The 144,179-nt window shown below is 37.6% G+C and overlaps 6 protein-coding genes and 3 long non-coding RNA genes across 44 annotated transcripts; 4 read left to right on the top strand and 5 right to left on the bottom strand.

Annotated features, from left to right (window-relative positions):
- Nucleotides 1–61,825: 61,825 nt before the first annotated feature.
- LOC103454835 (subtilisin-like protease SBT3.4) lies at nt 61,826–65,683 on the bottom strand. Of its 4 annotated transcripts, none has more exons than XM_029098483.2 (10): nt 65,516–65,683; nt 65,312–65,403; nt 65,081–65,178; nt 64,746–64,901; nt 63,884–64,545; nt 63,724–63,803; nt 63,386–63,628; nt 63,184–63,298; nt 62,757–62,949; nt 61,826–62,678 (listed from the first exon to the last, which is right to left on the bottom strand). In XM_029098483.2, exons 1-10 carry the CDS (start codon nt 65,603–65,605, stop codon nt 62,098–62,100), a joined length of 2,310 nt encoding a protein of 769 aa, XP_028954316.1. In that variant the 5' UTR covers nt 65,606–65,683; the 3' UTR covers nt 61,826–62,097. The 4 variants fall into 4 exon arrangements, with proteins under 4 accessions (XP_028954316.1, XP_028954318.1, XP_028954317.1 ...); XM_029098485.2 differs by having other exon boundaries at nt 63,884–64,305; XM_029098484.2 differs by having other exon boundaries at nt 65,081–65,175.
- A 6,663-nt stretch (nt 65,684–72,346) lies between these two features.
- On the bottom strand, nt 72,347–84,889 carry LOC103454915 (subtilisin-like protease SBT3.3). The gene is made up of 8 exons (XM_070811800.1): nt 84,576–84,889; nt 84,271–84,444; nt 83,706–83,966; nt 83,351–83,513; nt 82,884–83,076; nt 82,531–82,805; nt 79,564–79,585; nt 72,347–72,624 (listed from the first exon to the last, which is right to left on the bottom strand). Exons 1-8 carry the CDS (start codon nt 84,887–84,889, stop codon nt 72,347–72,349), a joined length of 1,680 nt encoding a protein of 559 aa, XP_070667901.1.
- A 467-nt stretch (nt 84,890–85,356) lies between these two features.
- LOC103440660 (uncharacterized) lies at nt 85,357–98,980 on the top strand. Of its 30 annotated transcripts, none has more exons than XR_011575355.1 (11): nt 85,359–85,492; nt 85,608–85,749; nt 85,964–86,075; nt 87,208–87,359; nt 88,091–88,161; nt 95,392–95,540; nt 95,621–95,689; nt 96,104–96,182; nt 97,035–97,106; nt 97,250–97,310; nt 97,395–97,716. XR_011575355.1 is itself a non-coding variant. In XM_070812031.1 (11 exons), the coding sequence occupies exons 6-11, from the start codon at nt 95,465–95,467 to the stop codon at nt 98,294–98,296; spliced, it is 411 nt and encodes a 136-aa protein (XP_070668132.1). In that variant the 5' UTR covers nt 85,369–85,492; nt 85,608–85,749; nt 85,964–86,075; nt 87,208–87,359; nt 88,091–88,161; nt 95,392–95,464; the 3' UTR covers nt 98,297–98,980. The 30 variants fall into 30 exon arrangements, 20 of the variants coding, with proteins under 20 accessions (XP_070668150.1, XP_070668145.1, XP_070668147.1 ...); XR_011575354.1 differs by lacking the exon at nt 97,395–97,716 and adding an exon at nt 98,233–98,980 and having other exon boundaries at nt 85,368–85,492; XR_011575356.1 differs by lacking the exon at nt 97,395–97,716 and adding an exon at nt 98,233–98,980 and having other exon boundaries at nt 85,369–85,492; nt 85,964–86,078.
- Nucleotides 98,981–103,054: 4,074 nt separating this feature from the next.
- Nucleotides 103,055–104,113, bottom strand: LOC139191227 (uncharacterized). The gene has a single exon (XM_070811799.1). It carries the CDS (start codon nt 104,111–104,113, stop codon nt 103,055–103,057), a length of 1,059 nt encoding a protein of 352 aa, XP_070667900.1.
- Nucleotides 104,114–105,194: 1,081 nt separating this feature from the next.
- Nucleotides 105,195–106,503, top strand: LOC139191333 (uncharacterized). Its single transcript, XR_011575352.1, has 2 exons — nt 105,195–105,939; nt 106,035–106,503. It is a non-coding gene; the product is annotated as an uncharacterized lncRNA (long non-coding RNA).
- Nucleotides 106,504–109,528: 3,025 nt separating this feature from the next.
- On the bottom strand, nt 109,529–113,665 carry LOC139191435 (uncharacterized). Of its 2 annotated transcripts, XR_011575492.1 has the most exons (4): nt 113,387–113,665; nt 111,115–111,188; nt 110,338–110,407; nt 109,529–110,198 (listed from the first exon to the last, which is right to left on the bottom strand). It is a non-coding gene; the product is annotated as an uncharacterized lncRNA (long non-coding RNA). The 2 variants fall into 2 exon arrangements; XR_011575491.1 differs by having other exon boundaries at nt 109,529–110,407; nt 113,387–113,662.
- On the bottom strand, nt 111,511–112,858 carry LOC139191436 (uncharacterized). Of its 2 annotated transcripts, XR_011575494.1 has the most exons (5): nt 112,645–112,858; nt 112,423–112,476; nt 112,173–112,223; nt 111,956–112,051; nt 111,511–111,829 (listed from the first exon to the last, which is right to left on the bottom strand). It is a non-coding gene; the product is annotated as an uncharacterized lncRNA (long non-coding RNA). The 2 variants fall into 2 exon arrangements; XR_011575493.1 differs by lacking the exon at nt 112,173–112,223.
- An 11,368-nt stretch (nt 113,666–125,033) lies between the features above and the next one.
- LOC103454833 (beta-1,6-galactosyltransferase GALT31A-like) lies at nt 125,034–128,989 on the top strand. Of its 2 annotated transcripts, XM_070812293.1 has the most exons (12): nt 125,076–125,209; nt 125,246–125,369; nt 126,473–126,578; nt 126,655–126,716; nt 126,846–127,057; nt 127,183–127,246; nt 127,340–127,412; nt 127,649–127,769; nt 127,875–127,962; nt 128,035–128,160; nt 128,276–128,385; nt 128,660–128,989. In XM_070812293.1, exons 2-12 carry the CDS (start codon nt 125,266–125,268, stop codon nt 128,806–128,808), a joined length of 1,215 nt encoding a protein of 404 aa, XP_070668394.1. In that variant the 5' UTR covers nt 125,076–125,209; nt 125,246–125,265; the 3' UTR covers nt 128,809–128,989. The 2 variants fall into 2 exon arrangements, with proteins under 2 accessions (XP_070668393.1, XP_070668394.1); XM_070812292.1 differs by having other exon boundaries at nt 125,034–125,369.
- A 10,108-nt stretch (nt 128,990–139,097) lies between these two features.
- On the top strand, nt 139,098–142,765 carry LOC103454832 (uncharacterized). Its single transcript, XM_008394429.4, has 6 exons — nt 139,098–140,174; nt 140,374–140,536; nt 140,681–140,857; nt 140,950–141,033; nt 141,654–141,735; nt 141,978–142,765. Exons 1-6 carry the CDS (start codon nt 139,810–139,812, stop codon nt 142,427–142,429), a joined length of 1,323 nt encoding a protein of 440 aa, XP_008392651.1. The 5' UTR covers nt 139,098–139,809; the 3' UTR covers nt 142,430–142,765.
- The last annotated feature ends 1,414 nt before the right edge of the window (nt 142,766–144,179 follow it).

Here is a 144,179-nt window from a genome sequence, read left to right as displayed (position 1 = left end):
TTTAGAAGGGATCCACTCATTGTACTTGGCCGCCGAAGAGCCACGCAACTAGTGAAGACAGAAACGCCACTATAATTACCCCTAAGCACATAAAAGGTCCAATTAATAAAACTATATAATAGCAATTGAATTTGAGAAAACGGACGTAAAAAACGAATTCAGGACGTCGAAATTAACCTAGGAGAGGTTCCGGGTTAAGGGTTTTGGACTTAGACTTTTAGGTGGGTTGGCTTTAGGGCTTTAGGGAATTGGGTTTAGGATTGATTGTCGTGATGAAATTTCAATGTTTCTTAAAACATAGTGTTCGTCAATTTCTTTGGAATAAATTAGAATTATCAAATATTTCTTATTTGCCTAATATTTTGTAAGAATGATTTATTAAAAGCAACTTAAAAAGAATAAATGCAAATATCAGAAGAAACTTAAGAGAGCAGTAGCTAGCATGTAGTGTTCTAAAATTGTGCTAAAATAATTCAAAGTAAGTATACGAAAAGAAAAAAAAGTCAAAGTACAAAAGGACAAAAGAGGAGTACTGATAACTTGGAGAGGGGAGGATGCCAATCTAGGATGCCCATGGACCTAATTGACCTCCGCTACAAAGTAAATGTTCCGAGCATAACATCATCATCATGTGAGATAGGTAGCTATTATTTGAACATGATAACTTGAAAAAAATAATGCTAGAAAGGCCAAAATTTTAAACTAAATTGTAAATTAAATGATGTGTCACCAAAAGAAATTAGTATGTTAATCAATACTTAAGTAAAAATTCAATCATTAACAATCACTTCATTTGATTTTTAGTTTAAATTTTGATCTCTCTAGCATTACCTATTGGAAAAACAAGTGTTCGATATTTAATATCATAATATAATATTGTTGATGCACAAAATCAGCGAGGACTTTGGTACAACAGAAAGTGTCAGGTTTGTGACCTTCGCTTGGTTGCTTCGATCACTAGTGAAGATAAGTACGTAAATGAATAGGGACAGGGAAGCAAACACAAGATGTACGTGGTTCACTTAGATCGGCTACGTCCACGGAGTAGAGGAGTTCTCATTAATTGTGAAGGGTTTACACAAATACATAGGTTCAAGCTCTCATTTTGTGAGTTCTAGTGAATAGTTTAGTACAAAATGACATTAGAGATTATTGTAGGAGAATGATCCCTATTTATAGAAGAGAGTTTCTAGTTTTGTTCTAACATTGACACGTGTCGTATTGTGATTGGCTTCTGATGTTGACACGTGTCGCGCTGTGATTAGCTTCTGATGTCGACACGTGTCGTATTGTGATTGGCCTCCTGGTTGAAGGGAAGCTCTTCTGGGTCTTTGACGGTATAACGTTGACCGGTGCTCAGTAGTTTCGGGATTGATCAAGTATGGTACAAACAGTGCTCCCCTAAGTTCCCGAGTGAGGGAAGCTCCTCGGTTGGGGACTTGCAAGATCCAAGCCATTGAGTAATCACGAAACTTCTAAGTACCGAAGTGTGGTATCATTTTCACTTACCTTATTTGTCTCATATGTAGAAGTGGCATCTTCTTTGGAAGTACTTTTCCTCCATCCAGGGGTGATATCTTTAACCGATGAAGATGCACAAGGTAATGTATCAATTTCACTTGAAGCTTACTTGTAGTTTCGGGCTTGGTCAAGTGCGATACAAACCCTATAGTAGGAGTCCCCCAAGTCGCCGAGCTAGGAGATCTGCCGAAAAAGGTGACAGACAAGGTAAGCAGTCAAACTTCCAAGCAAGCAACCCAGGATCGGAGGTTCGACTTCAGCTTCCGGTTGATTGTTCTCTTTCTCCTTGTCTCTCATTCAGCTGCCAGGATAAGGAGAAGCAAATGGAGAAGAGATGATATGAGATACTTTTGCTTTTGAAGAAGTAACTTTCCACAGGCTTATTCTTGAACTGTGCTGGAGGGTTTTCTGGTTCCCTTCAGAGTATAAGGCCGACTCAAGAATTTGAGGGTCAAAACAAGTCCATCAAATCTATAGTACGTTCGACCTTGATGATATGGGATACTTTTGCTGTTGACGGAATAGTGAATGTGGTATGGAAAGGTGTCGTGCTGTAGTGATCTGTTTCAGCTCACCGTTGAACCTTCTGCTTCAATCTTTTGCATGGCAGAAGTGGTGTGCAACATTTTCATTTAAATGGTCCTTCAGAACATTCCTTCATAGTGACGCATCCACGATTGACAGCTTCAGTGTAAAGAGCCAATATCTGATCAACTGTCATGAGGTATTTACCGGTGGAATTCATAACCTTGACAGCAGTTGAGGATGAGTTCTCGAGAGCAATGTTAAGTAAGCAACCAGGCAAAGGTCTCAGGCAGTCAGTTCCAGATTGGAGGTTTGATTTCAGGTTCCGACTGACTGCTCTCTTTCTCTTTGTCCTGCAGGTGTGGACAAGGACGAAGACAAGGACAGGGAGAAAGCATGATACGAGATACTCTTGCTTTCGACCCTGATGATATGAGATACTCTTGTTCTTGGTGTGGCTTATTTGCTGAGGTATTATCGGGGGGAAATAAAGCTGAGTATTTCGAGAGGTTATGTTGAGGGTGCATTCTCGAATGCGATAAAGGGTTGAGCATTTTTGCAGGTTTGCCTATCCGTTGAGGAATGAGGTCGACGTATATAGGGATTTCCCAATAACAAGTAGTAAAGCTATTCCTTTACCCTTTTTGGTCACAGCAATGTAGTGGGAGCTGCCAGCTTCACGCGTTTTAACTTTGTCAGAGCACTTTGAAAAAGTGGTATGTGGTATCTGGAAAGCTAATGTTGCGTGTGAAGATTACAGACAAGCTTTATCTAAGGAAATCTGGCTCTCGAAGTTCTGAGAGCTGTGCCTCTTCGGTTTTCAAACAAGCAATCCTGTCGGGGATCTGGCTCTCGAGATTGGGAAAGCGGTGCCGTTTCGGTTTTTGAGAAAGTAATTATGTTGGGAGTCTTTTCTCGAATGTGAGTAAAGGTTGGATGTTCTTGCCAGCCTGTCTTGCCACAGAACACGGAGGTCGACACACATAGGGACTTTCCAGTTGTCAAGCAGTGGTGCTGTTCCTTTACCCTTGTGGGTAATAGTAGGGTAGCTGGAACTTCGAAATTCTCGTGCCTAAACTTTATCAGAGATCTTTGGCAAAGTTATATGTGGTACCCGAGGAGTTGATGTTTGAGAAAGCAAACGCCTCTTCGATTTCTGAAGCTCCGTCGAGTGCAGATTTTTATAGAGGTTGTCATTAAGTTCCACAGCACACTTGAATCTCCACCAGTAGAAACTCCCTTCTTGCACTTCTAAGATCTTGATTTGTCTGACCTCTTACTTCTTCAACACCTTTGAAAATGTCTGGCCCCTCCGACCGTCGTTTTGACTTGAACCTTGGAGAAGAGACAGCCACGCCTTCTCCTGACAACATATGGCGCCCATCCTTCATATCCTCTACTGGTCCTCTTACCGTTGGGGATTCTGTGATGAAGAATGATATGACTGCTGCGGTGGTGGCCAGGAACCTTCTCACTCCCAAAGATAACAGACTACTTTCCAAACGGTCTGATGAGTTGGCTGTTAAGGATTCTCTGGCTCTTAGTGTTCAGTGTGCAGGTTCTGTGTCTAATATGGCCCAACGCCTATTTGCTAGAACCCGCCAAGTTGAATCATTGGCTGCTGAAGTGATGAGTCTCAAACAGGAGATTAGAGGGCTTAAGCATGAGAATAAACAGTTGCACCGGCTCGCACATGACTATGCTACAAACATGAAGAGGAAGCTTGACTAGATGAAGGAATCTGATGGTCATGTTTTACTTGATCATCAGCGGTTTGTGGGTTTGTTCCAAAGGCATTTATTGCCGTCGTCTTCTAGGGCTGTACCGCGTAATGAAGCTCCAAATGATCAACCTCCGATGCCTCCTCCTTCTGGGGTTCTGTCCAGTACTGAGGCTTCGGATAACCACCCTCCGGTGCTTTCTCTTTCTGGGGCTCTACCGACTGCTGAGATTTCCCCTGAGCAACCTTTGTGAAGGCTCCCTCTTATTTGTTTATTTTGATTCATGTATATGTACATATTTGTAACTTATCGGAAATATCAATAAACAAGATTTGCTTCATTTCAACGTATTGTGTTAAATACACCAAGGCCTTCTTCATTAAGTTCTTTGAATTTTTTCTTTTGTTGAAGCTTGTATGTTGAAACTTTGTGAGTGAAGCATGTAGGTTGAGGTAGTGCTCCCTTAATTTCCCGAGTGAGGAAAACTTCTCGTTTGGAGACTTGAAAAATCCAAGTCACTGAGTGGTCGTGAGACTTCCAAGTATCAAGGTGCAGTAGCATATGGTAGGAATCCCCCAAGTCTCTGGTCGAGGGAGTTGACAAATGAGGTATTTCCTTTCTAAGTGGTAGCCCAAAACTCCTTCTTCATATATATTTGTTATGAAAGTTGTTAGGCCCACAGAAGAGGAGGCCTAGGCAAATTTTTTTTTTTTTTCGATTTTTTTTTTTTGAATTTTCAAATTTCCGGATTTTTGAATTTTCGAATTTCCGAAAAAATAAAAATTAAAAATAATATATATATATATATATATATATATATATATATATATATATTTTAAAGCGTTGTAGGTGAAGCTTTGGTGTTGAAGCTTTGTAGGTGAAGCTTTGAGGTTGAAGCTTTGTTGGGCACCATGAATTGATTTTGCTTCACACTATCTTGATGAAGAGTGTGTGAAGCTTTTATATGTTTTGGTGTTGAAATTTTGTATTGTAGGTGAATCTTTGGGGTTAAAGCTTGATAGGTGAAGCTTTGGTGTTAAAGCTTGATAGGTGAAGCTTTGGTGTTGAAGCTTTATAGGTGAAGCTTTGGTGTTGAAGCTTTATAGGTGAAGCTTTTGTTGGCACCATAAATTAATTTTGCTTCACACTATCTTGATGAAGATAGTGCGAAGCTTTTGAGATTGATATTTGTCCTCCATTGATGAAGCTTTTGTTGGCACCATAAATTGATTTTGCTTCACACTATCTTGATGAAGATAGTGCGAAGCTTTTGAGATTGATATTTGTCCTCCATTGATGAAGCTTTGTTGAATTTCCCAATTTCCAATTTCCTCTTTTTTTTTTTTTTTTTTTTTTTGGGAAAACTAGAAATTTGAAAATGTGGGAGAGACAACGTATACAAATTTTGCTTCCACACTGTTGAGCGAGAGATTGTGATGCAAGCCACATCTTGTAGTAGTCGAAGGTTTGGATGAACCATATAAATTGAATTTGCTTCGAACAGTCTTGATCAAGAGCGTGTGAAGCTTTCTATGAGTTGTAGTGTTTGCATTGTTACAGAGGAAAAATGTCTGAAGCAGATGCAAGAGGGCTGAAGAGCTTGATCTTCGTATACCATGCACTAAAGCCATTGTTGGCTTGCAATAAGACTTTGTTGGTGACTATAGCTCTTGTTAGGCATAAGTGCTCCCCTAGTTGAGTTGTAAAGCTTGAGGGTTTTTTATTATTTGTGAATGCTAGGAGTTCACATGTACAAGTTGTACCACTCGTCTTCTGGTTAGTGGAATGAATGGTGGGTTGCTTTCATCACTTGGTTGGTGGTACGAATGTGAATTCCTTAATCACCCTTCATCACATTTCATCACCTGGTTGGTGACATGAAGGAGAGTACGCGTTGTACATTTCATCACCTGGTTGGTGGCATGAAGATGAGTTCCTTCTTCACCTGATTGGTGATAAGGGTGGCAAGTTTCCAAATAATATTAGAGTACGGGTTGTACATTTCATCACCTAATTGGTGGCACGAAAGTGAGTTCCTTCATCACCTAGTTGGTGAGAATAAGGGCAAGGTGTCGAGGCACATTGTGGCAAATGTCGAATGACACAAAATGTGTTGAACCCTTTCGAAGCACAGTTGGCTTATGTATGGATGTGTTGGAATGTATGATGTTTATGTATGAATGTGTTGGAATGTATGATGTTTATATATGAATGTATTGGAATGTATGATGTTTATATATGAATGTGTTGGAATGTATGATGTTTATGTATGAATGTGTTGGAATGTATGATGTAGATCCTTTGTATAGTCTTGTTGACACATACTTAGATTTTGTTTTGTATTGGAAACATTTGCGTTGAAGCTTCAACATTTGAGTGTTTCATTACTCAGAATGTAAAAGAGTTTAGGGCCGAGTTGGCTAAATCACCTCTTTATTGAATTCATACCAAATGGTATTTGTTACATAGGATGCCGAATAGCTGTAGCTTAACACTTGTACAATGTGAGTCTATTTGTAATAGTACTTCAAGTGGTCAGCATTCCATGGATGGCCAAGGGTCTTGCCGTCGGAGCTTCTGAGCTTGTAGGAGCCAGGGCGGCTGATGCCGACGACCTCGAACGGTCCATCCCAGTTAGGATTGAGTGTTCCTTCACTCGGGACTCTATCACAGAGTAATCTTTTCTTCAGTACCCAGTATCCCATTTTGAAGGAGCGAGGTTTGACCCTTGAGTCGTAGTAGTTGGAGATGCGCTGCTTGTAGGCGACATTCCTCAGGTGAGCCTGATTTTTGTGTTCCTCGACTAGATCCAGGTTGAGGGTGAGTTGTTTGTCGTTTTCACTCTGCATGTAGTTCTGGATTCGGTATGTTACTTGCTCAAGCTCAACTGGGACAACTGCTTCTGTACCAAAAGCAAGTGAGAATGGAGTTTCTCCTGTGGAAGTCCGATATGAAGTGCGGTGTGACCAAAGAACTTGGGGTACGAATTCTGGCCAACAACCTTTAGCTTTGTCCAAGCTAGTTTTCAGAGTGCGCTTGATTATTTTGTTAACGGCCTCGACTTGTCCATTAGACTGGGATGGGCTGGAGAGGCAAAACATAAGTTGATGTTGAACTTAGAGCAGAACATCCTGAAGTTCTTGTTGTCGAACTGCCGCCCATTGTCCGTGACTATCGCATTGGGAATGCCGAATCTGCAGATGATGTTCTTCCATACTAAGTCTTCTATTTTTGCCTCAGTAATGGTTGCCAAGGGTTCTACTTCAGCCCATTTTGTGAAGTAGTCAACTGCAACGATTGCATAGCTGACCTTGCCCTTCCCTGCAGGCATTGGGCCGATCAAATCAAGTCCCCATTGGGCGAAGGGCCAAGGGCTGATCATAGGAGTGAGCGGCTCGGGAGGGGAGTGAGGGATAGTTGCGTAGCGTTGACATTTATCACATGAGCGAGATATTCTTATGGCATCTTGGTGGAGTGTTGGCCAATAGTATCCTTGGTAAAAAGTCTTGTGTGCTAGGGATCGAGACCCAGCATGATCTCCGCAGACTCCTTCATGTATTTCCCGAAGGACAATTTCCGCCTTCGCAGGTGTAAGGCATCTTAAGTAGGGCAGGGTAAAACCGCGCTTGTAGAGTTGGTCATTAATGATCAGGTAGCGAGCAGACTTGTATTGAATCTGCTTAACTTGGACTTTGTCATTTGGGAGGGTGCCATGGGCAAGGAATTTATAAATTGGGGTGATCCAACTATCTCCTTGTTGTAAATTGCACACTTCCGCGACCATGGTGTTTGGTGCTGCAAAAAATTCGACATGAATTTTTCTCCCAATCTTGTCTTCCACTGCCGAGGCGAGGCGGGCCAAAGCGTCTGCATGACTGTTTGCCGCTCGAGGAACTTGGGTGATCTGGTAGTGGAAGTGCTTGAGCAAAAGTCATGTTTATGCAAGATATACTGCCATGGAGCTATCCTTAGCATCAAAGTTGTTCGTGACTTGGTTGACCACTAATTGGGAGTCACTAAAGATATCAATTTGTTTAACTCCAAGATGTTTGGCCAAACGTAAGCCTGCTAGAAGGGCTTCGTATTCGGCCTCGTTGTTCGATGCCTTGAATTTGAAACGAATAGCGTATTCCATCGCCACTTTGTCGGGGGTAGTGAGGACTAATCCTGCTCCGCAGCCCTGTTGGTTGGATGAGCCATCAACATACAGACTCCATGCTGAGGTTGTTGATTCTATCTTCTGAGCTTCCGATGGTAATGAAGCTACTGCTTCAGGTGTAGAAGCAATGTCAACAGGATATGTGAAGTCGGCTATGAAAACTGCTACAGCTTGACCTTTTTCGGCTGGTTTTGGTTGGTAGGAGATGTCAAACTCACCCAATGCTATCGCTCATTTGATCATTCACCCAGACGTGTCAGGACTCTGGAGTATCTGTCGAAGAAGGTGATTGGTAAGCACGATGATGGCATGTGCTTGGAAATAAGGGCGAAGTTTTTGAGCAGACATGACCAATGCTAGAGCTAATTTCTCAATGTTGGAGTATTGTGTCTCCGCATCTTGTAAGGCCTTGCTAGCGTAGTAGACGGGCCTTTCGACCTCACTGTCCATTCGAATAAGAACAGAACTGACTGCTGAAGACGAAACCGATAGATAGATGATGAGAGTGTCACCAACTTCTGGTTTGGAGAGCAGAGGGGCTTTACTCATGTACTCTTTGAGGTTCCTGAATGCCTTGGCACATTCCTCCGTCCATGTAATGTACTTTTTATTTCCCTTGAGTGCTTTGAAGAAAGGAGCACATTTGTCTGTGGCCTTAGAGAAGAATCTGGTTAAGGCTGCCACCTTGCCAGTAAGGCTTTGGATGTCTTTTGAAGTTACTGGCTCTTTCATTTCGAGGATTGCTTTGATCTTTTCGGGTTAGCTTCAATGCCTCGTTGGCTAATCATGAAGCCTAAGAATTTACCAGATCCCACACCGAAGACACATTTGTTGGGGTTCAACCTCATTCGATACCTCTTTAGAATGGTGAAAGTTTCAGATAGGTTGGTGATGTGTTGGTCAGCATGTTTGCTCTTGACTAGCATATCATCAACGTAAACTTCCATGCTCTTCCCAATCTGTTCGGCGAACATTGAATTAACCAGTCTCTGATAAGTTACTCCTGCATTCTTTAGGCCGAAAGGCATGACTTTATAGCAATATAGTCCCCTGTCAGTAGTGAAGGTCGTGTGTTCTTGGTCTGAGGGGTTCATGAGGATTTGGTTGTATCCTGAATAAGCGTCCATGAAGCTCAAGAGCTCACACCCTGCCGTAGAGTCTATAAGTCTATCAATGAGAGGAAGAGGGAAACTATCCTTCGGGCATCCTTTGTTTAGGTCGGTGTAGTCGACACACATTCTCCACAAGACCTTTTGAAGTAGGAGACTTTCCTTGGTCGGATTTTTCTTAACAAGGATAACATTTGCTACCCATGTTGGGTAATTGACTTCACGGACGAAGCCTATGTCCTTGAGTTTTTCAACTTCTGCTTTCATCACCTCGTATCGTTCAACATCATAAGATCTTCGCTTCTGTTTTACTGGTTTGGTCTTGGGATCAATACTCAAGTGGTGACAGATGATATCGGGAGAGATGCCCGGCATATCTTTATATGACCAAGCGAAGACCTCGGCATTCTCTTGTAAAAATGAGATCAGCGACAACCGAAGGGGTGGTGACAAAGTGGTGCCAATCTTCACCATGCTATCTGGATGGTCTTTGGAGATAGAGACATTCTCTAACTCTTCAGCGGGTTGTGCTTGCTGGGTGAATGAGTCATCTCGAGGGTCGTCGGGTTGACTATTGCTATCATGAAAATCCGAGTTGGCTTCATCTTGACTGGTCTTTATTACCTGGTTATGTATAGAGAGGGTCTCATTGGGGACATGCAGGTGTTGTTGCTTAACTGAAGTGTTGTAACATGATCGAGCACTAAGTTGATCTCCTCTGATGTATCCATTGCCGAAAGGGGTTGGAAACTTCATCAACAACATATGTGTGGATACCATGGCCTTGAGATCATTGATGCATGTGCGCCCAAAGATGACATTGTATGCCGTCGGGCAATTGACCACTAGGAAGTTAGTGGTAATAGTAGTTGTGTAGGGGCCTGTACCAATGGTGAGGGGTAAGTGTATACTCCCTAAAGGTTGTACGATGTCGCCAGAGAAGCTTATTAGAGGAGAAATCGAGCGATCAAGCAAGTGTTCAGCTACATTGAGTACCTTGAAAGCTTCAGCAAACATGATATTGACTGAAGCACCTGTGTCTATCAGGATTCGTTTCACATCAAAATTTGCTATGTGAGCCTCCACGATCAGCGGGTCGTTGTGAGGGTAGATGATACCTCTTTCTTCCTCAGGGTAGAAACATATTGGATCCCAATTAGGCTTTTGATACTTGTCTCCCCTGATGTCTTCCACGTGAAACACTTGATGACCAGGTCTCAAAGTTCGTTCACTGTTTTTCATGGCCCTATTGGAAGATTCAGACATGGGTATGCCGCCGCTTATGGAATATATCACATTCACCTGGCGTTGGTTACGGTAATCCCTTGGAGGGTGAAGGAGGAACTGATCAATTTTTCCGTCACGTGCCAAAGCTTCAATATGATCACGGAGGATGATGCACTTCTCGCCATCATCGCCATTATACTCATGGTAGCAACAAAACATGTCCGTGTTCTTCGTGGACTTGTAATCTGGTTGTCTTGGCTTTGGCTTTGGTATCAGGTGAGCTATACTGGGGTAGATAGACGCGCATGTAGCGTTCAAATGTGTGTATGTCTCATACCTTGGGGTAGGACCTGTCTTGGCACGTGATTGGTCCACTGCATTGACTGCCTGGGGACAGGCGTTATTGTGACGATATCCTGAGTTATCGCGATAGTGCCCCTTATTCTTTTTATTAAAATGAGATTGGTGAGGATGGAAATCTTTCCTTTTGCCCTGGGATTGATATGTCTGCTGACTTGGTGAAGCATTAAATGAGGCAGGGGGTGTGCTGCTACCGTTTGGAAGGTTGAGGTATTCTCATTTGGTTGGATCTGGCTTCCACTCCCTACTTGCTGATAAGGGGTGACTGTAGGGGGTTTCCCTTGATATGTCCTTGCCTCGGCGGAGGCATGGTTGTAAGCTTGTGCCATCACCTCAGAGTAAGTCTTCCAAGTGTTGGCGTTGATCATGTACTTGAAGAAACAGTCACGTAAGCCTGTCGTGAAGGCCTTGAGGGCAGTCTTGTCATCTGCCTCAGCGCAGCGAGAATACTCATGGCTGAAGCGACCAGCATACTTTCGTAATAACTCGTCCGGCTTCTGGCGAATAGTGTACAAGTCATCTGCAGAATGCAAGCGATCGGTCTAGAAGATGTGTTGAGAGACAAACAGCTTCCTCAACTCTTCAAATGAGTCTACTGTCTCAGGTGGAAGACGACAATACCAGTTTAAAGCTCCGCCAGAGAGGGTGGAGGGGAAGAGAAGGCACCGTTCTTCTTCGGTGTGTCTCCGGTATACCATGGTGGACTAAAAAAGGTTAAGGTGTTCAATCGGGTCTTCCCTTCCAGTATAGAGTTGTAAGTCAAGCTTGTGCTTTGTCTTTGCTTGGAGGGGGGTGTTGATGATCCTTCTTGTGATGGGGCCAGGCCTGGGTTGGTTCCAGTCAGGTATCTCGGCTTGACGTTCAGCCTTCAACTTGTTTACTTCCTCCAAGAGCTGTAGGACAAGGGGGTCCTGAGTGGAGTCGTGCACCACTGAAGTTTTCTTCCGTAAGTCCCCATCGCCTCTTGTAAGTAGGAAAGTTTGATCAAGATAGTGTGATTTTTCCTTGGACTCATCACACTGACTCCTAGAGTAAGTATGTCGGAATATTTCCTAGTCCCCTGTACCTTCATGTTCTTCTGGGACTTGTTGCCCATTCCCTAGATTGGCTGCTGGCCTGGGTCGTGGAAGAGGACCGAGTCTTTCAGAAACTCTTGGGTCATTGATCTTCGAGCTTATGTGGATGAGATTCTCTCGACGTTGCTTTAGGAAATCTCGACAATCGCGATAGACGGCTTTTGATCCTTCCACTCCCTCTGTGAAGAGGTGCTTTCCTCTACTTCTTCTGCTTCGGGTTGAAGCCGCTGGGTTGAGAGAAGTCTCATGTTGATTATCACATTGATGTGTAGCTCGATCCCTATCAGGGATGTCCATGTTGGATATCGGTGACCCTCCGTGTTGGGGGGCATTCAGATAATTGTTGACCTCAGCAGGGGCGACGAGCTTGTGTGCTTGAGCATGCCTAGCCTCGTGAAGCATCTCGAAAAGTTTTTCATACTGCTCCTGGATGACCTCGTTCCTCATCACTATCTTGTTGTTCTGAGCTTCTAACTCATCGACTTTAGCTTGAAGAGTAACTCTATTTCCTTCCTGCTTTCGTTGCTTCATACTAGGTCCAATGGGGGTGTCATTCTGTATGCTATGGCTTCTTTCGCTCCCCATGTTGGAGAGAGATGTTTGGCCAAAAGAAAGTGTACGAGCGGTGGAAACCAGCTTAACAAAGCTGAAGAGAGTGGGAGTAAGTGTCTTTCCCACAGACGGCGCCAAATGTTGATGCACAAAATCAGCGAGAACTTTGGTACAACAGAAAGTGTCAGGTTTGTGACCTTCGCTTGGTTGCTTCGATCACTAGTGAAGATAAGTACGTAAATGAATAGGGACAAGGAAGCAAACACAAGATGTACGTGGTTCACCCAGATCGGCTACGTCCACGGAGTAGAGGAGTTCTCATTAATTGTGAAGGGTTTACACAAATACATAGGTTCAAGCTCTCATTTTGTGAGTTCTAGTGAATAGTTTAGTACAAAATGACATTAGAGATTATTGTGGGAGAATGATCCCTATTTATAGAAGAGAGTTTCTAGTTTTGTTCTAACATTGACACGTGTCGTATTGTGATTGGCTTCTGATGTTGACACGTGTCGCGCTGTGATTAGCTTCTGATGTCGACACGTGTCGTATTGTGATTAGCCTCCTGGTTGAAGGGAAGCTCTTCTGGGTCTTTGACGGTATAACGTTGACCGGTGCTCAGTAGTTTCGGGATTGGTCAAGTATGGTACAAACAAATATTATAACAAATAATATAGAAAATTTTATTTCAATCATTCAAGAAAATTACTTTCAGAATAAAACCATGTATATGATTAAAAACTAACTTTAGTCCTTGACATTAATTGTAATGATCAAATATTAATTAGGTTCTAATAATTAATGAGCTTTTGTATGTAGGCTATATATTGATCCTCATACAAAATAAAAATATTGTTTGACAATTATTATTCACAATAAAATAAGTCATATATATATATATATATCATATATTATTCATTGTGCATAGATTTCTTTATATATGTATATACATATTATGTACCTATGTATGCAATATAGTTATGTGCCGTGACATTTTGTAACAAAACTTATGTACCGATACATTCGTACCGAAACTTATGTACCGATGATATTGTACCGAAATTTATGTATCGATACATTCGTATTGAAACTTATGTATCAATGCATTCGTACCGAAACTTATGTACCGATGCAATCGTACCGAAACTTATGTACCGTTACAATTATACCAAAACTTATGTACCAAAACATATGTACTGATATATTCGTACCAAAACTTATGTACCGATGCATTCGTACCGAAACCTATGTACTGTTGCAATCGTACTGAAACTTATGTACTGATACAAGCGTTCCGAAACTTATGTACCCATACATTCATACTGAAACTTATGTATCAATGCAATCGTACCGATAAGATTTACCAGAGTCCAAAATTTGTATTGTTTTGATTTCAGATTATAGATTGTTGAATCTTAAAGGACGGACGCTTATCAAATAGTAAACACGAGAGCAGGGTCAAGATTGTGTTTATAATTAGGACATTGCATTTGGTTAAGCCTCAATGTTCAAGTTTTTGAATTTTTCTTATTTCCTCTCTAGTTGTTTATATTAACCTTGTATACAATTAGTGTTAGTTGTTTATATTAACCTTGTATACAATTAGTGTTGTGATTGTTTATATTTAGTATTGTTAAATTTCTCTATTATTTATATTCATATTTCTTAAAATTGTTCTAACATTTTAAAGACAGAAATATTTATGGGAGAATTAGAAAAAGTGGATTGCAAAAATTCTCATAAAGTATAAAAACTGACATCATAAGATGTTGAATAAGCAATCACTTGGAAGAAAGGGCATTTCTCATATGGTTCGATAATGGGAGAGATTTTGAGAGAAGTGGTTTGCTAGGTGGGTTTTATTCATTGCTCACTAAAATATATTGCTTTCCTGCCAACTTTACTTTCTAAAAAGAATAATTGCAAATATCATAAGAAACTTAGAAGACAAAGATAGCTGTAGCTAGCATATGGCGTTCTGAAATTGTGCTAAAACGATTCAAAGGACAAAGAGGAGTAGTGGTAACTTGAAGAAGGGGAGTTCCCAGTCTGGGATGCCCATGGAACCAATTGGCCTCAGCTACAAAGTAAATGCTCTGAGCCTAACATCTAATGTGGAGAAAATTTTCAGAGTACCCGGGTACATGAGACAGCTGGAGTACCCACCCAATAAATATCTGACATGTGGCAAATATGTTTTCTATTAAATTTCATGCTTTTATTTTTGTTTTGTTCGAGATAAGTCTATTAATAAAATATTTTTATATGCGGGAAAAAGAAAAAAAAAGTTGAACTCCATTAATTTCTCAATCTGTTCATCTTCTTTCTTTGCCGGGTTCAAGCCCTTGTTGGTGTTGCGCATGGTGTACCTGTTAGTTGAAAGTGATAAGTTAGGGTACCAAAATCGAATCCAGAATTTTCTAAAGAAAGAAGAAGAAAATGTGTTTGAGATATGTTGGTACACATACATTGCTACTTTCTGTCATGCCCTGGCTATTAAGATAACAAAGAAGCCAGAGGACTAGAACAACCGTGGGACTTGGGTTGCTCATATCTTCTCTGCCTCCACAACCACAAGAAAGAGAAAGGGAGGAGGGTTGAGGAAGGCTGAATACAGTCAGCCACAGCTGCCGTGCGGGAGGAGCAAATCCGGCAACAAGGCTTTCAAGACTTTGAGTAAAAGAATTAACCAAAAGAATTTCACTCTGTTTTCCTTCTATTTTCTTCCTCTCTCTATCTCTCATGTATAATTCTCTCTTTCCCTCACGTGCAGCGTCTACTTTTTTATAATAAAACATGCAGTATCTCTTTTTTGATACGAAAATATGCAATATCTATTTATGGTTTAGAAAAAGACTCCCTTCTCCACTTTTGGTGCACCGGGATCTCTCTCTGCTCCTAGATTTGAAATTAGGTTTAAAAGTTCCTAACTTTCTAAAACTTTCATTGAATGTAAGAATATTGAGGTTTTCTTAAGTAATTAAATATAGCCCTTTTCAAAATGTATAGTAAAAAGGGCAATATAGAAAATAAAGGCATAATGTCCTTTCCTTTTGAGATTGTAAAATTGTGTAAATCATTATAATTGTGGAAAATAAAGGCATAAGGTCTTTTCTAGGACATGTATGATTGTGTAAATAATTAGTAGATTGTATTTAGATACTACAAGATCATTTTCCTTTGGGATTGTTTTACTTGTAGAATAAAGAAATCATCATTAGTTTACCATAAATAAAGACAAAAGGTCTACAGAATAATATACATAATTCTTCAAACCCTTCTTTATATTGTCTATAATGCACACTCTCTTTCTCTTAGATAAAATAGGTCATAAAACGTTATCAGCATGCTCATACGCAACACCAACAAGGGCTTGAACCCAGCAAAGAAAGAAGATGAACATATTGAGAAATTAATGGAGTTAAACTTTTTTTTCTTTTTCCCACATATGAAATATTTTATTAATAGACTTATCTCGAACAAAACAAAAATAAAGGCATGAAATTTAATAGAAAACATATTTGCCACATGTCAGGTATTTATTGGGTGGGTACTCCAGTTGTCTCATGTACCCGGGTACTCTGAAAAATTTATCCACATTAGATGTTAGGCTCAGAGCATTTTCTTTGTAGCTGAGGCCAATTGGTTCCATGGGCATCCCAGACTGGGAACTCCCCTTCTTCAAGTTACCACTACTCCTCTTTGTCCTTTGAATTGTTTTAGCACAATTTCATAACGCCATATACTAGCTACAGCTATCTTTGTCTTCTAAGTTTCTTATGATATTTGCAATTATTCTTTTTAGAAAGTAAAGTTGGCAGGAAAGCAATATATTTTAGTGAGCAATGAATAAAACCCACCTAGCAAACCACTTCTCTCAAAATCTCTCCCATTATCGAACCATATGAGAAATGCCCTTTCTTCCAAGTGATTGCTTATTCAACATCTTATGATGTCAGTTTTTATACTTTATGAGAATTTTTGCAATCCACTTTTTCTAATTCTCCCATAAATATTTCTGTCTTTAAAATGTTAGAACAATTTTAAGAAATATGAATATAAATAATAGAGAAATTTAACAATACTAAATATAAACAATCACAACACTAATTGTATACAAGGTTAATATAAACAACTAGAGAAGAAATAAGAAAAAATCAAAAACTTGAACATTGAGGCTTAACCAAATGCAATGTCCTAATTATAAACACAATCTTGACCCTGCTCTCGTGTTTACTATTTGATAAGCGTCCGTTCTTTAAGATTCAATAATCTATAATCTGAAGTCAAAACAATGCAGATTTTGGACTCTGGTGAATCTTATCGGTACGATTGCATTGATACATAAGTTTCAGTATGAATGTATTGGTACATAAGTTTCAGAACGCTTGTATCAGTACATAAGTTTCAATACGATTGCAACAGTACATAGGTTTCGGTACGAATGCATCGGTACATAAGTTTTGGTACGAATATATCAGTACATATGTTTTGGTACATAAGTTTTGGTATAATTGTAACGGTACATAAGTTTCGGTACGATTGCATCGGTACATAAGTTTTGGTACGAATGCATTGATACATAAGTTTCAATACGAATGTATCGATACATAAATTTCAGTACAATATCATTGGTACATAAATTTCAGTACAATATCATTGGTACATAAGTTTCGGTACGAATGTATCAGTACATAAGTTTTGGTACAAAATGTATGATACAAAGTTTAGGCATAAAACATAAATATACCATATGTAATTTTTCTATCATTGATTAAATGTCACATGACGGTATACACATGGGTACAAACACAAATAAAACTTTAAAAAATATGGGCACAAAAAGAAACTAATATATGGGTACAAATTAAAAATGAAAAGAAAATTGGTACAAATTAAAAATAGGTACAAACTAAAAATAAAAATATATGATAAAAAATTTAGTCATAAATATAAATATACTAATTGTAACATTTTTAACATTAAAGGAATATATTTAAAAATAAAAATATTTTATTATTCAAATAATTAATGATGTTATTAATACCCAAGGACCTTAATCAAAAATTGAAAATGAATAGGATTTTAATCAATGGAGTAACAAAAAAAAAAGATGTGAACCTAATTTTCCCTTTATTTTTTTATGATTTGGTTCTCTTTTTCTTTTCAAGAAACGGTGATCTTCATTTTTTGGGGCTATTGTGTGTAGGCTTCCAAGCTGTTTGTGCTTGAGGTATATAATTTCAGCTTTTCTCTTTGGGTTTTTTTTATTGAAGAATTTAAATTTTTATGTGCTCTAAAACTCAAATACGTAGGGATTCATCTGATCTTATATTTTTGTGTATTTTAAGAATACCTTTTGCTGCTTTTTTACGGTTTTGTATCATCCTCTGTGTGTGTGTGTGTGTGTATTTGGCTCAAATCAGAAAGTTACTTGGTCCTAATGTGTTGTTCATTTAGCTGCAGCCAAAGTTCCGGTTATATCTATATGGGGAAAAATTCGAAAAGCTTTTACAAGTAAGCTTACATATATGATTTTGTACATTTATAACTATTCAAATCAAGTTTTCTCCAAGTGTGATTTTTTTTGTTTCTATCTTTCTGACCATTCAGTTGCTTTCTCCTTCTTGGGATCATACTCTGCATTTGAATTTTGAATTTCCTCTCAATTCAAATATATTGTGGAATTTCATCACTGATTTATTCGTTTTTTCTGATTTGTAATGAATTTCTGGTTTGAAATCCCAGCATACATACGTGGGTTTTCGGATTTAAAGGTATCTTTCCCCAATTTACATTCACCTACCTCATGATCAATCGGTTGCAGGTTTTAATATGTAGCTATACTTTCTCTAATACTCTTACACAATCAATTGGTTGGAAATCTGTCTGTTTTCTGTTTTCACCTTTATGAAGGTATGCTTATTAGGTTGACACATGCTTTCTTGGTGATTTTCATGCTATAGTATATTTTGAATGTAAAAGTTTTTCTAACCCTTTGAGTTTTCAACGTTTTAATCTTCTCTTACACACTCGCATTGCTTTGCTTTTGTTCCAATTTGTCCAGTTACATAAAAACGAAATATTACTATGCTATATCCTAAATACCTTTTGTTTGTATAAATTTTGATCAGTTGACTTCAACGATTAAAATTTATTTCTTAATCACATTAATCACTTTATTAAAAGAAAAAAAAAACAACTCTTTTATCAGTCATATTTAACATCCATCTTACTATACATACAGTTCCCCGTTTTCTATCTTCCTTTATACTTTTTTATTATCTACCTGTACTTATTGTTCACTTTGCTGAGGTAGTTCTGTTTACATTAATCAATGTTATAGTACACTTTGAAACCTAAGTTCTAAATCTATTACTGACAATTTAAACATTTCCACAAAGTTAGGGATACATTTAGTGGTTCAAATTTAAACTCTGTTGTAAGACTAGACATTTACTCATTACACTAGATTCAACTTCGGTAGTTTTTTCGAAAATAATTATCTATATAATTTCTAATCTCGCAGCAACGCGCGGGTATAATTTCTAGTACATTGCTATTTTCTATCATGCCCTGGATATTAAGACGACATAGAGGCCGGAGGACTAGAACAAGTAGGGGACTTGGGTTGCTCATATCTTCTTAGCCTCAACGACCACAAAAAAGAGAAAGGGATGAGGGTTGAGGGAGGCTAATCAATATCTTAGTGTTATAACGGATCAGAGATTTCTAACAAAGCCGTCTGGCCTCTTCACTGGATTAGGAATGCCAAGTCCTCATCCGCGCCTTTCTTCCAGTCAAAGTTGTAAATACAGTCAACCACAGCTGCCTTGCAGAAGGAGCAAATCTGGCAACAATGCTTTTAAGACTTTGAGTAAATTTGGATTAAGTTATAGCTTCTAATAAGCGTTTGGGGTTTTTGAACATTAGTCCTTCCAAAATATTAGAATTTAAATAAAAAATAAATAAAAAATAAAAAATAAAAACCTGATGCATATTCAATTCAATAAAGTGTACTTTTATTAAAATTTATATTCTTTTTTTTTTGTTGTAGTCTATTTTATCTGACAAGGGAAGGAGGCCGGCGGCAAAGAGAGAAGAGAGAGATGTGTTTGTAGAATTGTTTTGAGGAATGTGTGTATTATTCCCCCTTACGTATTGCCTTTATTTATAGTAATAAAAAGGGGAAGAAATCCTTCATCCCAAGGAATACAAGTCCATATAGGAAAGAATAACTAGAATCAAATCTAATATAGGATTTACACAGTCATACTTAAACTAGAAAGTTTACAACACTCCCCCTTGAGTGTGTAAATACTCAAGGTAGATTCGGCATCATGTTGAAGTTGAGGAAGACGACTCGTCAACACTGATTTTAGGAACACGCTATTCTTAATAAGGTAGGAATATGCATAAGGAAGTAAGTCTCACAAAAAACGTACGGCTATGGCAAAAACCCGAGTAGGTACAAAATCCATAGTCTAAGGAAAAATGCGTGAGTAATGCAAAGTCAAATGAAACGTCTATGGACATCATCAGGGATATGATCAACCCAAGGTAGGTGCCTCTTAAAACATAGTCAGGTAGCAAAAACCCAGTGGAAAAAATGCTCATAATCGTAGGGAAAAATAGTACATTAAGATCAAGCAAGTATACTTTAGGATACTCCTCCTAAGTTTGATACAGTTCCAAAGAGAACTAGCAATTTTACAACTTAGAAAGTTTACGCATACCGATTCCTTGAACAAGCTTCTGAAATGTCTTCTTCGGTAGTGATTTGGTGAAAAAGTCGACCAGATTGTCTTGTGAACGGATTTGCGTGACTTCAATCTTCTAATGCTCTTATTGTTGATGTGGGAAGAAGAACTTCGACGCAATGTGCTTGGTGATGTCTCCTTTAATGTAACCCTTCTTAAGTTGTTCGATGCATGCTGCGTTGTCTTCATTGACAATCATCGGGACATCAACGATAGGGTAAACATCGCAAGAGCTTCAAATATGGCCCATAACTGTTTTCAACCAAAAACATTCCCAAGTTGCTTCGTATAATGAGAGAATTTCAACATGGTTAGACGAAATGGCAACTAAGGTCTGTTTAGTTGAACTCTAAAAGATTATGGTGCCTCCAACAATAAAGACATAACCCGTTCGAGAACACGCCTTGTGCGGATTAGATAAGTATCATACGTCGGCATAACCAACAAGGCGAGAATCGACTCAAGACAAGGGGGTGCAACATCACTCGAGGATCCGTACAGATAAAACAAGCCCAAATTCGTAGCACCCTTAAGGTAGCAGAAAATGTCTTTAACACCAGTCTAATGTCTGCATGTTGGTGCACTACTGTATCTTGCCAAAAGATTAACAATGAAGAAAATGTCGGGTCTAGGGCATTGAGCTAAGTACAATAAAGCGCCTATCGCACTTAGATAAGGATCTTCAGGCTCTAAAATCTCTTCGGACGGAAGGGATCTCATTTTGCATCTAACGATCGAACGACCATAGGAGTACTCGAAGACTTCGCTTTATCCCCGTTAAAGCGGCACAACACCTTTTGGGTGTAGTTCAATTGATGTACTAAGATTCCATCTGAACAGTGCTCTATCTCCAAACCAAGACAGTATTGAGTCTTTTCTAGATCTTTCATCTCAAATTCTGATTTTATGTGCGTGGCAGTTCTCGTGAACTCGTCAGAAGTTCCGATGAGGTTCATGTCATCGACATATATTGCAACTATCACAAAACGGGAATGTGACTTTTTAATGAACACACATGTGCATAGTTTATTGTTCACATATCCCAAACTAGTCAAATATTCACTCAGACGGTTATACCACATTCTTATGGATTGTTTCAAACCGCAGAGTGAACACCTCAGCCGAATTAAAAGCATGTTCTGGAGTTTGGAAATATTTGATCCAATCAATCTAAGTCCTTCTGGGAACTTTCATGCAAATTTCGATATCAAGATCCCCATATAGATATGCTGTTACTACGTTCATCAGCTGTATACTCAGTTTTTCAGAAACTACCAAACTGATAAGGTAACGAAAAGAAATCACATCCATAACGGGTGAATAAGTTTCGTCATAGTCAATCCCAGGGCATTATGAGAAGCCTTGCTCAACAAGACGAGCTTTGTAACACATAATTTCGTTCTTCTCATTACACTTTCAAATGAAAACCCACTTGTAGCCAATAGGCTTCACATGTGGATGAGTATGAGCTACAGGTCCAAGCACCTTACGTTTCGCAAACGAATTGAGTTCGACTTGGATTGCTTGTTTCTAGTTTGACTAATCGATTCTATGTCGACATTTATCAACGGAACGGAGTTCAATGTCATCGCTCAACATGATCTCAGTAGCTACTGCATATGTTAATACATTGTCGTCGATCATCTCATTTATACACCAAACATCATCTAAGCTAGCATAATAGATCGAAATATCATGATTCTAGAAAGGTGGATTTGTCTCTTCAAGGACACTTCCTTAATCTAGAATTTTCTCATAAGTTGGATAAAATGAGTATGCAACAGTCGGATTCACGGTTGGCTCTTCAGGTGCCTCTGCCGTGGGTTTCCTCTTCTGAAGGTGTGAATCATTTGAACCAAGAGGTCTACCACACTTATGTGTAGGGGCAAATGATTGGCTAGCCGCTAATGTACGTGGATCCCCAAAGTTGGCGTCTCGAGCCTCTAGGAGGGAAGTTCGTCGTACATTTGGTGCATCCATCTTTGCAGGCACATTCGCAGCTGGAATATGTGATTTTGTCACTCTCGCTAGATCGGTGAAAGTATTTAGCATGCTCAGAACTATGCTTTGAAGATCTAATATGTGATGCACTTCAGTTTCAGATTAAGCGATGTGGGGATCTAAATGAGACAAAGTGGGAGTTGTTCACGATAATTCGCGTTGTTTTTCAAGAACATTGATGTTCTTATCTCCCCCTGACGACGGGAAGATTGTCTCATAGAAGTGACAATCTGCGAAACGAGTGGTAAACATATCGCCTAACAAAGGTTCTAAGCAACAAATGATCGGAGGATAATCATATCTGACATAGATTCCCATCATTCGTTGATGCCCTATTTTTGTGCGTAAGAGCAGTGAAATTGGCACATAAGCACAACCAAAAGTGCGCAGATGCAATATGTCGGGTTCATATCCGGTAACCAACTGAATGACGCTATATGGTTGGGTCGCAATAAGCCTTAGGCGGACCAACATGGCTGCGTGCAAACCTAAGCCAACAATTTGGAGAATGCGACGTTCCTTGTGGACAACAAACACACGTGGACCAAAGTGTGGAAGCGTAAACCAAAACCATAAAATATATAAATGGTCCGCATGGAGGGTGAATCGGTCCACAAACATCCCCCTGAATTCTTTGTAGAAAAATAGGAGGATCCGAACGAATCTTGTCATAAGAAGACTTAATAATAAACTTTCCTATTGAACATGTTTGACATACGATTCCTTGAATTGAACCTAAGCTTTAGGTTAATGGGATGCATGTGTGATGATTTGAGGATACGGCGCATCACTATTCATCCAAGGTGTCCCAAACGATCATGCCAAAGTGTAATTTCGTGCACAGTCCCAAAGGTAGGGCCGACCACATAGTGGCTCTCTATTGGGCGTATTGGTTAAAATTGACATGAAAAAACTACGGGTTTTCATGGGTGATGTTTTTAAGGAAAACATCATGTTTTCAAATAAGGCATGTTTCTAGAAACTTATGGTTTTGAAATAATTATGAACTTCAGGTTCATATGTTCCTGCAAACAAACGCAAATATATATATATATATATATATATATATATATATATATATATATATATGCAACAAGAAAATATGCAATTAGATCTTCAGGTCTATAATTATTATTGAATTAATTATTTGGACTTCGGGCCAATTAGAACCTGGGGGATGCAATCCAGTGCGTCGTAGGACATGGGGACACCATAGCCACAAGCTGGTGTCGAATTTGGGTCAAGCGTCCAATTCAGCCTAATGGGCTGTTTGGAGTTGGATCGTGGCAGTAAAAACAAGCAGCAAGCCTAAAAAGGTGTTGTGCGATGCAGGCCCGAGGGTCCGAGGCCCATTAGGGCTTAGGTTGAGAAACCCAGGATAACTCAGCGGCGTTGGTTGTCGGATTCGAACTGAAAAAACTTCGACGTCACTTCAAGCGACTTACCTCGAGTGGTCACGGCATGGAGATGCACGGGGGTTCAATTAGGAACCCTAGGTTTGGAGGGAAAAAAATCATCGTCGTCAACGATGGTTTGGTCCTAAGCATGACTGCAAAGTTGCGATTTCCTAAGGAAAAAGGCGATTAGGCCGTGGCTGACTACAGGTGGAGCTAGGTCGTGGGTTTGATGCCAAAACAACATCGTATGGGTTCGGCTCCAGTGCATCGCGACCCAGAAAGGCTCGATTGAGCTTAGGTGTGCGTCACAGGTCATGGGTTCGAAAAACCCTAACTGTTTCGTTTTTTTTTTTTTTAAGATTATAAAATTCAATTGCATGCATATTCAATTCAAATAATTTAATGCATGGACATATATTTGATGCAATTCATGACAATATCAAATTCACATAATTCAACAATTATGAATATAATGCATACATAATTTATGTAGAATCTAAAATTCGAAAAACGTAAAGTTGGGTGATGCATTATGGTGAATATTCAAGCTATCAGGGCTGCAAAAATATCGAGATAAAAATCGTTGTTTTGGAAGAACTTGATTGCATGATGATATGGATGAACTGGTTTGATGCAGAAAGCTTCCACGTCAAATTTCTAAGCGTGGCGGTAGGAGCGTGCTGATAACTTGTTGCACCCTATTTCATCTGACAAGGGAAGGGGGCTAGCGGCAGAGAGAGATGTGTTTGTAGAATTGTGTAGAGGAATGTGTGTGTTATTCCCCCTACGTAGTGCCTTTATTTATAGTAATAAGAGGGAGAAGAAATCATTCATCCCCAAGGAATACATGTCCATATAGGAAAGAATAAATAGAATCAAATCTAATCTAGGATTTACACAATCTCACTTAAACAAGAAAGTTTACAACATTTTTGTTATTTAATGTGTTTTTATTTAATTTCTCCACATTAAAATTTTGATTTTATTAATATGCACATATTAGTTTTTTCAATTATAAATGAACATAAATGAGAAAATACTAAACAAATTAGTGACACATAAATATATAAACACAGAAGTGTACATAAATGATTGTTTCGAAATGTTTGTACTGGCATATATTAATATGAACCTAATATGTACCGAAATGTATTATGTCAATACTGAAATGTATTATATTGAATTAATGTACGCAAATGTATTAAATTGAATTATTGTTCCGAAATATACATACAAAAATGTATTATATTGAATTAATTAGCTATATATTTGTATCAATGGATATACCGGAACATATCAAATGAATTATTGTACCTAAATGAAGATTATACATGTGGAGCCAAAAATAATCACAAGGCGACACGTGAATTTTTGGACAGAAGATGACAAAAATACCCTTGAGGTACAACGGCATTCCTACACTCGAGCAGCAAACAATCATCCTTCAACCAAATCAAAAGCGCCCGAAAAAGGTAACAATTCAAAATTCATCTCATCAAATCCTTCTACAAGGTAATTCCTAAAACCTATTTCATTCCATATATTTTACCTAATTTTTTCCCCTTTTAGCTAATCAATTAGCTATCACAACCTCCAAAATATTCATTCCAAAAATATGTTAATTGGCTAATTAATGGATTAATTACATAATTAATCCATTAAATACCAATTAAGTCACCCAGTTAACCACAAAGTATATCCAAATATGTACTAAAGGGCCGGCCACCTATTGCTAAAAAAGGAACCGGCCATGCCTTGTTTATCTCCTTATATTTACCCATTTCATCACCTTAATTAGCTAGTTAATTTGGCGATAATTCTATTTTGATAAATTAATTAGTCAATTATTCCCATTCTCCTATAAAAAGCCTCACATCTTCTCCAAAAGAGAATTCCAACACACTTGCAAAATTCTCAATACTCTCCAAACACTTTTCTCTCTAAATTCTAACTTTGGCATCAGAGGTTCTTCGGCCAAAGCCCCCCCATTCATCGTGGGAGCGTGAGGCTCTTGGCCTTGACCCTAAGGTGTTAATTGTTTTGTAGGTGCAATTTTGTCCAAGATCAAGGACGAAGAAATTTGTATCCAAAAATGGGTGCTTTCATTGAGAGGTGAGATCCATACTCGTAGAAGACTCTCGCATAAAAAGGTTTTTCTCTATTTTCTAATCCATTTGAATATTTTTCATACGTTCTTATTATTAGAATTTTTTATTTGCAAAGGTTCTTTGATAAAACGTATAAGAAAAATATAATGGCTAGAAATTTAGAAAATTCCCCAAGTGAAAATTCTAATACTCAAGAAATGGGACCGCGACAATCCACGAGGCTAAATGTGGTCATCGGCGGAGTGGTACCACCACTACGAGGTTCCACCATGGCCCAAGCTGTGCCATCCAAGCTTGCACGGGCCCGAGCCCAAGCCTCGCATTTGCATGCATCATACACTGAGCAGCCTGTTCCTGCCGAGCAGCCTACTCTCGTGGCCCAGCCTACTCCCACCAACAACCTGCTCTCGCGGCCCAGCCTGCTCCAGACCAACAGCCCACTTTCGTGGCCCAGCCTGCTCCCCCGACCCAGTCTACTCCCGTGGCTTTCCAAGCAGCCCAAGTCGGCCCATGACTATCTCAACTATCCGGACCTACCATCAAGCCGGGGCCATTTTCACCACATTTCTTCTCGGATTTGATATTTCCCAACTCAAATCTCGCGCCTAGAGCCTACCACACTTCCACTGCTCAAAGAGGCACATTCCTTCCAAGCTTTTCCAATCTAAATGGCGAACAACACTAGTCATAGAGTTAATGAGCATCCTTGCACAACAGACAACCTTGGTGAATCAACTCTTGCAACGCATCGAGATCGAACGTGCCTCGGACAAGGTGTCCCAAAGTAGGACAAGGGCAAATGAACCTCTCCACCAGCGTCCTGGCAAACAGCCCATCAACCAGCCACGATCCGAGTGTTCTGGCAGTTTAAGTTCTCGATTGGGCTCCCGAGATAGCGTATACTCCAGTCTTAGAGCGCGGAGGAGCGTGCACTCTTAACTAAGCCCATAAACGAGCATACATTCACGGTTGGGGTCACACTCCGATAGTCAACATAAACAACCTTCTAGGTGAAGTGTTCATTCACGGCTAAGCCCGTAATGAGCATCATCCACCTCACATTGAAGTAAGCAGCACGACAGACGGAGAGAAGCAGTCACTCAATACGGCTCAAGTTCAACCGGCAGCCTGTGAAGAACTCGCTTGCTTGAGAGAAACGTGCTACACGCACCGCATCCGCAGCATAGATGAGTCAAACACATGGAAGAACAGTCTATACCAGCAAGTCACAGTTGGAGGCAGCCGAGAGCTCCACTACCTCAACAAAAGCAAATTCAAGAAGAAGTAGAGAGACTCTTGACTAAGCGATTGCGCACTTTCCAACACAACGAGGTTATCAACGTGGCACTACGATGGAACATGACCAACATAAGTAGGTCACCCTTCACGGACAAGATCGAGCAGGCAGAGCCTCCACGCGAGTTCAGCATGCCACATTTCATATATTTCAAAGGGGATGAAGACCCGGAGAGACACTTAAAGCACTACCGAAGTGCAATGATCCTCTATCGAAACAACAATGATCTCATGTGCAAGATATTCGCCACCACCCTACAAGGCGAGGCGCAAGATTGGTTCTACACCCTGCCGCCACAATCCATCCAGAACTTCAACGAACTTTCTTTGGTTTTCACCAAAGAATATTCATCCTATCGCTTGATAAAAAAGAAATCCGACCATTTGTTCGACGTCAAAAAAAACCCAAGGAGTCGTTTCGCGACTATGTGAAAAGGTTTAAAGCAGAGAAGGCAAGGATAGTCGAATGCAACGACTCGATAGCTAGAGCATCCTTCCAAAAATGACTTCCAGTAGACCACCCACTGTTCAAAAAACTGATAATGAAAGAAGATCTAACTCTGGCAGACTCTTTCACTCTGGCAGAAAAGCGTGCACTTTGGGACGAAGTTCACCGATGCCTATTTAAGGCAAATCCGAGCGATCTTGAATATGAAGTTCCCAACTACTCTGAAGGAGATTCAAAGTCTGACCGGATGAGTAGTCACATCTGAAGCAGCAATAAGCTCTACCATCATACCAGAAGAGCTGAGAGGCTGACTACCTATATTCTACAGTTCAAAAGCTCTCCTCGATGCTATTAAAAATTTAAAAGCTAACTTTGACGATAGTTGTTGTAACCCAGAAGCTCAAGTTTTACCTTCAAACGCATGTAGTTATCCTCATGACGCACTATTTTGCCCAATCCAGACACATGACGATAAAAGCATAAGATCCTGGTGAATGCAAAGTTTTCTGACGAATACAACAACTCGGCCCAAAAGACACGCCAAGGGCAGACGAACACTAGAAGGACACACTCGGAAGCAAGTTTCATCCTCATCGCCCCAAAAGATTCTACATAGGAGCAACATGTACTAGCAATCGAACACCACTTCCTACTACGTGTCACACGGTCCTAGCCGACCCTTGCTTCATAATTCAACTTTAAAGTGGTCCAATACCAGCAGTTGAGCATCTTCTGCTGCGTGTAACATGGCCCTAGCTCCACGGCTCCCTACCACGCATTTATGACGTAACAGAGCGGCCCAACAACACCCCAGAAGTAACCGAGCACACTCTAGCCATACCTACTCCACCCGATGGAAACTTCTGGCATTTGCATGTCGACGGCACATCCAACTATAGAGGTTCAGGAGCAGATGTGGTCCTTATCACCCAGGCAGTTCGATACCCGAACAGGCGATCATTTTAGGTTTCAAAGCATCTAACAACGAAGCAAAGTACGAAGCCCCACTAGCAGGCCTTCGAATGACAAAAGACTTGGCAGTGAAAAAGCTTTTAATCCATTTCGATTCCCAGCTAATCACCAGCCACACTACTAGGGGCAAAGGCATAATGATCGTGGCAACCGACTACTTTACCAAATAGGTAGAAACAGAGCCCATGACGACCACAATTCAGACGGACATAGAGCGTTTCATATAGAGGAAAATCATTTGCCGATTTGGCATCCCTTAATCCATCGTCACTGACAACGGCCCTCAATTCGTAGGCAAAGATTTGGCGAAGTTCTTCCAAAAATATGGCATCAAGCAGCACATGTCTACGCCAAGATATTCTCAAGGCAATAGGCGGGCCAAAGTATCACCAAGATGATCCTCGACTGCCATAAGAAATCCTCCACTAGTAAGAAAAGAAAATCGCCAGACGAACTCCTTAGATGTCTATAGGCATATCGCACCACCAAAAGACAAGCAACAGAAAGGAGATGGCCACAAGCTTAAATCTGGCAGAGGAAAAGTGCGAGCAGACTATCACTCGCATCGCAGCTTACCAGCAGCAGTTCCTTTCCAGCTACAACAAAAGAGCTAAGATCCGGTAGTTCCAGCCCAGAGATCTAGTCCTAAGAAAAGCCTTCATCATTGCCCACAGAGAAGGCTCCAAAAAGATGGATCTCATCTGGTAAGGTCCGTACAAGATCAGCTGAGTAGGCGACAAGAGTAATTACACCCTCGTCACCATGAAATGATAAAAAGATCGAAAAGTAGTGGAACGCCTACAATCTGACGACCTCCCACTACATCAAAGCCCAAAGACTCAAGAAGCTCGACGGGCACCACCTCACAAGCCGAGGACTATCCAGTTGTTATGCAGTTTCTACCTTACAACTAAGTTCTCGTTCGTTTCACTCGTTTTTCAATGAGAAATTAAGAAGTAATCACAACTTGGCTCGGCTGCATGCTTACAACAATTGATCATTCCGGCACTTCAAAAGCCTTATTAGGGACTCATCGCAAGAATTGCGCCCCCCCCCAAGAACCAACCATGCTCTCTAGTGCGAGAGGGTAAACTAATTGCTCTCTAGTGCGAGAAGGTAAACCAATTCCCCGACACCCATATGGGTCAGCTCTTCAAGACGAGAGGATAAACTTTACACTCCGAATATCCAGACGTAGATGAGCCTAGCTGCTCTAGTATAACTAGATACACGATGGTTTACACCGGGATTCCTAGAAGTAGCCATAATGGTCTTTTTCAAGGCTTAGCTAACTGAAGGATTTTGGGTCTCTTGGCCTAATCCGAGGGAAACCGGGCCCTAGAGACAGATGGGGCACATTATGCAGTACGCTGTACAGACGGCTGCCCTGGAACCCTAAAGTTGCTACCGAATGCACTAAGGTAGCCTACGGATTCCGGAAGACTGCCTACGGCTTGCTCTTCAAGCAGTAAAGCCACGCTAAACTTATACAACCACACATTCTTGTGAAAGGTTAAACAAGCTAGCACGCATATACGAAGTTTTATCCATTGCCGACATGCTACATAGTCTATAAGCTTCACATCTGCCAAGCGCGGAACAACCTACACCAAGTCCTAAAGTGTTGTGATACTTGCTACGCAACCTACGGAATTGGAGAAAGTCAAGGTTAACAACTTAGTGGTTACGCGAACTTGTCTGCTTCTGTAAGTAAGGCATCCGGCTACCAACCCTATGACTAACAACTTTGCAAAGTTCTACACCAACACCTACGGCTGCATAGGCTACACGAGCTTGTTTGCTTATAAAAAAGTAGCATGCCTGCCACTGGTCTATCAAGTCTAAAGGTTAGGGCATGAACAAAAGAAGCGAAGATGAAGAAAAGAGAAGGAAAACATGTTTATAAACAACTAGCAAAGGCCGAATGAGTTCAAGCAAAACAAGAGCTACAAAGAAAAACAAAGAAAATCCTAAAGGCTACCTAGAATACTACACTACAGCAGTTTGGACATCCCACGACTACTCGATCACCATACCTTCAGTAGGTGTAATGCTCTTAGCAGCGAAATCATACGGTGCTTCACCCCCGGCTGCCCCAGCCTGGGCACTAACTTTTCCAACTACTTCACCAATGGAAGCCTCAAAAGTAAAAGCAAGCAAGTCTTTCGAAGAAATAGAGAAAGTCTCGAAACCTCAAGCCTATCATTCTCACCCTTCAACTGTTATTCTTCTCAAGCAGACTAACACGACCACGCTGCAGCTCATCCACTCCCTTCTTAGCATAAGCAGCAATCAACTCTTCATCATTTGCATAAGCAGCGAAACGAAGCTTAGAAACTGCAAACTCAAGATCTTGAATCTAAGGTATGTAACATTTAATCTTCTTCTCTGCATTTTCATACTTAACTTGGATCACATCAAGCCTAGTCTTCAAGTCAACGATCTTGTGGCGAGCGGTCTCAAGCTGCAGAGAAGTGGGGGCAAAAATATTAGACCCCTTCAAAGCAACAAGCTCAGAATCCAACCTCTTGATCTCCTCGGCTGAGGAATAAGCTTCAACTACCATAATCTTTGCCACCTCCTTGACAGCCTTGCTATATATGCATCATAGCAAGCAGAGCAATCATTCTATATTGGGTCATATGCTTCGCTTAGGAACTTGGGCAAACAACCTTTATACCGCTATCAACAAACTTGGCACAAGCGTCCATGACTTCAAGAAGATCTAATTTTAAAAGCACACAGATCTTAGCAGCCTCCCCAGAAGCAGGCTTAGTGGATTTCTCACAGCTGCCCACGCGAGCAGTATCTTCCTTCCTAGCAGGCGAATCAGTCTCAGCAGCAAAGGGTGTGGGCCTTGGCACCACTTTAGTAGCAGAGTCCACCTTACCACTCTTCATAATAGCAAATCTCTCTAGGTGAACTAGACTTGGCTCCCAACGAACGTCCTGGTACAGACTTCAGCATTGTGGGCATGATAAAACCTTTACGCTGAGCAATCTTATCAACAATTGTACTAGCCATTCTCAACATGGAAGGCGCCACATGCTCAGATTTAGCAGCCTCATTTTTCTTCCCATTGGAAGAAGTCATGCTAATCACAGGCCTTTCGACAGCAGACATATCATCATGAGCAGTGGAGGAAGTCTTTAATTTTTTCTCAACCGACATCTCTTGAGTAGGCGAGGAAGATTTCTTCTTTCCACGTTTATTCATATTAAGCTCCACGACAATGATCAAATGAGCCAATGCATCTTCCTTGATCCTCTTTACGTCATCTTTCGGGAACATCCCACATTTCTCTCAGCAAAAAGAACTAAACAGTCAACACCATTCATAGTACTCGACAGATGAGCTCAAACCAGCATTCTAGTAGGCAAAAGGCCTGCATGCCTATCATTCCAGCAACCCATGAGGCCCACGACCTTCTCATATCTTTCAGTCGCCAGCCTGGCTCGAGTAAGGTCTAAGAGCCCAAAGGATATGAGCCATGTGGCTCACCTAACACTGCGCCGCAGCGCCATAATATGTGGCCCCGGCCGCACAAGCTGCCCTTGGCTCTAGCCAAGCCAAACAGCCTAAGTAGTGGCCCCTGCCACAACGCCTCATTGGCCCATGCCGAGCCGACTCCTAGCCCCTGCCAGGCGACGTGCCGCACCACCCCGACGGCTGCCCGCAATAGTACTATCCAAGAATAAGACAAGAAAAAATTAAATTTTTCTTACATCGATGCGGCACGAAGAAGACGAAGAAATCAACAAAAGACGAACCTTTGCACGGGCAAGATGTAGAAGATTGCTAGAGGAGGAGGAACAAATATCCTCTAAGCTCTATCTGTCTCTTGTAGCGTAGAATAAATCGCTCTCCAAAGTTGATTTAATAACCCACTTAAGGTGGACTTAAATAGGCTTTGAGAGAAATTTATTTCCCTTTCCTAGAATGACCTAATTTCCTATTAAAGAGAGAATCTACATCAAAATGGGAAGCAGTCATACGTTTCCTAAAGTAAGATGATCTCTACACCTGATGCCCTTTCCTACGAGCAGCCCAACAGGTGTGAGGGCATTTGTGGAGCCAAAAATAATCACAAGGCGACACGTGGATTTTTGGACAAAAGAGGACAAAAGTACCCTTGAGGTACAACAGGATTCCTACGCGCAAGCAGCGGGCAATCATTCTTCAACCAAATCAAAAGTGCCCGAAAAAGGTAACAATTCAAAAATTCATCTCATCAAATCCTTCTACAAAGTAATTCCTAAAACCTATTTCATTCCATATATTTTACCTAATTTTTTCCTCTTTTAGCTAATCAATTAGCTATCATAACCTCCAAAATATTCATTCCAAAAATATGTTAATTGGCTAATTAATGGATTAATTACCTAATTAATCCATTAAATACCAATTAAGTCACCCAATTAACCACAAAATATATCCAAATATGTACTAAAGGGCCGGCCACCTATTGCTAAAAAAAGGAACCGGCCATGCCTTGTTTATCTCCTCATATTTACCCATTTCATCACCTTAATTAGCTAGTTAATTTGGCAATAATTCTATTTTGCTAAATTAAGTCAGTTATTCCCATTCTCCTATAAAAAGCCTCACATCTTCTCCAAAAGAGAATTCCAACACACTTGCAAAATTCTCAATACTCTCCAAACAATTTTCTCTCTGAATTCTAATTTTAGCATCAGAGGTTCTTCGGCCAAACCCTCGCCCATTCATCATGGGCGCGTGAAGCTCTTGGCCTTGACCCTATGGTGTTAATTGTTTTGTAGGTGCAATTTTGTCCAAAATCAAGGAGGAAGAAATTTGCATCCACAATACAAATTGTATATTCCTATATTTTATAAAAACAATTAGTTTACCTAAATGTAGACGTCAAAATATATTATGATGAATAAAATAAGAGAATTGTTATTAGCACTCCAAAAATCTCATTTGGCACTCCAAACTTTCTATAATTAGAAAGAAAAACACACTTATGAGGAGTGTAGAATGAAATTTCATGGAGCCAAGTCCCAGAAACCTTCTTACTTTTCTATGGGTGGATCAAACTATCAATCTTCGTTTTTGAGAAGGATAATCAAGTCTGCAAATATTTACAGTGTTAATAACAGTTCTCTAAAATAAAAATGAAAATTAAATGTAATTAATACATTTAAAATAGGAAGAAAGAAGAAATAAAGCATCAAAATATAATTAATAAATGAGATGATTAAATGTATCAGGGGCTAAAATTTGATTTTAATCTTATACAAGGTTATAGTCTAAAACTCATCTTCTTGGAGAATCAAAAATAAGTTTTTTTTTTTTTTTTAGCAGACTGTGAGAAGCGGAAAAGGATCCTCGCCAGATCCTTTTCCTGGGAATTCTAGAGATCCCATGATCAGGATCATCCATCGTACATCATGCGGTCATAAAGCATTTTAAAATTTAAAATTAAATATAAATAGTACATAACGAAAACTGACCGTACGATGTATGATGAATGATCATGATCATGAAATCCATAAAATCCCCAAGAACCGTGGTTGGCTAATGGCTACCACCTTATGGCGAATGGGATTTTTAATAAAATCTCTCTCTCTCTCTCTCTCTCTAATTTTGTCCTCTTAAATAATTAAGCAAAATATTTTCACTCTGTTTTCATTCTTATTTTCTTTCTCTCTCTATCTCTCATGTATAATTCTCTCTTTCCCTCACATCACATGTGCAGTATCCACTTTTTTATTCTAAAACATGCAGTATCTATTTTTAGTCTGAGAACATGCAGTATCTATTTATGGTTTTGAAGAAGACTCCCTCCCACTTTCAGCGCACCGATCCTCTTCGGATCTCTATATGGAGAATTTGTTTTTGAATCTTTTAATCATGGCGGTTCTTGGAAATTATGCGGTTAGAAATTCATTTTAATTTTTTTTAATTGTTTTCAACCCAATTCTCTCCTTTCACTTGCATACCAGAAAGAGAAATATCTTATATCATCGTTGGGTTTTATCAGCTGAATTTGTTGGATTATGCCCAAAAAAAAGGTAAATTCTGCCATTTTTTTAATTACAAATGTTTGTTAAAATATAGAGCTAAGTGAATTTTCTGGAATGCATTCTTCTCACTATGAATGAAGGGCACATACTTTATAGTAGACAAGTACTTAGTAAAAGGAAACTCAATCCTAATGTGAGTGCACTCTTATTTTTTAGTACAATGATATATTATACTAAGGGGAGGAGAGGGGTGAATTCGGTCAAGCCACACAATGGGCAACCTAATTTGGTATCGAATTTGCCATCCATGAAATTCGAACCTAAGACCTCTCACTTACAAGTAAAGATGAATACCACCAGACCGTAGTACTGAATGGCCACACTCTTATTTTATTTATAGTAGAATAATAATGTGATAATTGCAATTCTACATTGAATGGGACTCATGCCTACACTCTCCTTAATCAAGTTATGGAACTTTTTTTTATCTACAACCTTAATCAAGTATCTGCCAATTGATCTTTAGACTTCACATATGGACATTGAATAATATGTGCCTCAAACTTCTCCTTGAATGCCTATTCACTTTGACATGCTTTGTACGATCACGTTGAACTGAAGTATGAGATATATCAATCGTAGATGTAGTATCACAATACAAATTCATGGATGATCCAGGTAGAAAACCAATTTTGTTGAGTAATTTTCTTAACCATATATTTTCGCCATTCCTCTGAACTCAACCTCAACACTAGACAAAACCACACCTTTTTACTTTTTACCACACCAAGTAACCAAGTTTCCTCTCATATAAGTAAATATCCAGATGTGGATCTAATATTAGTGATGTTTCCTGCTCAATCAAGGTATGTATATCCTTCTATTCTCGAATGACTGATAAGATCATAGAATGTAACAGTGCAGAAAGTAAATGGAATAGGGAAAGAAATAACTAAAACATCTTGATTTCATTCATACCTTCCCTAAATGGTAAAAGGGAGCTTATATACAACCCTAGAAGTGGGAATGCTCACGATTGGAACACATCACCACTTGTTCTACCATTGGATGAAACCAACCTTTTCCAGGAAAAAACAAAATAACACAAAAGAGGGATTAACAGTTGTCCACTCAGCCAGGATCCTAACAATGCCGGCCCCTTAAGAAGAAGCTTGTCCTCAAGCGTTGAAGGCGGGGAAGCGCTCGAGGATGGTGCCCGCGTCTTCCCACGTAGCATCGTGTTTTGGTAAGCCCGCCCATTTGATAAGCCATCGTGTGATAGCATGGTTACCACGTTTGAACATGCCACGCTGCAGAATTTTTTCTAGCATCCAAGCCACTATACTTGTATCTGAGATAGGGGGAAGCATGGAGGAGGCAACCACAGTAGACCCGACCTTGGGTTTAAGGAGAGAGACATGGAAGTGGGGTGGATGCGGGAGTCCGAAGGTAAGTCCAAGGTGTATGCGACTTTGCCGACACAAGCAATGATTTTGTATGGGCCATAGAATCGGGGAGCCAACTTGGGGTAGTTGTTGTGGTTGACGGAGGACTGGCGACAAGGTTGGAGTTAGAGGAAAACCTAATCACCTACTTGAAACTCTAGCTCTAAGCGTTTTTGGTTGGCATAGTGGCGCATGCAATCTTGAGCAAGCTGTAAGTTGTCTCGGAGGAGGCGGAGTAATGTGTCTCGGTCTCTCAGTTGGGTATCGACAAGGTGGACAGGGAAGGAGCCTAGCAAGTATGTGGAGACCCGTGGTGGAGAGTAGTCGTAAATTGCTTCGAAGGGAGTGAGTTGGGTAGCTGAGTAATAGGTGGTGTTGTACCACCATTCCGCCCAAGGTACCATTCAACCTAGGAGCTGGGTTTGTCACCCACAAAGCTACGCAAGTAGTGTTCTAAGGTATGGTTTAAAACCTCCGTTTGGCCATCAGATTGGGGGTGGTAGGCCGAGCTGCGGCATAGCTGAGAGCCGTTGAGTTTAAAGAAAGACTCTTAGAAATGACTGATGAACACGGGATCTCTGTCGCTGATGATAGTAGCAGGCATGCCATGTAAGAGAAACACTTCACAGATAAATATGTCAGCCACCTTAACGGCAGAATAAGGGTGTTTGATGGGAATAAAGTGGGCATACTTGGAGAGACGGTCAACGACGATGAATATTACATTGCGTCCGTGAGTTTGAGGAAGACCTTCAATGAAATCCATCGCGATGTCTGTCCATATTTGTGAAGGAATGGGCAGTGGTTGGAGTAGACCCGGTGGTTTGATGGCTTCATAATTGTTGCGCTGGCAAGTATCGCAGGTGGACACAAAGGACTTGATCGCCTTTTTAAGACCAAGCCAATTAAAATTTCCACGCACCCGTTTGTACGTTCGTAGGAAGCCGGAGTAGCATGCCATGGGTAAGGAGTGAAATTCCTGTAAAATGCGAGTGCACTAGGGAGAAGTAGCTACCACAAAGATACCATCCCTGTAGTAAAGTAGGTTACCCTGAAGAGAAAAGTGAAGGCGCGTAGGTTGGGTGTTGTGGAGTTGTTGGAGAATAGCGGAGGCCTCCGGGTCAGCATCTTATTCGGCTTGTATCTCTGAGAAACTTTCGAAGATAGGTTGGGAAAGGCCCATAAGAGCCAAGCACTCGTGTTGTCGAGACAGAGCATCTGCAACCATGTTTGAAAAACCCGGTCGGTAGTTAAGTGTATAGTTGTAACCGAGTAACTTGAGAAGCCATTTTTGTTGAGTAGGTGTGGTGATCTGCTGATTGAGGAAGTACTTCAAAGTTTGGTGGTCTGTGAGAATTTTGAATGGGTGACCGAGCAAGTAGGGGCGCCACTTTTTTACTGCAAAGACAATAGCCATCATCTTTTTATCATATACTGATAAAGCTTTATGTTTGGCTGCCAACGACTTGCTCAAGAAGGCAATTGGGTGGCCATTTTGGGAGAGAACAGCCCCGATGCCTGTCTCGGAAGCATCACATTTGATAGTGAATGGCTGGTTGAAGTCCGGGAGAGCCAAGACCGGTGTGGAAGCAAGAGCGATCTTGAGGGCTAAAAACGCCGAGTCTGCCGCCGGAAACCAATGAAAGTTATCTTTTTTCAAAAGATCCGTCAGGGGGCGTGCCAGTAAGCCAAAGTTGCGAACAAATTTGCGGTAGTAGCCCACTAGTCCCAAAAATCCTCGTAAGCCTTTGATGGTTCGAGGCGGAGGCCAAGCCAAAATGCATTGCACCTTTTGAGAGTTCACTGCCACTCCAGCGGCTGAGATAATGTGCCCAAGGTAGGCCACTGTTGGTTGGCCGAAAGAACACTTAGATGCTTTGACTTTCAAGGCATGAGCACGAAGAACCTCGAAGACAAAAACCAAAATGGGAGAAATATGTTTGCATGTTGGGACTGAAGACGAGAATATCGTCGAAGAAAACCAAGATAAATTTTCGTATGAAAGGCTTGAAGATGGAGTTCATGAGGACCTGAAATGACGAATGGGCATTGCACAACCCAAAGGGCATCACCAGAAATTCGAAGTGTCCGTCATGCGTGTGGAAAGCAGTTTTTGGAATATTCGGCTCATGCATCCTGATTTGGTGGAAACCAGATCTAAGGTCCAGTTTAGAGAATATTGTAGCACCCCATAGTTCATCAAGTAGTTCATCAATGTCGGGGACGGGGAAGGGGAACTTGACAGTGACCAAATTAAGGGCTTGGTAATTCACACAAAAGAGCCAAGTGACGTCGGTCTTGTAAACTAAGAGAGCTGGAAAAGAGAAAGGACTCGAACTGGGGTAGATAACACCTGCAGCAAGCATCTTTGTCACTTGACATTCCATTTCTGCTTTTTGAGCATGGGCATAGCGATAGGGACGAACATTCACCGGTTGAGTGTTTGACAACAATGTAATCTGATGGTCAATGGGCCGCTGAGGAGGGAGACCCGTTGGAAGCTCGAAGAGATCTGACTAGGTGCTCATGATCGGCTTCAGCAGGGGTGGTGTTGGAGAAGGGCCATCAAGGTGTGAATGAGCTTTCATCAGGGAGGCAACCATGACGCGAAAGTCGACCTGTGAGGAGACAGGAGAGGGCAGGGGGTTCGAGGAACGGAGCCCATGTAAGCGGTAATTACTACCAAGAACTTGAAATTCCATAATTTTGTTCTTGAAGTGCCAGCCAATATAGCCTAAGGTCTCTAACCATTCAGCTCCAAGCACCAGGTCAGACCCTACTACTGGTAGAAGACGGAGGTTCGAGGAAAAGGAGTAATCATGTAACTGGACCGATAAGTTGAAAGTAAGACTTGTGGTATAACAGAGGCGGCCGTTCACAACCATGATAAGCTCAATAAGGGAATGATCAATGCAGAGGCCCAGACGAGTGGCGACGGAAGGGTTGAGGAAGTTGAGGTCAGCCCCGGAGTCAACGAAAACTCGAATGGGTAGATCCCTAATGTGGCCCAGGAGGCGCATAGCACGCCCACGGGTGCATTTAGGGGACTCCAAGGCGTTGAAAGTGATGGGGGTGGTGTCCTCCAAGAGGGGGTCATCAGAAGCCGGCAAGAGGTCATCGGCCGGTGTTGCAAAAGCAGCTTCGAAGACTACAGCGGCATCAAGGAGAAGTAAATGTGGCATTACACATGTATAGCTAGGGAAGTACTTCTCTGTGCAATAGAGGCATTGGCCACGGGAGCGAAGTTCCTAAACTTTCCCTAGGGAGAGGCGTAAAGGTGGCCACGCTGAAGAGGGTGGTCCATGTTTGGGCGGGGGAAGGGAGGAAGAGGAACTCGGGTTGGTAAAGGATGAGCGAGCAAAAAAGGGCGAAAATAGCCACGGCGTCTATTGTGTTTGTTATCATAGATGCAGGCAAGTTCAATAGCCCGAGACAAAGAACAAGGCCCCTGGGCTAAGATATCATCCTACAGTTCCACTTTGAGCCCACCAATGAAAACGCTTAAGAGTTGGGAATCAGACAGCCTTGAGCCCGACATGATAAATGGATGAAGTCGTTGATGTAATCCTCTAGCGAGCCCTTTTGTAAAACATGGGAAAAGGACATGTTAAAGTCCAATTGGTCTCCGAGCCCAAACCATTGGAGAAGAGACTCTGTAAAAGTGGTCCAAAGCCCAAACCCAATATGAAGTTTGTACCATTTTAACCAAAGGGCAGCATCACCCATGAAATGGAGCCCGGCAATGGTGACCCGATGCGTCGCTTCGACACCGTGATAGTCCATGTACTCTCCGACAAGGGCCAGCCAACTATACGGATCGTCCCTAGAAAATCGGGTGAGCTTAATCTTCATGTGTTTAGGGCCGGTCATGGCAGGCAGTGAGCCTAAGGTGTAGGGAGGGTGGAGGGGCATGGGAAATAAAGTGGGGGGAAGGTGGGGACGAATGGTGGTGGTGATGGTGAAAAGGAATGGTGAGGAGGGTGTGTAAGCGGCTGAGGGGGGTAGGGAATATGGGAGAGGGGGAACGGGCAAAATGGGTGCCCCAAGTTGGAGGCGGGGCTGAGGAAGGGGGTTGGGTGGAGTGGGGTAACGGGGTGGGTTGGGAGGGTTGGGGAAGCGGGGTAGAAGAAGAACCCAGGTGAATATGCAAAGACCCAATCGAGATCTGTGGAATGGGGGGTAGAGGGCGGTGGTGGCCTAGAGGCTCGAATCTCCTCCATCAGATGGTGCTGGACAAGGCTAATATTAGCCAATGAAGCTTGGATATCCGTCAGCTTCAACTGGAATGACTCTTGACGAGTAGCTAGCAGAGACACCGAGTCATGGAACCCCTGGAGCTGCTCCAAGATCTGGTGTTGTTGGTACTCCAACTCTAGGTCGACGTCCGTGACGTCGGCTACTACCACGGAGGCCTTGCTTTTGCCCATGGATGGTAGCAACCTGTCGCTGATACTAGATGATAGGATCACAGAATGTAACAGTGCATAAAGTAAAGGGAAGAGGGAAAGAAATAACTAAAACATCTTGATTTCATTCATACCTTCCCCAAATAGTGAAAAGAGCTTATATACAACCCTAGAAATGGGAATGCTCACGATTGGAACACATCACCACTTGTTCTACCGTTGGATGAAACCAACCTTTTCCAGGAAAGGACAAAATAACACAAAAGAAGGATTAACAGTTGTCCACTCAGCCAGGATCCTAACAATGACATTCCCATAAAACATTACCTTAGTCTAAGACCATCTCCAACGGTAAGGAGGGGAAGGTGGCACTGTGCAATTTTGGGTACATTTCAGTTTATTTATGAGCTTACCACGGGGCTGATTTCAGCCCAAATTTTGCTTCATTTACAAAATTGCCTCCTCCTCTTCATTCTTCGTTCAGTGAGGGTTTCGGGATGGGAGGCCATGCCGTTCTGGGATCGAGATTCGAGATAGAGAGACAGGGAAAGGGAGATGAAGCGACAGAGAAAAAAGGAGAAATGGGAGTGGGGATCCTCAATTTCATGAGTGGAAGAGGGGGTACAGTCAAAGAAAAGCATGGGGACCGTCGAGATTTTGAGGGGGAGGCATAGGGATCGTGGCCGGGGGTTGTGCGGTTATGCTTGATGATCGACAGTTCAAAAACCACCAACGATTCTTTTTTTGTTGATCGTGGAAGCCAGCGATTCTGCTTCTACGACTTAGCCTCAACTCTGCTTCCATCTCCGTTTTCTCTCCTCACCTTCTCTCTCAGAAATCACCAAGGAGCTCAAAAACCACCAAGCCGTTAGAAATCTCTTCGATTCTCTCCCACAGAAGCTACGAAGCACAACGACCTCTAGCTGAAAAACCATGAATTTGGTCACAATTTGAAGGAAATTTTAAGCCCAGAAAAGCCTTGCTTTCCTGATGAGTTCTCATTTGTGATTTAGAGTTCATTTTGGGGAATGATTGATGGGTTTGCAGTTCATTTTACCATTTCTAGAATATTTGCAGTTTATTTTGGAGGTTTACACTAAATTTGAGGAAGCACATATGAACACAAAGGCTCGAGGATGTACGACAACTTGGATATGTTAGGGCACAAGCTATATGACATTTCTGCAAATTTATTTATTCATTTATTTATTTTTTCATCTTAGGGTTTTTTTTTTTTACCGTTTGGTTTTTGGGTATTGTCTAATTTTTGTGGTCTGCTTTATGGATTGTTCTCTTTGGAAGCTTCTTTCCAACCTTGAGCTTCTTCTTGCCTGGTGCCTTCTCAATGAGTATTGGAGCATTAAAACACAAGTGTGTATGTTTTGTCGACGTAAGAGGAGAACGACATAAGAACATCCGTCGTTGTGTGTGTGTGTATATATATATATATATATATATATATATATATATATTATTTTTTTGTCCTTTTTCTAACCCATCAATTTCTTTTGAGTCAACTAAATGGTCCCAGCTTGCAACTTATGTTGTGAAGTATTATTGTCTGAAAAATTAAGTATGCATGTATATTTTATGTGTGTGCGCATGCACACCTCCGCATGGTATTAACCTCTGTGGGTCATCTATATATCTATATATATATATATATATATATATATGTAGACATATCTGTGTGTGTGTGTGTGTGTGAAATGGAACATATCAGATTTAGGTTAAACTGTGCATAGTTTTATTGTCTGTTGTTATTATCTGCTCTATACCATTTCTATGCAGGCTCTGAAAGTTATTTGTGAGCTTTATAAGCACTTTCCATAATTTAAGCAGTCTGTTTTGGGTTCTTTTTCATTAGGTCATTAGCTACTGATTAATGGAGAAACGAGGACCATGCCACTGATTTTGGATTCTTTTTCTAATTTTCTGATTTTTGGGTTTTGCAGGGAGTGCTGATGTACCAATTTTCTTGGATTTTTTTTGTCCTTGCAGGATTTTTGGTCTTTGAAATGGGTATGTATTGTTTTTAACGTTTCGGTTTTCGCGTGTTCCGTTCTTCGTTGCTTTGTGATTCTCATTTTTCAGCGTTGGGTGATGGAAATTTGTAAAAATAGTTGTAGTATTTTTTTTTTTTTTTTTTTTGAGAAAGTTGGCATTTTTAGTTATATTTTCTGTTTAATCCCAAATGTAAGACTGTAAAATAATTGAAATAATGGTTTTCTAAAAACTCCTCTTAATTTTTTTTTTTCTAGGATTTTAAAGCATCTTTTCCCAATTGGTTACAAGGGTTATGTTCTCTTCAATTGGTTCACCTAATTTTGATTAGTTATAAGTTGTGTCCTTTAAGTTTTGTCTTTTAAGTTGTGTCATTTAAGTTTTGTCTTATGTGCTGTAATGAGAGGTTTCTGTTGGCCTTGCAGATTTCGGCATGGGAAATTTCACTTATTTGTCTAATTAGATTGCGTATGCGTTCGATTCTTTATTTAATTGTTCTGTTTGCATTCGAGTTTGATGGTCTAAATTTTATATGTTTGGAATTATCCACTTAACACCAATTTGTTACATTCAGGTCTCCACCCCACATTTCACAAGTTCAAATTCCATAGAAGTTGATTCTGCAGATTGTGTCTGCAATTAGATCAAAGATCAACTGCTCTTTTGTTATTCTGCGGAAGATTGCTTTTGGGAAGGATCTAAAGCAGTTCCTCTCTGTATGTTTATTGCCTTGTAGCTCTATCTTTTTTAATTGATGGTGTTCATGTTACACTCTAATTCATGATGATGATGATGATTTAATTGTTTGTGAATAATGTGGCTTATATGAATTGCAATCTATGATTGTATGAAAGGAATGGCATATCATGTTGCTGACTTAATTGTTTATGTTTTTCATATTTGCGAATGGTGTTATGATCGATTAGGTGATTGTCCACCTGTGACTTTGTTTGGATTTCAAATTTTGTGAGCATTACATTGGATTGTATTGCTCTTGGTTTGATGTTGTTTTGGTCGACAATGCAGGGATAGGAGAAACAAAGAGGATGACACTTATAACTGCCCCTCCCCATCGGCCTTCTTCAAATTTGGATCCCAAGAAGGGAGCAACTTAGGTGAGAAACAAATTTCTTTGTCTACATTGCGAGAATTTGCAATTTGCAACCTTCATTGGTTATTATATTTGATCGAGTTAAACTTGGATTTCTGGATTTTGACTTTTTCCTTTGTTTCTCTGTTGCAGAGTTGGCTTCATTTCATTCCAATGCTCTCTAAATAGGTTCAAGAACTCACTAAATAGGTAATTGTCTTATATCTTCTTCTCTCTTTGTGTTTATATTTATTTTTCCTGAGTTGTGTTTGAATATGACAAACACGAACTGCAAAGGCAGCTAAGAATATCCAGCGATCCATTAGCGGTTGAACAATTAATTGGCCATATATCTTGGATTTGCAGCGTTATCATTTCAAAAACATGGGAGACTTTATGCATCATGTATATCTGTAATGTATATCCCTTATATATTTATTGTACAAAATATTATTTCACTTACACTTTAATTCTATTCATGGTTGAGGTGTTTTTTCAGGGTAAATGGTTTATATTGAAGTCTATTGATACTGCAATTTAATTCTATTCAGTAACACTTTTGTCTCTTTCTTTGTTAATTTGGGGACTAGCTGTTTAATTTTGAACTAATTTTGTGTGAGGTTGACTGGGTAGGAGTTCGTATGCTGAAATCTTGCGTTGGAGCTTTTGGGTTTCTAAGAAAGCTAAGGAAGAGATCTCCAACATCACTCAGGATCTCTATGTATGGAATTCTACCACCCTGCTAATTTCCACACACCCTCTCTCTGTAACTTTGTTGCATGCATTGTTCTTGATCTTGATCACATTGTTTCTTTTGTTGGAATTAATCCTGCTGCTTAATAGGGAAGACCCATCCCATTTGATCACTTCCCCAATTTAATAATTTTTCTTAAAAGTAGAAAGCTAACATGTTATATATGTACATAGTACTTAATTAGGTTTCGTTTTAGGATTGATTTTGTGGGTTTAGGATCTTGATTGGTAAATGTCCTGCTTGGTCACTGAGAATTTGAATTTCTCAATTTTTTCAAAGCTTTGAATTGGAAAGGAAAATTCTTCTGATATTTAATTGAAATGGGTGTTTCAAAGATTGCATATTTTTTGGAATTTTCAGGCTTGGAAGCTCAAGAGGCTATACCACTGGTATTTCAAATGGTAATTTTGAATTTTCTTCAAGTGATGGAGTAATTTCTTATGGATTTATTCGGTTTGGGTACAAATTGACATACTTTTTTGTCTGTCATCAGTCAATGGATCCCTTCAATTTGAAAAGGTATACTCTTGCTACTTTTTTCAATCGGATCTTGAACTTCTTTTGCTCAATTTTGCAGCTTTATTATTTTCATTTGATTTTTTATAATTTTTTTTGTATTTTATTTGAGTTTAATTTGTTGAGATATGTTGAATCCGGTTGCTTGAGTAATTAGGGATTTGGTTTCTTGAGTGTCCTTAAGAGTAGCAAATCGAATCGATTTCTGGAGCTCTATATATGTCCCGAACACTGTCACTGTGCTTATTTGTGTGTCGGTGACCTCAGTTTTGGTGGTGTTTGATACCCAACAGAAAAAGATGAAATTGGAATCTATGTTTGTCTAATTTTTGAAGCTGTGCTGAAATCCAGAGGTTTATTTGAATGTCTATATATTTGATTCGAGTACGGGTTCTGCCATGGTTTTGCATTCAGTGTGTATCCCATCTGGAAAAAAAAGGAGAGATGTGAGATTTTTGAAACTGTTTTCATTTGGGTAAACTTAGTTTTCATTTTTTGTGGTGTCTATAAGGAGATTGGTTTTCTGCCTGAGATTGGTTTACTGTCAATTTTTTATTGAGATGTTTATAGAAAGAGAAAACTTCCTCTGTAAGATTTACAATTGTATTGAATGAATAATTCAGTTACACAGATGTGAATATATATAGCCTTAGCTACCTTAGGCTAGTTACAATAATACCCTCAACTACCTTAACTAATTACAAGTACTAATAAAACTAACTACACTTAGCTTTAACAAACTATTTTTCACTAACTATATTTGATGATTTGTCATTCTCCCTAATACACCCCCTCAAGCTTAAGGAGGAATCAGAGAGGATTCCAATTGGAAGCTTGGAACACAGAGAAGAAAACTGACTTTTAGACAAAGACTTGGTGTGAAGATCAGCCAATTGGTCTTCACTTCAAACATAGTGAACTTTGATGAGATTTGCTAGGACTAGCTCCCGGATGTAGTGATAATCAAGCTCAACATGCTTGGTTCGAGCATGAAAAATAGGATTAGAAGCTAAAGAGATAGCCGAGAGATTATCACACCAAAGTGTAGGCAATTGAGGTAGAGGAAAATGAAGATCCTTAAGGATTTTGCACACCCAAGTAATTTCTGCAGCAGTATGGGCTAAAGACCGATATTCAGCTTCGGTAGAGGAATGAGCAACAGTGCTTTGTTTCTTAGCACTCCAACTAATGAGATTAGGGCCAAGAAAGACACAATATCCACTAGTAGATCGCCTATCAAATGGACAGACTGCCCAATCAGCATCAGAGTATGCTGAAAGTGTGATAGGACCCTTAGTAAACCATAAACCATGAGAAATAGAACCTTTGAGAAATCTGAGGACACGTTTTGCTGCTTCAAGATATTGTTCTCGTGGAGCATGCATAAATTGAAAATTTTGATTGACAGCAAAAGCAAGATCCGGTCGAGTCCAAGTAAGATATTGTAACGCACCACTATAGAACGATATTCAGTAGGATTGGATAAGAGAGGCCCATTGTGATCCAATTTCTGAGAACCAAGAGGAGTGCAACAAGGTTTTGCACCCTCCATGTTTGTTTTCTTAAAAAGATCAAGGAGGTACTTGGTCTGATGCAAGAAGAGACCTTTGTTAGATCGGTGTACTTCCAATCCCAAGAAATAGTGTAAAGGACCAAGATCTTTAACTGGAAACTAAGTGCTAAGTTGCTGGATAAACTGTTGACAGAGCTGAGAGTTAGGCCCAGTGACTAAAATGTCATCGACATAGACAATGACAATAACCAATTGAGGACCATTGAGAACAAATAAGGAAGCATCCGATTGTGATTGATGAAAGCCAAATGTACGAAGAGCTTGGAACAATTTATCAAACCAAGCTCGAGGAGCTTGTTTAAGACCATATAAGGATTTCTGTAGCTTGCAAACAAAACTGGGAGAGTTAGGATTAACAAAACCAGAAGGTTGTTGCATATAAACATCCTATTTTAGATCGCCATAAAGAAAGGCATTGCTGATGTCTAATTGGTTCAAAAACCAATTATGTTGAACAGCAAGTGTAAGAAGAATCCTAATGGTAACCGGTTTTGTAACAGGACTAAAGGTTTCCTGAAAATCCACTTCTTGTTAATGAAAGCCCTTGGCTACTAGACGGGCTTTGTGTCTATTAATGGTGCCATCAGGATTTTTGTTGATCTGAAAAACCCATTTACAACCAACAACATTCTGAGAAGGATGAGATGGAACAAGAGACCACGTGCCAGTGGTTATTAAAGCATTATACTCAGCTTGCATTGTAGCTCTCCAATGAGCATGTTTTGATGCTTGCAAATACATACTGGGAACAAAGTCAAGATCAACAGGAAGTGAATGTTTGGTGGCTGCATAAGCTCGAGTCTTGAAGATTCCAGCTTTAGATCTTGTAATCATAGGATGTCTACTCGTAGAAATATGTAGATGACTTGGCTGAAGAGGCAAGAGAGAGAAGTCTGATATAGAGACAGAACTGGAAGAACTTGGAGAAGTATCCATTGTCAGATGACTTGAAGAATGCTGAGTTGTAATAGAAGTAGGAGCAAAGGAACATGGTGGTGCTGAAGAAGTACTTGCAGGATGAGAACTTGAGAAGTGTTTGTGGAAATGAAGATCCAAAAATGATGAAGAGGTGGAAGATGAACTGCCTGAAAATGAACTTGAAATCTGCAGTGATTGAAATGGATAAGAGTGTTCATCAAAAACAACATGTCTTGATATGTAGATTCGATTTGTAATGGGATCAAGGCACCTATAGCCTTTATGTTGAAGACTACATCCCAAAAACACACAACTTTTACTCTTAGCATCCAATTTACTAGGAATGTACAGTTTAAGCCACGGATAACATTGACATTCAAAGACTTTCAGTTTTGAGTAATCTGGATGATGGTTGAAGAGAAGTTCCCATGGTGACTTTGTTAATCTAGAAATAGGAAGTCTATTAATGAGATATAGAGCAGTGGAGAATGCTTTAACCCAAAAAATATGAGGAACATGAGAAGCAAAAAGTAATGTTCTAGCTGTCTCAACAAGATGTCTATGTTTCCTCTCTGCACAGCCATTTTGTTCAGGAGTATGAGGTCAACTAAATTGATGTAATATACCATGTTCATGAAGAAATGAAGCAAGAGAGTTATTAGTGAATTCACCCCCTGAATTGGAACGCAGAATCTTGATTTTATTGCCATTGAAGTTTTCTACATAGTTTTTTAAAGTAACAAAGGTAGAAAATACATCAAACTTGGACTTCAATGGGAAAAACCAACTATATTTGCTAAAGTCATCAACAAGTAGTAAGTAATATTTGAAACCACTATTAGATGTGACAGAGGCAGGTCCCTATAGATCACAATGTAGAAGTTGAAGACTTTGAGTTGTTGATGAAGAAGCTACTCCAAAAGGAAGCTTGTGGTTCTTAGCAAGTGCACAATTTGAGCAGAAAAAGTCAACATTTGCTTGCCTTGCAAAGCAAGATTATTGGTAAATAAGATCCTTCAAAAAATTGAGGAAGAATGATGTCCTAAGCGCTTGTGCCATACTGTGACAGGTGCTTTGATGTTGAGAAAAGCTGAAGGTAGAGAAGGAGAAGAGTTGATAGAACCTTGTAAAGGATAGAAACCATCTTTAACAGGTCCTTGCAAAAGCGTCTTCCCCGAAATGCAATCCTTGACAATGGATCCATAGGGGTCAAGAGTCAACGAACAGTTGTTATCCTTAAGAAATTGATAAGCAAATAAGAGATTATGTTTCATGAAGGGAACATGTAAAACATTGCTCAGCTTAAAAGAGGTATGAGAAGTTTGCAGAGATGATGAACCAGTATTATGAATAGATAAGCCTTTACCATCTCCAATATACACTTTGTCCTCTCCAGTGTAGGGAGTAGGAGACGAGATATTGGCTACATCATTAGTGATGTGAGAGGTTGCGCCAAAATCAATTAACCATGGCTGAGAGGATTTGGCGGAATGATGCACACACATAGCAGCAAGTTTAGCCAAAGGAATGCGACCACAAATGTCCGGATTCCTACGATCAAAGCAGTCAATGGCCTCATGACTGGTGGAACCACAGATTTGACAAGGAACTTTGAAAGTAGAAGAACTTTGATAATTGCGAGAGCCTTGATAAGTCTGATTTCCACGATTGTTGAAGAAATTACCACGATTATTATAGAAGCTGCGATTACTGCGATTGGAGGAGAAATTACCTCGAGATGGCTTACTCCGACTTGAGTTAAACCAAGAAGCAGATTGAAGAGGTTGGTTCTGAGCAGCAAAAGCAGATGGAGTAGGCAGCAGAGGAGGCTGAGATTGCACGGAGAAAGCTTGAAATGGCTCAGTTGCAGAGGATGAAGAAACAGTCTTGCGACGAGCCATAGACAACTCTTTGGTGAGTAAGAGGCCATGTAGTTCATCAAGAGAGGTAGAAGATAATCGGAGCATGATGGAATCAATAAAGGATTCGAATTCATCAGGCAATCTATGTAGGGTGGCAGCAATTAGGTCACAATCGGAGACTGAAGCACCATCAGCTTGCAAGGAATCAGCAATTTCCTTGATTTGTTGAAGATATTCAGAGATGGACTGAGAACCTTTCTGAATTGATTGAAGCCTCGATTGCAATTGGTGAACATGAGCCTCCGAAATTCCACCAAAATGTTGTTTCTAATTTCAACCAGAGCTCACAAGAAGAGGAAACCCCAACTGTGAAAGGAATGATCTCTTCGGATAAAGTAGAATTAATCCAGATCAAGAGATTTTGATCTTTTTCATACCAATCCTTTAAGGCAGGGTTCAGCGTTCGATCGGGCAAGTATGGCGAAGGACAGATCTCAGTGCCATCAATAATCCCAAGGAGTTTCTATCGTCGGAAAATGGGAGCAAACAGAGCGCACCATGGCAGATAATTGGACCTTTTCAGCTTGATCGGCACCATACTACCGATTTTGTGAATCGTAAGAGAGGTATACAAATTCAGAGGACTGGGATTAGAAGAGGAATTAGGGTTTTGGACCGAATGAGAGATGATCAGAGAAGACGACCCAGTCGGTGGCGATGCAGATTGAGCAGCCATTTCTTGCAGCGATCAAGATTCAAGAAAGATCGAAGACAAAGATCAAAGAATCAGAGAGAAGAAGGCAAGAAATCGATCAAAAATCAATCGAGTTGACGATACAACTGCACTAGGGTTTATTAAACTCAATTTTTTCCTTTTATGCTCCTGCTTTGTTACGGTACAACTCATGACAGTTTGTTTCTTTGATTGTAAATTTCAGAAGAGCAACTTTTTATGGGGTCGGCTGCTGTGACTGTTTCTAAGATACTGTGAAGATTTGGTTTCTGGAATATGATTAATTTTCTTCTTCTTCCACGCTTGCTTTCTATGATGGACAATGTGCCCTTTTTTTCTTAGATAAACATCCTTTTCAATATCTTGCATGCTTTGGTAACAAAGATTAATAAAACTGCACGTCTATTATAGAGAGAGAGAGAGAGAGAGAAAGATAGATGAAGGGAGAAGTTGGAATTAGAGAGGGGGGGTGAGGGAGGGATGCAGTTGCTTTCCAAAGATTTGTTTGGAATTGTTTCTCCAGTTCTTTGTATTTATTTGGGATTGTTTCTCTTTTACTGAATTATTTTGGTCCCTGCCGCTAAAATCTGATTTATGCTATTAACTGCTGCTGAAATGTGACTTTTGTTATTAATTTTTTACCTTTCATGTTTATACTGCTTTTGGATTTCATTCGAATCAAATAATGTAGTTAATCTTGATATGAATTCTCTCTCTGCAACAATATTAGGGACTTTAGTTTAAATTATCACTAATTTGTTCTTGATTTGGCATTGAATCTTGGTTTAATTTGGACTGCAGGTGGTTCTGATATGAAGGAGAAGCTACAAGAGCTTATGATCTTGCTGCACTTAAGTATGACCATTCTTTAACTCATATAAACTTTCTGATAGGGTTCAAACTGTTAAGAGTTTTATGATTTTGTAAAAGCTTTTAATAGCAGAAGCTTGGTCTATTTGCGGTTGCATTATTACACTATACAAAGCTAGCAGCAGCTTAACCCCATTCACAAATACATATTTACTTTGTCCTTGGCGTCTACATGCTTATTGCTGTCACTTCTCCTTTGTACTCTCTCCTTTTTGACGAAATTACGGTCTGCCCTCAGTCTCCAATTTTCTTTTGCAGTTACACTCCTGTGCTCTCGCAGAGGGAAGCTCATGGCTCGCACTGTCGCTCGGGCCAATCTCGGCCTCACTCACCCTTCTGACATCGACACCCCAAAGGTATATTTCTCTCATCGCTTTCAGAATCCAGTATATATTCGCCAATGAAATTTGTAAGTTTGATTGTTGTCTGGTTTTGGTTTTGTGAAAAATGATTTGTGGTGTGTGGGTTTGTGATTGCGTAGAGGTATTGATTGTTGTATTTGTTAGTTTTGTGATGTAGTTTGATGGATTTGTATATGTAAAGATCCGATCTTTATATGTGGGGTGATTATATTTTTTTATTGTTTGATTGACTTTATGAGATAAGACCAATAAGTGATTGATTTTTGTTAATGAGGTTTTTATTTTTATTATTTATATAAATATATGTGTGTGTATATAGATGTGTGTGTGAATATATGTGTGTGTGTGTATAGATTTATACATATGGATGGATCGGTGTATGCTTAGTCTGTAATAGAAGAGGAGAAAATGAAAACCACATCAAGCAACTCGCATTTAAAGCTCTTTTTTTTTTCTCTTTTGACAAATCTCTCTTTGTTAGATTGCTAGGGGGGGTGGGGGGTGGGGTGCACTGTGTGAGGACCATTTATGTTTTATTACGATCGTATCTATAGTTTTGGGAACTGGAGAAAAGATGTGGAACAAATCATTTGCACAGCAGAGGCCAACTTGATTCTTTCTCGAATTTGTAGTGCACAAAAATTGTTTAGTTTATGTGTGGAGGAGATGAGAGAAGGCAGATATGCAAATGCTACATCAGATATGATTCCTTTTTACAGATTTCGGTGCTCACATTTGTAGTTTTAAGATTGTTGTGGGTGTTTCGTAACATTGAAGGATCCCCTGTTCCAAGAATTGTTATTCCATTCGATTTTGTGAGTCGAATAGTGAAATATAATGATGAACTATCTTTTTTTTCTTGGTCAAAATATAAGTTTATATTGTCCTAATAAATTGTATCGAGTGTATATTTGATTGCGGCTGGTGAACTCGAACTGAATCTGATATGTCGATTGCTTAAAACTTTTTAGCATTGATTTGATTTCCAAGAGATTCAATCACTGTCTTAGGCATCCTAATTCCTAAGAAATCTATTGTGCTAAGTTCTTTTTAGTAGGAAATTATGGTTGCTGATTTTAGCAATGGATTGAGTCTTTCTATTTGCTATGATTATATCTCTAAACAAGCATGACTTTAAATTAGGTGCAAATGAAAAATTTTGTTTACAAGAGAAAATGGATAGGTGTATGGTTATCAATGTAAGCGTGAGGCGTAGGCAAGGCGTTCGAGGGATAGCCCAGCCTTCACCTCACGGGACCTAAATTTTTTAATATATACACTAAGCGTACACATATATTATATTAAAAAAAAGATTATTAATCAATAATCACCCTAAGCACACACATATATTATAAATACACATATATATACATATTATATATATATATAATAGAGGATGAAAAGCACAATGAGCACATATAACAATGCACGCAGACAACACACACATCCATTATATAAAAAAATAAAATCAGAAAAAGAAAAAAAAAGACAGAGAGACAATAGTGCAAGGAAGAGGTATGAGGCAATTAAAACCCTACCTAAAATTTGGGTTTGGGAGTAAAAAAATTTTAAAAAAAAATTTTAAATTTAAAAAAAAATTCCCCTGAGGCGCGCCTAGGCAGCTCCGGTGGCGCCTTCCGCCCACTCCCTCAAAACAGAGGCGGCAACCCTCAAGCCCAGCCTCACAAGGCGCACCTAGGCGCCCCTTGACGCGAGCCTTTTAAAACATTGATGGTTATTAATCTTTGCTTTTCTTCCATTACATTATTTGATTTTTTGGTTGTTACTGCTGTGAAATCAAATCCGTTCGATGCACTGCGCTACCAACAGAAACGCGATGTTCATGAACTATTTTCTTTCAATTGCTCCTTAAACATAAGAGGCCATACTAGCATAAGCTGTTTGGCACGAGATTATTTAAAACTTATGTAATCGACTCATTTTTCTTGTCATTTCATGTTGGTTAGGTGAAGTTTATTTGGACTGTTATGAACCTATAATTCTGTTATCCGAACTGCAATATATAAACTTGGTTATTTACTTCTCACGCCATTGAAGCACAAAAGTTGTTCCTGCATTAAGTTCTTTATATTGAAATTGAACAAATTTAATTTTCCTTTATATCCAAATGCATTGAAGTAATTGTGACATGATTGTTCAATTATGGCCTTGGCCGAGGCCTCTTGCAGTTTATTGAACATTTCACCTAGGCTTAAGCTTTCATATTCTTCGTTAGACCAAATTAGTTGTGTTGGATTCAAAATATTTCTAAAATCTCTTCTTTTCTTTTGGTGTGGCTTTGGTCATTTAACTAAAATTTCATTAGATTTGGTCTTTCAAATTTTAAAGTCTCTGAGTTGCTAATGGATTTACTTTGTTTGCAAATTTCAAAAATTTGGATCGTTGGAGCAAGAAGTTGGTTCCCTGCCATTTTGAGGTATATAATTATACACCCTCATTTTTATTCAAAGCCTAATTAGTTATTTACATGTTTTTAATTTATCTTTGTGAAGCTTTCATGCTTGGATTTTAAATATATAATTCAATTTTGTTCGTTTGAGCTTAGAATGGAACTGGGCTTCTTTCTATTTTGTGCGCATGTCTGTATCTGTCCATTTATGTAAAGCTTGAGATAACTAAGCATGTATTTGTACCAAACCCCATTCCAATTGAATGGTTGGTGTATTTGTTCCAAATGACATTCGAATTGGATGATTGGTTCATTTGTTCCAAACCCCATTGGAATTGTATTTGTATTTCTGCCATTTATGGATGGTTGGTGTAGCTGCTATGATTGTCATATTGTGTATGTTGGTTATTGCTTGACTAAGCAAATAAAGTCAGCAAAAAAGTAGATGCTATGTCAGTGTATGTCAATGGGGAGTGCAGCTATCAAATGTATGATTACATTGATCAAGGATGATGAGTATAACAGAGTCCTAACTAAGCAATGTATGTTAGTGACTCTATGTAGATGTTATGCTTTGAATTTAGTGAGTTTTTTTGGGCAAGGGTTTTCAAGTTTTTTTGTTGAATTTCTCTTGCTTCATTTTATATTTTTACATGTACAAGAGTAGAAACCTTCCGTACAGAAGCTTCACATCCTCCCTCAACAATTTGTGTGTCTTTCTGTCGAAATTATTCATGTCTTCCTATATTACGGTTTCAAAAAGGATTTTGATATTGTCCCCAGTCAATCTGAGGGTTTTATTTGATCTCTAAGAATTGTGGGAAAGAACAGGCAAATGCATCTAGACGGGTGGTTTTGGTGGTTAGGAGACTTGAAGGGCCAATGGAGACAGTCTATCCTTGGCCATATTTTCCTTTTTAGGTTCGTATATGCAGCTTTAAAGAAATGACGTTATATCATCACAATCTCATTGCTGGATTTTATTCAGCGTTGGTTTCGATATGATAGTATCTTCTTAACTATCCTATGGAACAAAGTTCACAATTTCTCATATTTAGACTCAAATGCTAATAGATTCTGAGTGGTTTTTAATCTTTGATGATCTGGCATCCGGTTTGTAGATTTCTCTTTATGTCGAGTTTTATCTTTCTTATGTTGTTTTTTTTTTTTTTAAATTAAATTTTTTAGAATTTTCAGAATTTTGGGTCGTTGGAGGCAAAAGTTGCTTGCTTGCTTGACACGATTAGGTATATAATTATACACCCAATTGACTTTGATCTTTATGTTTTTAATAATTGAGAAAGAGTAGTGTTAATAATTGAGAAATTTGTGTTAAACATGTTTACTTGAAAAATTCATCTTAGAGATTTGTTTGGTTTTGAAATTCCATCAAAAGCTATGGTTTTTGTGCGATTGATTTTGTGAGGGAGATAAGGCACGACCTTCTAATTTGGTTTTTTCTCCCTCATTTTTCAAATTCCTTCAAAATATTGCAATTTGCCTTTCTAAATTAGCTTAAGAGTTTTCATAAAATTGAATATTTCGTTAATTTGATCATTGAGATTGGTTCTGAAATTCCAATTTGTTTGAGCAATGACAAATTGGGATTGGTTTTTAAATTCCCCATTCAAAAATACATAGCAATTTCAGCTCCCGTTTATTAAGCAAATACATGGCTAATAATTAACGTCCGTTTACTCTCAAAAAACCTTTCCCAAATCCTCAAATACATAGCTAAATCAATTAAACGCACATTTGATTGCTGCAATCAATGTCAGATATTCCTTGGGAGTAAGCATTGTTCAATTTTAATTGCAAATGGCAACTGAAATTATCTTATTTATTACCACTATTGATTTGGATCTGTAATACACAATGTTTAGATCATTTGATCGGTACTTAGTTAAGTTTAATACCGACGGTTTGGCTGTGATCGAATTGATCCAGTCTTGAATAGTGTGGCATGTGAGATGATAACAGACTAACAAAGGAAAAGAAGTTGACGCATGTGTTTGATTCACAAATTTTGGCAAATCCTTGCCATTTTTTTGGTTTCCTGGTGATATACATCTATCTTCATAACCAAATAGTGATAACTTAGAGTTTCTAGAAGTTTTAATGTGTTTCGTGTCCTGCATTTTTGTAACGTCCGTACAAGTTGTCACTCAGATCTTTTGGTTTCTGGCTACTTTAGTTTTTCAGCATTGAATTGTAGGATTAAAGTTTTTGATTGAGTTCTTATTTAATTTCATATTGGAATGGGTACAATTTAGGCCTGGCAAACGGGTCGTGTCTGTCGTGTTCGTGTTGTTTTCGTGTAACACCTGTTATCTTAACGGGTCGTGTCGTGTCACACCTGTTATCTTAACGGGTCCTTAACAGGTGTTGGGTAAAGTGACCCGAGCCGTTATAACCCGTTATGACCCGTTAAGAAAAATATAAATTTTCTTAAATTTCCACATACCACACATTACCACATAAATATTACTTCAAAACATTAAAACATATTTGTCATTTAAGTACTACATCTACACTCGAAAATAAAAGCCTAATAAAAAACCAAGTTTGACGGTTGTGATCTCGAAGCATATACAAACAAGTTAGTGATTTTTGCCATATGTGATTTCGAAGCATATACAAACAAGTTTGACGGTTGGATCGTTAAAATTAGTTTCATAGAATTCGTATGCCATCAAAACGATAGATTCACTAACACTTAGAGTTTATTTATATTTTTATTAAGTATAACATAAGATTTTGTGGTATCCATTTGTGTAAATATTTTAAATTGACGATCAAATTCATTCATTGTATTCGTATAGGGTCAAGGAGTGTAGTTGTAAAAAATCATCAAAATCGGAGTTAAAATAACCATTAAATCGTGATTTTTTGTTTTATAACCGTCGAAAAGTTTTGTCTAATACTTGATCTCTGAATGTTTGTTTTTTGTGATTTTTGGCGTATGCGATCTCAAAGCATATACAAACAAGTTTGACGGTTGGATCGTTAAAATTAGTTTCATAGAATTCGTATCCCATCAAAACGATAGATTAACTAACACTTGAGTTTATTTATACTTTCATTAAGTATAACATAAGATTTTGTGGTATCCACTTGTATAAATATTATAAATTGACGATCAAATTCATTCATTGTATTTGTATAGGGTCAAGGAGTGTAGTTGTAAAAAATCATCAAAATCGGAGTTAAAATAACCGTTAAATTGTGATTTTTTGTTTTATAACCGTCGAAAAGTTTTGTCTCATTACTTGATCTCTGAATATTTGTTTTTTGTGATTTTTGGCGTATGCGATCTGGAAGCATATACAAACAAGTTTGACAGTTGGATCGTTGAAATTAGTTTCATAGAATTCGCATCCCATCAAAACAATATATTCACTTTCATTAAGTATAACATAAGATTTTGTGGCATCCACTAGTGTAAATATTTTAAATTGGAAATCGAATTCATTCACTGTATTCATATAGGGTCAAGGAGTGTAGTTGTAAAAAATCATCAAAATCAGAGTTAAAATAACCGTTAAATTGTGATTTTTTGTTTTATAACCGTCGAAAAGTTTTGTCTCATTACTTGATATCTGAATGTTTGTTTTTTGTGATTTTTGGCGTATGCGATCTCGAAGCATATACAAACAAGTTTGACGGTTTGATCGTTAAAATTAGTTTCATAGAATTTGTATGCCATCAAAACGATAGATTCACAAACACTTAGAATTTATTTATACTTTCATTAAGTAAAACATAGGATTGTGTGGTATCGACTTATGTAAATATTTTAAATTGACGATCAAATTCATTCATTGTATTAGTATAGGGTAAAGGAGTTTAGTTGTAAAAAATTATCAAAATCGGAGTTAAAATAACCGTTAAATTGTGATTTTTTGTTTTATAACCGTCGAAAAGTTTTGTCTCATTACTTGATCTCTGAATGTTTTTTTTTTGTGATTTTTGGCGTATACGATCTCGAAGCATATACAAACAAGTTTGATGGTTGGATCGTTGAAATTAGTTTCATAGAATTCGTATCCCATCAAAACAATAGATTCACTAACACTTAGAGTTTATTTATACTTTCATTAAGTATAACATAAGATTTTGTGGCATCCACTAGTGTAATATATTTTAAATTGGAAATCGAATTCATTCATTGTATTCATATAGGGTCAAGGAGTGTAGTTGTAAAAAATCATCAAAATCGGGGTTAAAATAACTGTTAAATCATGATGTTTTGTTTTATAACCGTCGAAAAGTTTTGTCTCATTACTTGATATCTGAATGTTTGTTTTTTGTGATTTTTGGCGTATGCGATCTCGAAGCATATACAAATAAGTTTGACGGTTAGATCGTTGAAATTAGTTTCATAGAATTCATATCCCATCAAAACGATAGATTCACTAACACTTAGAGTTTATTTATACATTCATTAAGTATAACATAATATTTTGTGGTATCCACTTGTGTAAATATTTTAAATTGAAAATCAAATTCATTCATTGTATTCATATAGGGTCAAGGAGTGTAGTTGTAAAAAATCATCAAAATTGGAGTTAAAATAACCGTTAAATCGTGATTTTTTGTTTTATAACCGTCGAAACGTTTTATCTCATTACTTGATCTCTCAATGTTTGTTTTTTGTGATTTTTGGCCTATACGATCTCGAAGTATATACAAACAAGTTTGACGGTTGGATCGTTGAAATTAGTTTCATAGAATTCGTTTCCCATTAAAACGATAGATTCACTAACACTTAGAGTTTATTTATACTTCATTAAGTATAACATAAGATTTTGTCGTATCCACTAGTGTAAATATTTTAAATTGAAAATCGAATTCATTCATTGTATTCATATAGGGTCAACGAGTGTAGCTGTAAAAAATCATCAAAATTGGAGTTAAAATAACCGTTAAATCGTGATTTTTTGTTTTATATTCGTCGAAAAGTTTTGTCTCATTACTTGAACTCTGAATTTTTGTTTTTTGTGATTTTTGGCGTATGGGATCTCGAAGCATATACAAACAAGTTTGACAGTTGGATCGTTAAAATTAGTTTCACAGAATTCGTATGCCATCAAAACGATAGATTCACTAACACTTAGAGTTTATTTATAATTTCATTAAGTAAAGCATAAGATTGTGTGGTATCGACTTATGTAAATATTTTAAATTGACGATCAAATTCATTCATTGTATTAGTATAGGGTAAAGGAGTTTAGTTGTAAAAAATCATCAAAATCGGAGTTAAAATAACCGTTAAATTGTGATTTTTTGTTTTGTAACCGTCGAAAAGTTTTGTCTCATTACTTGATCTCTGAATGATTGTTTTTTGTGATTTTTGGCGTATGCCATCTCGAAGCATATACAAACAAGTTTGACAGTTGGATCGTTAAAATTAGTTTCATATAATTTGTATCCCATCAAAACGATAGATTCACTAACACTTAGAGTTTATTTATATTTTCATTAAGTATAACATAAGATTTTGTGGTATCCACTAGTGTAAATATTTTAAATTGAAAATCGAATTCATTCATTGTATTCATATAAGGTCAATGAGTGTAGTTGTAAAAAATCATCAAAATCGGAGTTAAAATAACCGTTAAATCGTGATTTTTTGCTTTAAAACCGTCGAAAAGTTTTGTCCCGTTACTTGATCTCTGAATGTTTGTTTTTTGCGATTTTTGGTGTATGCGATCTCGAAGCATATACAAACGAGTTTAACGGTTGGATCATTGAAATTAGTTTCGTGTATCCCATCAAGTTCAATGGTGTGTGTGTGTATATATATATATATTTATTATGTAGATTTAAATCTATTTATTTTGTACGTATAATTATTATAGTTTTTAGGGGTATAAAATTTAATTTAAAACTTAATATATATATATATATATAATTATTATAGTTAATATTTTGGGGGTATAATTATTATAGTATATATAATTATTATAGTTAATTTAATATATATATATATATATATAATTATTATAGTATTTTTTAGGGTTATAAAATTATTAAATTAATATTCTGCTTATCGTGTATCGTGTTACCCACGTGTATACCCGAACCAACCCGTTATCTTAACAGGTGCTTATCGGGTTACCTGATAACACCCGATTCGTTATCGTGTCGACCCAAACACCTGTTAATTTCGTGTCGTGTCGTGTCGGGTTATCGGGTCGTGTCAAGAATTGTCAGGCCTAGTACAATCTGAGCACTCCTGAAACTGAAAAGTTCTCCAAAGATTGGGAAAATGGCTATGTTAGATATGGTTTATCGTCCATGCAAGAATGGCGTACCACAATGGAGGATGTTGTGAGTGAATTAAACTTTTCTCTTCCTCTTTGAAGTTCTTTTCAAAACATAAATTCTTTTATGTCCATTCTCAAACGTTTATACTGTCGTATCATTTTCCGTCTTTATTTAGCATGCTATAGAAAGGATTCAACTGAATCTGATTTTACTTGATATGTTCAAATCCTCTTAATCATGTTCTTGAATTTTTCTATATGTATCATGTTCTTTGCATTTCATTATCTAAACTTTGTTATTTGAATTTGGTTACCTAATATATGATGTGACCAATGGCTTTGTATGGCTGGCTGGTGTGATTTGGGAGTGTTTTTAGTCAATGGGAGACAAAGGACAAAAGTATAGGATAGTAGAATTTTTGGTAATTTATGGGATTAGAAGTCTTCCTTTATTTTTTTCTTGGTGTGATCAATTGTAACAAAGAATTTTCATTAAATTGAGGCAGTGAACCGACTAATTTTCAACTGTTGTTTATCTACAGTATTCTCCATTCTCTTGGACCAAGCATGAAATCCCAAGCACTATATCACCACAAAGCAAGCAAGCTGAAAAGCAATCCAACAAACCCTTTTTTCCAGAAGCACTTAACAGAACCTTTCTATGGGTTAATTGTTGTTTCAATTATACCAGATTGAAAACGAGTATGGAACCATTGGTCAAGCATACAGGGTTGTTGCTTCTTTTTCTCAGGGAAACAGAGCATTTTTTTGCAACCACATCTTTTGTAATCAGCCTCGGTTGAATGTATATAAAAGCTAAGCTGTTTATCTTACCGATATCGTTCACTCATCTATCCCTTTTGTTCGTTCATGATTATATTGAATTTTTTTTTCCAGGTTAAATATGTCTTATTCATGTAGTTAAGGCTGGTGCATTCAAGTCCCACAGCAACTCGTGGGCATATTTCTAGTAATTCCTATTCTTTTTGGTAAACGTAATTCCTATTCTTGGTGCAGACTTAGATATGTGAGAATCCAATAGACTTCATTCAAGTGATGTTCACTAAAATAATACATAAATTGACTCACAACACTTACTGCATATGCAATGTCTGGTCTATGTGATAAATAAATCTTCCTACTAATCTGATCTGAATACTCTCCATGATCATGATTTTGAACAGTAAGTGTATCAGATGGCTTACAATCTAGCAAACCAATTTCTGTCAACAGATCAAGAACATATTTCCTTGGTAATAGAAATATACCTTGGTCTAAAAGCGCGACTTCAATCCCCGAAAAACACTCAAGGCACCCAAATCTTTTCATTTCAAATTCGGAAACCAAATCGTCGGAAGACTTTACAATTTCTTGTTGATCATCCTCAGCCAGAATCATATCAACAACATCGATTATAAGTGAATTAACTATAGCTGTCCTTAAAGTTTCATTAAATTTCGGATTATGGAGATTTGTTGACCCATATAATTAAATGTATGGCAAAAGGGTTAATGTAAAAAATCTTGTTAAAGAAAGAAATTATATTTTAAACTGGAAAAACCTTTTAAGAACTCTGCAAATTTCCGTGTTACCAATTTTGCTCCAAGGAATAACATTATGGCCTAAATCCGGTCATACCCTATATATTCATTATCACATACAACCGACTTACAAACTACAAACTGATACATCCTTCGTAGTTTCGAGTGATCAAAAATCCTAAGATGACAACTATCAAGATGGTTGTTCTGCTAGTCGTCTTTGTTACTACATGTACTCACTCACTCTCTCTCTCTCTCTCTCTCTCTCCAATTTTAGCTAGTCAGTGTTTTTTTGTACTACAGGACTGATGAAATCGAATTGGCTTGTTGCATCTCTTAGGTTCACAAAATTGGAAGGTTTATGGAACTAGATACTCTGTTCCATGTGTGAACGATTTTGAATGCAAAAAAGATGGAGGTCTATGTTCATATTCAAAACACGATGGCAAATGTGTAGGTGTTGAATCCATTTGTCCTCCTCTTGATAAAAATGAAAAAGAGATCCAAGCCGATGCAGGAGACGCGACAGACTGTGCTCATAATCGCGACTGCGATGGTTTAACTTGTGCTCCTGGCTGCAAAGTCACTGATTGTTTAACTAACACCTGTTTTTGCAAATGTTAATGACTTCAATACAAGTTATCATATGATCTCAACATAAGGATCTCGGGAGAGGGCAGAGCGAAATGAAAGGTTATGAATTCACACATTTTAATTTTATCATCCAAGTATTGAGAAATATTAAGTGATACGAGTACCACCTGCTTTGACCTTCAAGAGGTGACCATGTTGTGTGAAACTACGATCTACTCAAAACTTGTCACCTGCTAATATAAAAATGAAACTCAAATGCAAAACTAAACAATTAAATTATAAATTGCTTTCCTCCATAATTTCCTAGCGAAAATAATGACATTGAGATTCGTCAACAAGTTCTTTCTCCTCTGTCCCTCTGGTGATACAAGAAACACATACAATCCACTACTTCTTTTCCGAATTTTTGTTTCTTGCGTTTTCAGGCGTGGGATCATTGGTATCTTATTTTTAGTACAGGAGGGATAATGTTATAGTGATTGAATGCTTTTCATAACTGAAATGCACTAATTTATTTCAGTATTCAATTTAGTCTTCATCATCATCATCATCATGAGGTTGTAAGAACTCAGTTCTCACAGACAAAGGAATCCTCACGGCATGCACTCCGTCAACCCAAGTAAGGCTTCCAAAATAGTAACCAGTGTTCATCTCGTGGATTGCGGAGATTGTGATTGTGAAAGTGAGTTTTTCAACTGTGGAATTGAAGACCAGAGCAGTAGGGTTCACATATACAATTGTACCGAATGGAGGCTCAATGGTAGCTTTGTAAATGGACTCAGGGGCTCCAACATTTGTTACAGTTCTTTTTACTGTGACGGGATTTCTCAGACTAGGTATGGTCACGGAAGGTAGGTTAACGTCAAGGATAGAGGGCTTCTTCACGGGACATGTTGTCTTTTTCCCTGTAAGTCGAGAGATGGCAGAGTTGTTGTACGCCCTTGCACAAAGATATTCCATGTAGTCTGCTGCACCCATGTCGTATACTAGTCCAGGCTCTGCTGCGCCATTGGGATTCACCAGACCACCTCCGAAGTCAAATGAATTTGCCAACTTTTGAGGCGATCCTTCTGCAAATATCGGTAAACCAGATGGGCCGTTCCTCCATGCTTCATTTAAATTCATAACACTGTTAAGTTTCACATGTATCTTATTGAAATTAGGAACATATCATATAATGTGATTACCAGTTGTTACTAATGCTGATTTGATGGCTGCTGGAGACCAATTAGGATGCATTCTCTTGATAAGAGCCACAATGCCTGTGACATGAGGAGTTGACATTGATGTTCCAGACATCATTGCATATCCACCCTCCACAAATGAATAAAGTGGAGAAGTTGCTGCTAGTATGTTCACACCAGGCGCGGCTATATCTGGCTGTCCGACAAAGGCACAACAACAAAAAAAAGTGTTATAAGAAGATACTCAACAGTTACGGTGAATCTCAAACGACAGAGACTTGTCTCTACCAAAAACTTGCTGATAGCTTTTCCAGGAGAAACATGCATGAGATGATCTCTAGAAGAAAGCTTCAGTTATTGTAATGCGGAGAGTTACAAATTTTCAAGAATTGATGTGAACATGAAAAGTACATTAGATTAGAGTAGATACCTTGAGAGTTGCTGGTGTTATGGAGTTTGGTCCCCTAGAGGAAAAATAAGCCACCTTGGCAGAGAGTGGCTTGCCCACAATTGTTTGAGGAGGGATCAGCTTTACAAGAGGATATCTGTGCACTCCAAACAAATTTTGAGGATTACAAACAAACCTAGCAGTACTAATCACACATTTTACAATAAAATTTAAAGTTACGTACCTGGTAGACCGGATATAAAATAGAATTCGAGTGCCAATCTCATAGTCAACTTCAATGCATGGAAAGTCTTCATTACATGGATATAAAGCATCACTTGGATTCTTTGCGATGATTAGGCCAACACCTCCTGCTTCTTTCACAACTGCTGAAGCATTTGTTATCGCCCGACGACCCATTGTAGTGAAGCAGAGAACCACCTTTCCAACTACTATAGTTTTGTTAAGTGAGAGGGATTCACACACACTGAAAACAAGCAACTCGTGAAAACAAATAATAAATATATTGTAAATTAGGCAAACTGTAAGATCTGGCACAATGTTATTAAGAATGCTACGTACCCTCTAGTGGTAAGCCCTTTAGACTCTGGGTATACCAAGCTTGTAAATCCAATCTCTGTCCCTGTAAACATAGCTTGACCCTACAAGAATATTAAAGTATACGTGTATGAGATGCTTCAAACTCCAAAATGCTAATTGCCCCAATCACAAAAACACATACCAGGAAAGTTTTATTATTTCCTAAAGTTATAGAAGTAGGAAATTCTCGATCCATGGTGCTTGCTGCAACAGTTATGATCCACGGTGCTGTGTTCGAAACCGTTTGTGCTGAAGGTCCATTATTTCCAGCTCCACACACAACAGTAATCCCCTTAGCCACAGCATGAAAGGAACCGGTTGCAATGCCATCACGCTCATCAACATCTGAGAAGAGGGGAATAGGATGCCCAATTGACAATGACAACACATCAACCCCATCATGTATTGCTTCGTCAAAAGCTTTCAACATATCAGCTGTTGAGCATTTGCCTCCAAGCACATTCCAACAAACCTTGTAAATGGCCAACCGAGCCTTTGGAGCACCGCCTCTAATTGTACCAAGACCAAGGCCCTTGTAGCTGATATTAGCCACAAAAGAACCAGCTGCAGTGCTTGAAGTATGAGTACCATGTCCATGTGCATCTCTAGGAGAATGGAATTCTTTGTCCAATGGCTTTGCATACTCGGCAAGAAGTCCATTGATAAACCAACGGGCTCCGATGATTTTTTTATTGCAATGTATTGTAGCATTGAAATTGTCCCCGGATTCACAAACACCATTCCAATGAGATGGAACAGGCCCGAGGCCTTTTTCATTGAATGAATCAGACTCCGGCCATATACCTGCCTTGATTCATTGAGTGGTTATGTTAAGGGACCACTACGTGTGTGTACATGTGTGTGTGTGTGTGTGTGTGTGTGTATGTGTGTGTGTGTGTGTGTGTGTGTGTGAGGGAGGGAGGGAAGGAAGGAGGGAGGGAGGGAGGGAGGAAGGGAGAGACAGAGAGAGAGAGAGAGAGGCAGAGAGAGAGAGAGAGAGCAACCTGTGTCAAGAACACCTATGATAACTCCATCCCCCATGTTGCTCTTGGGAAGAATATTGGAAGGAGAGTGAGGTGAGAGGCCAAGAAAATCCCAACTCCGAGTTGTTTCCAGCTTATGAAGGCTATTTGGTATGATTCGTACAACACCAGGCAACTCTTGAATTCACAAATGTTATAAGCATAAGAAGCCATAATTATAATAAGTACAATGCTCTTATTCATTTAAATTTGAAGAACATTTCATGAGTCCATGGCAGTTTGTGTTATCATTGCCAATCATTGAACACGATACATGACTTTATTGAATGATCTATGGCAAAGTTTTTAAAAGATACCTGAAAGTTGTTGGGTTTGAGACTCCGTGAGCTTGGCTGCAAACCCAGAGAAACCATGTTTGTAACTGTATACCATCAATTCCGAGGCTAATTCCCTGCTGTGGCATAAGAACCACATAATTACTTAACAAACATTTTACTCCAAATTTGGTTTATTTAAGCATCGATCCTAGACTAAAATTCACATAATTGGTCTTTAAGGCTTTATTTTTCTACATCCATTTATATTACCTTCCCACGACAGTGGCAAGCAAGTCATGATGTGAATCTGTGATTAACTTGGTGTTGTCATGCTGCCTATCTCCCATATAAACAATGTGTACCTGTTGGTTGAGAGATGTATTAGAGCACCCAGTTCAAGTTTTTTCGAAGAAAAATCAAAGAAAAGGCAAATCGTAAAGAACAAGAAAAGTGTTTGAGATGTTGAAAATATACATGGCTCTTTGCTGCCACCCTTGTTATCAATCCCTGACCAGTAAAACAGATAAGGCTGAGTAGAGCGAGTATTGAACTTGAGCTGCTCATATTGTCTCTACCACATAGAGAAAGAGACAAGGGGGGGATTGTGTGGAAGAGGTTGATCAATTATGACCGAATAAAGATGAAGAATCTGAGCACTCTCTTTCGAATATATAGATAAAAAAAAAAGATATTTTGGATGTGGTTCCTAATCCTTAACATTCTTTGACTAAAACCTTAATGGTATTCAAAGTTTGATCAAAGTCCCTTGACTTTGTACAACTCATTATATTACAATTAATATTTATATTTTTATAGTTTTGACATTAATTGTTTGATATTTTATGAGATTTATAATCCTATAAATTTAAAATCCCTCATTATAATACTATTAGAAACGGTTACAATAAAAAAATTCAAACATTTTGATTGAATAAATGGATAAAAACTATGTAAAAATAATAAATAATAAATGGCAAAAGAATGTATCCATGGTGTTAAAAATTTGGTACATTTTACAAAAAAATTGGTACATTTCACATATAACAAAGTAGTACATTAATAAAGAAGAATGGGTACATTATAAATAAATTAGGGTATAGATAAAAGATTAAAAAATTATGAGTACAAATGAATTTTTAAAAAATATAGGCGCTAAAAGAAATTAATACATGGGTACAAAATAAAACTAAAAAGAAAATACTACAAATTTAAAAAATGTTGCAAATTAAAAGTGGGTATAAACTAAAAATATAAATATATGATACAAAGTTTAGGCATAAAACATAAATATACCATATGTAATTTTTATATCATTGATTAAATTTACAATGTCACGTAACAGTATACACATGAGTACAAACAAGAATAAAACTTTTAAAAAATATGGGCACAAAAAGAAACTAATATATGGGTACAAATTAAAAATGAAAAAAAAAATTGGTACAAATTAAAAATAGGTACAAACTAAAAATAAAATATATGATAAAAAATTTAGCCATAAATATAAATATACTAATTGTAACATTTTTAACACTAAGGGAATATATTTAAAAATAAAAATATTTTATTATTCAAATAATTAATGATGTTATTAATATCTAAGAACCTTGATCAAAAATTGAAAATGAATAGAATTTTAATTAATGGAGTAGCAAAAAGAAGAATGTGAATCTAATTTCTCCATAAAAAAAACTAGGGTCACATATGACTTGCAATGAACTATACCAAGTGCATGTATATGAACATTTGATTAACTCTGCATAACGTGGTTGTTAGCCGCTATTTTTATAACAGCATTAGGCTGGTGCATGCTAGCATGGAGGGTAGGTCAAGTCGATAAAAGTTAGGGGAAATTAGAGAATAAATAATGGGAAAAGTTAAACTTTAAAGTCCTCGATCACTTCAGACTTTTATTTTTAAGAAAAACTAATTAAAAATTCAAAAAAAATTTAGTTTTAATGAAAAGTGATAAATATATGTGTAGTAAATAGTAGACAGAAAAAGTAAAAATGTGATTTTTCGTTAAAAGTAAACAAAACGAAAAATATTTCATTAAAATTCTTTTATTTTTATACAAGCAATATTAGCCGGAAGGGGGATATCCTACTTGAAACATCGGGTATACAAGAATGATTGCTCTTAGCAGTAGGCTCCTATTAATATATTTTATTTTCTTTTGAAAGCTACAAAATACAAATCCTTTTTGCTTAGTAATATCTTGACCTGAGAGAGAGAGAGAGAGTGAAGGAAACAAGGGATGATAATACAGAAGGTGACGGAGACAGATTGACTATTTACGTTCTAGAATCGTAGCTTGGAAAATAACTCTCTCTCTCTCTCTAAACCTTAAACCCTAAGGGGGCGTTTGTTGCGCCGGACTATCTCGGACTGGACTAGCTTCAAGGACTAAGCTGGATTGGCTTAGACTAGACTAAGCTGGACTAATTTAGTGAAGCGTTTGGTGCAGTGTTAGACTAAGAAGCTGGATAATAACAAATTCTAATATTATATTATTTAATATATAAATTATTAATATTTTATTATGATCTAGGTGACCGGAGATGACGAGGAGTCTATCGGGAGTGGTTGTTGAGCATGACGAGGACGAGAGAGGATAGTCTTAGCTAGTCCCATGGTTATTGGGGGGTCTCGCTAAGACCTCTTAGTGAAGGGTTTTGTCCATGCTAGTCCCCTTTAGTCTCATTAATATTAGTCCCAGCATGGAACAAACACAGTATTGGACTAACAGCTAGTCTAGTCCAGTCCAGTCCCACTTAGTGAGGGCAAACAAACGCCCCCTAAATGAAGACAAAAGGGACAAAAAGGTTGGCGGTGAATACTGTTTTAGACGTTGGAAGTTAAACTCCCTTCCTGCTGTCATGAAGTTTCGAAAATATTCGACAAATCAGTTCATCCAAACTTGCAAACATGAAATTAGATGTGCTCTTCTATGTATTCGAATACAATTGTATTGATTAATTTGAAGTAAAATATCAATCGTATTAAAAAAAAAAAAAAAACGGTGTGCTTGTTGATCAAATTGTACTAATTCAAATATAAAGACCAAGTCTTCTGCAATATTTATAAAATAAAGTGACAGGTGAGTAACGAGCATCACAATTTACAAGTGGTAGACATTTCACAGAATTCTAGAAGGCTTGACATAGTTTTCCAAATCATGTGGCATATATTGTTTACACAAATGGATTAATTAAATACCACCAAGTTTTATTAGGAGAGTCAAATGCATTCCTATATCAAAGACGACTATGGAGCCTTTTTAGTATGAATGGAATATGATATATATCTTAGGTGGTAATGTAATTAATCTCTAACCCATACAATGGATATTCTAGTCACGCTGGCACTCTAACGTGCAGAAGTCTTGACAGAAATAATACATTACCAAATGATTATGACATAATTATGTGGTCCTATCCATTTCCTTTTTCGCTTATTTTATCGGGGATTTTTTTACTACAATATATATTATATTTCACATCTATTCAAAGTTGTGAAATACTGGTCATTTATTACTATGGTTGAAAGGTATTCCTTATTAATTAAAAGTAAGATGTCTTAAATTTGAATCACGAGAATAACAAGTTTGCAATTAACTTATTCTCTCATCCTTTTACTATAAATATATCATTGATAAAAAAATTGTGAAATACCAAGTGAAGAATGAAAATCTTTTTAAAGGAACCTCGACCGTACTCTTGAGGGAGGATTTTATCAATCAACTAAAATAATAATAATAATGTTATTTGGAACACACAAAACTGACATACTCTTATTCCTTTTCACTTGTAAGTGTGAGATCTTATATTCGATTCTCACCAAATGCAAAGTTGCACCACATTATTACTAGCCTATTGTGAGGCTTAACCCACTCTTCCATCCTATTAATGTAAATAATATCATTTGTTTAAAATAAAAAACTGACATACTCTTTAATATAGGTGAATTTATAAAATAATAGGGATTTACTTCTATCCAATTGGAGATCGGAAATGTCCATGCAAAATGCATTGGAAAACATTCTCCATAAGGAGTATGATTCTATTCCCGATTCTATTCCCTCTTTTTTTTTTCCTCTCTTTCTTTTCCCTTCTATTTGAACAGTCACATTTAAGCCATATCAAAATTTTATATTAATTTTTTATAAAAAAAATTAAAAAATAATAAAGAATTTGAGAGAATGAAATAGAAGGAGATGGAAAGAAGTGAGAGAATTCTAATCTTTTCTATAAAGTAATAGGCATCACTTCTATCCATCAAGAGATACGAAATGTCCAATCAAAATGCATTGGAATGAACATTTACAAATATTTGTTGGCCGAGTATACAGACTATAAAATTTTCATCTTTGTCGAAAAATAAAAATAAAAATAAAAATATGCATCTTTTGATGAAGGGCCTGTCAATAAAAGAGAGCCATTAGAGTAGCTATTAGAAAATTGACACATAAGTTTAGAAGGGCAAATCCTTGAAAGTGATTTTACCAAAACACCCATTAGGTTGAATATGGGCTTGGGGCAATTATGGTATGAGTAGGTTTTGTAAAAGCCCACAATGAATGGGGCCGGGTCTGGGTAAATCTACTTATCTATTAGGGTTTAATACCTATTAGGATGATGATGGTCATTAAGAAGCTGCACATTAGCAATTACTGCAACGTTTATTATTTGTGATATCTCGTGTGTTGAATGATAAACAAGCAAATAGGGCATCTCATAGGAATTACTTTGTAACTTGAGCATCTCAGATATGCACTCTTTTATTTGTTTAAGTAATCAATCAGACTTAGAGCTAGGACCTTGGGTGCAAACGATAAATGTTCTTAATTCTTTAAGTTAAGAGCTTTATGTTAGTACTTATTAGCTGCTTATCTCAATGATCATATGAAATGAAAGTGTGGTATATAATTTATGAACAGAGCCGCCTAATAAAATAATTTGATTGTGTGATATATCATATATAATCTATGAACAGAGCTGCCTAATAAAATAATTTGATTGGCAGCCACCATCAAGTTTGCATCACTAGTTTCAGTTCTCAAATAGCTTATTTCAGAACTGATCAAACTGATGACATAATAAAACTAATAGCAGCATTCACCCAACGCTACTGACAAGTTCAACTATAGTACCCAACTTTTTAGAGGCCTGTTAATATATTTTCTTCTGCAACATCTGAATGTGCATGATAGTGAAGAAGCTGAGGTTTTATTATAAAGTTAATTGTTAATATGGGGAATTACTTAACTTATTTATAAGTCAATGCAAGATTCCTCCTCCGTTTAATACGTGATTCATTCTCAACATGCCCTCTCACGTGTAGTGAAAATTTTCAAGCCTAACACATGGAACAGAAGTGGGGCACGTGTGGCCGCTAGTCTTCACACATGAGATAACCTACTCTAATATCATGAAGAAAGTTGAGGTTTCACCTTAAATCAATTGGTAATATGAGGAATATCTTAGCTTACTGATAAGCTCATGCAAGATCCCCGCTTCTCATCAATGCGTGATTCATTATCAACACACTTTATAGTGAAACCTCAACTACCTTCGTGGTATCAAAACAAATTATCCGCATGTGAAATCCAACAATTACACATGCTCTACATTACTGCATATGTAGTGTCCATGTGTTTGGCTTGAACATAAAAAGAGAAAAAACAGCACAGAACAGAACAGAACAAAAAGGAGTCTTGAACTGGATCTAATGAACTGCTAAATTCCTTCCTACGTAAACTTAAACAAAGTTTATGGGAAAAATATAGGAAGCGCGAGGACAAGTCAAAATGAGTCATGGCAATCAAAGGCCCGTGAAGAAGGGAAAGATATGGTTAGTATAGTAGTAGTACGGTTTAAAACACCCAAATCACCATCACATAAATTTATTATTTTATTCAAATTATAACATGTTTTTGCTTTTTAAATTAAATTTTAAATGTAAGATATATCAAAACTATTAATTTATTTTTAAATTATAACAATACGTGGCGGTATTTCTCCTAATACATGCAAAAATTTCCTTGGAGTGTCGGAGAATTTGGGAGTACGATATGGTAATGGACCTAATGAGTTAAATTTGTCGTTGGAAAACTAAGGACGAAAGTGCATTGATCACTTGAAAATCCTGTGTCCTGTGAGGAATAAATTTTGCAGGAAAAAAATATTCACTTAATTCATAAGTTCGTGGAGAAGATGAAGCATACATATAAGAAGCCTATACAAGAAATTGTTTTTATAAGAATAGGCTATAGTTTGTAACAAAGAAGCATACATATAAGTCCATTTGAGTTGTCCTAACTTTGTGGAATTATTCGACTTATTTTGCGGGTTTTAGACCTTTTAGGTTTGGCTTTAGAGGACTCAGGTTTCATATCCCTTTTTTTTCATGTACTTTTATGAGAAGTAAAGTTTATGTCTCCCTTAACTAAGTGTAATTTCTTTTTTTTTGTCATCAATAAAATCACCCTCATACTGTCTAGGTTTTTCAAAGACAAAAACCAAAAGTCTGTTTGAGTTATTTTCTTTTCAGGTTAAATTTATCTTTGTAGAAAAGATAGTGTGTTAATAATGTTTACAAACCCCTGTACACAATATACTTACAAAATTTATGCACTGCACAGAAAGACACCAAACCCTACAAAGAACCTTTCCAAGAAATAGCTGAAGGGAAAAAATACAACGGACTTCGATCATTCATTTTTCATTTATTTGAAACAAGGATTGGTATTTAAGAGTTTTATTATGCCCAAAAGCTTTAGTGATTTTAAAAAAGAGAGAGAACCAGAACATTTTTATTATGGAGATTTGTTTACCCATATAATTATATATATGGCGAAATGAAAGGTTATGATTTCTCACATTTAATTTTATATCATCCAAGTATTGATCAGAAATATGAAGTGATACGAATACCACCTGCTTTGATCTTCAATGGTGACCATGTTGTATGAAACTATGACCCAACTCAACACTTGTCACCTGCTAATACAAAAAAGAAATTAAAACGAAAAACTAAACAATTAAATTATAAATTGCTTTCCTCCATAATTTCCTAGCGAAAATAATGGACATTGAGATTCAGTCAACAAGTTCTTTCTCCTTTGTCCCTCTGGTGATACAAGAAAACACATACGATCCACTACTTATTTTCCCTCTTTTTGTTTCTTGTGTTTTCGGGTGTGAGATCATTGGTATCTTATTTTTAGTACATATGGAATGATAATGTTATAGTTATCGGATATTTTTCATTACTAAAATGCACAAATTTATTTCAGTATTCAATTTAGTCTTCATCATCATCATGAGGTTGTAAGAACTCAGTTTTCACGGACAAAGAGATCCTCACGGCATGCACTCCGTCAACCCAAGTAAGGCTTCCAAAATAGTAACCAGTGTTCATCTCGTGGATTGCGGAGATTGTGATTGTGAAAGTGAGTTTTTCAACTGTGGAATTGAAGGCCAGAGCAGTAGGGTTCACATATACAATTGTACCGAATGGAGGTTCAATGGTAGCTTTGTAAATGGACTCAGGGGCTCCAACATTTGTTACAGTCCTTTTTACTGTGATGGGATTTCTCGGACTAGGTATTGTGGAAACAAAAATAATCACAATGCGATACGTGAATCTTTGGACAAAAGAGGACAAAAATACCCTTGAGGTACAACGGGATTCCTACGCGCGAGTAGGGCTGGCATTTTCAACCCAACCCGTTAACCCGACCCGACCCAACCCGTTAAAATTAGTATTCGGGTGGGTGATAAACAGGTCGGGTGGTTAACGGGTCAACCCATTAATCACTCGTTAAATAACGAGTCAATTTGGGTGAACCCGTGAAACCCGTTAACCACCCATTAACACCCGTTAGTAAGGACTTAAGTGTAATTTCAATAGTTTACAAAACCCTCAGGTTCCTAGCTCTCTTGCTAGTTGCTAGTCGTTGCCTCGCACACCATTCGTTAGCTCTCTGAGACTGAGAGATCGCTGTGCTCCGGTTATCTCCCTCATCTTCTTCCCTCAAAATTTTTACTGAACTCCACCACTCTCTCTTTGGTAAGCTCCAATTCCCTTCCACCTTTTCTTTCATTTCGATTACTTTTCGTTTTTGCAGATTAGATTCATCTATTTTTTCTCAGATTTTACTTGAGCTTGATTTTAGGTGGTCTCTGCAGATTAGATTCGACCCTTTTCGGGTTTTTTTTTTTTTTGGTTGTGTTTTGGATATTGGGTTTTGCTTTTTGTTCATGGGTTTTGTGTAAAATTTGTTCATTTGTATATTCTCCAATTAAAATTTCCATTTTTGGGTAAATTGGAGTTGTTATTTCACCCCCATGAAATTAAAAGTATTGAGTTTGCTATGTTTTGGTAGGTTTTTGAATTGGAATTGGGTTGTTGTTTTTGCATTATGTCTGTTGCTTTTGCATTGATTAGGTCTCTGCATTTTTGGGTAAATCGCAGGACTTTCTTGGATTGATTAGGTCTCTGCTTTTGCATTGATTAGGTCTCCACATTTTTTGGGTAAATCCAACAGTTGAGATAGGATGCTGTTGTTTTTGCATTTTATCAGAAAAACCACCACTGGTGGCCTTGATCACTTACGAATACTAAACAAAAGCACTTCACTTTTAAACAGGCCAAATATTTGAGCTAATATTTGCTTATTTTCTGGAACCCAAACTAATATAATATTTGAGCTAATGTCCATATCTAATATTTGGGTTCCTGTTTAGATTGAAATGTAATTTAAGGAGTTCTTTTCAATGTTGAGTTTGGAAGTCAAGTGTCAATAAGATTTAAGAGGGATATTGTTTCCCTGCCTGTTTGTGCATATGAATATGTAATAGAAATATAACCAAGAGAGTAATACAACGAGAGTAGGAATCTAGGAAGATTAGGAGCATGGAAGGTTTTCACACATACTTTGTTCACTCACTCTTAGTGAATATATATATTTTTCCTTTCATCGATAAATTTTAGAGAACCGATTATGTTTAACGAAGGACTATTTGCTTAGTAATATAGTCACCTAGGCACTGCTAAGAAGACGAATTTTTTTTGCTATGGGATTAAATTGGTTGGAGATAGAAGATGTTTCGAGACTCCAAATGTTTAGCATTTCTGATCTCTTATTAAAATTTAATCTAGAGTTTGTTGGCGCGAACATCAAATATGAGGGAGGGGTCATTACATGTCAATCACAAGGTGTATGGTGATTCTTATGGTTTTCATGTTAGAAAAGTAAGCTTTAAATGACCAATGTATTGACTTTCTTTCCAAGCAGATACAGGATATGGTCAGAATTCTTAATATACAGATTGAATATTTGTTGCTAATGTCATGCACATTGGTAAAAAGAGAGATAAAGTGGTTGCAGTTGATGCTATTGAATGTTAAGCGTGTGTCAGACATAAATATGAGGGAGGGGTCATCTCATCAAACCAGTTTTGTTTGCCTTATGTGATGTTTCAACGATGATTCCTATCATTACATGTCAATCACAAGGTGTATGGTGATTCTTATGGCTTTCATGTTAAAAAAGTAAGCTTTAAATGATCAATGTATTGGCTTCCTTTCCAAGCAGATACATGATATGGTCAGAATTCTTAATATACAGATTGAATATTTGCTGCTAATGTCATGCACATTGGTAAAAAGAGAGATAAAGTGGTTGCAGTTGATGCTATTGAATGTTAAGCGTGTGTCAGACATAAATGTTTTGTAGAAATTAAACTGCATCTTCCATTCACGTCTTTTCATTTATGGTTAGTGCAGATGGATATTGATGAAGAGAACATCAAGGCTATGGAAATGTCAACATTCAATCTAAGTGATACGCAAGGTACAATAAGTGCACCAAGTCCTTCAAAAAGAAAGGCTAAAGGTATACGAGTAGGTAAGATACGTCAAAAGAGATCCCGTGTTTGGACTTTGTTTGAAGAATTGCCTGTTGGTCCTGATAATAAACAACATGCGAAGTGTAAAAACTGTGGGATAGTTTACGTATGTGATAGTAATTGTGGGACGAAAAACCTATTGAATCATATGGATACGTGTAGTAAAAAACATCACATTGATATGAAAAAATCTCAAGTTGAATTGCGTTCTCCTCAGTTTAACCATATTAGTTTTTGTGAGCTATTGATTTAGGCTATAGTTAAGCATGATTTGCCTTTTAGGTTTGTTGAATATGAGGGCATTAGAACTTTGTTTAAATACATATCTCTTGATATCAAACTGCCCTGTAGAAATACAGTTAAGAAACATGTGTTGAGGATGTTTGAAGATGAAAAGATAAGACTTCGAGATTGGTTAAATACAGTTGAGGGAAGAATTTGTTTGACATCTGACCTATGGTCTTCTGCTACAACTGATGGATATCTCACTCACAGCTCACTTTGTTGACAAAGAAAGGAAAATGCACAAAAGAATTTTAAATTTTTGTTGTATGCCTCCTCCACATACCGGGGTTGCTTTGTCTGAAAAAATTAACACCTTATTAGTTGAATGGGGGATTGAAAAGAAACTGTTTTCCATTACTTTGGATAATGCATCTGCAAATGATTGTTCTGTTGAGTTATTGAAGAAACAATTAAATTTTAGAGGTTCGCTATTAATGGATGGAAAGTTCTTCCATGTTTGTTGTTGTGCTCACATTCTAAACTTGATAGTCCAAGATGGACTAAAAGAAATTGATGGATCAGTGACGAAAGTTCGTGAGTGCATCAAATATATAAAGTGTTCAGAAGGGAGAAAAAATAAGTTTTTTACTTGCGTTGCACAAGTAGGGTTGGCAGGTAGTAAAAGAGGGTTGAGACAAGATGTGCCTACTAGATGGTATTCGACATATACAATGCTTGATAGTGCCATTTCTATCGTCGTGCTTTTTTCAATTTGGCACTTGTTGATTCTAATTTTAGTTCATATCCTTCCTTGGAAGAGTGGGATAAAATAGAGAAGATTTTCAATTTCTTGGGGTATTTTTATGAAGTTACTTGCTTATTTTCCGGAACAAATTACCCTACATCAAACTTGTTCTTCCCAAAAGTGTTCAAAGTCCATTATTGTATTTAAGATGCTATGGAAGATTGTGATGATTTCATGAGACGGATGGGGAGTTATATGAATTTGAAGTTTGAAAAGTATTGGTCAGAGTATAGTTTGATCCTTGTCATTGCAGTGATTCTTGATCCTCGCTATAAATTGCAATTTGTAGAGTGGGGTTATGACAAGCTTTATGGTAAGGAGTCGAGAGAGTTGAAGGATGATAGTGACACATTGTTTGCACTCTTTGGTAGTTACATGGATAAGTTCTCTCATCTTCTTGTATCCAACCCAGTTAATCAAACTCCTACTCAAATAAAAGTTGGAGACAAACCCTTTGAGGTAGTATTTATATTTGTTATTCCTCTTTTTATACTTTTTATACTTTTTATATGCATATTTATATTGTACGTTGATCTTTGTTTCTATTTTGTTTCTATTTTGTTTTTATATGTAGGAATTTGATAATATTTATCAAGATGGGTCAACTTCAGTTGAAAAAACTAAATTACATCTATATCTTGAAGGAAAGAGACTCGATAGAAAACAAGAGTTGAATATTCTTTCATGGTGGAAACTGGAGCAATTTCGTTATCCCGTACTTTCTCTATGGCTTCTGATGTGTTAACAATTCCTATCTCAACTGTTGCCTCGGAATCAACATTTAGTATTAGTGGTAGGGTGCTTGATCAATATCGAAGTTCTTTGTTGCCTGAAACCGTTCAAGTCTTGCTATGTACTAGAGATTGGCTTTTTGGCAAATAAGGTAAATTTCATATTTCTTTGTATTTTTTTTTTTTTGTTTTTTTGCTTAGATAATAGGTTATAATTGTTTTTCCTTTTTTCTTTTTATGTTTAGCTTTAGAGAAAGAGGGTGCTGACTTGGAAGAACTTACTGAAGAAATTTTTGACATGAGCCTTAACGAAAACTCGGGACAATGCTCTAGTAGTATTAGTCTTGATTAAGTATGGTATGTTTTTTAACTTGTTCTTTTAAAGACATTTTTCTACGTAATCTGCATGTAATACTATCTTGTTAAGCTAAGGCACAATGTGTTAAAGGCTATATAGGTGATGAGTGAAGTGTAGTTGGAAAATGGCTATTCTCGTTCAACATTTCTCCATTTTTCTTATTGTTGTGTTCTTTATTATTGTAGTTGGAAAATGGCAGCAAAGTACATTGTAGGATCTACCAAGTTTGCTAATTAGAATGCTGCTAATTTTGGCTTGGGAGGATCAACCAAGCAAATATCAAGGAACTTATCAATGGGAGTGTACTTGTAATCAAGATAGAATTATGAGGCCTCTAAGTTGTTTGTTGTGAGTTCAATCCTCATCTGACCTTTGATGAATACGCTGTAAATGATTGCTGCACGTACTTTGTATGGGTGAGGAAAACACATCCCTCCCAGTCATGTAAGTATTTACCGTGCCATGCACTTGTTCTCCAGTTGGTCGGTTTGGAATGGACCCATAATCTAATAGTTAAAATGCAGTGCTTCTTCTATTTGAGTTTTGCAGAAGTCCAGATTCTGTATGATCACAGAGGAGTTGTTTGTTAAAATGCCTTTTGCTTATATGTGTTTAGTACTCGGCATTAGGGAACCCCTTGTTTTTAGTGTGTGGTGGTAAAATATAGTAACATATACTCAAAATAAGTTTTGCACACATGAGTTGACTTTCCTTGTAGCAGTTATTTATTTAGTAATATTTTTTTTAACTGATATTGAATTTGTGATAGTTGAAGTAATGTGAGGAAAACACATTGACTGGATGAAATGAGTAAAAAATAAAATAAAATAAAATAAAAAAACAGTAACGGGTGAAATGGGTGACCCGTTAAGACTCATTAGCTTAACGGGTCGGGTTAAACCCGACCCAAACCCAATAAACCCGACCCATTTACAGGCCTACGCGCAAGCAGCGGGCAATCATCATTCAACTAAATTAAAAGTGCCCAAAATAGGTAACAATTCAAAACCTATCTCATCAAATCCCTTCTACAAGGTAACTCCCAAAACCTATTTCATTCCATATATATTTTACCTCATTTTACCTTTTTTTAGCTAATCAATTAGCTATTTATTTTATTCATTCAATAACCTCCAAAACTTTATTTCCAAAAATGTGTTAATTGGCTAATCAATGGATTAATTGCCTACTTAATCAATTAATTGCCAAATAAATCACACATTAAACCACAAAATACACCCAAAAAACATCCCAAAGGCCGGCCACCTTTTCTCCAAAGGGGACCAGCCATACTCTATATATTAAACCCCATTTTCTCTAAAAACCTTAGTCGACACTATTGCAAAACTCCAAAAACTCTCTAAACACTTTTCTCTCTAAATTCTAACTTTGGCATCGGAGGTTCTTCGGCCAAAGCCCCCCCCTCATTCATCGTGGGCGTGTGAGGCTTTTGGCCTTAACCAAAGGTGTTAATTATTTTGTAGGTGCAATCTTGTCCAAGATCAAGGAGGAAGAAATTTGCATCCACAAATTGGTGCTTTCATTGAGAGAAGAGTCACACACTCGTACAATCTTGTCCAAGATCAAGGAGGAAGAAATTTGCATCCACAAATTGGTGCTTTCATTGAGAAAAGAGTCACACACTCGTACAAGACTCTCGCATAAAAAGGTTTTTTTTCTCTATTTTCTAGTCCACTTGTAGTTTTTCGTACGTTTTTATTATTAGAATTTTTTATTTGCAAAAATTCTTTGATAAAACGTAAAAGAGAAGAGCAATCGCTAGAAACTTAGAAAATTCAACAAGTGAAAATTCCAATATTTAAGAGATGGGACTGCGGCAATCCACGAGGCTAAATGTGACAATAGGTGGATTGGCACCACCACCACGAGTTTCCACCACGGGAACCACCGCGGTGATAGCCACCCGCGGTGAGGTCCATGGCACCACTACCAGGGCCCGAGCCGTGCCACCAAAACAATCCCAAGCCTTGCCATCCAAGGCCCATGACACTAAGGCCATGACCCAAGCCATGTCACTCCAAGCCCACCGCGAGCTCAATGCGTTGCCAAGCCGATCCCAAGCCTCGCATTCGCGTGCATCATGCACTGAGCAGCCCACTCTCGTGGCCCAACTTGCTCCTGCAACCCAACCTGCTTATGTGGTTTCCCAAGCAGCCCAAGTCGGTTCGAGACTATCCCAACCATTAGGACCAATCATCGAACCGGGGGTATTTTCACCACATTTCTCGGCGGATTTGACATTTCCTAACTCAAATATCGCGCTTAGAGCCTACCACTATTCCACTGCTTAAAGAGGCATATTCCTTCTAAGCTCTTCCAATCCGAACGGTGAATAGCACTTGTCCCGATAAGTCATGGAGTTGGCGAGCGCCCTGGCATAATAGACAACCTTGGTGAATCAACTTTTGTAACGCACCGAGATACAACGTGCCCCAGACGAGGTGTCCAAAAGTAAGATAAGGGTAGACGAGGAACCTCTCTAGCAGCACCCTATTAAGCAGTCACTCAACCAACCACAAATCGAGCATTCGGGTAATGTACACTCCCGATTAGGTCATTGAGATAGAGCATACTCCAGTCTTAGCACTTGGAGGAGTGTGCACTCTCGATTAGGCTCACGGGCAAGTATACATTCACAGTTGGGGCCACGCTCCGATAATCAACATGAGTAAGGCAAAATATGCATTTGCGGTTAAGTCCGCAATGAGCATTCTCCACATCACATCGGAGCAGACAACATGATGAACGAAGAGAAGCAGTCACTCAATCCGAATCAAGTTCAACCGGTAGCCTGCAAAGAATTCCCTTGCCTGCTAGGGATGGGCCACATGCACCGCCGCCTCGGTGTGAACAAACCAAGAACATGGAAGAGCAACCTAGATCAGTAGGTCAAGATCGGGGGTAGTCAAGAGCTCTGCTACCTCAGCAAAGGCAAATCCAAGAAGAGCTAAAGAGACTCTTCAATAAACGATTGCGTGATTTTCAACACAACGAAGCGGCCGATGAGGTACTACGGCGGGACATGACCAATATAAGTAGATCACCCTTCACGAATGAGATTGAGCAAGCAGAGCCTTCATGCAAGTTTAGCATGTCACACTTCACATCTTTCAAAAGAGATGGAGATCCAGAAAGGCTCTTGAAGCACTACCGAAGTGCGATGGTCCTTTATCGAAACAACGATGCGCAAAGAATACTCATCATATCGCTCGATCAAGAAAAAGTCTGATAACTTGTTCAACGTGAAGAAAAACCCAAATGAGTCGCTTCGCGACTACGTAAAGAGGTTCAAATAAGAGAAGGCAGAGATCGTCGGATGTGACGACTCAATAGTAATTGCAGCCTTCCAAAAAGGACTCCTAACAAACCATTCACTGTTCGGAGAAATGATCATGAAAGAAAACCTAACTCTAGCAGGATAGAGAAGCATGCACTTTAGGACGAGGCTAGACGAGCAGAAAAAGTGCCCGAGTAGCCTCGAAAAGAGTTGGCAGCGGCTCAAAGGAAGGAAGACAGGAAGCAGCCCAACAAGAGCAGATAGGAGGCCAAACGTAGGGACCGACCCACGACAAAAAAAGGCCCAATAACCAAGAACTATTCTAAGTTCTCAATTCTGATCCATCAAATCATTTGTGACATCAAGAACGAGCCATAGTTCAAGCTGCCGAAACAATCAAAATGAGATACTTCCAAGTTGGACCACACCAAGTATTGCTCATTCCACCAAGGTCCTGGTCACACAACCGACGACTGCTACACTTGGAAGAACTATCTAGATAAACTCATGAAAGAAGGCAAGGTCGATAGATACTTGGACAAGCCAGCTGCGCAACCAAGAAGGAATGCAGACGATGATAAGGAGCCGCCAACCAAGACGATTCGAATCAATGACATCTTCGCCGAATCCGAACACTTGAGGGCCACTAATAACTCCAAAAAGAGGAAGATCCAGCAGGCTTTACTAATCTCGCAAATCCAAACAGTTGATACCCAACTTGGACCCATTATCAGCTTCATTGAATGGGATGCAGAAGGCGTCGATTTCCCCCATGATGACGCACTAGTAGTATCTGTCTAATTAGCCTATGCTATAGTTGACAGGATGATGGTTGACAATGGAAGTGCAGTCAATCTGCTTCAACTCTCAGTCATTTAGAAGATGGGCCTAGAAAGCATAATCATAAGCCGAGCAAAGGTACTCACCAAATTCAACGAACACACCTCAACTGTTATCGGTCACATCACACTTAACGTGAAAACATAGCCAGTTGTTTCTAAGCAGACATTCATGATCATAAGTGACCAGTCTCCTTACAATGGGATTCTTGGGATACCTTGGTTGATTAAGCTGGACACAGTCACTTCCGTCAAGTGTCAAAAAAATCTGATTTCCCATCCCGGGAGGAGAAATCGGAAAGGTCAAGTCTGACCAGGCCACATCCCGATAATGCACTGTGCAAATGTTGAAAGAATTAAAAAAAAAACCTTTACCCCCGTAGAAGCTACTGAAGTCCAAAGGGACGGAGAGGTTCCCAAATAGCAATTACAGCAGAAGGATCGAGAAGATGGTGCCCAAGCAGACTAGATAGGATGGAAACCCGAAGAAGACACCGAAGACATCATTCTGGATCCCCAGCAGTCAGAAAAGACGGCTAAAATTGGCTCACGACTAAGCCCAACCGAGAAGGAAGAACTCACGACTTTCTTTAGAGAAAATCGAGACGTTTTCGCATGGTCACCATCCGACATGCCCTGCATTGACTCGGATGTGGCCTGCCATAAGCTGCACGTCGACCCCACTGCCAAATCGGTGATCCAAAAAAGAAGACATTTCGCACCCGAACGAGTAACGATCATTGAGGTGGAAATTGACAAGCTATTGGAGGCCGGATTCATAGAAGAGGTAGTACACTCGGTATGGCTTGCCAATGTTGTACTAGTCATGAAGAAAGATAAGCGCAAATGAAGGGTTTGCATAGACTACACCGACCTCAACAAAGCATGCCCAAAAGATCCTTATCATGTCCCTTAGATCGATCTGATAATAGATTCAACTTCTGGGAACCAGCTGCTTAGCTTCTTAGACGCATACTCCGATTACAACCAAATAGCCATGCATAAGCCCGACAAAGAGAAAATCGTGTTCGTGATCGAGCGGGGCACTTATTGCTACAAGGTCATACCTTTTTGGCCTCAAGAACGTTGGAGCCACTTAGCAAAGGTTAGTAAATATAACGTTCAAAAAGAAAATTGGGGTAACCATGGAGGTCTATGTCGACGACATAATGGTAAAGGGCAAGCGGCGGTCATATCATATTAGCCAAAGCCCCCCCATTCATTGTGGGCGCGTAAGGCTTTTGGCCTTAACCAAAGATGTTAATTGTTTTGTAGGTGTAATCTTGTCCAAGATCAAGGAGGAATAAATTTGCATCCACAAGTATGGTCACGGAAGGTAGGTTAACGTCAAGGATAAAGGGCTTCTTCACGGGACACGTTGTGATTTTCCCTATAAGCCGAGAGATGGCAGAGTTGTTGTGCCCCCTTGCACAAAGATATTCCATGTAGTCGGCTGCGCCCATATCGTATACTAGTCCAGGCTCTGCTGCGCCATTGGGATTCACCAGACCACCTCCGAAGTCAAATGAATTTGCCAACTTTTGATGAGATCCTTCAGCAAATATCGGTAAACCAGATGGGCCGTTCCTCCATGCTTCATTTAAATTCATAAAACTGTTAGGTTTCACATATATCTTATTGAAATTAGGAACATATCATATAATGTGATTACCAGTTGTGATTATTGCTGACTTGATGGCTGCTGGAGACCAATTAGGATGCATTCTCTTGATAAGTGCCACAATGCCTGTGACATGAGAAGTTGACATTGATGTTCCAGACATCATGGCATATCCACCCTCCGTGAATGAATAAAATGGAGAAGTTGCTGCTAGTATGTTCACACCAGGCGCGGCTATATTTGGCTGTCCGACAAAGATACAACAATAAAAAAAGTGTTATAAGAAGAGTCTCAACAGTTTAAGACTTTAAAGTGAATCTCGAATGACACCAACTTGTCTCTACCTAAAACTTGTTAACTTTTCCAGGAGAAAACATGCAAGAGATGATCCCTTGAAAAAAGTTTCAGTTTATTGAACTGTTGAGAGTTACAAATTTTCAAAAGTTGATGTCAACATGAAAACTACAGTCGCCCAACCCGTTATACATCGAACATCAGCATTAATTTAGAGTAGATACCTTGAGACTTGTTGGTGTAATGGAGTTTGGCCCCCTAGAGGAAAAATAAGCCACCTTTGCAGATAGTGGTTTGCCCACAATCATTTTAGGAGGGCTCAACTTTACAAGAGGATATATGTGCATTCCAAACAAATTTTGAGGATTACAAACAAACCTAGCAGTACTAATCACACATTTTACAATAAAGTTTAAAGTTACGTACTTGGTAGACCGGATATAAATAGAATTCGAGTGCCAATCCCATAGTCAACTTCAATGCATGGAAAGTCTTCATTACATGGATATAAAGCATGGATATAAAGCATGGAAAGTCTTCATTACATGTGCTGAAGATCCATTATTTCTAGTTGCGCACATAACAGTAATCCCTTTAGCCACAGCATGAAACGAACCAGTTGCAATGCCATCACGCTCATCAACATCTGAGAAGAGGGGAACATAATTCACAAGTGATAATGACAACACATCAACCCCATCGTGTATTGCTTCGTCAAAAGCTTTCAACATATCAGCTGTTGAGCATTTGCCTCCAAGCACATTCCAACAAACCTTGTAAATGGCCAACCGAACATTTGGAGCACCACCTCTAATTGTACCAAGACCAAGGCCCTTGTAGCTAATGTTAGCCACAAAAGAACCAGCTACAGTGCTTAAAGTATGAGTACCATGTCCATGTGCATCTCTAGGAGAATGGAATTCTTTGTCCAATGGCTTTGCATACTCGGCAAGAAGTCCATTGATATACCATTAATACCTCCATTACATTTTCAATCCATTGATCCGTTAAACGCTGACGTGGCTGCCAAATGTGTGCCACATGGCAAAAAAAATTTAATTTAAAAAAAAAAAACCTGAATCTTCTAAATAAATTATAAAAAATAAAAAATAAACTTAGAAAATGCAGAACCGACCCCCGCAACCTCTCCCCACCCCTCTTCTCTCTCCCAACCACCTCCCTCTCCTTCACTCTCTTCACCTCCCTAAACCTGAAGCACACCTCCCCGCAACCCCCAAACCCAGAAACCTTATCCCCCCACGACCCACGCAGACGAACCTCCCTCCCCCTCCTCCTCCTCTCTTTTATATTCTTCCCCCTGCAACCCAGGAAAAAAAAAGAAGGAGCCCTTCAGTTCGTCTCTCCCCCTCCTCCTCCTCCTCCTCATCTCTTATCCCCATCTTCATCTTCTTTCCCCTGCAACCCAGAATTAAAAAAAACATAAAAAACCCCTTCAGTTCGTCTTCCTCCCTCCTCCTCCATTCTCTTCTCCAAACCCAGATCTCGTCTACGCCGGGAGGAATGGGTGTGGATTTAAGGAGTGGGGTATGTAGAGGAGGGAAGAGGATGGGTGTGGAGGGTGGGTGCGGGGTGCAGTGGGAAAGGGGGTGGGGGTGAAAAGGAGAAAAGGGCTTGGGGAAGGTAGGGGTGGGGTGGGTTTTTGGATGGGAGGAGAGGTGAAGAGAGTGGAGGAGAGGGAGGTGGTTGGGAAGCTTGAGAGGGAGAATAGGGGTGGGGAGAGGTTGCGGGGGTGGGTTCTGCATTTTCTAAGTTTTTTTTAATTTATTTAAATTTATTTAGATGATTCAGGTTTTTTTTAAAAAAATTAAAATAAAAAAAGGCCACGTGGCACACATTTGGTAGCCACGTGGCACAAATGTGTCAGCCACGTTAGCACTTAATGAATTAATAAATGGAAAATGTAACAGAGTTATTATTTTGAAATAAAATAGTACGTGAGGTATGAAAGTGAAATGTTTTAAAGATATTGTATAAGGTTGTAATAGATGTCAAACCTATAGGGTTATTATGTAATTTACCCAGAATAATAGGTTGGAAAATTATCTATATACTAAAACTCGGTTTTGTTGGCACTGTTTTTAACTGTTCATGAACAGTGAAATGGCGGTAATGCCCTTCGCTGCTGCTGATTCTCAACGTCAATTTTCTGTATTGCACAGTGAAATGACAATTTTACCCGTGTTGTGCGCGTGTTGAATATCGCGTAATGGGAAGGAGGATGCAAAAGCCGAAGCAGCTCTCTCTCTCTCTCTCTCTTTCTTTCTCGAAGGTTCCTCTCTTCTTCTTCCTCTGATCTGAAACCAATCACAGTCAGATTCTCTCTTCCAATACCCACATCAAATTTGGTAGGGTTTCCACGACCTCTTTAAAACCTTTTGTTTTACCAGGCAAGTCATTATTGTTTAATTTTCCCGATAATTTTATGCTAATTTGGCCTGTTTCCCGTCCTGATTCTCTCAGTCTTTGCTCCATCTTCTCGAGCTCTCTCTCGCAGGATCGGAGCTGTTGGGATTTTGAAAAAATTGGGAGTAATTTTTCTTTTGGGTTTCATCTCTCTGGTATTTAAACTGAAGCCAAAACCCCAAAAGATTTGAACTTTCAGGTAAATTAATTTACCTTTTTCTGATTTATTTTTCCTTTTTGGGGAAGTTGTTGTTAAAATTTGTAAAACTCTTTTACAGATGGATTTCGTTGCTTTAACCCATTATTTTTGTGTTTCTGGATGTTGGTTTTTCTGTTGTTTTAAGGTTTTTTTTGTTTTCCTCTGCTGAATTTAGAGTTGGCTAAATTTTGTTGATTTCTTTTTATCTCTGTAGGAAATTTTAGCGTTATGGTCGTATCAACCTTGAGACTGTGCGTGGCATCTGTGTGCCCATCAAAGGGTTTATAAACAACCAAAGGATTATTGAAAACGAGCTTCCGTCTGAGGTAGTGGTGGATATTTCCCAATATTACTTTTCTTTGCTGATTTGGGTTGATATTATCAATGTCATTTGCCTTTAAATGTTTTGACTATGAATTTAGTTTTGAATTTTGTGTTTGCCTGGATATGTTCGAAAATATATGCATTTGAGAAAGACAAACGGACAGCAAGGCTCTGAATTAACCAAGATACATACATCTAATACATGCAATAGATATATAAAAATGGTACCACACACACATATGTATATCAAGAAGAGTGTGTCTATATATATTTGTAAGAAATGTGAAATTATACATAGGTAAGTTAATTATTAAGAAAATTAAGGAAGAATAGTTTTACCAGAAGCAGAGGTTGTGTTTGGGGTAGTCATGGTCTTTGATAGCCATGGAAACCTCCTGATCGTTCCATTGTATTTTCCTGCCTGAGAAGACACGAGCAATTTGGTTGATTGCATAGGATTTGTGCATATTAAAACTGCACATGTATAATCTCTTTTTATATTACCTTCAACTAATGAAAAATGATGGTTATCTTCGTTAATTCGAGGAGATAGCAACTGTTTGTCGTTGATTGAAGATGACAATGGTTTCTCCTCAACTAATGGCTGTCTTTTGTCTTTTTTTTTGTACTTTTATGTTTGTATTTTTTGTTAACAAATTTATATTACCTTCAACTAATGTAAAATGGTACTTATTTTTGTTAATTCAAGAAGGTCCCTTTCCGCTTTTCATTCCTCATGCACTGAGAAGGCTGTAAATTGATTGAGGTTAATGTAATTCATTGGATAACATTGTTTAAAGTTAAATTAAACTTTGTGTGTTTTAGTAAGTTTCTATCATTTGAACCAAGTGAAAAAAGAATTTAAATTGAAATAGGCAGAGAGAGAAAAATTGGAACTAAAAGCTGTGATATTTATAAATGTGAACATTAAAACTGATCATGGTGCAAAAAAAAAGAGGGTGTTGGTCTTTCTCAGTAATAGAGCTTTGTAAATATATATATTTCACATTGAAAATGTATGGATTACTTCATGTTCGTTCTCTCTCTAATTGATTATAGTAGGCACAATTGAAATAATCTATGCAGTTGTCAATGATATTTTCTTTTTACTAACATGTGTTTTCTTTTTAATAGTATACGAACATAAAAAGCTTTCCAAACTTTCAAAGAAAGCAGCAAGATCTTGAAAAAAATTGCAAGAGACAAACTGTGCGGAGTTTGAGAATCACCGTGAGCACAGTCATTCAGCTGCTTGGGCTCCTTTCCTCCTCCAACAAAATATCTAGGTATTTTTCCACATTTTACCCTTCTCAGATTCATTCTTTCAGACTCTTTTATTTTCGAGCTTTGAATTTTATGTGAGGTTGAGAATTGGGAATAATTTTGTAGTGTTATAAATTATCGTTAATTACTTGGGGTTTAGGGGAAGGCAGAATGAAAAAACTCAGAGAAATGGAAGAAGAAGGGTAGTTGAGAGAAGGCAGAGAAAATGGCTGGGTCTTTTACTTGGGGCTTTGTTTGGGGTCTACATTTTAAACAAAAAAAATCAATTTGGCGAGTATTGCTCCCTGCTTCCGTGCTTTCTTATTTTTTGATTTTATATAGCTTAAAATTTTTATTTGACAATTGTCGTTCTTTTAATTATGATTGGCTATGTGACGGTTACTGTGGTGGTATAATGAAATTTAATTGTGCTATCAATTTTAATACTAAATCCATTTAATTTCTTTGGTTATAAAGTTTATAGTCTGGAATTTAATAGTTTTTTATTTTGTTTTAGTGTCACTTTTTTTCTTACTGTGAAATGTTGGTTGCTGTTTTTAAATTATTGTACTTTTTTGGTCCTTTTTTTTCTAGGCTGACTAATGCATGTGTCCAAAATTAAGGTTTTATGGTTATTATGCTTTTCAAATTTATCATTGGTGTAAAATTTTTAAGCTTTAAAATTATCTTTATCAGGCCTGATAAAATTTTGTGAACTTATGGTATGTAGTTTTTTTCTTTTTTCTTTTTACAGAACTTGAGGGAATTCTCTTTTATAACCTCTTGAAGTGTTGTTTTTGGCATTGAGGACATTCTGTGCTACAAGTAAGTAATTTAAACTTCTAATGTACTTTGATTCAAAGTTTCATTATATAGTTTTATATACTTTTTTCTCACCAAAGTCAACCATTGTATTGTGTTTATGTTTGTTTAAATCAAACTTTGGTTTTGAGGTTTTGTTTAGATTCCTATGTTGTTTTAGTTAGGGGTGGGCAAACGGGTAGAGGAACCGCGGGTCGGGGCGGGTAATGTAGGTTCGGGGCGGGTACGGGCCGGTTCCAAATATTGTAGAAAAAAAACGGGCCGGGCCGGGCCGGGGCGTTGTCAAATACGGGGCGGGGCGGGTCCTAATCCTTGGAAAAACAGGGCCCCGAACCGACCCGTTTATAATAATAATGAACGGTCCAGATTAAATGATACCCTATCATCTAATCTTAATCGTTAATTCCTACCCTAGTCGATGTCCCGTGTGTCTAGGTTTCCACTTCCAGATTCAGTCACTCACTCCAATCTCCATCGTCTTCTCGAACTCCATCTCTCTCCTCTCCTACCTGAGCACCGACGCCTGCTTGTGAACCTGCCAGGTAGCCGATCTGGATCACCAGAGCTTTGGCGAGGTTGAAGATGTTCTGCTGGACGGCTTCCGCTCAGGCCATGAGGCCGTGGACGAGTCAGACTCCATTTTCCTGCGAGTCGACAATGAGGGCTGGGCAGGTTGATGATGACTCGGCGGTGGCGGGGAGGGAGATTGGTTGTTGTGGTTGTGGAATAGAGGAGGCGGCGTGACGGTTGAAGAGGAGTTCGAACTTCGGAGGGAGAAGACCCGGATGAGGATTTGAAACGCTTTGGCTCCCACGACGAAGAATCGAGGCGGGTTTGGGTGAACACGGCGTTTCCGGGGATAGATTTGAAGTCGTTGTAGCTGGAAGAAGAGTGTAGAGGGCGAAAAGGTTGGTAGTGATGACAGAGAAGACCCAGAAAGTATGGTGTTTAATCAAAGCTTCTGCTTCTGCTTTTCCATTGTTTTCCTCTTCCGTTTTCTGGGTCTTCCTGCTTCTTCTTCTTCGCCAACTTTCATTTCAGGTACTGCCAAATTTAACATCTAAAATTCTATATATGTATTTATATGTTGTATATTGCTGGGTTTTTATTCAATTAAGTTTAGATTCAGCAAAGCTCTGAACTTTATGATTTCTGTATGTGTGGCTGCAGATGGTGGTAAAGTGACCCGTGGACTTTATGATTTCTGTATGATTTCTGTTTTTAAAATGAATTCTGTATGATTTCTGTATGATTCATTTCTAAATGATTTATGTATGATTTCTGTATGATTCATTTCTAAATGATTTATGTATGATTCATTTATGTTGCTTTTGGATTCCTACAGGGGTAGTTTTGGATTGATCAGAAAGAACTCAGTATCTCTTTTTCGTTGTTCGGAGAATATTGAGCGGCTTATTAATGGTATCTAAGGTATTGTTGCTTTAGCTGAACCTTTCCATTTTTTTGTTTTAGGACCAATTATTTCTTATTTTTAATGCTTGTCCCTTTTATTTTGGAATTCTCACATTCATATTTGATAGGTACTTCTGATGATCTCATCCATCTTGTTACCATGGAGGCGGGTTTAATTCTTCAATTAGAGGTGCTCGTTAAAATGCTTAGATGTGTTGTTAATGTCAGCCAACAATTGGGAAAAACAGCTTCTGCTATATTTTATGAATCATTAGTTAGTGCACCACTCGTTATCTCAGCTGAGGAAATTACTCATCGCCTTTTGAAGAATTTAGAATCTGGATATGGTTCAACGGTAGCAATGCTTCATGTATCAGAGCATGGACCTGATGTTGCTTTGGAGAGAAACCTGGCTGATAAAAAAAAATTGAGGAAATTTTATATTGGCATGCTGTTATCTCTTCATGCCTTGCACATGAATCGTACTGTTATTTCTTTCTAATGCAGTGTCACTGTGATTGTGCAGTTGCAAATTGCAATCTGTGCAGTTTTCAAACTGTGCAGTGCAGTTAAAAAAAAAAAAAAGAGGGTACCCGTGGACCCGGCCCGAACCGGCCCGTTTTAACTGGGCCGGGTAATGTCCGGTTCCTATACAAGAAAATCCAATCCCCGCCCCGTCCCGGCCCGTTTCGGGTAATGTCAGATTCCTACAAACTTAGGTTCGGCCCGGCTCGGCCCGGCCCGTGCCCAGCCCTAGTTTTAGTATATGTGTTATATCTTTATTAATTTTTTCTTTTGTTCGAATTGTGCTTTGCAGCAGTTTGTTTTTGAATTGGCTGTAAAAATTTGTTTGCATCATGTCTAAAAGATCTTTAAATATTGGAATAAACGATAGTCTACAACAAAAAGAAAACATTGGCAATAATGGATATAATCCTTTCCTTGAGCATAACCAGCAACCAAAAAAATTGTGTAGAACCACTTATATGCAAAATTCTGAAAACACATCTTTTTGTGAAACTGATGCGTTGGTTTGTCAATATTCACGAGGTGAATATCAGTGTAGTACAAGCAGATCTCTTGCTGATGATTTTGTTGTTGAGCATTTTGATAATGAATTATATACAACCACTTATATGCAAAATTCTGAAAACACCTCTCTTTTTCAAACTGATGCGTTAGTTTGTCAATATTCACGGGGTGAATATCAATGCAGTACAAGCAGATCTTTTGCTGATGATTCTGTTGTTGAACATTCTGATAATGATAACATATTGGATATGACTACGCTTGAAAAAAACTTTGACAGTTGTGACACAAAGGGAAAAAAAATTCTTAGTCTCCAACGATGTTGGAAGTGTAGTTGAAAAAAGTTTGTGATCGTAATCACAATCTTATGAGTAAAGGGCAAGCCTTTTTTCAAAACAACAGAAGGGGTATGTTCCTAATTTCTTATAATAATTTTTTAAATTTCTTTTTACTTTTAGTGTTTAGTTAATGGCGTATAACGCTAACGTCCTATTATTTTCGGGTTTGGACATATTTTTTTGTAGGTGTTGTCAGGGATTATATAGATCTGGGTGATAAGAGTTATAAGTGTGTGTATTGCGGTGCTTATTTTTGGTTAAATGAGTCTCTAAAAAAAGCTCAAAAAAAAATGAACCCATTTTTACTCTTTGTTGTCAACAAGGAAAAATTAAGATTCCAACTCCAAATCCAACACCACCCTATTTAGATTCCTTGCTTGATCCAAATGGAGGACAAAAATGTTTATCATTTCGAGAAAATATTAGAGCTTACAATTCTATGTTTTCATTTACTTCAATGGGAGCCAAAGTTGATCACTCAATTAATAATGGAACAAGCTCTTACATTTTCAAAATTAGTGGTCAAGTTTGTCATTTGATGGGATCTCTTTTACCTCCTGATAATCAGTCTTCAAAATTTGCTCAATTATATGTTTATGATACATATAATGAAGTACAAAATCGTCTTAGAGCTTTTGACAATGATGGAACAAATGAAAGACTTGATTCAAAAATTGTAGAAGGTTTAATTAAAATGTTTGATTCATGCAATGACTTGGTTAAACTTTTTCGAACAGTAAGAGATAAATTTGAAGCTAATCGTGTTACAAAATTGAATTCAAAATTTATGGCTCTTCAGCACCCTATTCTTTTTCCATATGGTGAAGATAGTTACAGGCCGGATTTAAAATGGAATGAAAATTATAACGGTCCAAAAACAAAAAGACAAAGAATACCTATGAGAACTTATATAGCTTATCAGATTCAAGAAAGAGATGCATACTTAACTACATTGTTGAAAGAAGGTAGACTTTTTCAACAATATTTAGTAGATTCTTATGCAACACTTGAAGAAGATAAGTTGGATTACATAAGGCAAAATCAAAAAAATTTAAGAAGTGAGGTTTACAAAGGAATTTATGATGCTGTGTCAAGAGGTGACAACGATGCAAACAGTTTGGGACAAAAAATTGTTTTACCAGCATCATACACAGGAAGTCCTAGATATATGATTAATAATTATCAAGATGTTATGGCTATTTGTAGAGAATATGAACATCCTGATTTGTTTATAACATTTACCTGTAATGTGAAATGACCAGAAATTATAAGAGAATTTGAAAAAAAAAGCCAGGCTACAAACCTGAGGACAGACCTGATATAATTTCTAGAATATTTAAAATAAAACTTGATGATATGTTTGATTTCATCAAATCTGGAGAGCCTTTTGGTCAAGTTGAAGCAACTGAGTTCTAAAAACTTATTACTTTGCTTATCTCGATTTGTTTTTTTTTTTCTCTTCAAGAAGCTAACTTTTTGTTTTTGGGGTTTTGTTTGTCTCAATTGATTTTTCAAACAGATGTTTGTACAATTGAATTTCAAAAAAGAGGTTTGCCTCATTCTCATATGTTAATATGGTTGAAATCAAATTTCAAATGCTATGTGCCATCAGATATAGATTCAATTATTTGTGCAGAATTGCCAGACAAATTTGTTAACCCTCGACTTTATGAGATTGTTAATCAATTTATGATTCATGGTCCATGTGGGCATGTATATAAAAATTATCCTTGCATGCGGGAAAATAAGTGCTCCAAAAACTTTCCTAAGCCTTATAAAAATGAAACAATTTTTGAACAAAATGGTTTTCCAATTTATAGGCGTCGGGATGATGATACAAAGTTTGTTATAAAAAATGGAATAAAAATTGATAACAGTTTTGTTGTTCCTTATAATCCTGAACTACTTTTGAGATATAATGCTTATATAAATGTTGAATCCTGTTGTCAATCCATGCTTATAAAATATTTATTCAAATATGTAAACAAAGGTTCAGATAGAGCACGATTGGCTCTCCAACATGATCCGAATGATGAAATATTAACATATCTAAACTGTAGATACATATTGTCTTACGAAGCTGTTTGGAGATTGTTTCAATATTCTATACACCATAGGGAACCTTCTATAGAGCGATTACCAGTGCATTTACCATTAGAACAAAACATTATTTTCAGTGGTGATCAATCACTCCATTCAATTATCAAACAAAACGCTTCTAACCATACAATGTTAACAAGTTGGTTTGAAACTAACAAAATATATAGTGAAGTGCGGTCACTCACTTATGCAGAATTCCCTTCAAAATTCTTATATGACACACGGAAAAAAAATGTGGAAACCTAGAAAACAAAAAGGTTCAATAGGTAGAATAGCATATGTGCATCCTACATTTGGTGAATTGTATTATTTACGAATGCTTTTGAACTTGAAAAAAGGTACATTAAACTTTAATGATCTCAAAACTGTTAATGGTATTGTACATCCTTCATATCATGATGCATGTCAATCATTGGGATTGTTAGGAGATGATAAAGAATGGATTGAGGCTTTATCAAGTGCTGTAAATGTAGCGTTATCTCCTCAGTTGAGACAATTATTTGTTACAATCATTTTATATTGTGATGTGGTAGATCCTCAAACTCTTTTTGATACTCATTGGCAAAACATGTATGATGACATTTTGTACAGCTTGCAAAAAACTTTTGCAATTCCTGATATGATCATACCACAAGATGAATTAAAAAATTCTGTATTGTTTGAATTGGAATTGCTTTTTAACAATGCATTGAGTTCTTTAGCTAAGTATCATTTACCAATGCCTGATGCAAGAAAAATGTTAAAAATTAAAAATAAGCTTCTAAGAGAAGAATTAAACTATGATTCTTAAGAGTTGTCAAAAAAACACGCAAATTTAAAATTACAACTTAATCAAGGTCAAAAACTTATATATGATTGTGTTATAGATGCTATGGAAAGAAAAAAAATGTGGTTTGTTTTTTGTTTATGGTCATGGAGGCACTAGAAAAACTTTCTTATGGGATGTTATCATAAGTAAGCTTAGATCTGAGAAAAAAATTGTTTTAGCTGTGGCATCATTAGGGATAGCCTCATTGTTATTACCAGCTGGTAGAACAGCACATTCCAGATTTAAAATTCCCTTGGTTATTACTGATTCTTCAATTTGTGCAATAAAAAAGCAAACTCATCTTGCCACATTAATTGAAAAAACAGATTTGATTATATGGGATGAAGCACCAATGAATCACAAACATTTTTTTGAAGCATTAGATAAATCACTTTATGACATTATGTCCCATTTAAATTATTCACAAGGTAATATTTTATTTGGTGGTAAACCTCTTTTCTTAGGTGGTGATTTTTGACAAATATTACTTGTTATACTTGGAGGAAGCAAAGAGGACATAATAAATGCTTCTTTAAATAGTTCTTATTTGTGGTCACATTTTAAAATATTTTATTTAAAAGAAAACATGAGATTATCAAAAAATGGGTTAAGCATTGATGAAAAGAGAAGAATCAATGATTTTGCAAATTGGATTTTACAAATAGGTGATGGAAAAATTGGTGAAAATAATTCAAATGATAAAGATACATGTCTAATTGAAATACCTAAAGATTTAATAGTTAATTCTTCTGACAACCCAATTTTATCAATTTTTCTTGCAACTTAACCCAATTTTGAACATTCTTATCAAGATTTTGCTTACTTGAGAGAACGTGTTATTATAACACCTCAAAACACAACTGTTACAGATATAAACAATTATATAACTGATCTGTTACCTAAAGAAGAAAACGTGTTTCTAAGCTATGATTCTTTGTGTTCTTCAAATGGAAATAATGAAAATTTAGAAACATTATATCCTGTTGAATTTTTTAATAAACTTGATTTCAATGGTTTACCTACACGTAAGCTAATTTTGAAAATAGGAATGCCAATTATGTTGTTACGAAATTTAAATCAGTCTTAGGGTTTGTGCAATGGAACAAGATTAGTGGTTACGCAATTATTCAACCAAATTATTGAAGCTAAAATACTTGCTGGAAACAATATTGGTCACAAAGTATTCATTCTGAGAATCACTCTGACAGCAACAGAAAATAAGTGGCCTTTCATTTTTAAAAGACGTCAATTTCCGGTTAGACCATGTTATACAATGACTATCAACAAAAGTCAAGGCCAATCTTTGAAACAAGTTGGTTTATATCTTCCTGAACCTGTTTTCATCCATGGTCAATTATATGTAGCATTATCCAGAGTTACATAAAAAAAAGGTCTGAAAATTTTGATTCCAGATGGAGACAATAATGTAAACAATTATACTGCAAACAGTGTTTCAAGATGTTTTGCAAAATTTATAAGCAGACTGTTTATTTTACTAACCAATATCTAAACGTTTACATTTTTTATTCAATGTCATTAAAATAGCTGTATAATAACGTTGGTACCAACGTGAGGATTCAAAGGAAGAAAAGCGTTTGTGAGACAGGGATCAAAAAGCATGGAAGGCTCGAGAACACCAACGTGTCGACTTCGCTTGGAATTTGGTTGTGACCGATTTAATCTGGCGTTTCCAGGTGAGTTCTGCATGTTTATTACTTTATATTGTTTTTGGTTGGATCGTTGTTGAACATGTCTGATGCATTTTGTTTTCCAGATTCAGCAAATAGCCCCTTTCAGATTTTTGGATTTTTTATTCTGATTCTTGGAACTCTCTGTACTAAAGGTATATAAATGTATTATTTGTTTTTTTTCCTTTGTTTTCTTTGCAGTTGAATTTTTTATTTTTATTTTTGGCTTTGTTTTGGTGATTTGGGACCTTTTTTGTGTGTTTGGGTTGTTAATTAGTAATGCATATTTTCTTGGTGATTTTTGTGTTGGCAGTTTTATTTAAATCCATAGCTTCTTCTTTTTATTTGACTTGCTGTGATGGTTATGCTTTGAATTTTTTATTTTTTATTTATTTTTGTTTTGTTGATTTGTTAAGCATATGGATCCGTTCTTTGTGTTTGATTTGATAAGCTTTTCGAGTCTTAGATGTGTGTTTAATTTGTTAAGCCTATGGATCCGTTCTGTCTTATTCATACGGATTAAAGCAAAAACAACAGTATTATCCTGAGTTATTGTTGTTGACTTGCAGCTTTCAAAACTAATACTACAAATTCTGCTTCCACATCAACTTATCCACAATTTGCAAATACCAGGATCGTTATTTATATGTGAGTACATGACATTTATAAATTAACACTATTACTAACTTTGCTTTGTTGATTAAATATCTGTGACCACTTTGGTGTATTCACTTTCTTTGCTTATTTGATTTGGCGTTGCACCTCATGGATTAAATTGGAGAGAGGGATAATAAATGTTGTTTGGTATTTTTTTTCATTGTGATTCATTTAGATTTAATTTAAAAGAAACCGATAAAAAAATGGTGCACGGTGATATAGAATGCTTAAATTATGATTTCACTTTTAAAACTTTTGTTGCTTCAATTGATAAATGGGTATATAAAGGTAGCTGATTTAAACTTCTACGATTAATTCAGCTTCCTTTATACATCGTTGTAAATTTTGACTGATGGAGTGATTTATATGTTTACAGTCATTTCTTTGGGTTTTTTCATTGTATTGCTTGGGTCACAATTTGGAGAAAAATGATGAGAGAAAAAGTTATGATTCATTTAATTTCAGCAAAACATTTGTATTTGAGCTTGCTTAGATGTTAAGGATTAAACCAAATGAGGTGTCATCTATCTTTGTCTAAAATGTGAGTTCATTGGTCATGAATGAGCCTGTGGTGTCAAAGTAATTGAGAAACTAAAGAGATGGTGTGAAAATTATTAAGCTTGGTTAGTGAGGTATACTGTTTTGTTGAGATTCACTAATTTGATCATTTGATGTTAATTTCATGGTTTGTGATGGTTGACTGATCAAGATAACTGAGTATTTACTAAATGTTTTTAAATCAATTATGCATCTGTTGCATTTAAAGTGTTTATGTCAGTTTAGTGTCTACTTGAATCGAATTATGTTTGATCATGGTTAATGTTCTTTTTTCTTTTAATACAGGATTTCAAAAATCTTGGTTATTCTGCATTTTGCCCTGTTTGTTCTTCGCTTTCAAGGTGCTTTGTCCTCAAGGTAACTAATTAAAACAAAAAAGAAAAAAATAGCTTAACAAATGATTTGCCATCTATCTAATACTTCATAAAAACATATGCACGAAAACATCGTCTATACTAAAAAAACATATTAATATAAATCTCATTATTACTGAAAATTAGGTTTTGACAGCCAATCATCTGCTCTGTTTCTCCTGTGGACACATCTGTATAACTACTTACGGTATCTCAAAATACTCAAAAATTTCTACTTTTTTTCATTAATGTTTTATGTTTAAGTTCTACCTTCACTAATGTTTCTCTTCAGGGAAATTGCCTATTACCAATGTATGCACGCACTATCTTCATTTCATCTGCTTTGAACGCATGTCCACTTACCTTTTCCCCCACTAATGAGTTAACCTGGACATCCAAAGCATTGGTGAACATCCTGTGGAGACAATATATGGTTACTTAAAATATCTACATTTATACTTTTGAATGTCCATCTTAAACCCTTTTGTGATTAACCAAGTAATTTGACATGCATTCATAGCACAACGAATGACGAAAGTCTTTGTGTATAAATTTGTAACAGTCAATTCCTCTGAAGAGGAAAGATGGAAATGATGATTGTTTATCTACACCAATTAAGTTCTATCTGATCCATCTTTCAACATTCTTTATCCCCATTATTACAACAAAAATCACCATAGTACTACATTGCATATCTTCTTCCACTTTACTCCCATTTTTTTTTATCCATTTTGAATACAACTTTTCAATCTTTTTCACCTTCTATTCTACTCATTTAATAATGATTTGCTTGAAATTGACGATCATTTTACCCACTTATACATGATTCTCCACCACAAGTTTACATCGATATCATAACACTTTTAACACGATTTTATCATTAGTATGTCATATTTTGTTTACCAATGTTCATAACTAGAATTGACCACACAGACCTAGCTGCAGGTATGTCACAAATCACATCGCTTTCCATAAAGGTTCTGCTTCTTTTTCTTTTTATACTCTTCTATCTGTTTAAAAATCATCATCGTACTAAAAATATATGGTCAATTATAATATTTGTACGCACACAATATTTGCTCCTATCAACTTCTTCAACTTATTGACCTGAAATTTTGCATTGTATTCAGTGCTATCACACTACCAATTGTATTAGAGCAGCTCCAGCGGGAGCATTTGCTGGGGGGACAGTGAATTGAACAGTGGGTTGTTGCCCGGTGGACATGCTCCAGCGTTTGGGAGCCCGAGGGACAGGCCAAGCTCGAGCGACAGGCCCGGCAGCGATTGCCAGCCCAAGAGCCCGAAGGCTATGTGACGCAAGGCTGACATTTGGGCGACGTCAGCCATCATCTCCTCTGCAACGATTGAGATCCCCTTCTAAATTACCCGGATCCAGGAACGATATGCTCATCAGGAAACCCGGTCCGGTGAACAGCCACAGCTTCTTCCACGAAAAAGGTGGGACAGCCGTGGACTCGTCGTCGACGGCATCGTCGAAGATCAGGATCTTCTCCCGCGCCTCGAACGCGACCTCCTCCTCGTCGTCCCATGTCGACGACGACAGGGAATGCGGCTGCAGTAGGCGGTTGGCTTCGTCATCGTCCGCGTCGTCTTGCAGCTTCGACGACTCGTCGTCGTGTTCGCGCAATTGGGCACTCATGGTTTCTGTCTCGCAGCTTCCGTGTGTTTTTTTTAGTTGTGGTGAACTGTTGGAGATAGTGTTGGATTCCCTTATAATATTAATATAATTAATAATGTTATAAAAATGTAAAAGTTATAGAGAGATAACCTTTATTCGGGACAGGAACGAAGCAGTTGCAGAGTATTATACCAACACAAGCTGTTGCAGAGGAAGTAATGTATATTATTACTATTAGATATTTTTCTCTTTCTTTTCTCTGCTTAGTTGAACATTCGTAAAGCTCTATTTATAGAGCATCACCATGGAAACAAACAAAAACACTATTAAGCATATGATATGTCTACTGTATGCATGTGGGCATACATTATTATACTATTTACAACACTCCCCCTTGGATGCCCACATATCAACATCAGTTGCCTCATTAAAACCTTGCTTGGAAAAACCATGTGGGAAAAAAAACCATAGCGAAGGAAAAATAGTACAACTTTATCCGGATGGTATTGAGCATGCTTATGTTGCCTCGTTAAAACCTTGATAGGAAAAACCCACTGGGAAAAATCCTAAGCGAAGGAAAAAGAGTACAACATGCATGTATCATGGATGCTCCCCCTGAATCGGATCTCCCCCTGATTCTGCATTCTTTAAATTTGTAAGCCGACGTAATCCGATTCCCTGCACCAGTTTCTGAAATATGCACTTTGGTAGAGACTTGGTGAACAAGTCTGCTAAATTTTCATTGGAACGGATTTGTCTGACTTCAATAACTTTAGCCTTCTGAAGCTCATGTGCACTGAAAAATCTTGGAGATATGTGTTTAGTCTTATCACCTTTGATAAATCCTTCCTTCATCTGGGCGACACAGGCTGCATTATCTTCGTGGATGACAGTTGGAGTGTCTGTCTTTGAAGGTAGACCACATGAATTCCGGATGTGATGGATCATTGATCTTAACCAAGAACATTCACGACTTGCTTCATGTAGAGCAATTATTTCCGAATGATTGGAAGATGTTGCAACTAGCGTTTGCTTCGTTGATCGCCATGAAATTGCAGTATCTCCATTAGTGAACACATATCCATTTTGTGAGCGGGCTTTATGCGGATCAGAGAGAAAACCAGCATCGGCGTATCCAACAAGGATTTGTTCATTTGTGGGCTTGTCTGAGTAGAAGATACCCATATCTGTTGTCCCACGAAGGTATCGTAGAACATCTTTGACTCCCTTCCAATGACGAATTGTTGGAGCAGAGCTGTACCTGGCTAACAAGTTAACTGAAAAAGCTATATTTGGTCTAGTACATTGTGCTAAATACAATAAAGCACCTATTACGCTCAAATATGGTACTTCTGGACCAAGGACCAGTCCATCATCTTCTTTTGGACGGAATGGATCTTTCTTAACGTCTAAAGAACGAACAACCATTGGGGTGCTAAGTGGATAAGCCTTGTCCATGCCAAATCGCTTCAGTATTTTTTCAATGTAAGCTGATTGATGGACCAAAATTCCACTAACACAATGCTCGATCTGCAGGCCTAGACAATATTTGGTTTTCCCAAGGTCTTTCATTTCAAATTCGCTTTTCAGATATTCAGCAGTTTTATGGAGCTCTTCAGGAGTCCCAACTAAGTTCATATCATCAACATATACTGCCACTATAGCAAATCCAGAGTTGGATTTCTTAATGAACACACAAGGGCAGATGACATTGTTGATATATCTTTCTCTAATCAAATACTCACTAAGACGATTATACCACATTCGCCCAGATTGTTTCAGCCCATATAGTGATCGCCTTAATTTGATTGAGAACATACCCCGTGGTTTGTTTGTTGCTTCAGGCAACTTAAGTCCTTCTGGGACTTTCATACATATGTCAGTATCTAAATCTCCATATAGATACGCGGTGATGACATCCATAAGTTGCATGTCAAGTTTTTCTGAAATCACCAAACTTATTAAGTAACGGAACGTAATTGTGTCCATTACAGGAGAGTATGTCTCCTCATAATCAATTCCAGGTCTTTGTGAAAAGCCTTGTGCAACGAGTCGTGCTTTGTATCTAGCAATCTCGTTTTTCTCATTGCGTTTCCTTGTAAATACCCATTTGTAACCTACGGGGTTTACATTAGGTGGGGTTTGGACTACTGGTCCAAAAACACTTCGCCTTTCCAAGGATTTTAATTTTGCCTGGATTGCATCTTTCCACTTAGGCCAATCTTGTCTCTGTTTGCATTCATCAACAGAGCGGGGCTCAATATCATCACTTAATATGATTTCAGTGGCTACTGCGAATGCAAACATATCGTCAATGATTATTTCATTCTGATCCCACAATTCATTAGTACATGCATAATTTATGGAGATTTCTTTGCTTTCATGTACTTCTGTCTCTTCAGGACCATTTTCTTCTTCTGGAAGTCCAGAGGCATGAATTGTGGATTTGTCATTGACTCTCTCTTCCTGAATGATTTCATTTGGATTCAATTGTGCCCTCGTCTTTCTCTTCCGAGGGGCTGAATCTTTTGAACCTGGTGGTCTACCACGCTTCAGGCGTGCACCAAATGAATCATTCGCTGCCACTTTATTTTGTCCAACAGGGACATCAATTCTGGCAGGTGCATTTGCAGCTGGTATATGCGATTTTGTCACTTTCATAGCGTCATTAAATGCATCTGGCATTTGATTGGCAATGCTTTGAAGATGAACGATCATTTTCACTTCATTTTCACATTGAAGGGTTCGAGGATCAAAATGAGACAAGGTGGGAACAACCCATGTCAGCTCTTTCCGTTCTTTTGGAACGGTCTTTTCTCCCCCTAACGATGGGAAGACTGTCTCATCAAAATGACAATCAGCAAAACGAGCTGTAAACATATCACCTGTCAAGGGTTCCAAATATCTAATAATAGATGGTGAATCAAAACCCACATAAATTCCCAGTCTACGCTGAGGTCCCATTTTAGTGCGTTGCGGGGGTGCAATAGGCACATAAACAGCACAACCAAAAACTCGTAAATGTGAAATGTTTGGCTGATGTCCAAACACGAGTTGTATTTATGAGTATTGGTGGTTGGCTATAGGTCTCAATCGAACCAATGATGCAGCATGTAGAATGTCATGTCCCCATGCAGAAACTGGCAATTTGGTTTTCATAAGCAGAGTGCGGGCTATTAACTGAAGCCGCTTGATCAATGCTTCTGCTAAACCATTTTAAGTATGGACATGAGGAACAGGGTGTTCAACATCAATGCCCAATGTCATGCAGTAATCATCAAAGGTTTGAGACGTAAATTCACCAGCGTTATCAAGTCGGATTGATTTAATGGGATAATCTGGGAATTGTGCTCGTAACTTAGTTATCTGAGCAAGAAGTCTCGCAAAAGCTACATTCCGAGTAGACAAGAGACAAACATGTGACCATCTAGTGGATGCATCAACCAAAACCATAAAATATCGAAATGGTCCACAAGATGGTTGAATAGGTCCACAGATATCCCCTTGAATTCTTTGTAGAAATGATGGGGATTCAGCATCAACCTTTAGTTGTGATGGTCTAATTACCAACTTCCCTTGAGAACAAGCCTTGCAAGGGTTATCATTTGAGATAGCAATGTCTCTGCTCAATAATGGATGTCCATTAGAGTTGGTAATGATCCTACGCATCATGGTGGATCCTGGATGACCCAGACGGTCATGCCAAAGCATGTAAACCTTTGAATCAGTGAACTTCTGGTTCATGATAGTATGTGATTCAACTGTCCTTATGTATGTATAATATAATCCACTCGAAAAACCACGCAACTTCTCCAATATACGCTTCTGGGTATCATTAGAGGTAATGCATAGATACTCCACATTTTTTGCACTTTTCGTTTCAATGTGGTATCCATTTAGACGTATGTCTTTGAAACTCAACAAATTTCGAGTAGATCGAGTAGCATACAATGCATTTTGTATGGATAATATTGTTCCATTTGGTAACATAATCTGGGCTTTCCCTGAGCCTTCAATCACATCTGAAGGTCCTGATATTGTTGTTACCCCTATTTTTGTAAGCATTAAGCTTGAGAAATACTTTCGATCACGAAGTATTGTATGTGTGGTTGCACTGTCTGCAAGACAAATATCTCCGCCATTTCTTATGTTCTGAGAATAACCACAGTTTTTATCCATGCTTTCTGAGTAAATGGAATCACAGTTAACAAACAATTTATAACAGGAAATTTACATGCCATTTTTATTGAATCTGAAAAACTAGTTTTAGACAACAAGTTCAGCATAATAAAAGTACATCAAACATAAACGATTTAGTCGGACCGATATACTTCATTCCCCCTTTCCGTAATGAAGTCTGAAACATCTAGGTGAGTTACGTCAAATTGCCCTGATAAATCAAACACTGGATCAGGTATATCCATTGGTTTAGCCTGGTCGAGAAAATTGGTCTTGACACCCTTCTTCTTGAGGGAGGCTTGATACAACTCCACCAGATGTTTTGGGGTACGACAAGTTCGCACCCAATGCCCATTGCCACCACACCTATGGCAGGCTCCTTCAGAGTTCCTGGGAGCATTGGTCATGTTAGCTTTGCCTTTGTGACGATTCACATTTTTGAAGCTCGGGCCAGAATTATGCCTCTGAACCTGGTTGTGAAACTGACCACCATGGTTCTTGCCTTTCTTATTCCATCGACCTCGTTTATGGCCACGTCCTTGTTTATGATAATTACCACCAGAGGATGTGGCGTTCACTTCGAGGGAAGTATCATTTACTTCTGGGAATGGTGCAGATCCAGTAGGTCGGGAATTATGGTTTTTCATCAGGAGCTCATTGTTCTGTTCAGCTACCAGGAGCACAGATATCAGCTGGTTGTATTCAGTGTAGCCTCGCGCTCTATACTGCTGCTGCAGGAGCACGTTATTGGCATGAAATGTGCTGTAAGTCTTTTCCAGCAATATTTCATCAGTAATGGTATCCCCACAGAGCTTCATCTGAGAGGTAATTCTGAACAACGCAGAATTGTACTCCGCCACTGATTTGAAATCCTGAATTCTCAGGTGAGACCACTCATAGCGAGCTTTTGGAAGAATCACCGTTGTTTGGTGATTATATCTGCTTCGCAAGGCCTCCCAGAGAGCTAATGGATCTTCAACCGTTAAGTACTCACTCTTTAGTGCCTCATCAAGATGGCGGCGAATAAAGATCATAGCCTTCGCCCGATTTTGAGAAGATGAGCTGCTTTCTTCCCTGATGGTATCTCCAAGATTCCCTGCTTCCAGATGGATCTTGGTATCAAGTACCCAAGTAAGGTAATTCTTCCCGGTAATGTCCAGGGCAGCATATTCAAGCTTAGCCAAGTTCGTCATTTTCTTTTCTGAAAGAAAATGAGATGTGTAAGAACTTGCAGTAATATGTATTCCTAGAGGAATGTGATGTTAGAACTTCTGGTTCTTATAAATTTTTCATTTTGATCTTCAGGCCAAAATGATAAGCACTCGAAACTTTTGGCTCGAGATTTTCAGGGTGAATGAGAAGGGCGATTGTATCGCACCATTCTTATTGAAAGAATGTAACATGGAATGGGCGATTAGTCCGCACCATTCAAGTAGCAAGAAAATTGAAATACGCAGAGCAGGGTGGGCAATTATACTGCACCACCTAAAATTGCAATGAAATTAAACAACAGGTAAATTTAAATTTGGAGAACAAGGAGGGCGATTATACCGCACCACCTAAAATTGCAATGAAATTAAATAACAGGTAAATTTAAATTTGAAGAGCAAGGAGGGCGATTATACCGCTCCACCTGAAATTTGCAGTAAAATTAAATAACAGGTAAATTTAAATTTGGAGAACAAGGAGGGCGATTATACCGCACCACCTAAAATTGCAATGAAATTAAATAACAGGTAAATTTAAATTTGAAGAGCAAGGAGGGCGATTATACCGCTCCACCTGAAATTGCAATGAAATTAAATAACAGGTAAATTTAAATTTGAAGAGCAAGGAGGGCGATTATACCGCTCCACCTGAAATTTGCAGTAAAAGTAGATCTGCAGTCCAAGATAGGCGATGATACCGCACCATCTTGGATCGCAGTAAGATGAAATTTGCAGTTCAAGATGGGCGATTGTACCACACCATCTTGGATTGCAGTAAAATCAATATAAATACTATGTTAGTAATCAATATCCAAACCAAACAAGTAATCAAAGATGTATGTAACCGCTAGTTGGAGAACTACGAGCAGGCATGGAGCAAATAGTTCGTCGCAAGGATATACCGCGCAGTTGAGGCAGATGAAGAAGATGAACAGGAAAAACCTTAGAGGAAACATTTTTTTTTTTTCGTTCAGCGGAGAGAAATGAGAGAATGATTTCCTTTATTGTTTAGTGAATGTAAATGAGACATGGTTATACTTAGAGACTCGTGCTGATAACGTGTTATAAAAATGTAAAAGTTATAGAGAGATAACCTTTATTCGGGACAGGAACGAAGCAGTTGCAGAGTATTATACCAACACAAGCTGTTGCAGAGGAAGTAATGTATATTATTACTATTAGATATTTTTCTCTTCATTTTCTCTGCTTAGTTGAACATTCGTAAAGCTCTATTTATAGAGCATCACCATGGAAACAAACAAAAACACTATTAAGCATATGATATGTCTACTGTATGCATGTGGGCATACATTATTATACTATTTACAACAAATAATATAATATTAATTTATACAAAGTAAATAATATAATATTAATTATAAATAAAAAAATACTAATATTTTATTGCCAATTGCCATGGCTATTCAGTGCAGGGATGGAGATGCAAAAGGCAATTGCCAGGGGAATGCACTATTCATTAAGGGCAGTTACTGTTCACTAGGTGGATTAAATAGTGAATAGCCTGAGGGGAGGGCTCCTACACTGGAGTTGCTCTTAATCCCTTAAAAAGAATATTTACATTTCTGTTGAAAACATTAGTTTAGATTACACTTTTAGAACTGTTTATGCTGTTAGTGTTGAAACCTATGTATTTTGTTGCGAAATTGATAATATGTAAAGTTAATAGAATTTTGGAAAACTTTGTCTTTCTCACTTTTATCTGCAGGTGGAACATAACTCTTACGTATATAATTTCAAGTTTTTCCTTTAGAAATTGAAGCTCTATTGGATATCTCTATTGGATACATGAGGTATAAGAGTCTGTTTGGGATATTTTCAAGTTGTTCTGATTCCTGAAAATAAGCATACTTAAGAGTAATTATATTTCATTTTTTATTGAGTTCAGGTAACTGCTTCCTGGTGAGTTCTTTCTCAGTACAAGATTGGGTTACATATCATTTTACACCATATTCTCATGTTTTTTATGCATTTTTACGTCCAGTAATTTTAACACCCGCAGCAACGTGCAGGCACTATTGCAAGTAAACTCTAAACCTTAAACCCGAAAAGAAGACAAAAGGCACAAAAAGGTTGGCGGTGAATGTTTTAGACACTGGAAATTAAACTCCCTTCCTGCTTGTCATGAAGTTTCGAAAATATTTGACAAATCAGTTCATCCAAACAGCGTAATTGTTGCAGACATGAGATTGAGATTAATTACATTAGTTAGACTGGATGTGCTTTTCTATGCATTCGATTTCAACTGTATTGATTAATTTAAATGAGGTAAAATATCAAACGTATTAATATCAAAAAACAGTGTGCTTGTTGATCAGATTGTACTAATTCAAATATAAAGACCAAGTCTTTTGCAATATTATGTTTTTTGGAAACGTCTTTTGCAAAATTTATAAATTAAAGTGACAGGTAAGTATCGAGCATCACAATTCACAAGTGGTAGACATTTCACATAATTCTAGAGGGCTAGACATAGTTTTCCAAACCAGGTGGCATATATTGTTTACACAAATGAATTAAATACCACCAAGTTTTATTAGGTCATATCCAACAGAACCGGCCAAAGGGTTATAGAGTTAAAAATAATCTGTTTTGACACCAAAACCGTCTTCAACTGAGGATTAGGCAAAAGAGCTTGTGGGCCCTACCCGGCCAAAAATGGGAGAACCCGGCCAAAGGGCTGGCCAAGAGCAGCTAGCCAGCCCACCTTATAGCCACCGCCCAAACACATGCTATTTGACATTATGCTGACGTTAGGTTACTATTTGATTTCTTTGTTTTTTTAATACCTAAGCCATTTATGCCCTATTTCTCACATCATTTTCACTATTTTATACTATCTTACTCCATTTTATTTCAAATTTTCACCAATTTTTCACATCCTTTTCATTCATAAAGATAAGAAATCCAAACACTTATTAATTTAGGGACAAGTGACACTCAAAATATGTCCAAAAACTTTATTTTAATATAGCAGTTCAATGCAATTAACCATATTAATTCAGTTAAAATAATAAATTAGGTTTTGCCTATGGCCCTTTGGCCCCCTCAGTTGGAGATAATTTTTTGTCAAATGGCCATGTTTAGCCTATGGCCCTTTGGCCTCCTCGGTTATAGATGGTATAAAATATGGTCTGACACTATTTATTAAAATATAATTTCTTGCATGACTATAAGGCTAAACATGACATTTTGATCCTCTTTTAGTTGGAGATGACCGTAGGAGAGTAGAACGCATTACTATATCAAAGACGACTTTGGAGCCTTTTTAGTATAAATGGAATATGATATAAGTCTCAGGTGGTAACGTAATTAATCTCTAATCCATACAATCGATAATCTAGACACGCTGCCACCCTAACTTGCAGAAGCCTTGACAGAAATAATTCATTACCAAGTTATAACATAATTATGTGGTCCTATGCCTTTTTTCACTTATTTTATTGGGGTGTTTTTTACTACAAAATATATTATATTTCGCATCAATTCAAAGTTGTGAAATACCAGCCACGAACTACTACGGTCGAGAAGTACTTCTCTTTACAAAGTGAGAAGTCTTAAGTTCGAATCTCAATAATGATAGATTCGCAATCACCTTATACTTTCATCTTTTTATTTTAAATATATCATTGTATGCACAAAACCGGAGGTTTTGAAACAACGTAAATCCGACCGTGAATCTGCAAGAAATGTAAATAACACAAAATGTATCGTGGTTCACCCCAAGGTTTGGGCTATGTCCACACTGATATTGTATTTCTCTGAGAGGTGAGGGGAGTGAGGGAGAAAGCTTCTGAGGGTGAGAGAACTCTTCCCATGGCCTAAGAAAATGGCCTCCCCTAATTGTGAGGATGATGAGTCCTTTTATAGAATAAGGGCTCCTTACTTTTTACATATTTGCTCATTCCTTTATTACATAATTACATTTAAGTTCCCCGAGTATTTATACGAGATCTAAATACGGAGGCCATAAGTATGGTATAAACAGTAGTCCCCCAAGTCTTCAGTCAAGAGAGTCTTTTGGCTGGAGACTTGAAATTCAGTCCATGTGTGGGCCGAAGTAACTAGATGTCGTCTAGAACTGATACTCGATATAAGGCGGTGCCCAATCTAAAATGATGCTCAACTAGAAGTAGCATATGTTGCAAGGCTGCTCTGCTTGTGGCTTATGTTGCCTTGGTTGGCTCGGCTTGTGGCATTGAAGGTGAGGGAGTCCCTTTTATAGAATAAGGGCTCATTCCTTAATACATAAGTGATGGGCTAGAGTTGCCGGTTACTCAGTAGGCGGCGATGCTCTCTAATGATGGTGAGGGAGTCCCTTTTATAGAATAAGGGCTCGCTCCTCAATACACAAATAATGGGCTAGAGTTGATGTTCTCTAATGATGATGAATGAGTCCCTTTTATAAAATAAGAGCTCGCTCCTCAATACATAAATATGGGCTAGAGTTGAAGCTCTCTAATGGTGGTGAGGGAGTCCCTTTTATAGAATAAGGGCTTACTCCTCAACACATAAATAATGGGCTAATTCCCCCAAGTATTTTTCATGAGGCCCAGTTGAGGCCCAATATATGGTACATAATGTAGTCCCCCAAGTCTTCGGTCAATAAAGTCTGTTGGCTGAAGACTTCAAATTAAATCCATGTATGGGCAGTAGTGGTGGTTGTTCAGATGCGGTATTTGTATACCCTGCACTGAAGCTTTGTAGGTGAAGCTTTGCAAGTGAAGCTTTGAAGCTAGAGCTCTGTAAATGAAGCTTTCGAAGTTAGAGCTTTTGTAAATGAAGCTTTCGAAGCTGTAGCTCTGTAAATAAAGCTTTTGAAGCTGATTGACATGAGTGATGCTCATGAATGTTTATGTTGATTGACATGAGTGATGCTCATGGATGTTGACATGAGTGATGCTTATGAATGTTTATGTATGATTGATATGAGTGATGCTCATGAATGTTTATGTATGATTGACATGAGTAATGCTCATGTATAATTTGAAGTCCTGCGCGTACTTTTGATCACCTGGTTGGTGGTAATAGCGGCAGGTTGTCGAATAATTTTGGAGTACTGGGTATACTTTTGATCACCTAGTTGGTGGTAATAGTGGCGGGGTGCCGAATAATTTTTTGTAGTACTGGGCTTACTTTTGATCACCTGATTGGTGCTATTTTAGGCTTATGGGCCTTCGCTCTCCACACAACATTCCAACCTATTTATTTTGGGCTTTGTCGTTTTTTTTTTTTTTTACCCTCTGATGGGGTTTATATTGATGTCTCCGAGAGATAAGAAAAATAAATTACATCATACATCTGTTAAAAAGGTAAATCACATCATTCTGGTGGGGTGTTTATTCCTTACTTTTGCTTTCTGCTTTTGCTTTCTCTTTTGCCTTTTCTTTTCACTTTAACATCATGGTGTCGTCTGTGAAGAGTGGGAACATGCAATCCTTCATGATGAGAGTCTTTATCTTTTTCAGAAGTTAATGCCTTTCTGAATGGCTCCTGCTTCGACGTGACCGCTCTTTATCCTTCTCCTGGTCCCTGTCACCCTCGCGGTCACGTTCTCTCATGTCTCTATCATGTTCTAAATGGCTCTTGATGCTTTTCTCTGTCTCTTAACTTTGCTGCAATCGAGTGTACAGTCGAGATCAGGAACCGAAGAATTGACCTGAGATGGTAGCAACTGAGGCAGTGCTTGGCGCCATACTTGAGTTCCCCAACGTATCAGCTACCATCGGAGCAAGTCTGCACTCTGACGCCATGGTTCTGCCCATTGCACCACTCCCCTGAAACTGAGACATAACCAGATAAGAACCGAGCTTTCGTTTGGAGGAGTCACTGGGTTTACTCCCGCCGGAGAGGGATAATGACTGGATAATTGGCAAGAAAACACCGCTAGCCCTGGTCGTGGTACTCGGCATTGTTGGAGCAATTAGTGCCTCGCTTATTGTCAACCCGTAGGACAAATGACACGCCCCGACCTCGATATTCCCCGAATACCAGGATAGGCACGTGCTGGCCGACACCCGAGGGTGACGAAATCCATTAATTGATACAAAAGCTAGGAATAAGAAATAAATACGGGTTATGAATTTAAAAACAATGAATTAACAATTTAGGAACGTATTCAGAGTATACAACTAACCCTAGTCACTAACAAGAATTAAGATAAGATTGAATGAACAAGGAGTAGGTCCTACCCCGAGAGGACTCGAAGATGCTGCTGCGGAAGTGCCTTGATGCCGGGATTCTATGCCTCGTTTCTAAGACCTGAATGGGGGCGCAAAACAAGGGTGAGTGGACCAAGTTTATATACATACATAGTACGAAAACAGTTATGAACATACTAACCCCCACAGTTAAGATAATGAAAACTACTAGAATAATAAGTGATAAGCTTTTCAGAAAACTCTAGCATGCAATAAAACAATTCATATATCCATCTGCAAATCAATCTTAGAAAATCATATCAAAAATCATATCAGGAAGCATAACACAAGTTGTGCTGCTAGTGAGTGCACTGAATAATAATACTCCCGGCCTAATGCCTGCACCTCAGTCTCTGTGCCCGTAGCCAGAGATATCTCCCTCCCGGCCCAATGCCTGTCTCCGTGTCCCTCAACCTTTCGCTAGGGATTATTTCTCCCGGCCTCAATGCCAACACCAGATCCTCGCCCCAGGCGGCATAGTGTTTACTAGGTACGCACAAAACATAATTCATCTCTAAAATACAACTTCGTAGCATAAATTCATCGATCCTCTATACTACGAAGAGGTGTTCGAAAGTCATTTGAAACACATTCATAGCATCCTATCGTCATCGATCAAATAGTCTACCAGAATGAGGGTTCTATAGAAAATACAATATAATGAAAATAGTTCAAAAAATATATATAATCAATCATAATTAAATCATCACGCGCACACACACCACACACTCACAGTACCACCAACAAATAGCAAGGTAAAATAACTACCTGGGTTTAGGTTCGAAGGGATCCGTGCAATCCACAGCAACAAACTTGCCGGAATTCGTTGTCGGAACCGGGTTCTTGGCATAGAGAAGAGATAAGGTCAAAACCACTAGAAGAAAAAAGCTCATCTATCACGGTGGATGCCCGTGATAAATTGCAATCTACCACGGGCATTGTGCCCGTTAGTATTCTGGATGTGATAGAAAATCTTTGTTTCTACCACGGACTATGCACGTTGTTAAATGTAATGTAACCACGAATTGTGCCCGTAGTAGATTGGGATCTAACATCACGTGCTATGGACATTGTAGATTACAAATTGATCACGGCTAATGCTCATTATAAAAAAATTTCCAAAAGTAAAAAAAAATTAAAAATGATTTAATAAATTAAAAAAAATTATATACAAAATTGCAAATTTAACTTTATTAAAATTCATATATTCAAATATTACACTAAAATTAACAACAAAATGAGTACCTATATTAAGAAATATACCAAATCACCAAAATATGTAGAGACTTTGCTTCACACTCTAAAACAAAACTCAAGTCCTAGTTCCAACATTAGTCCTCCAATGATATTTGTCTTCTCTGCAATCATTTCTTCAAGAAGACACACATCTTCCGCAAGCCAATCACACTTTAAATTTGTAGGTGGCTGGAAATGTAGTTGATATTTGAGTTATAAACCCTCATGAATTAGACCCACCAACCACCTATGAGACAAACAAGGAAAAATATAAAACTTAGAAATCAAGACCACCTACACCAAATGAGGACATTTTAATTCCTTCAAATTGCTCATGTAAAAAAAACACAAAATTAAATGAGGGGATCCATACCATAAGACAACGGAAAAACAAAGGGAAAGACTCTTTGTCAATTACTGCGGATCTCCCCATTCTCCCTCGTCCTCGTTCTTCTTTATCTGTGCACGACTACATAGAAACAGTAAATTATTGGATCAATTTGCAATTTAAATTAGTGGATAAAATAAAAATAGAATGAGCACCTATTTATCCAAACTTGAAAGTAAATGAACCAAAAACCTAACGCAACTTTTAGGAAGGCTGGGTGGAGGGATAGTCTATAGTTTGCATGCTTTTGTACCTGCAGGGATAAGTAGCATATGAGAAAAGATCGAACTTGTAGTGCCGCAACTTATCATGATCAATAACTGAACTAAAAAGAATAAATATGAAATTATTCTTATAAGATTACAGACTGAATAAGCAACATATGAAATTATTATGAGCGAGAGTGACAGAAAAGCAACACGCAGGGAGAGAGAAGGGGAGGAAGAATATACCTTTTTGAGAGATATTTGTCATGTTCACGCAACACAATTTTGATTCTAAAAAACCTGTCATGATTCATAAACAAAAAATAAAATCCGAGAATAATTTCAAAAGCACATAAAAGTTGTGTAAACAAATTTACTCTCTTGACTCTGCTTGCTTTACGTTTCTACAGCGAAAAAAAATATTATAAATAACTTGAGAGAAAAACCCAAATGAAAATTAAACAATACCAGCAATACACCCTGCATGCGTTTTCAATCCCTCTACCCTGTTCTTGGATTGTTGTGTGGACCATAATTGGGAGAGGTAGTAATGGGTACCATTCACTCCTGATAAATTGAGTAAGAACAGAACCTGAATTGATGGAAAACTTTGTAGAACGTGGCGGTAGTTTTGGATTTGAATCCCACGATCGGCGGTTATCTCTTTTCTGCAAAACTTCTTCCCTTTACACGCTTAACCCACATGGCTTTAATCCATTTTATTTAGTCCTTTTAAAAAAATTGTTTTATTTTTATTTTTATGACAAAATTACCCATGAGAATTTGGTTCTATTATTTTCAAAATACTAGTTGATTAAAAAATAAAAAATTTAAATTACAAAAATAACAATTACAATCCCTTGTAAAATTAAAAAGGCACTGTTGTTAAAACTTTTTGCAACCACGGGCTTTCCTCGTGGTAATATTTAGCTAAATTACAACGGGCTTTAAACGCACGTTGTTATTTTAACCATTTCAACCACGGGTTTGTTTATGCCTGTTGTTATAATAATTATTTACCACGAACTTCAAATGTCCGTGGTTAAATTTGACTTTTTATAACGGACTTTATACGTCCGTGGTCAATTAGCCGTGGTAGATGTAGTGTTGTGGCGTAGTGAACCCTCGATTTTGACCACAAAACCAACACAACAGTGTGTAAAATAGCATGATTAAACCCAGAAATTTTAAGAAGGAACACACTTCTCACCTGGGTTCGAGTTTTAGAGCTTTGAAGCTCTCAGCTTCAATGGCAGAAAAGTCCACAGTGCTCTGATGGCGCATGCAAGGGTACCATTGAGTTTGTTAGGTCTCAAGGATTCCAAATATATAAATTTTGGGCTTGATTTGTTGTTGATTCGAAGGGAAGAGGGGTTGGGAGTTCTCGGAGCTTAGAGAGTTAGAGAGAGTGAGAAGAAGAAACAGAGAAAAAAAAAAGAGAGAGAGAGAGAGGTTCTGAGATGAGTTTCGGGAAGAGAGGGAAGAAGAGAGAGAGAGACTAGAAACAAAGATATAAAAATAATGCGGGTCCCACGGTTCCAATTAAAAACTAAAGAAGTCATTTTAATAAGTAGAAAGTGGGTGTGGTTGTAACAACAAACCCAGTGCGCTCTTCCCCAACCACTTGACAAAGTAGGTGGCAATCCGATCCCCCAAGCCCGTCTTCATGAACCCGCGAGCGAAAAAGAAGGAAAATGACAATCAACCAGATCACCTCATTGGTAAAAGCACCAAAGGCCGTCTGGAAAGACAGAGTTTCGATCACAATGAAGGTGGTGAGGCCGGGAAAGGCCCAAGCACCAACGGGTAACGGGCTCAGAACCAGGCCGGAAATGGTGGATAGGAAAATGGCGAGCAATTGCCAGGCTTGTGAGGTGACTTCGACTGGTTTGGGTACGAAAAAGCGGACCGCAATGCCTACGGCGATGGAAATGATGAAGGGGATGGGTTTTGCACCTTGAAGCGACGGTGGTGGCGTGAGAGTGGTTCCGGGTTTTGCGGATTTAGAGGCTTGGATTGGGAAGTGGGTCTTTCTGGGTTTTTGCAGATCCACGGCGGAGGTAAAAACTGAGAGAGAACTGACACAGCTTTTCGTGTTGTTTCCCACAAACGGCGTCAAATGTTGATGCATAAGTCTTAGAACAACGTAAATCCGACCGTGAATCTGCAAGAAATGTAAATAACACAAGATGTATCGTGGTTCGCCCCAAGGTTTAGGCTACGTCCACACTGATATTGTATTTATCTGAGAGGTGAGGGGAGTGAGGGAGAGAGCTTCTGAGGGTGAGAGAACTATTCCCATGGCCTAAGAAAATGGCCTCCCCTAATTGTGAGGGTGAGGAGTCTTTTTATAGAATAAGGGCTTCTCATTTTTTACATATTTGCCCCTTTCTTTATTACATAATTACATTTAAGTTCCCCGAGTATTTATACAAGATCTAAATACGGAAGCCCTAAGTATGGTATAAACAGTATTAAAAAAATTTGTGAAATACCAAGTGAAGAATGATCTTTTTAAAGGGAACCTCAACCGTACTTTTGGGGGAGAATTTTATCAATCAACCAAAACATAATAATAATAATAATAATAATAATAATAATAATAATAATAATAATAATAATGTTATTTGGAAAACGCAAAATTAACATACTCTTACTCCTCTTCACTTGTAACTGAAAGGTCTTATGTTGAATTCTCGTCAAATGCGAATTTGAACCACATTATTGCTATACCATTGTGAGGCTTAGCTCACTCCCCCACCCCGTTAATGTAAATAATATCGTTTCTTAAAAAAAAAAAAAAAGACACACTCCTTAATATAGGTGAATTAATGAAATAATAGGGATTTATTCCTATCCAATAGGAGATCGGAAATGCAAAATGCATTGGAATGCATTAATTTTTTATAAAGTAACGGGAATCACTTCTATCCAACAAGAGATGCGAAATGTCCAAGCAAAATGCATTGGAACGAACATTTACATTTTTTTGTTGGCCAAAAAAATTCTACATTATATGGAATATAAAATTTTCATCTTTGTCGAAAATATAAATGTACATATTTTGATGAAGGGCCCTGTCAATCAAAGAGAAAAGTAAATTAGATTCCAAATTAAAATATCTCCCATCAGAGTAGCTATTAGATTTACATCTCCTAGAAATGTATGGGATGTAAATACAATTTTACGTCTCAAAATTGCAACTCTTTATCTAAAAGTTGTATAATTTGACACATAAGTTTTGCAGGGCAAATTCTTAAAAGGGAGGTTTTGTAAAAGCCCACCATGAATGGGGAAGGGTTTGGGTAAATCTACGTGTCTATTAGGGTTGAGCACCGATTAGGATGACAATGATCGTTAGAAGCTGCACGTTACCAATTGCTGCAACTTTTCTAATTTATGATATCTCGTATGCTGCATGATAAATAGGTAAATAGGGCCTCTCACAGGAACTACTTTGTAACTTGAGCATCTCAGAGATGCACTCTTCTATTTGTTTCAGTAATCAGTCAGACCTAGAGTTAGGATGTTTGGTGCAAAAGATGAACGATCTTAGCTATTTGAGCTACGAGCTTTATGTAAGTAATTATCAGCTGCTTATCTGAATTAGTATATGAAATGAAAGTGTGATGTATAATCTAACAGAACTGCCTAATAAAATAATAGGTAAATTACATCGTAGCCCCTCAGGTTTGAGGTCTATTGCAATCTTATACAACGTCTTTAAAACATTTCACTTTCATACCTCAAGTACTATTTTATTTCAAATTCATACAACCGTTACATTTTCCATCCATGGGTCTGTTAAATGCTGACGTGGCTGCCACATATATGTCACGTGGCTGCCAAATGTCTGCCACGTGGCAAATAAAATAAATTTTTAATTTTTTTTTAAAAACCCTGTCTGCCACTTCTTTTTTTTTCTCTTTCTTCTTCTTCTCTTTCTGGGTTCGGTCCCTTTTTTTTTTTTCTTTTTCTTCTTCTTCTTCTTCTTCCTCCTCCTCCTCCTTCTCTTCTTCTTCTTCCTCCTTCTTCTTATGGGTTGCAGGGGGTTCGGTCCCTTTTTTTTTTTTTTCTTCTTCTTCTTCCTCCTCCTCCTCCTCTTTCTTCTTCTCTTCTGGGTTCGGTCCCTTTCTTTTTTTTTCTTTTTATTCTTCTTCCTCCTCCTCCTCTTTCTTCTTCTCTTCCTCCTCTTTCTTCTTCTCTTCTGGGTTCGGTCCCTTTCTTTTTCTTTTTTTCTTCCTCCTCCTTCTTCTTCTTCTTCCTCCTCCTCCTCTTTCTTCTTCTCTTCTTCTTCTTCCTCCTTCTTCTTCTGGGTTCGGTCCCTTTCTTTTTTTTTTTTTTCTTCTTCTTCTTCTTCTTCCTCCTCCTCCTCCTATTTCTTCTTCTCTTCTTCTTCTTCCTCCTTCTTCTTCTGGGTTCGGTCCCTTTCTTTTTTTTTCTTTTTTTTCTTCTTCTTCTTCCTCCTCCTCCTCTTTCTTCTTCTCTTCTTCTTCTTCCTGCTTCTTCTACTGGGTTGCACGGGTTCGGTCCCTTTTTTTTTTCTTCCAATTTCAGGTTTTTTTTTAAAAAAAATTAAAAATTATTTTATTTGACACGTGGCAGACATTTGGCAGCCACATGGCATATATGTGGCAACCACGTCAGCATTTAACAGATCCATGGATGGAAAATGTAACGGTTGTATGAAATTGAAATAAAATAATACTTGAGGTATGAAAGTGAAATGTTTTAAAGATGTTGTATAAGATTGCAAATAGACCTCAAACCTGAGGGGCTACTATGTAATTTACCCTAAAATAATTTGATTGGCAGCCACCATCAAGTTTGCATCACTAGTTTCAGTTCTCAAATAACTAATTTCAGAACTGATCAAACTGATGACATAATAAAACTAAATTAAGAGCAGCACTCACCCAACGCTACTGACAACTTCAACAATACTACCCAACTTTTCAAAGGCTTGTTAGGCTTCTTAATGTATTTTCTTCTACAACATTTGAGCATGCATGATGAGGAAGAAGTTGAGATTCTATTGTAAAACCAATTGTTAATATGAGAAGTAACCTAATTTATTTATAAGACCAATGCAAGGTTCTTTCTCTTATTAATGTGTGATTTATTCTCAACAAACCATCTCATGTGTGGTGAATTTTTTCAAGCCTAACACATGGACAACACGAACAAATGTGGAGCATGTTTGGCAATTGGCATTACACATGGGACAGCTCAATTTGATACCATGAAGAAAGTTGATGTTGCACTATAAATTCCTCGGTAATATGGAGAGTAGATCAACTTATAAGCCTATGTAAGGTCCATCTTTTCATCAATGTAATATTCATTCTCAACACACTTTATGGTGGAACCTCAACTTCCTTCATGGTATTAAAGAATAATATCTCACGTGTGAAGTCTAACGGGTCACACGTACTTGACATCATCTCATATATGTTGTCTACGTGTTTACATAAAAAGAGAAAAACATCACATAACATAACAGAACAAAAAGGAATCTAGCACTGGATCTGATGAACTGCTAAATTCACTCATTCGTAAACTTAAACAAAGTTTATGGGAGAAATAGGAAAGGGATCCTCAGGATCCCTTCCACCAAATCCTCCCCATCAACCAATTTGGGCCCTTAAAATCTGATCCAACGACTAAAGTTATTATAACTTTTAAAGTGGGTCCCTGTTTTTAGCCGTTAAATCAAATTTCAAGAGTTCGAATTAGTTGATAAGGAGAATTTGATGGAAGGGATCCGAAGATGATCTATTTCCAGAAAAATATAGGAAGCGTGGTGACAAGTCAAAATTAGTCATGGCGATCAAAGGCTCGTGAAGAAGGGACTGGTATAAGAAAGCCTAGGAATTAGTATAGTAGTAGTGCGGTTTAAAATACCCAAATCACCGTCACAAAAACTTGATTTTATTTAAATTATAACATGTTTTTATTTTTCATAATAAAATTTTAAATGTAAGATTCCGTCTTGAGATTTCGAAAATCTTGTGCAAAATTTGAAAATGAATCCCTCCTTAAAATGGTTTTTTTTTTTTTTGAAAAAGATAATGTATTGATGCTAGAAAAAAAAATCACTTGAATCAAAACAAATTTTAGCACTCACTAGTTGCAAGTTTACAAATGTCATTAATTATAAATAAAAAGACAAACATAACCTTCACTAAATAATTAAAAGCATTTCATTTTGAAACAACCAAACATGAAAAACAAAAAACTTCAAATCTCTAACTTTAAAGTTTCACTTGAACATATAATATTATTATATAATAAAATTGAAAAAAAAAATTATTTTTAGGGTGTTATTACTGGCACACAAAATATCTCATTTTATGCCGAATTTTTATATTTAGAAAGAAAAAAATTACTCTTATAAGAAGTGGACAATGAGATTTTAAAGTGCTCACAAAAAAAACAATTTTTTTAAGGGTAAAAGACTGTTTACTACCCTCATATTTCATGGTTTTCAACATTTAGTACATCAACTTTTTTTCATCCCAGAGTCATACCTAAAGTGTTAATTTCTCCTGCCCCCCCCCCCCCCCGCCCCCAACCCAGAAGAAGGAGGAAGAACAAAAAAAAAAGAATTTGCAACCCAGAAGGAGGAAGAAGAAGAAGAAGAAGGAAAAAAAAAAGAATCTGCAACCCAAAAGGAGGAATAAGAAGAAAAAAATTGGTCGAATCTGCAACCCAGAAGAAGGAGGAAGACGAAGAAGAAGGAAAAAAAAAACAAAAAGCGAATCTGCAACCCAGAGGAAGAAGAAAAAGGAGGAAGAAAATGAAGGAGGAAGAAGGAGGAAGAAGAAGAAGAAGAAGAAGAAGAAGAAGAAGAAGGAAAAAAAAACCGAATCTGCAACCCAGAAGAAGAAGAAGGAAAAAAAAAACAAAAAATGAATCTGCAACCTAGAAGAGAAGGAGGAGGAAGAAGAAGAAGAAGAAGAAGAAGAAGAAAAGGAGGAATAAGAAGAAAAAAACTGGTCGAATCTGCAACCCAGAAGAATGAGGAAGACGAAGAAGAAGGAAAAAAAAAACAAAAAGCGAATCTGCAACCCAGAGGAAGAAGAAAAAGGAGGAAGAAAATGAAGGAGGAAGAAGGAGGAAGAAGAAGAAGGAAAAAAAAAACAAAAAATGAATCTGCAACCTAGAAGAGAAGGAGGAGGAAGAAGAAGAAGAAGAAGAAGAAGGAAAAAAAAAAACAAAAAGCCAAATATGCAACCCAGAAGAGGAGGAAGAAGAAGAAGAAGAAAAAAAAAAAACAAAAAACGAATCTGCAACCCAAAAGAAGGAGGAGGAAGAAAAAGGAAGAAGAAGAAGAAGGAAAAATAACAAAAACAAAAAACCGAATCTGCAACCCAGAAGAAAAAGAAGAAGGAAGAGGAAAAATGAGGAAGAAGAAGAAGAAGGAAAAAAAAATCGAATCTGCAACCCATAAGAAGAAGAAGGAGGAGGAGGAGGAGGAAGAAGGAGGAGGAAGAAAAGGAAGGAGGAAGAAGAAGAAGAATGAAAAAACAAAAAAACAAAAAACCAAATCTGCAACCCATAAGAAGAAGAAGAAGGAAGAAGAAGACGAAGAAGGACGAGGAAAAAAAAAATCGAATCTGCAACCCATAAGAAAAAGAAGAAGGAAGAAGAAGAAGGAGGAAAAAAAAAACCGAATCTGCAACCGAAGAAGAAGAAGAAGAAGAAGAAGAAGAAAAAAAAAAAACCCCCAGTTTGCAACCCAGAAGAAGAAGAAGAAGAAGAAGAAAGAAGAAGAAGGGTTGGGTGTGCGGGGAGGGTGAGTACGGGTTGTAGAGTAGAGAATGGAGGGTGGTGGTGCAGGTGCAGAAGAGAGAAGGGAAGGAAGAAAAGGGTTGTAGAAGAGGGAAGGAAGGGTGAGGGTGCGAGGAAGACGAAGAGGTGGGTGATGGGAGGGTGGGCACGAGTGGGATTTGGGGAAGATGAAGGTTTTTTTTTTAATATATATATATATATATATATATATATATATATATATATATATTTAATTTTATTTATTTATTTATTTTTAATTTCCACCTGGATGACACGTGGCGCCTAGTCATTGTCTACATGGGCGCCACGTCATAGTTAACGGGAGACTTAACAATTTGACTAACGGATGTATGAGACTGTTCCAAAATTTACACTTTAAGTATGATTCTGGGATGAAAAAAACTTGATGTACTAAATGTTAAAAACCACAAAACATGAGGGTAGTAAACAGTCTTTTACCCTTTTTTTAAATATAGAACATTATTACATAATATTGGATGACAAAAATTTTAAGACCCTTCAAATTTGAGGCATTCTAACTGCACCATTCGTTATCCCTCAACACACCATCTGATAAGATATATCAAATCTATTAACTTGTTTTGGAATTAGAACTACACATAACGATGTTTCGTTCTAATACATGCAAAAATTTCCGTGGAGTGTAGGAGAATTTGGGAGTACGGTATGGTAATGGACCTAATGGTGATCAAGGTATTAAATATCGATGATATCGGAAATATCGGTAGTTCAAAAATACGGAAATTTCGATGGAAATATCGGAATATTATCGATATCGATAAAAATTGAATAAAAACTACGGAAATTGTAAGAAAAACTTGGAAATTTTTATTGAAACTTTGCAGGATGTTTATTTAGTCAATTATCTATTAGTTTATCACAAAAAAATTGGAAGGAAATGCATTGCATGATGGATTTAATTGATTTAAGTTAATTATATAGCGAGATGGCAAACATTATGAGTGTAGAAAATATGTAGTAATTAATGAAAGAAATTTAAACACACCATAATCATTTATATATAATGAATTAGTACAATATTTTACACTTTATACATTGCATGGTAAGATACATGAGTGACTTAGTACCACATAGAGTTCTTATGAGGTTCAAAATTGTCACTATCTTCATCATCTCTATGTGTAGAGTAAGTGTATTTTGAAGAGTAGTCATCAAATGATAAATCCCCAAAATAATTTTGCATGTAATTGTTAACATGCCACCCACATGCCATCCATATGTAATTGTTAACGGCATTTTTGTCACATTTTTTAATATTTTATTTTTGTTTTATATAAATTTTTCTTATTTGTTGTGCCACAAATCATGTGGCTGGTATATAAAGAAAAGAAAGCATTGAGTTTCCAAAAAACATAAAAATAAAAAAAAAAGAAGAAAGCTACTGTTCATGAACAGTAGTCATATCATGACGTATCATTTTCAGATCAGAATCAGACCATATTGGTTAGAGAGTAAAATTGATGATCGCTGCACTCTTTCTTTTCCATTTGTTTTGGTTTTTTTTCTTGGGTTTCACTTCTCTGTCTGTCATTTCCTGCTTTTTTTCTTTCTCCGGTTCTCCCATTCCTCTCCTTGTTTCTTCTCTGGTTCTCCCCTCATCTTTTCTCTACAACTCTCCTTCCCAGAGCACAGACACATCCCACCGTGACCTCCACCACAGTGGCGCACACTCTGCCGAGCACCATCACCACCTGTGGACCGTTCCTCCTCCCTTTCTCACCTCCCTACGGCGGCGAGCACCATCAGGCAAGGGGAGGCCTTGTTTAGGCCGTACGAGGCTCTCAGATGATCAGATCCATCAAATCCGAGCAGGGATTGCTCCTTTTCAGGGTCTGAGCGTGGATTGCAGAGAGAAGATTGCTCATTTTCAGGGTTTGAGCGTGGGTCTGATTGTGGATTGCTCATTTTCGGCTGCCGTTGCGACGATGACGACGGATCCGGCGCGATAATATCGCTAATATCGCGATATTATCGCGATATTAGTACGATAATTAAGTGTAAACGTGTGAAAATATCGCTGTCTAAAAAAAATGATATTATCGACGATATTTCGCTTATAATATCGATTTTTCAGTCCTTGATGGTGATCTACTTCTCCACAGTACCACTTAAAGAACTCTTCTTTTCTTTGTTTTAACATCAATGATTTCATCATGCATCCACGTCGTCTTGTCTCTCTCCATGTCTGATTCGACACACTGGCATCAAATGGACTATATTACCCTCGACTTTAGGTCACATTTACTATAACATTCACCAACCTGCCTTTTTCAGCTTTTATGTTTTGAATTCTACTACAGAAAAAGGTACAGTATATGGCCAACTTCGCATCTCTGTTTTTGCATGTGGACCAGACTGCCCTCTTCGGCTTCATTGATTGCTTATGTCTATGCTCCAAAACTAAAGGTCTAGAAAGTTAGATATATGCAGTTCCAAAATTAAAGTTAGATGTTGTTTAGTAATACGGTTTAATGGTATTTTTTTTTATTTGTAAGTAAGAGGTTTTAGGTTTGATTATCGTCAAAGATGAATTTGAACCACATTATTACTAGCTTATTATGAGACTAATGCATCTCCTTCCCCCTTAATGTAGATAATATCGTTTGTTCAAAAAAAAAAAAATATATATATATATATATATATATATATATATTAAAATCAGGTTTAGGCATTATTTCAGTTTACAAATCTGTATTTGTTTTATGTTGAGCTCCTTCAAAGTAAAGTTTTCTTTCTTTATTTAGATCAATGGAAATGTTATTGAAACCCCAACTTCGAATTTGGTTACACAAACATGATCTCTGTCCCTATGGGGCAAAACTAAAACAACCTCCCATACAAGGGGAAAAGACTTGGCTACTTACCAACTACTAAGTACCTCTAACGTGCGATAACTAACAATCTTCACGTAATTAGGTCATCGTCACTTGATAAGTGTTCTATTCATATAATGTGTTGGTGATATGTTAAAATCTCTTTACTATAACACACAAATAAAGGTTTCACATCAGACATTTAGATAAGCTTTTGTTTTTCTACATAGGGACTTGTACTCAGAATTGGGGGTGCTAAATAACTTGACAAATTGCTCAACATCAACAATACTAGAGTCAACATAAACAATATATAAATTTATGAGGTTTCAACTTTTTTTTATTAGTAGATATCAAGGTTTTAAAAGGTGGTAGACGTTAAAATTGAATGGCGAGCAGGAGCCAAGTGCCTAGGAGTCTAGACCTAAGCGAAGGCCTATGCAGTTTTTTTTTTAATTTTAATTAAACTTTTATATAACATATAAATAAATATTAATTAAAAAATACATATGGTGTGAAATAGAATGACATATAAATAATAAAATATTATAATATATTGAAAACATGAGGAATAAGCATATAATGAGTGTTCGCCCACGTATCCAACAAGTCTTTTACAATTTATTAAAAAATAAAGTACAAAAAGGAAGTTATGTGTAAGTGAGAGTCGCGACCTAGATGGTCTAGGCGGGTGCCTACATGGGTCTAGGCAGACTAGACAGATGTCTAAGCAAGTGTGGACGCCCTTTCTTATTTTTAAATGCTAGAAATTAATCGTTACGGTAGCTAACCGCCTAACACCTAGGCAGAGACTTTTGGAACATTGGTAGATGCACACTACTTTTCCATTTTTCTTGAACATTTATGTTTATTTGGATTGTTTAGATATAACTGATAAATAAACAATATTGTGCAGAAAAATATATATACTCTTCTTTTAAACTAGGGGTGGGCATTTAGAACCGAAAACCGAAACCAAAACACAAACCAAATCGAACTGCACCGAACGGTTTGGTTTTGCGGTTTTGAAACGGTTTTGGTTTTGAAACCGAACCGCAACATAGAAAACGGTTTGGTTTCGGTTTTGGCTTTTGAAAACTGCACCAAAACCGAACCGCACCGCAAATATTAATAAACTTTTAATTAAATGTCCATATTAGATTTTATGTTTTAATTGGTTGTTTGTTATAATCCATACACTTAGTATGTACTCAACCACACTAGAATATCATCATTCATCACTTTCTTTCGTTCATTAACTTGAAGGACCTTTGTTATTTAATTTATACCATCACACCACACACACACATATATATACAAGGGTGGACTAATCTTGTTATCAAGAGTCGAACAATCATCTAATGAAGTCCACTCATTTGAAGCATGATATCACATATCCTACTATGAAAGTTTCGCTCACCTTTAATGAATTCAAAGTTATTCAACTTGTTTTATGTTATACCTTATATGGGGACACCCTTTTGTTGCACAAACATGTTTTAACATCACAACTGCATGCAACATGCTAATTGTTTACATAACAAATGTTTTTTTTCCTATTGCTACTGGGAAATACTTATTAATATGTTAAATTGCAAATTGTACATTTTTTCTTAAAAATCAAACCGAAACCGTTTGAAACCGTACCGAACCGAACCAAACAGTTTGGTTTCATTTCGGTTTTGGCTTCAAAACCGCACCAAAGCGAACTGCAAAAAAATTCAGTTTTGGTTTTGGTTTCACTCAAAACCGCATCAAACCAAACTGTGCCCATCCCTATTTTAAACTAAACTGGAAATCTGTAAAAAAATGAGCATTTGGGAAAATATACAGAGAAGAATAAAAAATAAAAATAGAAAAACAGAGGGGCAAAAGGCGCAGAAAGTAAGGCCAGTGCCATTTGCCAATGCATCCCATTGCTTAAGAATAAAGGGGCATTCTTGGCAGTTAAAGACTTAAAGCTGCCATGGCTTTTGTCATTTTCAAAAACATTTTGAATAATATTATTTACCCATCATGACAGAACAACGGAAAAGATGAGACATTATAATTACTGGGTGTATTTTTGCCTTCACCAGTCGCCAACTTTAATTAATTGTAATATTTACCCCTTAACTATTTTCATAAAATAAGTTTAAATTTTAAATTTGTGTAAACTCACCAGATAGATTTCAAAATTTAAACCGATTTAACAAAAATAAAGCGATCAAGGTGTCTGATAGGTTTAGGGAAGGCCCCTTCCTTAACTCCATCAATTTCTTTCCTTTTCCTTTTGCTTTTCAAATATGTATGTCACTGTCTCATGACATGATTTTGTTACTGTCTGTACGAAAAACTGTGCTCTTTCTCTAGGTTGCTGCTGCTCATATCTTCTTCCTAAAGCTTCCTCCCATAAACCAAAAGGGAGGTTCCTTAAAGCTGAGGACTTTTTTGCGACCAGATGGGTCTCAGCAGACCTCACAAGGTCGGCAATGGAGTCCCCGCCAGATGGGTTTCTCTCTTCTGCATTGCCAGCTTCTTCCTCGGTGTTCTTGTTGTCAACAGGTTCTGTCTCTCTCTCTCTCTCTCTAAGATCTTGTGCTGAGGTGGTTGTCACAGCTTCTAGATTTGCTTCTCAGTCTAATGGGGATTGTAAATTTTCATTCTTTTAATGTTGTTTGCTGCAAATGAGCTTTCTTTTTTTCGACCATTTTGCTGCTTTTTGCAAATGATGCTCTGGTTTCTGGATTCAAGTTCTATTGGCACCATTGTTTGAAATTTAGGATGTTTGCTATCTATTTGGTAATTTTGAATTGTACTTAAGTTTCCAATTGGACTAATGGGTGCTAAATCTTGGTCGTAATTTAAAGTTACATGAATTGGCGTAATGAATATATTGTGATCTATTGGCTTTTTAGTGTGGAAAGTAGTAGATTCAGTGATGTTTAGCGTTGGAATCTGAGAGGTTAACTCTGATTGGATATGGACTTCTCCATGATATTTGGGTGTTCATTTGGCCGGAAAGCAGATTTTTCGAGTTTCGTAGAACTTTGGGGAGCTGGTTGATCGATTTTAAGTTGGAGACCAGGCACTAGGAAAATGGTTTCGAGTTAACTCCTTTGGATGGTAAATAATGGCAGCCGGTTGACAAAGTTCAGTGGTGCTGAAAGAGATTTCTAGCCAGTGGAGTCCGTGAGAAGCTGGCAACTTGAAGACGAATGATGCACCCAATAGAATTACTCTTGGTTTGCTTAGCTTTGCTCTGTTGATTGGTAATTTATATACTACATTTTCAAATCTGCCAATAGATTTAATAGTCGATTTGGAGCCAAATCTCCTATATCTCTGATATTTCATAGAAATATAAGGCGACTGTTGATCATCACCACGAAAGTCCAACGCCCTCGAGACACTTGGCTGGTGAAGCCCAACTATGGTACCCAAATCACATGAATGTGACGAGAGGATATTGGATGGCCTTAGAAAGCTAAGGATTTAACTTAACTATACTACCATACAGTAAAGTATGAGAGTTGAACTGTAAATTGCAAGGAAACAAAATTGTTTTAATCTATCCAACTCATTTGGCATGAGATTATGTTGTCTGGTTCATAGTGTTCTTTTCTAAGTACACATGCATCGGTCAGTTGCTGATGTTTATCTTGCAGGTTTTGGGGTGTTCCCGATCCAGAGAAAATTGATGAGGAGGCTGCACCACTGGAGAAAGATCAATCAAGAAGAGTTCTGCATCCCATAGCTAATTGTGAGAAGAAGGCAAGTTACAAGATTCAAATATTTATTAGCTCCATTTCTGTGGTAACTCGTTAATAATTTATCCGTTCTGCTGCAGGAGGCCGCTAATGGCGTAGGAGACATCCTTTCTCAAGTCTCGCAAACACATGATGTGATCATGTATCTTCCCTTATCCTTCTATTATTTGTTGAAGAAATCTCATAAGAGCTCACAATCATTTTTCGTATTTCAAATATATACTCATTAATATTGGTATGTTATTGAAATTTATGTTACATTTTTTTCCAGGGCATTGGATAAGACAATTTCCACATTGGAGGTCCAGCTAGCGACAGCTAGATCTTCCAAATATGGAAATGATGAAGGATCTCCTATGGTGATAAAACCAGGAGGTGAGCCATTGAAAGAGCGCCAGAAGGTTTTCTTTGTGATGGGAATCATGACTGCCTTTAGCAGCCGAAAACGAAGGGAGTCAATCAGGGAAACATGGATGCCACAAGGTTGAAATCCAAATTTTCAATATTCATTTCTCTCACTAAAAGATTAGTTGCCGGCATTGCTGTTATAAGAAATACGCATATACATATGCACACACACATAACTTATTAGTTTATCACTTTTCCAGGGGATGAGTTAAAGAAGTTAGAGGAAGAAAAGGGAATTATAATGCGGTTTGTTATTGGACACAGGTAGACTTTATATTGCAAGTGACTAGCTTAATAAACTGCTTGCTTCAGAAAGAAAATTTTAACAAAACTTACTGGTTCCTTTTTTGCCATCAGTGCAACTACAGGAGGCGTTTTGGATCGTGCCATTGAGGCAGAAGAGGAAAAACATAAGGATTTTTTCCGACTGGTAAGTAACTCAGTGCCTAGGGCCAAATTACCTGTTATCTCCAGTTAGTTGTTTGGAGACTCGTGCAATGCTTGATGCATATATATTGTCTTGGGACCAATCAGGGGAACAAAATTCTGCAACTCTTTTTGTCGGCTTTTGTTAGTTAGTTGTTTTAAGATCTAGATTGTCCTTTGGTTCAAACTTCATATCACTTCGGTGGACCTGATGTATTGTTTACCATTGTATGTATGCAGAATCACATAGAAGGATATCGTGAGTTGTCGTCAAAAACCCAAATATATTTTACGGCGGCTGTCTCTAAGTGGGATGCTGACTTTTATATCAAGGTTGATGATGATGTGCACATAAATCTTGGTTAGTGTGTATATATTTTAATTCAGCTGTTTCTGCTATGGAAATAAGGGAACGAAACAATTGTTAGAGAATCTGCGACACTAAATTAATTTCAATATTTGACAGGAATGGTTGGTTCTACTTTGGCCCGTCATAGATCAAAACCTCGTACATATATCGGTTGCATGAAGTCTGGACCTGTCCTGGCGAATAAGTAAGCAGCCAAATGTTGTGCATCTCTCTTGTTTAATTTATGTTCGTCATTCATCTGTACCTATTTTGATAGGGGGGTCAAGTACCATGAACCGGAATATTGGAAATTCGGAGAGGAGGGAAATAAGTATTTTCGCCACGCAACAGGTCAAATATACGCAATTTCCAAAGATTTAGCAACTTACATTTCAGTGCATCAGTAAGTGCTCTTATGCAGTCTCATTTTGCTCTGGTTTTTTTCTTAAACGCACAAAAAATATTCTACATTTTTTTCTTCCCATATAACTTTGAAAAGTTCCCGTTTTCCACTTTAGCCACATACTTCACAAATATGCAAATGAGGATGTCTCTTTGGGTTCTTGGTTTATTGGTCTTGATGTTGAGCACATTGACGAGCGAAGCCTTTGCTGTGGAACTCCTCCTGGTAAGTTCTTGGCAATGTGATTTATCTCCACTTCAAGACATTAACCAGTTCGTTTATTTATCCATATGCCATCAAGATTGATGCTTTTTGCATTTCTACATAATTAGTTGATTGTTCCATTGAGAAGAAATCTCATCTGATTGGTTATTAAAAGCTCTCATTAAAATAAGTACTTTTCCGGAAAGCCACACAAAAATATCACATTATGATTAGTTCATTTTGGATATTATTAAGCAACTGTATATAACTCGGAACTATCTTAACTTTCTCATAGAGTGTGAGTGGAAAGCTCAAGCAGGAAATCCTTGTGCTGCATCGTTCGACTGGAGCTGCAGCGGCATATGCAAATCGGTGGAGAGAATGGAGGAGGTGCATGAGCGATGTGGGGAAGGTGATGAAGCTATTTGGCACACTAGTTTCTGAAACTTGGCACGTTTGATTGTGATGTAAATGTGTATGAGTTAACAGAAAGTTGGTTAAACAAAAACCTGCTGCCCCATTTTTGCTATTATTTATGCCCCTGGGACAGTTGGTATATGATTAATTTAATCATTGCACAGAGAATCTTGAGTCAGAAAATATGGAGAAAATTCTTTCTTTCCAACTTTGAACTGTTTGATGCCCTTTGGATGGAAACTAGTTCGCAAGTTGGGTTTATTTTTTTCTTTCCATTTTTATGAGTTGGGAGGACTTGTGGGTGCGTTTGGTACGTGGGACGGGACGGGACGGAACGGGACGAGGCGTTCCGTCCCGCGTTTGGTGCGCCAAAAATGGGTGGAACGGGCTGTTCCACGGGACAGATTTTGAGTGTTTTTGCGTTCCACCTCCCCCCCTGGAACGGGTTTGTTCCACGTCTGTGGAACACAATGTTTTACCATTTTAAGACAAATATACCCCATGTCTTTTTCAAAAATTACACATTCGTTCCGTCCCGTCCCGTCCCGTCCCGTCCCGTTCCGTCCCGTCCCGTCTGCGTACCAAACGCACAACATGTTTAGTGTCATGTCGCGTCTTGGATAATTATTTATTGACATGTGTAAGTATATTATCAAATTGAGATCCCAAAATGACAGTGTATATGTTTTTTGTAAGTTGCTCTCCTTGATCGGAGAATTAAGAATACAAGGAAAACTCAAATCTGCTTCATCCTACCAAATCTAGATTTGAGATTGCTTTTAATTAAGGAGCTCAAATTGTGGGCCTAAAGGTTAGAGGGAAGAGAATGTCAAAGGAGTGAGTTTGGATCAAAAGATCTCTAATGGAGACTTATACACTGTACAATCTATACTCATATACTGTGCAGTGAGATTCACACTTGTTATTGTATTAGTAGATCAAGACATTATTTGACCGTGAACTTGTTTTATGTATATCTTTCTTTACTTTTAGACCCAGATACAAGAATACGAATATAAAATAAATTTTTGGATTCGAGATGCACTGACAAGGGCAAATCTGTATTGTAATGAAGACACCATCTTAGTGGCACAGCCACTCCACAGCCTTTCTTTAGTATCTACTTCGTTCCCGATTTATTGCACTTTTAAGGACCTCCTATCACAATAAAACTTTTTATCTTCATATTTTGAACCGGCAGCATGCACTCATTAAATAAATGCGACATTAGAGTTGTCTTGGTGATAGAATTTCTGGCCAAGAAGCCTAAAACAGTTATTGGATGTGCAGCAGGTACACTTAGGGTTTGTAAGTAGTAACTTTTCCATTTGCAGAGATGAGATGACATTCACACCCTACACCTGTTAAGCACTAATAAGATTTTTCATTCTTCTGTGTGTTCAGTTCTTCGGGCAATGTGTTATCTTATCACAGGTAAACCTAACATTACGTGGTTGGAAAATCGATTTGGAATAAGATCACCAACATATGGAAATGAATCATCTCCGAATCTCTTCCATCTAATTCTCCCCATCAAACACTTCAGGTCTTTGAAATTTGATCAAACGGTTAAAATTATTATAACTTTTAAAGTGAACCTCTGTTTTTAGCCATTGGATCAAATTTCAAGGGTTTGGATTATTTGATGAAGAGAATTAGGTGGAAGGGATCCGTACATGCATGTTGAGAATAATTCTCACATTAGAAAAAAAAGAGGGACTTTTGATGTGCTTATAAGAGATTGGATTACATCTCATATTGTCAATTAGTTTTATGGTCGAACCTTAATTTTCTTTATAGTACCAAAGCATGTCTCATATATCGAACCCAACAGTCACACGTGTTGCAAATCACCCGATTGTGTTTTTCGTATGTTAGGCTTTAAAATTCGTCACACATGAAGGGGCATGTTGAGAGTAAATCCTACATTAAGAAAGAAGGGACTAATTGTCAATTGATTTTATGGTGAAACTCAACTTTCTTTCGTACATATGGGTACGTCGGGTGATGGTATTTGAACACACAAAACTAATATGCTCTCCAATGTATATGAGTTATACATGTTCACTTTGAATATTTTGCATTACATCGATATTCTAAACTAATTTATACTAAAGAAAAGAGAGAAGGTTTGTACCCAAAATGCACTCAGTTGAAAAAAAAAAAAAATCATAACCATCAAGACAATTGATCGATTACATATCAGTTACCTATTTAATTTGCAGTTGTTCAAATTTGTAATCAACTGCTTGAGGAATTCTCTGTGGTCAGTGGTACAGCCGAAATGCAATTTTTGACAGGTGAAGTGGGCACATCTGATGGGATTTTCCAAAATCATATGAAGTCTACACTGATGTAGAAAGTACACCGTCTATGCCCAGTGAGCTTCCTTCTCAAGGATGTCAATTCTTGAAGTACAAAGTGGCCTAATTTTGGGTTCAACATCATACACTAACAGTTTTGGCCGGTGTAACGGGGTCAATGGAAATTTTATTTGTGCGGCTACACTCACATGAGATAGGTTCGGGATTTGTATGTCTTGGCTTTTGTCTTGTAACCCGTTGTTTGTTTCTTTAAATAAAATTTTGGAGACGCTCGTTTTATAAGAAAGTTAGCTCTTTTTAATTGTTATTAGCGGGAAGGAAGTAGCTTACTTTTATAGTTGATGACTAAATTCCGGGTCTTATTTCTTTCTGACCGCTTTGTGCGTGTTATAAAGTAAGGCTACTTTTGTAGTTCAATGACCAAATTTTAAGAGTAGTTTGACTCGCATAATCTTTCATCATCCTCAGTAAAAAAAATAAAAAAGAAAAAAAAAGACATATATGCAGAAAAGTTGATCTCATGTGAGTGTGTTGCCGTATACAAATAACCCGATAGAATATATTCTTCTAGTAATAGATGTTGAGTGAGTTATGGATATAATCATATTTGTTCAAGGTACAAAACTCCTCTTTTTGTCCCATGAATTTGAGAAATTTGTAAGTGTCCATTAATTGCATTATTCTTTTGCGTTATAGTCATTTAAAAACTCTATGGTATTCTGAAGTATATGATATTTTTTGAACTTTTTAACCGTTACATTTTAATTTTTGTATTTTTAAAATAGTGATCTAAGGGTACAAAAATTAGTATCCTATACTTCAAAGCATTGTAAAAATCCCGTTAGTCAAACCGCTTTGTGTTGTTAGTGATAGTTACAGGTGGCAAAGGGGATCATTACTTTTCATAGCCCACGCCGGTCGCCCCTATTATATTAAAATTTTATTAACAAAAATTTAACCAAAATTTTATTAGAAAACAAATTAACCAATAAGCTAAACGACATAATGTATTGTTGTAACGCGTGTATATATATTAATAACAATATCATATTTTTGGTCTACAAGTATATTAGCTCCTTCAACTAATCTAATATTAGTTCCCATAAATAATATATCCTAAGGTTCATAAAATATCAATATTGTCATATATTAATATTATAACATGCAGATTATTAACTATACATAAAAGTTGTACATAACTTAAGATTAGAACTATAAAAAACATTGTAACTATATAGGATTTGGATGTATATACAGTAAATATAGCTATAATGTTGGGGACCAAATTAATTTTATTACTATATAGACGTTATTATTTAATAGAGAAGTAGTTAATTCTATTAACACCCCACAATCTTATGAATATACCCCATAATTTTATTTTTTCAGTTAAATTTCCGTTTTTACCCTGACGAATTAAGTTCTGAAATCCAAAATAAACCCCATCCACCCCCTTATGCCAGCTGCCAACCACCACAGTGTCTGGGCAAACAATCCCAGCCACTCACCATGTTCTCTCTCCATATATATATATATCCAATCACCAGCCACTCGCCTGTAGGTAATAGGGAATTGGGAGATGGGGTGTGTGAATCAAGAGTGTTTGGCAATTCTCGGTTTGTTAGAGAGTCGATCTTAGTTGCCAATTTCCGCGACGTGGGGGGTTTTTGGCTGTGTCGATATCAATGACAGATACCTCTTATATGGGTGGCCCGTGGCCGTCGAGCTAGCTTTTTTGCCATCATTTGTTTATGGGGATGTGGTGGCTTCAAAAAAATAGAGGACAAATTTAGAATTGTTTAGGCACATTTTAGATGTGGGTACATAAAGATGTGAGGTGTTAATAAAAACAAGGCAAAAAATATTCTTTTTTGTATCCTTAATATATACAAAGAACCACATTAGTAGTAGATCATGCCAATTTCTAAAATGTGACACTTAATCTCTAGAAACACCAAAAGTTTTAAGCCAAGAAGTTGTAAACATACTTGAAAAGCTATAAACATTTTGGCTTCAACAAGAAGATATCCATGTTGAAGTGGTATTGTGTACCCACAAGCTCAAAGATGTGGCATAAACCCTAAAAAATAATGTACTGTTTTCAAACAACCTTAGCTAGATATTTTCATTCATCTTAAACTTTTATTTGGCATTGCATGTTTTTGGACTTATTGATAATTATTACTATGTGTAGGCAAGTTTCCTTAAGATGGACCAAAAAAATTTATAACTTATTACAATGTGGAGTTTATTCCTATATAGCTGACCCAAGTTGGGACCAAAATCTTTTATGACGAAAGTAGTGGTGGATGCCTTAAGGGACCACCCGGAAGCCCGGATTAGTGGTTGTGACACCAAAGTTTTGGGTGCGTGGTGGAGGAGAAGAGTGCAACGTTGGATCGGCGGGTGCAGGTTCTACAAATGATTAGCGAAAGAAAAGGTGACTATTCAATTTTTAAAGGGAGTTTTAACGAAAAGCCCACGGTACTGTTCACTTTAACGAAAAACCACATTTTAACACTAAAAAGTCAAACATGGTACTATTCACTTCACCATTTATTTTGTCCTTATCGTTAAAACTCAAAGTTTTCAAGCTCTTTTCATTAGTTTTCCTATTTTTATAATGACTTGGGCAAAACAATATCGTTTTAAGTCAATTCATTTAAAACAAAATAATTAAAAGCAAATTTTCTTATTAAGCGGACACTTTTTAGTAAAAAAAAATAGAGTATACCTCTTTCCTCTTACCCGGGATTTCCATCCAATTCCATTTTGCATTCACTTTCTCCAATTGGGTAATTCCCAATTCCAATTCCCTTTTTCCTCTAACCCCACCCAACCGATCTCAGGCCACCGCCATCTGCTCCAATTGGGTAATTCCCAATTCCAATTCCTTTTTTAGTCTAAACCCATCCGGGCCACCACCAGCTGCTCCACACCTCCACCTGTCTCCATGACCACCATTTAATCTCGTAATTTCTGAATTTAAGTAAGTTTTCTATTTTAGTCTAAATTAAGAGGTTAAAATTGATGTGTATTGAATGGAAAATTTAAATTCATAATAGATTATAGTTGTTGTTGATTTGTTATGATTTTTTGATATTGTTTGGATCATGTGTTGGTTAGTTCATATATATATTTTTCGCTTCATCAATTGATATGGTTTTTTGTTTTGATCAATTGATATGTTTAGAAATTAGAAGTATGGAATGATATTGCAAGCGAAAATCATCATCAATTAGTTTGGATAGTCCTATTTCAAATAGTTCAACTCCAAGTTTGGATAGTTTCGATCTTATTCTGAATAGTACAACTCCAATTTTGGATGGTTCATCATCGATCTATTTTTTCTTGTTTTGACTGAAACAATCATGATATGTTTTCAGATTATGAAATCTCGTCGTGGCCATATTTAGTCTTTGTAGTTTGTACAAAAATTAAGAATGAAAAGTTAGTAGTTTATTGTTTAATTTTCAATGTTATTTTCGTCTTCATATTTTTTTTAGACTTTTTGGAACCACCCTACAGTAGAATTCTATATCTACAAGGAGGCTACTATAAAATATGAGCGTTTTCTGTATTATTAATCTTGCGGTTCGTCCAATATGAATATAATTGTAATAATTGATTAGAAAACGGTTGCATGTGTAAAGCCTGATAAAGTTAAGACTTGTCTATTTTTCAAACATAAACATCATGTAGTTCATGCAGCCATATGCATACGGTCGGAGGTCAAAAAGGTGAAGCACTACAGCTTGGAGTGTGACTGCGAACTCGTTTAGCATATAAAATAATTTACACGACGAAAGCATGCAGGTATTTCAACCATTATATGGTCGGTTTCACTGCCATATTGTATTTCTGTCATCAACTGGTTTCTTTCAAGCAGTTACCCAATGTTGTGGTGCTCGTTCTTCTCACTCATGACTAGTTTGGAATTGTTGTGTTTTGAAAAAAAACACTACATTTATTGTGCTGTGAAAATAAGCAGCTGTGAAATGAAGCAGCAGAATGTTTAGTAAACATTTTTGTAAAAGCACTTTTGAAAAAAAAAAAAAAGCAATGGTATAATGTTTGGTAAATTTTGATGAAAACAACTGTAACTGTGTAAAATGACCAAAAAAGCATAATACTAAATATGCTATTAATTTAAGGGATGTGATATCCATACACCCATTTTTACTTCTCTCACACCTTTTTAATTTTCGGCCGTCAGATCGGATGAATTGAAGAAGATCAAAGGACAAAAATTAACAAGAAGTGTGAGAGAAGTAAAAAGGGGTGTGTGGATAGCACACCCCTAATTTAATTGTTTGATCAATAAAGGCCAATTATTTAATATACTTTGTTCTTTTGGTTTTCGACCCAACCTTAATTCATAACAGGATGTTTGGAATTTCACAAGTCATCATTTAATCATGTATGTTCCCGCAGCAATTTGTATGAAGATTTGTAAAAAGGAAATCGAAAGGAAAGTAAATTGCAGTAGATAAGTAAACAAGGTGCAATACTTTAGGAGAAAGACACATCATTGCGATTTGTATTAGTATGTGCAATCATCATTTCTTGTCAGAAAACTATACATACATAATTTTATTTGTATCAAATGTTTCTCCAATCATCATTTCTTCTTATCAGAAAACTATACATACATAATCATATTTGTATCAAATGTTTCTTTGCATCGTATCTTACATGAACAACATTTTGACACAAATAATTGTATCTGCTCAACACCAAATTGTGTATCTGCTGGACTGCTAGGGTGCAAACATTTCCAATAGCACGATGCTTGCCCATGACTCCATATATACCAATCTCCGAGTGGGACTTCAAACTTCGTATTTAGGGCTGACGGAGAAGAGGAGCGAAATTACTCCTCCTTTTTATTTCAAAGTTTGGCAATGAGACTCGCAAACGATTGCTTCGAAGAGAAGGCTGAAGGAGGAGAAGGAGAAAACACATAGTTGTTCATGAATCACGACCTGGAGGCGCTCTGTGCTCTCCACGATGGATGCTCTCTGTCCAACTAATTTCAGATTTAAACAACACTGTTCACCCACCTCTCGATGAAGAAAAGCCGATTTTTTTTATGCTTATTTTTTGCTGCTTTGGGTTTTTAGTTTTTTTTTACTTAAAACTTAAAAAAATAGCTGCTTACAAGATGTTTTCAAAACAAAAAAAATTCCCAAACTTTTCTTTTATCGATGCTTTTTAAAAAAGTTAAGATGTACCAAATTGGTACTCAATGTCTCGGTTAGACACATCGCTAGGCGGTCGGTGGTGCTAAACCTACGAGTCGCTTGCACAGTTGCTTGCGTGCATGTATAGTATGCTCATTTAACGAGTTTGTTGATTAATATTGACCAAAGACCTAGCTAGCTGCAGACTGTTCACATTCTTAATTATTGTAATTTTGTGATTTTTATAATTTGACTAGAGTAAGGTTTGACTTTGCACTGTTGAATTCCAATTAATTGGCAAATAAACCAGTAAATTAACACGATCAAGTAGTTGCATGTCCATGCAAAAGGGTCAATGAGTCATTGAGTTTGGCCAATTCAGAGGCATTACGGGGAATAAATGTTGGGCAGACCAAGCAATATATATATTTTTTATTTTGAAAGAAAAGGGGCAAGACAAGCCATGGTTATTCACTTATTCCGGACCCGAATAAACTATGTTGAAACCCTCCATTGAATTTGACCAAATATATATATATATATATATTTGAAATGCAGTTGATGGCAAACCACGGTTATCCACTCATTTCGGACCCAAAGCTATGTTGAAACCCTCTATTGAATTTGACCAAATATTATGGTATATGAATTTGACCATCTTAACCTTCATTTCACTTCACGTAGCCCTAGTACTTTTATGACCTTGGAGGCTTTGGAGAAATTTCTCAACCATTTTTCCATTGAAGCTTATATAGTATGGATACATTATTACTGTCGTGTTTTCTGTCAATAATACAATGGGAAGTGAAAAAAAAAAAACTGTCATTGTATCATTGATATGTGTTATTATACCATTAATATGAGATATTAATGTCATGTTTTAATTGTGTTATACAAGTCTCATTTCAGCGTCGGACCATCTTAATTAAAATGTCAGGTCAATTCTCAATTGCTAGTCTTAAGTGGTGGGAACATCAAGCCGCGTACTCCATTTGATAAATGAAAGAATGCACGCACGACCAGTCAAATGCTGGAATGCTGCTTCATTTGACATCCAACGGTGTTGAACCATCCTATATTCCACTAGCATATGGCGGCTGATACAGTAACCTCTCTTGTATGTTTCATTTTTTTATTTTTGTTTAATTTTGAGTAACAATCTTATTATATGTTTAATTTTCTTCTCATTAAATGAATAATAAACTAGCCTCATTCTATCTACCACAACAAATGATTAGTGTTCCCAACTAAACCCCAAACAATGAAAATTAGTGTTTCTAATCTAATTAAAAAAATTGTTTTATATCCCTTGTCACCTTGTCGGTGGCATTTTCCCCTAAATAATTAGGGTACCGTATTACTTCTCCGAGAAGTAGAAGTAATTGGAGTATTACTTCTCTGAGAAGTGAGAAAACTTCTACTGTTTATGTTTAATCTGAATTTCATGACTAATAAAAAATACTTAATCGCTCTTTAATATTACGGTATAATAATATTCTTTACTTGTAAGTGAGAGATCTTAGGTTCAATTCTCGCTAAAGGTGAATTTGAACCACATTATTACTAGGTCATTGTGAAACTAAGCCGACCTCTTCCTCTTAATATAGATAATATCATTTATTAAAAAAAACAATTAATCATGAACTCAAAATAAAGTCACATAACAATAAAAATAAAAATAACCATGATATTATTTTAAAAAGGAGTTGTTATTAACACTTTAAAAAAAGCATAATACCTCAAATACTATTTTTTTAAGTTAATAGCTCATCATTTTTGTTTTATTAATGATAAATTTTGTTATTTAAGGATATTTTACATGGGGTGTAAAACTAAATTTTTATTAAACTCATTATCTACGACTAGAACTTCTCACTTACTAGTGAAAAGAATACCACTGTAAGAGCTAGTAAGAGTTTCAATAAACATTAACTTAAGCAAACCAGCAACCGATACAATCATCATCTAGAAAAGCATTTTGAATGAAATCAGAACTTCTACCAAAGATTATTACGCAATAGAATCGAAGATGGAATCTATTAATCAAATATTCAGACAATAACTATAATTTCTTAGATAAGGGCCTAAACTAACTAGAGTAGATTTTTTTTTCCTTAAAAAACGGAAACAATTAGTGGCAAATTACAGTTATCCACCAATTTTCAACTTAAACATTTAAAATATAATAGATATAACTTAAGTTGATTAGAGCATCATGCACTTCACTTTGAATTTTTATTTTATACATAATTAAGTGAGTTAGAGCATTACGCAATCACCTACTTTGCACTCAAGTACGAGTTTTCATTTTCATTATTCATATGAGTTAGTGAATTTGATCCCCCCCCAAAAAAATGAGCTAGTGAAAAACTTTTAGGCTTTTTAGCCAAAATGATCTTTGAAATTGACATAACTCTTCACTTTGGTTTATGAGATTTGAGATCAATAGAAGTAGCTTTTGAGTTTGCTCACTATCAATCATTTTAGTTGTTCGGTGGAAAAATCTGTTAAATAAAGACCAAAATGACAAAAATATCCTCAAGTTAATAAACAATGAACCAAAATAATTCAACAAAATTTGAAGGTATTTTTGTCGTTTTATCTTGTTTTACAAAATGATCAAAATAATTGATAATAGACAAACTTAATGATCTCTTCTATTGATTTCAAATCTCAAAGACTTTTCCACGAATGAAAAAAAGAATAAAACCAATCAAATCAAACATATGTTTTATATTGGCCAACATTTTACATAGTAAAAGAGAGAAAAAGGAAATCTATAAAAGTCCAAGTCAGAGAACGTGAAAAAGGGCAAACGCGGCCACCATAGAAAGAGCCAAACCATTACCATGGTATAAAAAGAGGACCAAATCACCAATTCAACTCATCATCCCAAGATCCATTCATAAATTCTACACCCACAGATTTCTGAGATTTTCTCAGAAAATTCACATTCACTCAATAACTCATTCACTTTTTCTCATCTTTTTTTTTTTTTTTTTATCAAAAATTATATAATAATTAGGGAACCAAAAAAGTAAAAAAACTGAACACTTAAGTTGAAGCCATTGGCCAAAAACAAAGGGCAATACTTGCAATAGCAGCACAAGAAAACAACAAAGACCCTGCTCTGCGAGCCTGTGGTAATCTCCCCAAAGCATCTCTATACCGCTTATCTCAGAAATCTTATCCAAAGCTCTCACCTTTCCTCTGTCTTCTTCCTCCTCTCTCTCTGCAAATAAACCATATCTATATCCCTTCATTCTCTGCTTCCTCCTCCTCCTCTCCCTTTTTTTTGGTTTTTTCTCTCTGTATTTATATATCTAATAAGTAATATCCCCCTTCTCTCTCTCTTGGGTCAGGGTTTTGCTATCTTCTTATCTCCTTCCTCTCTGAAACCCTTGAGTAATCGCTGTGCTTATTGCATACCAGTATCCGATTCAATCGAGGGTTTTTCTCTTTTTTTTTTTACGGTTTTTTAACTTCTGGGGTTTTTTGGGTTTTTTCTTTTCTGCTCGACGATGGCGTTGGCGTCGGCTTTTCTGGAAATTCTTAGACGACCCACGATTGTGGAGGTGCTCGGTGAGTTGATGATGTTCATAACCCCTCTGTGGATTGCTGTGGTTGTTGGTGTTTTTGTTGGGTGGGCGTGGAAGCCCAAATGGGCGAACTTGGTTGGCCGAGAGCTGTTGGATAGCCCAATCACAAAACAAAAAGAATCCTCCTCTTCCTCGTCGTCCTCGCAGAGTTCGTCCACGTGTATCGGTTTGATTCCGGGGCTGAGCTCGTTGAAGTTTCAGCTGCCCAGTTGCATTCCATGGCCTGCCGACGAAAGGAATCCGAAAGAGGCGCTTTCTTTGCCACCTACCACCAATCCTGATTTCAGGTTTGTTGACTTTCTTGAGTGTTTTGGCTAATTTTACAACTTGGGTTTGCTTTAATTTTTCGAGTTTTGGTGTTTAATGTGTTCAATTTCGCAACTTTGATTAGTGTTTAATGTGTTAAATTGGGGATTTTTGTCAGTTTAACTTGTACGACTTAAGGTCTTTGGCTTAATTAGTGAATGTTATGATATGGCATGGCAGCTCCTCAAAGATTGAAAGAGAAAGTTCCGGTCATGTGAACAATGAGGATTTACGGCACATATGCCAGCTTGTTGAGGAGAAAGATGGAGGGCCTGCTTGGATTCATATGATGGATCGGTCTACCCCAACTATGCGCTATCAAGCTTGGCGAAGAGACCCCGAGGTAGCTATTTTACATTTCGTTGTATTCGATCCTCGATTATTTTTTCAATAGAAATATTGGTGGCTCTCAGATGCATAACCGTGTTTTGCTCACGTGTATTATGTTGGTGAGGTTAACTAACTGGATTTCATCTATATGTTCTAGACTGGACCTCCGCAATACCGCAGTAGTACTATATATGAGGACTGTACACCTGAGTTACTGAGGGATTTCTTTTGGGATGATGAGTTTCGAGTGAAGTGGGATGACATGCTTGTACATGCATCTACTTTGGAAGAATGTCCAACCACCGGAGCCATGTTGGTGCACTGGGTGCGCAAGGTAAGAACAATGATACTTTGTCTCCTTTGATTCTTGAGTTGTCGTTGCTGCATTGGCTTATTACTTAAATTGTTTCTTTGTTTTGGACACAGTTCCCATTCTTTTGTAGCGACAGAGAATACTTGATAGGTCGTCGCATTTGGGAAGCAGGACGGACATACTACTGCGTAACGAAGGTATGTAAACCGGAAGATCTAGCTATCTATATAAACCTCTCAGTTCAATGCACTATCTAGTCTAGTCACATATACAAGCCGCTGTAACCTATTATGCAGAAGAAAATTAATGTCAAAAGGATTCCTTTAGGGTCCAAATTTCATTATTTTTCTTGACAAGGCTGGGTGTCCTGTGTGAAATAATGACAGTTAATGCACTAGTTTTGGTTATATTTAGTATGTTAAAAGATTGTAGCTGTGAATAGTTGAAGTGCTAAGCTATTTGTAGTTTTCCGGTCAATGCATATTTAGTAATTTCTAACTCTAAATATTTTGTTGGTATATAATTTAGGGATTTGAACATTTGAAGGTACTGGTCGGTTTATTGTACTGAGTTCATATCTAAAGTAATTTGAATTCCTTCTGTGTGCTAATAAGTGGAGAGTCCTAAATGAAACTAGTTTTTTCGAGTTATTCTCCAGATTGTACATATTTGTAACTGTTGCAAGAATTCGTTTTGAGCTGATTGTGCGTAGTTTGGGAATAAAATAAGCGGTAGTGCTCGTCATGTAGAACGGTTCTGTTTTCAAGGTTATTAACTCGTGATGCGTAACCTAATGGTGTGATTTAACATGTTTCAGGGAGTACCCTCCTCTGCTGTACCAAGGCGTGACAAACCTAGACGTGTTGACTTGTACTATTCAAGTTGGTGCATTCGAGCAGGTAACGGAAGTCTTATAACATCTTAATGCTTTCTGAAATGAGAAACAAATCTGTCAATCTTCCTAAATGAAAGATATCTTTCTTTATTTACCTATTAAAAAATGGGATATCTCTTTGTTATGGTGTGCAATTGGCAGATTAATTTTTATTGATTCAAACTTTGAAAGTTCATATTGCTTTCTTTTTGTAATTGTGCTCTTGGGAACCATCACTAAGACTTGTATTGGTTGGGTATGAACCAGTTGAATCAAAGAGAGGGGATGGCCAGCTTACTGCATGTGAAATTTTACTCTATCATCACGAAGATATGGGTATCCCTTGGGAACTTGCAAAACTTGGAGTCCGGCAAGGTATGTGGGGAGCTGTTAAAAAGATCGAACCTGGCTTGCGTGCATATCAGAAGGAGAGAGCCTCTGAAGCCCCACTTTCACGGTGTGCTTACATGGCTCAGATCAACACCAAAGTCAGTGCAGACTACTTGAGATCTGTTGAAAACAGCACCGGCGATTCCATGGTGGTTGAAAAGTCAGATAAGTTGGATTCATCGGACAAACCAGAAGGGAAGAGCATACCTAAGCTTCTAGTTGTCGGTGGGGCTATTGCCCTTGCCTGTAGTCTTGACCGAGGGCTCTTAACAAAGGCAGTCATATTCGGAGTAGCCCGAAGATTTGCCAAAATTGGTAGGAGGTTCTGATTCCAGAGACGCCTGTTAATGCCGTTGTCAAGTGAAGTGAGGAACTGCCAAACGGTGGATCTCCACGCTTTGCCCCATTTCAAGAGGATTCCATTGGAGGTCTTATTCTTTGTCCTTTTTGTTTGAGCCATGAATACAACTTAATTGTAGAGGACCAGCCAGAGAGAGAAGTAAAAGAAATGTCTGGGAAGAAAGGAGAGTGATTGTATAGCCGTATTCGTTAAAGTTGGAAATGTGATTAAAGGATGTCTTGTGCTACAAGAATAACAGTAACCTTCAGCTTCTTTTGATGTTACATTTTCATTCTTTCAGTTCTAACGATCTTGAATTGCTTCATGCTTTCTTTGCATACAAACTTCAGAAACAATTGAACTTGACAGGGTTATGAAAAACCCAAGAAGGTTAATCTGAGATTGACTTCATGGAAAAACAAGAAATCAATCACAAGCTGCCACATGTCTACACTGGTTGGAGCGTGAACCGTGTAAAGTTAGTGGTCTTTGGTGCAACGGGAAATTTCGGGGATAAAAAAATGTGTGGAATTGTAAGCGCACGTGGTCCAGCAGTGAAGCACCCCAAAAAGTCATGGAAGTTTGAGGTCGCACTTCACACAATCACAGCCACCTCTGACCTCACAAAGTTGGCTGAATCCTTTTTTTCTTTTTACGGATCTGTGTTCTAATTAATACTGTCAAAGCAATCGATTATTGAGCAATTGGCCCCCTTCATCTAGGTTTCTATCTTAGTGGTCCTAGCGTCCTAGAACGGTAAAAAACTTACTTGTGTTCCGACGTCACGTGATGAGTGATATAGAAGCATAGACATCATTCTGTATCCAATTCGTGGAAGGGGTGTTCGTCTAGAGGAATATCCAGTGAGGAGGTTCTCTGGCTAACGAGCACACAGCTCCCCGAGAGGTTGGTGCCGGTTGATATCGTCTGTCGGGCTTCTGCTTATTGGCGGGCTGTAAGAGAAGGACAAAGTTAATTCTGAAATGTGCCTTTGTGGGGCCTTAGGTGTAGGCTTTGAGGCTCACAATCAAAATTAACTTTAAGAATTCAGGCGTGCCACTGTCGTCTTTAGCATGACAGATGTAAAACCGATGTTAAGTTTTATGGTGTATATATATATATATATATATATATATATATGCCCGAGCGACCCAGTTAGTTATGAAAGGTGCCTTTGTGGGGACTTAGGTGTAGGTCTTGAGGCTTCCCGTCAAAACTAACCGAATACTTGAACACATCTTGGTTGTTTCATTATTGCGTACGTATCACTCCCGTTATACGTTAATTACCCGAGCCCGCAGAGCAGAATGAAGTCAAATAGGTGCCTTTGTCAGGCCTTAGGTATAGGCCTTGAGGCTTCCTATCAAAGTTAATTCTATACTCAAGCATTCTGTGGGAATTATGATATAACAGAAGTAAAACTAGAGAATAAGCCAATTACTTGCGCCCCAAGTAACTTCAGACTTCTGATGATCAAAGATTGTCGTGGATGGGTTAAGTTCACATAAAGTTCTTTTTATGCCTTGAGATCAAGGACTTTTAAGTGGTCAATCTTGTTTGCCCGAATGATTAGAACTTAGAAGTCTTTTAATCATAAACTGGCTAGCAATAACTTGGATGCAGATGAAAACATACATCATAGTACTAGGTCTATGAATGAAAGACAACAACAAAGGAGGTCGGGCAAGGTTTCACCTTGTCGGGCAAGGCTGATCATCTTGCAACTTCCCCTCTTTGTG

Source organism: Malus domestica, chromosome 14 (assembly GCF_042453785.1).
Source record: "Malus domestica chromosome 14, GDT2T_hap1".
Taxonomy (NCBI): Eukaryota; Viridiplantae; Streptophyta; class Magnoliopsida; order Rosales; family Rosaceae; genus Malus; species Malus domestica.
The sequence above is the reverse complement of the archived record's forward strand: the minus strand, read 5'-3'. Positions and strand labels throughout refer to the sequence as shown.

Coding starts and splice junctions, on each gene's coding strand:
- LOC103454832 (XM_008394429.4), top strand. CDS start 139,810: ATGGCGTTGGCGTCGGCTTTTCTGGAAATTCTTAGACGACCCACGATT. Junction 140,175..140,373: donor ACCACCAATCCTGATTTCAG/GTTTGTTGACTT, acceptor ATGGCATGGCAG/CTCCTCAAAGATTGAAAGAG. Junction 140,858..140,949: donor TGGTGCACTGGGTGCGCAAG/GTAAGAACAATG, acceptor TTTTGGACACAG/TTCCCATTCTTTTGTAGCGA.
- LOC103454833 (XM_070812292.1), top strand. CDS start 125,266: ATGGGTCTCAGCAGACCTCACAAGGTCGGCAATGGAGTCCCCGCCAGA. Junction 125,370..126,472: donor GGTGTTCTTGTTGTCAACAG/GTTCTGTCTCTC, acceptor TTTATCTTGCAG/GTTTTGGGGTGTTCCCGATC. Junction 127,963..128,034: donor GGACCTGTCCTGGCGAATAA/GTAAGCAGCCAA, acceptor CTATTTTGATAG/GGGGGTCAAGTACCATGAAC.
- LOC103454835 (XM_029098483.2), bottom strand. CDS start 65,605: ATGAGCAGCTCAAGTTCAATACTCGCTCTACTCAGCCTTATCTGTTTT. Junction 64,902..65,080: donor TCAAACCCAACAACTTTCAG/GTATCTTTTAAA, acceptor TGTGAATTCAAG/AGTTGCCTGGTGTTGTACGA. Junction 62,679..62,756: donor ATCAGCATTAGTAACAACTG/GTAATCACATTA, acceptor ATTTAAATGAAG/CATGGAGGAACGGCCCATCT.
- LOC139191227 (XM_070811799.1), bottom strand. CDS start 104,113: ATGACGAACTTGGCTAAGCTTGAATATGCTGCCCTGGACATTACCGGG.
- LOC103440660 (XM_070812032.1), top strand. CDS start 95,465: ATGGAAGGCTCGAGAACACCAACGTGTCGACTTCGCTTGGAATTTGGT. Junction 95,541..95,620: donor ATTTAATCTGGCGTTTCCAG/GTGAGTTCTGCA, acceptor TTTGTTTTCCAG/ATTCAGCAAATAGCCCCTTT. Junction 95,690..96,103: donor TGGAACTCTCTGTACTAAAG/GTATATAAATGT, acceptor GTTGACTTGCAG/CTTTCAAAACTAATACTACA.
- LOC103454915 (XM_070811800.1), bottom strand. CDS start 84,889: ATGCAGAACCCACCCCCGCAACCTCTCCCCACCCCTATTCTCCCTCTC. Junction 83,967..84,270: donor GAGAAGAGGGGTGGGGAGAG/GTTGCGGGGGTC, acceptor GGCTAACATTAG/CTACAAGGGCCTTGGTCTTG. Junction 79,586..82,530: donor TACCTTCCGTGACCATACTT/GTGGATGCAAAT, acceptor ACTGCTTAATAG/GGTGCTGCTAGAGAGGTTCC.